Raw genomic sequence first — 144,179 nt, forward strand, 5'->3', positions numbered from 1 at the left:
TTGCGCATAGATCTGATTGGCTGACAGGCTCTCTATCCACAGCAGAGGCCCCAGACTGTGAGGAGCTGTTGTTTTGAAAGGAGGCATCCACTGGTTCTGATTTAACCCACTGGAAAAAAAAAAAAAAAAAAAAAAAAAGTACCTGGGTAAGGCTGTGCAACTAATCGAATTTTGATTGTGATTTTGATTTCTGTGTCAAACAATCTCCAAACTCATATAATCGAGTTGAAATGATATAAAGCTTAACAAAGTTTATTTTGGGATATTTTTTTATATAAATAAAAAAAAATATAGAGATTGTAGAACAGCTGGATGTATATCTTATCTTGGATACACTGATGTTTTTTCTATACCTTATTTCATTTTCAAAGTATATTTTATTCATTTCATGTTTTATACATCGTAAAACTGCTCTAAGGTTCATATTTGTAGCCTATATTTATTTTCAATTTGAAAGTATTGTGAAAATTATCAACAACACAGTGTTTTTTGAGAGAGGGAGAGAAATGCTAAATAAATGCATCATGTAACTAAAAAAAGAATCGTTTTGAATAATCGTGATTTCAATATTGACCAAAATAATCATGATAATGATTTTTTCCATAATCAAGCCCTATACCTGGACATATTTGTGAAATGCACTATTTAGATTTCAAAGTATGCACACACATCAAAAGGATTATATTACGCTGTTTTCTGCTTTGTTATAATGTTTTCCCATCAAAAACATACCCGGAGTTGTGTTTTGTTTCTTTCACATGTTTCACACACAAACACTTGCATATTTAGGCCAAGTTCTTCTCTCAGATAGAAAACATTTTGTTCATGTGGTAATACAAGAAGTGCTCCACTGTGTTTTAAAACGCCAGACACCTTCACTGGAATAATTTAGATGATTTCGGACCTGGAAGCTCTACTGAACCAATGGTAAAAGATAGCAGATCATTGAAAACAACATGACATCACAAAATAGAGCATTTTGAGCTTTGAAGACGTAGACAGACTAATATACCAGGATTACTCAAACAAAAAACAAAACACAAGTCCAGGGATGTTTTTGATGATGGTGCACTTAGCGTGGCTTAAAGCTCACAGAAGTCAATTTTGCATAATATAAAACCTTTAATAAGAAAAACAAAAAACAATAATAGTTCAAATCTAAATAAAACAAAATATGGACAATTTATGCCTTACACAATTTGTGTCAAACCTGCAACATCATCAATTTGCACGATTTGTATCTAGAAAGGAGGGTCTGTACAGTTAGCAAAAGACAGACAAAAAATATGACAATGACAAGTAACGCATGTAGAGCTGTAGGATACACCAACATATTTCTCCAAAAAATAATGAAAACACCAGCTGAATATTGGAATAAAGCGAAGTACTCATTCACTCAGAATCATCAAACTATTTATGTAGCCACCATTGCCCTGGGGTAGATTAACACAGAACTGGCTACTGTTCTGTGCCAAAAGCCTATGCAACAAACTGCTAACAAAATACACAATCACATGTACAGTATATGCTACCACTGCTGCCAGAGATGAAAAGTGCATACGAGTAGACTTTCAGAACTTGACATATGCAACAAATTAAAACTCTCTTATGAGCACAAAATCCAATATTTTCACATCTGTAATACATATTTTGAAATGATATATATCTCTGACTTCCTCAAACGCTTGACAGATTTGACTCAAAAATCTCCACTGACACAAAATAACTCTGTGATATTAATATTTGTGTAGGCTGTATTTGGGCTTACGTGTCTTTTTAAAGCAGAGACCTCAGCTGTCAGAGTGGGCTTACATCTTAATGCTGGCTTGTATTCTGACAGCGTTCCCATTAAACACATTCATCTTCATTTGCCTCGCTGTGTTACCTGCTGTACCGCCGATGCTCCACTTTCCTCATGAGACCTCTCTGGACCAATATTCACAAAGTCCTTGCCAAAAACTGTCTCTCTCATGGTTAGTATTCTTCCTGGCATCTGCTCCTGTTTTCCCCAAATGCCCCGTCTTTTGTCCCGGCTGGTATGGGGTCACTGTGACAAATACAACCATTAGGCCCATTATGACCAGTGACCACAGATCGGTTGTGGGTGGAATATTCTGGAAAATTCTGCATGTCCTCCAAATTGACGTGTTGGAAACAGGAAAAATTGTGTGACGATATGGGTGACTGTGTGCCAAGTCATGCTGGTTTGATGAGTGGTCACAGCAGTTTCAAAACAACAGATCTTGTGAAGCATTGCCAGTCTCCAGTGTTTAAGTGGTCCAATAGAGAAACTGTGAGCTGGCAGCAGGTAAAGCTGATGGAGAGTGAAACAAGTTATATTGATGTTCATAGTAGTACACAAGGTTAATGTTAACTTCTATTTAAAGGTCCTATTATGCTAAATTATTATGTTATGTTAGTTATGTTTCATTCACACATGTTTGAGTAAACCTGGGGGGCATTCCATGAAGCGAGCTAAAGCAAAAGCCTGGCTTATTAGGCCAATCCAGGCTTGTCAAAGCCTCAGTATTGTTCCACCAAAGTGACTCACCAGAGGTGGCGCTGAGTTGCCGCAGTAACAAGCACCCGGAAATAAACCTGGTCAGGACCAGGCTAATTGTCAAGATTGTTTTAGCTCTGTCTCCAAGAACGGTTTAGTCAAAAGTTTCAGCACGTGCATCACACATCTGTGTTAGAACGCACGTGTGTGTGTGTGTTTGAAACAGTTCAAAAAGTGACTTTTAAAGTCATGTGTCACTTGAAACTTTTACAGTCCATACGCTCCTATGCACAGGATACATGTCTGTGGGCACTGCACTCATCAAAAAGGCACAACCCATATAAAACCCTATGGCCATTATTTCATTAAAATGATATTGCACATGTGGCTGTTGTGAGGGGCTTTTACACACAGGTGGAGCCTGTCAGTTCTGCTGTTTTTAGAAGAAATCTATTATTATGCAGTTTTACAATATTGCAGAGTACAATGAACATTTATTATTTACCTATATTCATTAGTTACGTATATTAACACTAAATACCCCCAAACAGCACAATATGTTTTCTAATAGCTCATCGATGAGATAAAAACAGTGGTTAAATGTAATAATAATAATTTTACAATATGATTCATAACAAAGCAATACTTTATGTACACAAAATACAAAGATATATTGTATTTAAGTTAACATAAAATAAGTATAAGTATACAGTATTTAGTGCAGTACAGTATACGTGCAGTACAATAATAGCTGCTGGTTGTGAGTGAAAGATGCATTATGAGCCTAATATTACCAAGGTCATAATGTTATGGTGCGTTTATAACCCTATGTACACGTTTGAATGGCAGCGCTGAGCAGTGATTATTAGTTATGGAGCATGTGTCAAACGCATACAGATTCAGGAGGAGCCCAGATCTGGAGCTCCTAGTGACACAAGACTAATGACTTATTGAACACAGTGTTACTTTTGCCTCTGATTTTTACCGACTCGAGGAAATTAGAATCGACTGGCCCACTTTATCACCACAACGACCGGAGAGAGTGAGAGTGGCAAAGACTAAAGACAGGTACAGGGGGGACATGTTTTCACTGGGGGCGGACAAGGCGGCTGGGCAGTACAGCTGCAGTTTAGAGGAGCTCCAGGTATGCAAGCGATAAATAAGATATATGTAGTTGTGTATTGTAGTGGTTTGAGATATGCAAAATTTGAATAATGAGGAACTAGGTTGGGTTTGATAGCGCATAAACTATATGTGCCAAATGTCCAAATACAAGAAAAACAATACAACAAACAACCCATAAGATGCTGGGTCACTGTGGGTAAATACAATAAATATTATTGATACTTTGCAGTGGATGCCATCAACATTCCCTAGTGGTTTAATGCTAACTGTAGGCACTGCTCTGTCTGAAGCTCTGTTACTCAAGATAGATTTTAATCTGAACTTTATTTACTATATGCAAACTGACCATAAAGAACTGACTTAGTTGGAACTAAAATCACCTGAACAGGATTACAAACCCATTGATAACAGGCTCCTGAAAATGTGTGCAGTGTGTCTCGATGGTAAGTCCTAAACATTTCACCATTGGAGATATACGGTATAAAAAAATTTAAAATATTATCTTGAGGGAACAACAGATTATCTTGAGGAAATGAGATATTATCATATTATCTGAGGGCTACATGTTCAACACCTCAGCATGATGTCTCTGCAAAGCATCAACATTGTCAGTATTTAGCATTAACATCGCCATAGGGAAAATTATCTGAAATGTGACAATACAATCCCGATCTCTATAACGTCTACAAATAAATAAATGAAATGGCTTCAAAATTTGCAGAAACATTACATATAGAGCAAATACATATAATGCTTCAAACTGAGTGCAAAGTAACTCCCCTGGGATGTTTCACATTTTGTTCGAAACAAAAGCTGTGCAAATTTGACACATAATGAAATTCCTCTATGAAACTGAACAATTCTATATTTGGACACTGCTGTACAAACAAGCCCCCTATGACAACAGCACATCTCCTCCTCTCCCTGCACAACGCACAATCGATGGGAGCAGTTTTACACAGAGGCACTGGGCCAAAAGTGCCTCTGCCGGGACTAATGAATGAGCTCCTGTCTGGGGTATTTTTGTGGGAATATATTTAAGTGCAGGTACTTTTAAAGTGATGGGGAGTCATGTTGGGTTAAAATCATGCATGGACGATAGCTGCACCAGACTTAGACATCAGCATATGTGTTGGAGATGCCATCTTGAATTAGACAAAGTTTTCTAATGTGCACTCTAAAGTTTCAGATGACATCATAACATTATATTCATGTGCAGGCTTTTTGGCTTATTTAAAGCTGCAAATGTAACTTTCCTGGAGATGGGTTTGTCAGCTGTTTTTATGGAGATGTTATTGTTTTGTTTAGAATATTCTACAGCATATTTAACTGAGGCAGGAGTGAATACTGTTGTTTTGTCGTTGAGCAAAACACCTCACTCATCTTGCCTATCTGAATGTTTCCATGAGGTTTTATGACTGGTAGTGGTTGGAGAGACCATTGGCATAAATTGGCAGCCATGTCACAGGGCAGCTGTGGCTTGTAGGGTTGGGCGGTATCCAAATTTTGATACCGTTAAACCTTCTCTTCCTTACCGGGGTATACAGTATTACCATACCCGCACCACTATACAGTCTATGCTACGACCTGCAGACCACAGCACAGAACAGACTCCCCATCAGCCTTACATCCACTGTCACAGAAAGAACACACATATTCCACATGTCCTTTAGTTCTACAAAAGCTGAACCGCATCAGTGCATAAGGAAAGAGCTGTTTTCATCAGAGCTTTACAGTTTATGCAAATGAGCCATGTGGTTTTAAGTTTTGTTTCTGTAAATGTAGACAAATGTGTGCCTGAAGCCAAAATGCTGCCAAATTGCAGAAGTACTAGTACTTTTTTGGGGGAGTGGGGGCCAGCTCGCTTTTGGCCTGACTTGCCGTCTTGTCTTGGTCTCTCTTATGAGCGTCACGTGACAACGGAACAAAACTAATTGAACGTCATCTCCCCACGCAGTTAAAAGAAACATTATAGATAATATTAGTTTTAAATTGTGATAGCATTACATTGAAAATAAAACCACACATTCATTTGTTCTGAGCAAACAAATTTAGGTATCATTGAATTATAATATTATATTAGGTCCTTATACACTGCAGATTTTTTTAAATAATGGGAATGAAACTGATACCATTGCTACTTTTTGATACCACTGGATACCGTAATACCGTATTACCGCCCAACCCTCGTCACTTGTATTCACAATTCTAAGTCAATGTTATTTTTGATATAGATATAGCTTCTGTTTAGCTATCCAATACAAATGAGCAGTGTCAATATCTGTGGATTGCTCATGTTGATATTGGTATTTATATTATATATATATAATTTGCAGCTGAAGTCATCAACATTCCCTCTGGACTGATGCTAACTAGAAGCACCTTTACTCAAATTACTTTAATCTGACCAAAACAGCTGGAACTACAACAGATGAGTTTACAGTCTCAAAAAACATTACAGGTAGTTAACATTACCCAACAGTTTTTCATTTAGTCACGCTCACCTTTTTTGTTGAAAATCCAACACTTAAATGGGACAATGAATGCTTGTAACTATATCATAATCGAAGACGAGATGAGTGTTACCAAAGGATTAAACTATAATCAATACTGGGATATGGCCTTGACCTGAAAGTGACAGGATATGAAAACAGTGGGAAAAACAAAAAAGAGAGGAGAGGAGCAGGATTATAGTGGAGGGATAAAGCCGATACATGGCAAAGTGGCATTACAGAGAAAAGGGATTGTGTCTTTTCCGAGTCCTGGTGGAAGTGCGTCATTGGGCTGCACTGAAAGCGTCCGGCTTCGTTTGAATAATCCCACACAGGAGATTCACAAGAGGAAGCCACTATTGTTTCAGCTCATTTAGGGAAAAGTTGGCAAATGGAAAATGTCAAAATAGGTTTAAACTGTCAAGGCATGTCAGGGCAAACGAGGAGGTATATTCATAGATAATAGGTTTAAGTTTGGAAATGGGTACAACAGATTTCACTGAAATGACGTATATTGATATTTTGCAGGGGGTTAGCACCAGCCGCAAAGTATCAATAGAAATGTGAGCTACATAACAGTACCGGAAATGAGTGTGGAAAAACAGCAATAAACAAACTTTTTTAAATTATAAAATTATCAAGCCACTGTAAATGACTGAAATTATTCCCAAAACTGGTTATTTCCGAAAACAAATTTATTTTTATTTGACTTTCCCATCTTTTCTGAGTCATTCTCTTTGTGTAGCTGGAGCACGGTGGCACCTTCATGGAGGCTGATCAATTATTAAAATCAATTCAGTTGAAAAACACATATTTTAGCACCAATTATCTCAGGAAATGTTTTTTTTTTTTTTTACCTTTTCATGCTTTTGTTGCAGCACAGACAATTATTACTGAATAGAAATAATCATCGACAAAGTTAATGGAGCTTTGGTTGCTCAGATACATACTTCGAACATAGTCTATAACATAAGAATTTAGATTATATTAGGTGTCTGTCGGCCTAACTCCCAAGCAGCTGTGAAAAGGGTCATAGTTAGGACATAAAGGCTGTAATGCTAAATGCCCATTGTGCTCCCAAAGATGATCAAATAGAAACTGCAGCATTTAATTATTTTCTCGCCATTGTTGTGACTCAGTGTTCACCGCTATTTCAAAGTCTAAAATTATAGACACGTCTCATTCTGCCATTAAAGTGTAATTTAGTCATTATCAACAACACAAAGAGAAAAAGCTATTTGGAAAGAGGCCTGCCAGTCAAGCAGCACAGGTCTATTAAAGGTTGTATAGAGGATTTTCCAAGGAACGAGAAATCCAGCGACTGTTTGTCCTTTTTCAAATGTTGCGCATGCGTGAAACCACCCCCCCTCCCCTACAGCTCCCTACGTAGAAACGCCTTCTCCCGCCTCCTCACTACGCCAGAAACAGGTTTGTTTACAGCCGGTGAGCTGCACATGACTTGTAAACAACTAACTACAGTGTTGGTTAGGCAAGGCGGAGAAGTGAGGAGCGGGGGAGCGGGTGTGCGGACATTTCGTTCGCGGACGAGAAGTGAGGAGCAGGGAGAAGAGCGGAGCAGGGAGAGAGGAGAGAGGAGAGAGGAGAGGGGAGAGGGGAGCGGTGCGCGGAGATTCCGTGCCCGGAGAACTGAGGAGCAGGGGGAAGAGCGGATCGGGCAGCGGGGACAGGAAAGGGGTGCAGAGAAGGTTGCGCGGAGATTCCGTGCGAATGAACTAGCTACAACACGCAGCAGCAAGCGGACTCTTTCTTTGCCTTGAAAATTACGTTTTCAGACATAGGATATCGCTTTCGTGTCCTGAAAAACGTTTGACTAGCTCTTGGAAATAAAGTACGTTTTCATAATAAGCAGAAGTTACCTGTCCAGGAGTAATTTGGCGACCAATGCGTCAGTCTTTAGACCCTGCGTCTGCTTCAGTTGCGCCATCGCTGGAATGAATCTACAAGAATCACCTTAGTTTGGCTTCGCTGCTTTTCCCCTTGTCTTCTTCTTTCAGCGACCTCAAAAACGGACTTTCTTTTGCGGCTAACTGCTCCTGGATTCTTGTCTGCCATTGCAACAAACTTTGTGCGAACTGCGAGGAAGATATAGGTCAAAAAAAGCCGCTAAGAACTGTTGCGTTGGTGGAGTAAACAGCGTCTGTGCGTCTTGCGTCTGTGGACTGCGTGACAGGCGTACGTAAACCACGTACCGGCGGCGCGCAGGCAGGTCAGTTACGCTAGAAACGTAGGGAGTTTGATTGACAGCCTGTCAGCTAACAGATAACGAGGCAGTGTCGTTATCTATTGGCAAATGTTTAGCTGGCCCCACCACGTCCAGAGTTGATGAATTTTTATTCTCTTTTTTTTGGTCATCATAATTACAAGGCTACTGCACCTCTATAATGCTATCATTGACAACTTGAAACAAAAAAAACAAAAAAAAATCCTCCATACAACCTTTAATATTAGTCTAAAATGTTTGTGCCTCTGAAACAGTAGTTAAACTTTGTAGTCTTTGAAGTTCACAACAATTACAGATCCATAAGTCATGGCTGTTATGAACGAGTTTGACCAGATGATTTAGAGCAGTTAACGTTTAGAACCTGTTGAGTTAGTTCAGTGTGGGGTTTACTGTGCTGTCAAAACTGTCTTGTCACACGGTAGTTTCACACACATATTCATAAATGTGTGTACTAACCCTAATCTTATGGGTGCGTTCAGACATGCACTTTCACCGCAACAAATCTGTCACTAAATCAGGACTAAACCCGAAGCTAAACTTGAACTAGGAGTAAACTAGGACTAGAACAGGTCCAAACGAAATAACTTACTTTTCTTAAGTCAAAAATATTAATTATTGTCAACTTTAAATACACTGAGAAACATAATGACTTTCAAGATTGTAAAATGTAGGGGAAAAGGTCTGTTAAATGTGCACTAGGGCACAGGGTCCACTACTTGCTTGTCTGCCTTGCATTTGTTTAATTACAGGTGTTTTATAGCTCAAAAATACCTTAAAAAACATGAACTGTTACCATGTGCAGGCTTGTTCCTCATAGATTTGACCATTAACCTGTCTCCATTGTGATCACCAAGTTTATTTTCACACGATGGAAAAATTAAGGAAAAACAGTAATATCTCCATGGAGACAAGTAGGTGGCAGACCCTCAACCAGAAAAGTTACACAGTGCACCTTTAATAGCCCAAACAGATAAAACTCAACAAAATAATTTCACGCATGAAACTAGAAAATTAAATGCACTAAAGCAGTGTTTCCCAACCTTTTTTGCACCACAGACCGGTTTTATATCAGACAATATTTTACGTATGGGTGGAGGTCCGGCGGTAGAGTTAAGTTTTGGCTTGATCCTGTTTTAGTCCTCGTTTTAGACCTGTTTTAGAGCTGTTTTAGACCTATTTTTAGACCTGTTTTAAAGCTGTTTTAGACCTATTTTTAGACCTGTTTTAAAGCTGTTTTAGACCTGATTTAGACCTGTTTTTAGACCAGTTTTAGACCTAGTTTAGTCCTGGTTTAGACCTGGTATAATGGTGGAGCACACACAACGTACCGGAGGAGGGGGACAGTCGGACGGTCCACGAGGCGTATGGGGGGGTTCACATTTTCGCAGCCTGGTACCAAATGACCCACAGCCCGGTACTGGTCACCGGCCCGGGGGTTGGGGACCCTGCACTAAAGTACAAATACTACTGCAACCACAAAACTGTCAAAATGATTGCTACTGCTGTGCTCTTATTAAAAGGCCTGTACCTGAGTTTTTGTATTGGAGCAAAGTCTTACTCTGCTACAGATAAAACATTTAACTACACTTTTTCATTAACCACAGCTACTTCTATGACCACCACCAATCATTCACCCACGCACCACTTTCATACTAGGCAAAGTGGGTGAAATGTTTTGCCTAAGGGCACAACGTCAGAACTTGGTCCGAGGGAGTTGGGACGAGCTATTAAAAGAAATATCTATCAAAGCAAACCCAGCCTTCTGTATAAAGCACCTGAGAATTCCCAGTGGTCTGCTGTGTCCATGTGTAACTGGCTGAGGCTTAGCGGGCTCTGCTTCACTGCCACTAAACAAGTTCCAGTGGGATTTACCTTATCTCCAACACACACTCACCACCTCCTGTATAAAAAAAATAATACAGTGATAACATGAAAACAGCCCAGTGGTTTGAGGTGTGAAGGAGAGGACCAGACTAGTGGCCTACTGAATATGCAAAGATCATTGGTTGAATATGAATGGTGGCGGATGGTGGCTCTGAACAGACAAAAAGGACCATTTCAAAGGCCTGTGAAAAAGGAAAGAATATTCAGTGTTTTTGTTATCCAAGGCTCCCAAAATTCATTTAAATTCAGTAAAAATAAATAGTGTTTGTGGCGGCTGTGAGGTGGTTTAAGAGACTGGTGAAGGGCATGGCCATGGTGTGACTTTCAATTTTAAATGTGCACTGTGTAACATTTCTATTGGAGGGTCCACCACCTGATTCTCTCCATGGAAATGTTATTGCTTTCTCTAGAATGTTCCACAGTATGAATTAAACTTATCTATCACAAAAGGAACAAGCAGGTTACAGCACTACAGTACATTACAATTCAGATCTGTGGAGATTTACCTCTATTCACAGAAATACAAACTAGATGGATATATTTATTGTCATATCATGGAACATTCCAGGCACAACAATAACATCTCCATGGAGACAAGAAGGCGGCAGACCCTCCACCAGAAAGAAAAATTGTGCTGTGCAACTGTATGAATGAATAATGGCCTTTATTTGTCAAATTCTTCACATGTACATGTGCATACAAAGGAATTGAAATTGGACCTGTCACATCCGTACATTACAAACATACAATACAATATAGGGAAGATTACGTGGACCGAACCAGAAGACAGGTAGCAGACAGGAATAAACACTGCAGCATAACATGAGGACAGGGGGAGGAGGAAAAAAACAGCCCAGACCATGCTCCTGTCAGAGCATAGTATGGTAGCCAGCCTGGCGCCACCTATTACCTCTGTTCAATTTCATTTCTCTCCAGCGACTAGATCAGGAATCGGAAAACACTACACAGTTTGCAAAAACCCCAGAAGTGCAAGTCCAGACACCAGCCAATCAGCTAAGATTGATTAGAAAGACGTTATTGCTCTTCTTCTTACGGGATTTGGGAAAAGCTTTATATACCAGTTAGCCCCATTAGCGCTGTATTACATACGTCACAACCAAATAGCAGCGATTGGTTAAATTAAAAAAGTATTCGCCTACTGTCTAGTGAATGAATTCTAACACTGCAAGGTCAGACGGTTTCTATGAAGTGAAACCGGCTGATGAATCAGGCTAATAGTATGGTAGAGAGCATAAAAAAAAACCCAAAACACTTCCATGACTTCAGCACAGTCAAGCGCTCACTACAACAGACCCACCGACTAGGACGGGGGTGCAAAGCTGCGAGGGGTACACAATCTGATCATAAAGAGCTGACTTAGTTGAAACTACAACGGGTGAGCTGACGTGTGCTCTTAAACAAGTCTCTCACACATAAAATTATAGTGGAACATTCTTGGCAAAGCAATAACATCTCCATGGGGCCAAGTAAATCCTCCACAAAAGTTACATAGTGCAGCTTTAAGTATTCTTAGAATGACTTGTGCCCATGTGCCTTCTTCAGGTCTACTATAAGAGGAGATTGGTTTCACCCGCTGTTGTTTAGATAAGTCCAGCTCTCTCAGCACAAATGCTACAGCACTGACACTTCAGAAGAGCCAAGAAAATCTCAAAGAAACTGCACATTTTGGACCATTTCTAAAAGTGTCTTTGTACATAAGACATGAATATAAAAGTAGTCTAAGATGTGAAAAGGAAACAGAAGGGGTGACAGCTTTAAAGGTCAGACTAACCTACATTAAAAATCACTAAAGTCTTCTGTCTGAGCAAGAGAGCAGTACCAAGTCATGATGTGGAAGTCAGCAGTAGTTATTAACTTATTCTGTAATTACACTAAATTATACTAAAATGGTAAAAATTTGACTATAGAAACAGGTGAATGAAATTTTACTGCTTTAATTGCTATGCTCCACAGTATGGCTTTGAAAATACTGTATCTATCAGATATGATTACTGTATTGCAAAAAAATAAAAAATAAAATCCTTTAGAAACTGTATATAAACACTGGCTCGCATCTCCACAGACCTTACCAGTAGCATGGCCTTTAGCTTCACGCTTCACCTTAAAGTGCTTCACCAGGAAGATAAACAGGTTTAATACCATATTTTTGACAAGGCAATTCCAGGGTTAAACTCATCCAAATTATTCTAGTGAAGGTGCATGGAGTTTAAAAACAAAGTAGAGCATTTCCTGTGTTATCACATGACATCATAAGGTCAAACTGTGGAGTGTTTTCTGTTTGAGAGAAGAACTCAGCCTAAATATGCAGGGTTTTGTGATAAACATGAATGACAAAACAACATTATAACAGATTAGAAGGCAAAACAACATCTCCAAGTCCACATATTTGGTTTGTATGTGTGTTTTGGTGTTTTTGTTTTTTTGTTTTTTTTTTCATGCAGACTAGTGCAAAACAAGCTTCACATTAGGAGCTATGGTAGTGGGCTGCCGACAGGAGAGATCTGACTCATTGGATACTATTATTGTAATATGCAGAGGCAGAGGTGGTTCTACCTGGAAAAGAGCTGTAATTTGCCCCAGGATGGTCAGCAGGGGAGTTTTATGACTGATTAGAGGACAATAAAAAAGAAAGTTTGCTCTGATTTTAATGTTGTTGTGTTGGTCTTTTCAACGCTGCCGTCAAGATTAATTGCTAATCAAACAAAGATGGATTCAACAACTGTGATGGAAAAAGAGCCGGAAAAATAACATGTGAAGAGGCTGTGATTCATCCAGGATCCACTTACTGCCTTTGGGGGGTAGTTTGTGGTTGGAGACCATGCCAGCTACTATGGACCTGGGGCAAGGACACAACAGTGTTCACTCACATTTAATAATCACTCTTGACATTCAATCACAAGAACTATGTTATAATGCTGTATTTCTTAATTGTACAAATAGCCCATGTACAAATGCACAATTTGTAGTAATAAGAACATGAAAAGGTTGGGAAAAAAAAGTTTGCCTATTACATAAACATTTTTCTGGTATTATCTCCTGAATTCAAACCTGATTCACAGAGACACTACCAGTCAAAGGTTTGGACTCATTCTCTCATTCAGTATTTTCAGTGTTTCAATTTTATACATATAGAAGACATCAACTATATGAAATGAGATATGGAATTATGTAAAAAAGAAAACAAAAGTTAAATATTGAATAAAAATACGTATTAAAAAATATTTTGTAGAGTTATCTTCCTTTTTTTTCTTTGCTACATAATTCCATATATCTTCCTTCATATGTCTGATGTCTTCCGTATGTATATAAAAGCAGAAAGTAGGAAAAATAAAGAAAACACTGAATGAGAGTGTCCAAACGTTTGACTGGTAGCACATATTAAAGGCTATTCCATCAGAAGTTACTGAATACTTGAAACAACACACATGCCTTGAGGTACAAATCAGAATGAAAAAATTGCAGTGACATTTGCATCAACATTAGCATAAACAAAGACTGCTCAAACCTTTAAAGTACTATCTTTCAACTACCTCTATGTGTCATTTTAATTTGGCTTGGGTAGAACTTTTCTGAGCAGAAATAACCCTAAAAGTTTCACATTAAATCCATAATGGAATCTCTGTATTTTTTATACATCTGGTCCTCACGCCCTCCGTCCCATCTCAAGCCCGGTCAAACGTGATGGCATGTGAGATGAAAGAGCTGATTGGTCACCCATCATTTACAAATGCAGAAATCCAGGATGATTTCAAGTCCCTTGTGATTTTTTTTTCCAATACAACAAACCATGCGTGTCCCTGACTGGCTAATCCACCTGTCAATCACATTCCTTTGAAAATGGAGAGATTCACTGGTGACCACACTCACATCTTTGTAAAGTATTGAAGAAGTTTGTATTCTGGAACCCAGATGACCCAAATGTCAAAAGTATCCAGCAATTTTATATATCAAACCTGTAAAAAGTCTAAAAATTTAACTATTTTAAATTTCAAGCCAATACTATAATCTCACCACTTGCACAATGCACCTGTGAGTATTTAGATAACATTTCTGGCTGATCTTTGGTTGTGTTCATGTTTGGTGGAGTGACTCATACAGAGGCCATCACTTGGAGCAGTGTGTGTCTGAAGCACCTGTGGCTCACTTTTTAAACAGCACAAGGTTTAGGAAAGGCCCAAAGATGTTTGTTATACATCTCGTGCCAGACTGGCGCATGATATGGTACTGTCAAAGAAAGCCACAACAATGAGTACAGTAAAAGTATCACACCAGTTTACAGTACACAGTGAAGTACATGCTAGTATTATCTGAGGCATGTTGTCATTTAGTGAGATTATGGGCTTCCTGTTTGAAGAGGAGTCTGCAGCAGCGGCTCATTGTTTACACAAAAGTCCAAAGGAAATCCACCCTAGACCTGCTACGAAATACCAGTGAGCACCAGTCAGAATGTGGAGGAGAGCGGTTATTTCTACAGGACACTTCACACTATTTAATACAGTTTCATTCTTCTTTTATGACAGACAGTTAAATAATAGACATGAGCATAAGAAATAAGCATGCGCATAAATGGGAGAGTATAACATAAGTTTAGGTTGCCCCACTTCACGACACATGTCCTATTCAAAGTCAACGAGAGCTTTAGTATTTTTTTTATCCTTTTTTTTTTTCTTTTATTAAGGGATCATTCACATGTAATAAATGTGGCAAACTTTACTTTTTTGTTGCCTTGGGAGACAGAGACACTTGAGTTGTTCCAAAGTCTGTGATCATATCCATTGTGTGTCCGGTTAACCTAAGAGAACTTTATAGAATAATCTTGACTTGGTCCTGAACAGGTTTGGGCACTTCTTGTTTACCTTTGTGCTGGCTCCGCCCGCTGTGACTGCTTCCTGCTCACCTTGGGCCGGCTCACACAGAAGCAGTGTTCCCTGTGGAGCAGAATTCCCCTCAGATCCACAATGGATTACATTACTGTGCAGAAGAGTCTCAGCCAATCACAGGACAGAATGAGTCGGACAAAGTCCTCTTGACTGAGTCACTTGACTCTGCTGAGCCTGCCTCCTGTGGGCTGTGGTTTAAAGTTACAGCCGCTCACAGCTCTACCTGTCCAGGTAAAGTGCGCAGCTTCAAAGGATCACCTCTCCAGACCAAGTAAGTGCCATACACTTATTAACAATCTCTCAATCTGAATGTCATGAGTTCAAGTGCTTTATAAATCCTATAGCACGAGTCAGGATTTTAATCATTTGCATAGTACACTCCGTCACGTCCAGATCACTTTCACTTCAGTATACGTGACCGTAGTCAGCCAGTATAGGCTATCCCTCTTACAATACCTTTTTGAATTGGGTTAATGCATAGTTAATGAGTTGGGTATTAATAACAGGCCTATCAATTATAAATTACTGTTGCAATGTACACATACAAATGTGTGGCTACTCAGACTGGACACAAGGTTTTGTTCATTTGATTAGAATTGCTCCACTCTTTATCTAATACTTTTGGACAATACATAGCATTAAGATTGACAAGAAATATTGCTTTTCTAGGAGTATTTGTTGCTTAGTTTAAAAGGCCATAAAGACTATTACTGTATTTTGCCCCTGGGTATTATTATATTGTATGACATTCCAACGTGCAGGTTTGGGGAGTAACGGATTTATCATTGTAGAGTTACATAATGACATCTTAAACACTTTGACAGTTTGACTTTGTCCCAGTGCAGTGCAAAAAGTGTGGCTTTGAAATGATATGAAAAAGAATAATACAGTACAAGGTCCTTTTGCCTGGCCAACACCTTTTGTGTTTAGGATAAACAAGAGCACACCCTGTTCGACTTCTGCCACATAATCAACACATGTGTGTGCTATGAGTGTGTCTGTGCTGTCAGTTCCACCTTATGATTTCAGAGATTCAGCTCACATCCTTGTTGATTCTTGATGTTACGTTATGCTGACATATCAAAGTTACAAAACATGTTTCCTTATCTCCTTATCAAAGCCAGATCTCGTAATGACAGACAAGAAGAACAATGACTTTAAGCTTGAGGGCTGTACAAAAGCACATTATAACCAAATCATTTTTTGCCAGACACGATTGCAACTCTGAAGAAAATAGCCTATGCGAAACTACTAAAAAAAGCAATAAGCCTTTAGTGGATAAATTTATGATGGGTAAAGATGGATCATTCTGTGAAACAAGTCATGGAAACAACATATGATAACCACAATATGGCACCTACTTCCCTATATCTGCAGATTTCTAAGGCGATCCATCTGATTGTCCAATATTAATGCTTCTATCTGTCATAAGCAATGCATTTGAGCAGCCCAAAAGTTTGAAGTGACTCACTGCAACTCATATAACCAATAAAATCATACGAAATTTCACAGCTCTTTTTGTGGCCATGAATGCCGCTATTCTGAAGGGGCTATTGTACCAAGCTAGCACAATAGCTCATAAATGCATGATTCATTCCACTTACTAAGGCCTAATCTGAGGCAGCACAGTCTGTTCAGATCACTCAGCCATTCGACTATTAGAGACACTTCACAGCTCTGCACATCTGCTCCAGCTGTTTGTCCAGACTGTAGAAGACAACCAACCAACCAAGATCTTCATGTATCTATGAGTCTACAAATACACACTGGTATTTAAAAACATACGCTCAAAATGAACAGCGTGTGGAGTTAGCAAGAAACCGAGACTGCTATATCAGGTATGCTTCAAAATAACATAATTCGAGTTGAAGTTTAAAGGTGCAGTATGTAACTTTTCGGTTGGGGTCCGTCAACTGCTTGTTTCAGTAGATTTTGTATGTCATTGCTCTGCCAGATGTCCCACCGTGTGTCATTTAAACAGCTCTTCCTTATACTTATTAAACTACAGATGGTTTGATAACTCTGAAATAACTAGAAAACAGGCATTCTGACATGAGTGGGGTCACCTCTCCATAGATCTGACCTGTAACTCGGTCTGGTTTGGTCTCCATTGAGATAGAAAGGTTTAATGCCATACTGTGAAACATTCCAGACAAAGCAATAACATCTCCATGGAGAAAAGCATTTGATTCTCCATCAGAAATGTTACAAAATGCATCGTTAAATGCAAAACTCAATATCATGCTTTATAATAATCTTTGAAATGAACACTGCTTTTAAACCAGTGTCACAAATCCATTCGTATATGACGAAGATGGAGACTCAGCTGCGGTAATTTCCCCTAATGATAACTTGCTCAGAGATTGACAGCTTGAAATAGCACTGAAATGTGTCATATAGGCCTACACCGATACAATATGTACATTGATATGTTCTTCACTGAATAGAATAAGATATTTTATTAAGTAAGAGGAACATTTTGAAGAAATAAAATAGCCAAACTAAGGTGACTGAGAATTTGTGATAGGTTGTTAATACTGCCAAATACATTTTTGTGCGGTATTCTCTGTAGTGATAAGTAACTGTGGATCAATGTGGAGAATATTTGTCCAATCCTATAGACTACAGTGACTGAAATCAATATAGTATGTCAGGATATAACAAGTAGTCATATAACATTACAATTACTTTCTTAGCCAAGTGGTTTTAATGTTATGCTAATCAAAGATAAAGTATATTTCAGTGGATACACAAATTGAGATTTGTTTTTTTTTTGCAAATGTAAGACTGTGAAACTGCAGCAAAGACTGAATACAAAAGCAGAGTGGAATTTATAACGTTTCAGGGACATGTTGGAACATATGAGGTATGGTGTAGATGGGGCCAAGACAAGGCAGCTTTTATGCCAACATACAACATTGTACGAACATGTTAGGAAATGGTTTAAACTATATATATATATCTATCTATCTATCTATCTATCTATCTATATATCTATCATATATATATATATATATATATATATATATATATATATATATATATATATATATATATATATATATATATATATATATATATATATACATATACTACAATTTTTTTTACAGTGTTGTACTTTGTTAAACTGTATGCATTTTTGGAGTTAAGGATTACCTAAGTTCTTAGTTCTGTGCTGTTCTGCTTGTGTCCATGGAGATGTTCAGTATGGCAATAAACTCAATTTCAGTGTAGACAAGCCACTGATGCTAACAATGTAAATTTGTCAAGGGATTTTTGATCAATAAAAAAATCCAATAAAATTAATGCTTAATAATAGAAATGTGATGTAGTCCCGTCAGTCAGCGCGGGGAGGCCACTGTGCCAAAATACTGTACATGCACACGCACACTTGCATCAGTGTTTCACTTACCAGCCTCCCCGAGTTTTCCTCCCATAGCCATCGCAACAGGGCTGCACACTTGATTGCTGCTCAGACATTCCTCCGTGTCAGTCACATGGATCTATTAGGTCGGCCAAGGCCAACCCTGAGTCAATCCGATTTATTTTAATAAATCGAGTTATTTAAACAGATTTATTATTTATTTTAATAGACTTATTAAAAAAACTAAAATAAAATAACAAGAGTGATTTTAATTAATCCATCTGGCACCCGAGCGTCCCGGGCTTCCGTATTATGTTACGGCAACTCACATGACGTCACAAGAAACGTCATGTGACTTGCCATTGTTTTTTTTGTTTTTTTTTTTTTTTTTTTTTTTTGTATATATTTATTTATTTATTTATTTATTTTTCTCCTATCTATGCTTACCATATTTTTGTTTCTAGTAATATTTTTCTATATTATTTGAAGGGCTCCTACAGATTGTAAATTTGTATCTATTCTTCATTTTTTCACTATTTTGTGTGCTTCTGGGAATGAAATCACAAACACACAAGTGATTTGGGAGAATCTACTATTTTATTTGAAAATGAATGAACCTGTGTAGCTTGTTGTATTGTGTTTGATTGTTAATCTTTTGACAGTTGAGGGTGTGTTTGTTTGAATGGTATATGCTATGACTGAACTGATCTTATAGGTGAACTGGTACGTACAGAGCACCATGCTAACAGAACAGCTCAGTTAGCAATCATGCTGACATAAACAGCTATTTTGTCAACATGCAGTTTTTTCCATATTAATTATTTGAAAATGGCTGACTGTGCACTCTCTCATATCATTATTAACCGACTGCAGGTCACAGCAGTGTAACACAAGAGTCTATCAACACTCATGTTTACACTAAACGCTGCACCGCTCTGTTTGAGGACCATGATACAGGTTATCTTGAACAAACCCCACTTCACTCACACTATTGGTTTGATTCTGTTGGAGTGGGACGGTCTGTTGAGAAAGGGCTTGACATGGAGTACCAGAAGTGACAAAGAGATACATTGAACTTAGTTTTATGTTAACTCTGTAACTCATTGAAAGCAGGATTTACTTAAGAAATCTCAATATGTTCTAGCTAGACAGTGAGAGTGAAACATGTAAGCACAAGAGTCAAGTATGTGTGAGTGCTCAATATTCTCACTAATAACTCACAAATGGTCTATAGCTGCTGTAAAGGTTTTGTACATGATTTGGGCCACGAGAGAGGAACATGGTTTAGTTTGAACTGTTAACTCTGGCCACAAAAATCCTTCAAATGTTGCACCATGACAGAGAAACAACAGTCTCGTTCTAGTTCTTCCATATGGTTCTTATTATGTAAACACAGTCAAATGAACTACATGGGGTTTCACGTCTGTTTTATTACGATGCAGTTCTCATAAATTAAAATGCCTACTGGAATGGGAAGGCAATATCTTACATAGTAATTATACACAAATAGTTTTTACAACACACTGTTTCCCTGAACTAGAAGAAATAAAAGTATGTACATGACCTTTAATTATCCTAGTGACAACATCTCACACTGTATTATATTTAAACATTCTTCAACTCTCACTTTTAAACTGTGTTCAAGCAAAACTAGATTGTAAACACCATGATAACAGCTTTAACATGAATAAAGCTAATGTCATCACACAGCACAGAGAGCAGTGAGTGACTTCATATTACAGGTGAGAAAACAGTGGGATGCCCGGGGCTCTGGGTGTGCCCGCTGTAAGTAGGTGTACTGCCGGATCACGTTTCTTCTGTCACAGCCGCTCTACATGTAAGGACATGCGTGTCAGAGCAGGAAAACACACTATCGGGCTTGTTCTCATTCCAAACACTGTTATGGTGTCAGGAATATGTGTCTGCCATTTTGTTTCTCAATCATCAGGTGTATAAAAAATCAAAAGTCTTTCTGTAACTGATAAGCACTGAAGATGTATAAACATGCAAATGAATCGTATTTCAAGGGAAACTCTATACTTGGTTTCTTTAGAAAGCGACTTGAATCAGAACTATTGTGTAAGAGAAAGAATAAGATGCTTTTGACATACAGAGAAGTGATAGTGAGGATTGGCACTGAATTTAGAGCAGCCAGACAGGAGGCTGGGCTTCTTTTACCATGTGGTAAAAGAAGGAATTAAGTTTGCTGGTGTGGGCAAAGACTGAAGCATATAAGTCAATGTGGAGACCCTTGTAAAGAAAATTTTAATATTGTGGGTAGGGGTGTCAAATTATCGCGTTAATTGCGATTAATTAATTACAGTCATATTTAGCGCCTTATGTTTTTTAATCGCGTTAATCTCATTTTTAATCTCTAACTTTACTGTTTCTGTATGTGAGTTGCTTTATTATAAAACCTGTTTTTATGTGTTGTTGGGACAACAACACACACACACACACACACAAAAAACACATTTATAATTTTTTTTATTTCGGTAATTCCACTCATTGCCGGAAACCCACACAAAACGCGCGCAGTAAAAGCGATGTAAACGTCATGTTTACGCTGGCGGCGTCAGTCGCACAATGGACGAGGTGGAAGAGCCAGTAGAACAGAGTCAGCAGTGCACAGGTAAAAACGCATTCGTGTCTTGGAAACTCTTCTCCCGACGTGAAATATAAAAGAAAATAACAAATATAAAATCCCCTACAACTTAAATGTCACTGGTGAAAATAACCTGCATAGACTGATGTCTGCACTACTGTCCTATAGTGACCTGCCACATGAGGGGACACGCACACAAACACACACAAACACAAACACACACCTTCATTATCGTCATTAACCTGAGAACGCGCGAACCACGTTTCCTTCCGTAGTTACTGCGCGGACACCGACGTGCTCTCGTGAGCCGCGTGTGGATCGTGTTTTCTCACGTAAGCTGCGTAAACTGCGCTAAAGGACTAAACCAGGACTAAACCAGAACTAAAACCAGGTCTAAACCAGGTCTAAACCAGGACTAATCCAGAACTAAAACCAGAACTAAAACCAGAATTAAAACCAGGTCTAAACCAGGTCTAAACCAGGACTAAACCAGAACTAACACCAGGACTAAAACCAGGATTAATCCATTCCAGGACTAAACTAGGACTAAAGTAGGACTAAAGCAGGTCTAAACCAGGACTCATATATAAAGCATTTCTCTATCAATAATATTTTTAATATGGTTAAGGAAAGACTGGACTTTTTATTGTCTTTAAGTAGACAAAAGTTATTATGTTCAGATTTCCTCGTCTTTGCTACTTTACAGCAAACAGTTTCTTATTCATGGAGACTTGGGCTCAACAGCCAATTTGGAGAGATTTGTTAAACAATAAATGACTTTATAAAGTCACTTTTTTTTGTTCTATATCAGGCTTTTGATCTGCCACAATAATGTAATAATGAATTTAAATGAAAATACCTCAAATTGAAGGCTTTTCTCAGCAATTTTCAGGTGAGATTAAAATGAGATTAATTAGATTAATTAATTACAGATCATAATTAATTAATCTCTCAATTTTTTTAATCGCATGACAGCACTAATTGTGGGATTATTTGTTCTCTTAAGTCTCCTGTCGTGTTCACCTCCCACCCTTTAGTTTAGTGTTCCCAGTCAAAATTGACCTGTCTGTTTTAAATTAGCACAAAAAGCATTTTTCACCACCAAATTTTTATTCAGCATTCTTTAGCTGTGAACAATGTGTCAAAGTAGTGTTTAACATGAATTTATAGAATTAGACATAAAATAACTGCAGTAAAAATATAAATAGGCGCAGAAAATGTACAACAAAATGAATGAATGAATGAATGTTTATTCGGACAGTAATACACAGAACATAAAAAAAAACAAAAAACGTAAATACATAGATATAACACAAAAAGTAACTATTTCTATTCTATAATAACAGGCAAAATAAATATTACGCAGAATTTTCCTTGTGTCCGAAAAAGGAGTGGGAGGAAGTAAATACTTATTTAACCCCACCCCTTTTTTCTACCGTCCCAAATTAACAAAGAACAAATACAGACTTCTCATTTCCTGTACAATATAAGCAATAATTGCACAGTACCTGCATTGCATTACAAATCTAACAAACAACAACAAATATATGTATATTATGTACATAGACATAGTACACATCATATACATCAGATATAATATATACATACCTATATACACATTATATACACATATATATACCCATGCATACCTATATATATACATATATACACCCATATACATACACATACATATACATGCACACATTTACACTAAGCACTAATTTCTTCCGCACAGTATTTTGAAATAATTTTTTAATTGCCCTTTTGAATACATGTATATTTGAACAAATTTTTAATTCTATTTTCAAGTTGTTCCATAATTTCACACCACAAACAGAGACACAAAAACTTTTTCTTGTCATTCGAGCAAATTAACACATTATTTTTAAAAAATTAATGGAAAACCATTGTGTGTGAGTGAGTGAGTTTGGGTGGTGTGTATGAGGATGTTTTCTGTGTGATGGATGAATATAGTCTGGATACCAAATCATTTTCTATGGTGGTCACTTTTGACCAGGAACACCACAAGTGTAACAAGGATGATTAAAATACTCAAAATTCAATGAAAGAGGTGATCATCACTTTTATAAGTTCAAGTGCATAGTGTGGAGCATATCAAAAGGCCTTGAGGCAATCCGATGTAAAACACAATATTTATGAGTGTTTTAAGTAGTAAATTGGTCAGATTTGACCCGAACACGACAGGAAGGTTAAATAAAACTCATTTGATTTGGTAGTTAAAGACAGTGTTAAAAAGACCCTTCAGTATAAACACTTCTGTTCCTTTTACTTGCTAATCTTGTCAGGAGGGATAAATGCATGTGAATATAAATGCAAATCAGATCGAGCAGTTACCACACCTTACAGTTTTAACTCCACATGTAACATCCTGAGGTGAACCATCTCATGAAGGCCAACAGGAGCACATGTGGTCACACCTCAGCAGGACTCGTCACCTTCTCACTTTGAAATGTATGTCTTCTGGTCATCTCAGTGAATATAAACTTGGTGCTTTGTATCTCGGGGTCTGACGTCTGAGGGATACGCTGCTGGTTGTTCTGTCTGTTTTGTCTTTGGTTCAACATTCATCAATGCCTCCAAAAGGAGTCTTTTTCCAGAACACCCTTAAGAAGATTAATTAATACAGCATTGATAAAACTCTGCTGTTTATATACAGGTAAATGTACTCTTTTTAACATTATGCAAGAGTCTCTGTTGTCATGGAGTAATGCTGTGAATTTATAGGTAGGAGCTGTAATTGTTTACTAGCGTGATGAGAATGCAGAGATGGTTACAAGGTTGTAGAGAATTAAATGCAGTTTGGGCAATAATAAGAAAATCAATTACTAAAGAAAGGCCTAATAAATACTGTGGCTACCAACTGGCCCAAATTCATGCAGTTAGATAATGTTTTTGTTTTTGTTTTGTTGCAAGTGGTAATTTTACAGTGAAGAGAGGCATTTGTTTAAAATATATATATATCAGTTGTGATCGATATTTTTCTTGACAAAATGTTTAACCCCAAATTGTAGAAAGACTTACATCATTCTGTTCGGCTGTAGGAGTGGATTTTACATTTTCCTTTAACTTTGAAAGAGTCTTTTTGCTGGCCTCCCGCTGTCTGGGTTCTTGGTTCGCTGAGATAAAAGTATACACCTCTCTCCCCTTTTACCAGTCCACATCTGATGCACAGCGGGTTTCTGGGAGCAGCACAGAGGGACAGTTCATGTTGGTTAAGCCTCTCTTGATTAGCCCCACAGGGATAGAGAGGAAGAAGATGTGAAAAAGTGTCACAACTCGTGTCAGCCATATTGGAAAGGGGGATGTTTGTTTTGACAGGAGCTCTGGTGGATTTGTAAAGCAGTGTAGTGGAGTTTAAAGAGACTTTGAGTAAGCCCATAATTATGAGACAGGTTTTAGGATAAACAAGAACTCAAATCTGGCGGGACAGGGAATAACAGAAAGAATATAAAGTATTGAGACAAATTTAAAGATGTATTATGTACATTTTTGGGTGGAGGATCCGTCACCTGCTCGTCTTCATGGAAATTGGAATATCATTATTGATCCTACTCATCTTCATGGAAACTAACGCTTTCAGAATGTGTTACAAGTAAAATCTATGGAAAAGTAAAATCCATGTATCATTCATTCATTAGTTTTTGAAAATAAAACAAAAAATAAGAAAACATTATTATTATTGTTCATTATTTGTCTCCAAAACTAAAATGAATGAAACTATAATTATGGCCATTTCCTGTTTCCGTGATGACTTAAACTGCAATGCCGGACTTTTACACCACATACGGACTGAACCAGGACTGAACCAAGACTAAAACAGGACTACACCAGGACTAAACCAGGACTGATTGTCGGGACGGGCCCAGAGGTGCGCCCACGTTGACTGTCGGGTGATCAGGACTGACACTAGGACCAGACCGGGACTCAAACTGGGACTTGCACCAGGACTGAGACTGGGACCATACCAGGATTGAGACAGGGACTGAGACCGGGACTGAGCTCAGGACCAGACCAGGACTGAAATCTGGACTAGACTAGAACTGAGACTGGGACTTAGACCAAGACCGGGACCGGGATGGAGACCGGGCTCAGACTGGGACGGAGCGCGGGACCAGACCAGGACTGAGACCAGGACTAGACCAGACCTGTTTTAGTCCCGGTGTAGTCCTGGTTTAGTCCTGTTTTAGTCCTGGTTCAGTCTGCAAGCAGTGCAAAAGTCCGGCATCGCAGTTTAAGTCACACAAACGAAACAGTCGTTATTCGGTTAAACACAAAATCATAAACTAAAAAAATGAATCATTATCTGTTTTTTTCATTTTGGTTTTGGAGACTAATAATGAAGAAAATTGTTATTTTTTAATTTTCTTATTTTTGTTTTTATTTTGAAAAATGAATGAACGAATGATACATGGATTAAGTAACCCCATTCACTCTCAGAATGTGTATGTTGATTTGGTCCAAAATAAGAAAAATGATCTGCCGGAGGCTTTTTTGCCAAAACATTATTTAAAAGTAAAAAAGGCTTTTGGACATCAGCCATCTGAGTGTGCATTTTTTCACTTTTATTTTGCTGTTCCTTGCATCTGCCCCTCTACAAGAACTCTGGTGTGCATTTTCTGTTTCATTTGTGTATGCTGACAGATAAGTTTAATGCCATACAGTGTAACATTCCAGATAATAACAATAACATGGAGAAAAGCAGGTGGTTTACTCCCCATGAGAGAAAAGTTACACATACTGCCAATGGAGATAAAGAAACCCTCTATAATTGTCTAAAGTAGGACTAACCTCACAAAGTATGCTCAAATTACTAGAGTAAACAAAGGATTAAACAAGGGGTAAATAAAGTTTGGAAAACACTCAAGAGAAGAAATGAGGTCTTCATGTCATTCCCAAGCCAGGATAAGCACAGAGATTAAGCCAGACCCACAGTACTAGTAAATGCATCTCAAATTAGGCCTACCAGTGAGGCTGCAGTGGCTCAGTGGCAGAGCGTTCGCCCAAAAACCTGAAGGTTGATGGTCTGAGTCAAGCTCCAATGACGCCGTAGCTGTGGTAAGGGAGCTGTTGCCATGGAGACTTGTGTCAGTGCTCATTCAGTCCACGTTTGCGATCTTGAGAATGTGATTGCTCCTCTATGACGTATTCAATGCACACACAGTTAGCCCTGAACAAAGGCACATTTGAAACTGAGACGTGCACAGTTGTGGATTAGCTTGTTTTTGATGTTTGTATTTTCTATCTCTGCACATATCAGCCTTATTGATGTTTGTAGATCACAGAGGAGCGGTTCTGAACTTTCAAACCAAGTAAAACATCTGAAATAATTCAAACTAACTAATTAATGTAAATCTGGACTGGACTAAGCAGGAAATTAAAGATAACAGCTTGCCTAGTATTGCTTGTTTTATTTACTTACAAAAACATACTTTGGAAAACATTACTGTGAGCTGGGTAGATGTAACTTGACCAGCTTGTGTACTGAGATAGATCATTTTAAAGTCATACTGTGGAACATTCCTGGTAAAGCCATAGCATGGAGACAAGCAGATAGCACACTCTTCACCAGAACAAAATCCATATTGTACCTTTAACCAGGACAAAACAAGGCCTAAACCAGGACTAATTTGGATTCGTTTGGATTATTCTCGCAAGTCTGCCTCAGTCTAAACCAGGACTCAACCAAAACATGACTAAAAGAAACCAAAAGGAAATCAAACCAGAAGTAAAGTTTCTCATGAGTTGTATTGGAAAATATCACCTCCAGTTCCAGTAAAAACTTAAAAGTTTGTTGATACTCTGCACACGTCATTGCCTGGATGTTGTTTATGTGATGTGTGCAAATCCATCTCTGTGGAGCTCAGGCTAAACAGTGTGTGGATATTGTGTGTGCATGTGTGTGCGTGTGTGTGTGTGTGTGCGTGTGTGTGCGTGTGTGTTTGACATTGATGCGGTCACTTCTGTCTGCTCATACTGTGTGCACCTGATGTAAACAGCACATGTGCATAATCCTCTGCTTCTCTAACTCATGAAAAAAGCAGCATCTGATTAAAAGATATGTTTCAAAGTGAGCGAGTCCCAAACCTGGATCATTTTTAGTCAGTAAATCTGGAAAGAGTCAGTGGCACAGCTGTTCAGACTGATATTTCATGATAAAAAGATTGTAGATTTGATTCCCAGATCATGTAGGGCCTTTCTTTTTGGAGTTATATAGGGGCTAGTTAGTATAGGGGCTAAAAACTAAATTATGAAATGGCAGCTTTTCAGGTAAAACACAGATGTTGTTTCACCACCGTACCCACAGGTTAAATAAGGGTTATGTGAAAAAAATTGTTGCCAACCACTGTGTTAGTCAATAGTGGATGATTATGGCCTTGAATAACAGATTTCAATTTTGTATTTCATTGTAGCAGCGTGAAAACCCCAGAGGTCAGGCTTGGCGTCTATGTTTCATATCCTGCCTTGTATCTAGTTTGAAATGACAGAATTTTCCTGAAAGTTCATATGACCTGTTTGTTTCTTCCTTGCAGATGTATTTTGGTCATGGCCTTCGCTCTGTACCCTCCTCTTCAGCCTGCGGTCCAGATGAGCTCTCAGGAGGACAGCGAACAGCCTGAGGTTTCTGTAGAAATGGCTGAAGCAGCAGCCCTGCCCCTGTCGCCCTCGGACCTGGGTGTGCTGTCCCCCCCTCCAGACCTGTGCCCGTCGTGCGGACACAGCCATGCCCTGGAGGAGAACCACGAGTACTTGTACCAGGACGAAGTGGACGATGACCTGGTGTGCCACATCTGTCTGCAGCCTCTGATCCGCCCTCTGGACACACCCTGTGGACACACCTACTGCCAGGAGTGTCTGACCAGTTTTCTGTTGGAGAGCGACTTCTGCCCCGTGTGCCGTGCCTCCCTCATGTTACAGAGCTGCAGGAAGCCCAGTTTGCTGGTGCACAAACTGCTGGACAAGCTTACTGTGCACTGCCCGTTCACAGAGCACTGCACAGACACAGTGGCCCGTGGAGACCTGGAGGACCATATCAAGAACAGGTGAGCAGCTGCGATAAGATTTTTTTTTTTTAAAGGTCTTTATTACACAAAACTGACTCTTGGGAGCTTTAAGCCATGTTAGAATGTTGTTACCTCATCAAAAATATACCTGGTTGTGCTTTCTTTCATTCACACGTTGAGTAACCCTCTATTATTAGTCTGTTGACATCTCCAAAGCTCAAAATGCTATTTTCCACCTTGTGATGTCGTGAAGCGATACCTTTACCTACAGTAGAGCTTGGCATTTCCAGGTCTGAAATCATTCAAATGATTCTAGTGAATGTGTATAGAGTTTAAAACGCAGTGGAGTACTTCCTGTATTACCACATGACATCACAAGGTTGAACAGAGTGTTTTCTGTTTGGGAGAAGAACACAGCCTAAATCTGCAGGATTTGTGTGTTAAACATGTGCGAATGAAACAAAACAAAATGCTTTTGATGAGGAAACAACATTATAGTGTAGATCATAACTCCTTTTAACTCTCAAATACTGTTGATTACGGAACATGAAATGACCAGTTGTGTCTCAGATATGATACACATTCACGTTAGTTTACTAATGACAGCAGTTGTGCGGTTGATTTTGTTTACCTTTTTGTTCTTGTTTTCTTGCTTACATCACTAATTGTGGAGGCGTGTTTCGTAACAAACTGCAGCGGCATGCTTCGTTGCTTGTAAATCTATGAAACTACATGGACAAATAATTGGCCGTACAACACATTTCATCAATGGTAAACCTGTACACAGTTGACTTGAGTCAAATCAATCAGGAAGTGAGCATGGGCACACTTCCTGCTCCATCGACTCTGGCTCCAGATGCTTTCTATTGATGCTACTGCTGCTGCCAGGCTCATCATTGGTTTTAAGATGTCTCGTATTAAATGACCCTGGTGTTTTTATTTCAGTGTTAATCACACTGATATCACAGACAAAACTGTAGTGTGTAGTATAGTGTGTGTTTTGAAATCACTTGAACTCTGACTTAGCCATGTGGTCGTTATTAGTTTTTAAGTTTAAGATGAATCAGATTTTTTTTTTTTCCAGAAACTCTTAAGAATACATTCTGTTCCCCATCTTTTCTCCCTTGTGTCTTTGCTGCAGTCTTCACCCAGATCTTCTTATGCCTGAGCCTGTTGCTGTTTGTTTGTATATCATTAAAAGACACCACTTTCCCTCTTCTGTGTGGGCATATTCCATTAACACTCATTAACACTCCTCTATAACCCCAAAGGCCTCTCTGATAATTAGTGTTAGATAGGCCACACATGCTGACTCTTTCCTACGCACTGAACACTTCATAAAATGCTGTGTAAAAGTCTGAAAATCCATTCCTTTTCTTAGTGTTTTTTTCCACTTTAAATCTCTTCTTTTACTTTGGCCCTGCTCTGTCTGATGTGGAGAGAGTTATAATGAGGTGTGGAGCTACGAGACCCGCTCCACCAGGACTCAGCTGCTCTCTCGTAGTTAGAAGGTGTTATCAGCGGGGGTCAAAGGTCACGTCTGCGGGGATAAAACCAAACTATTGCAAAATGTAAGAAGAATATGGTGTTTGGTATCTATTTCTCCATCTACATTATGAGGAATCCAAAAGAAAACTTGGCTTGAATCAGTACGTTTCAAGGTTAGATGACAAACTGGCCGAGACAAACTATCTCAGGTTTGGCTGGAGCTTTGTAATTTAACCCTCAGCTACAACCATGACTTGAACATAATAAAACACATGATAATTAACAAGGACTTATTTTGTATACACATAATTTTGTAGAAAGTGAATGCATAGTGTGTAGTGGATGTAAAGCGATTCTACTAACATAAGTTAATTTTCTTTTTCATAATACAGTCAATACAGACAGAACAGGCATAGGGATTTCCCACTTGAAATTCAGACAAATGACTAGGTTTATTGTTCATTGTTTATCTGGATTTAGATGGTTAATGTTGTGGAATTCAAGGCGAAGCAATGAAACAGGCGACTCCACCTGAAAAGTTACACAATGTGGATTTAAAAAGAAGGCAAAAAGAGACGAAAAAGAGTGATATTGTCATGGTTCATGTTGGTTGTTTTTGCTTATTTTGGTGTATCTTTTTCCTTTAGTGTTGTGTGCCCTTTTAATTTGAATTTTTTTAGTCTTCTTGTAGTTTTGAGCTTTACTTCTTATCTTGATTGTTTGACCCGCACTGATGTGTTTTACCTGTGTTACCCTGTGTTCTCCTCTGCCCTTTGTTGGTCCACTGTGTTTGTTTTTGTCTGTGTCTTTTTCAGTGTCTTGTTCTGTCATAGCAGTTTAGTTTCTATTTTTGGATTTTTGGATTTATGGATATTTTGGATCTGTTTTGTTTGTTATTAAAGAACTTTGTTTCCTTGTGACAGATATGATCCCACTGTGTATTAAAAACCCTAGCTATCTGTCTGCTAACCTTTTTGTGCCTTTAAAAATACTGAAAATAACTGTGCTTTGACTTTTGTCTCTGGTCTGGATTTGAGTGAGATTTCATCAGATGACCATCTGGTGGGACCCATTTCCAAACTCATGTATTCCTTCATGACCTTTTTTGGCCTTTGCGTTGTGGAGTTGTCATTCTGGACACAGTCACCACAGCTCAGAACAACTCGTTCTGTACAATCCCAGTGGATCTGATATGTTTCTCCGACTGTCCTCTGAGGGCTCCATAACCCCTCCCTCCTCTGCTGTTTCAGACATGCACCTACATGCGTACATGCCATTGTTCTCTGCTTTGAATTCCTCAAGGTTTCATTTCACCTATTTTTTATGTTTGTGTCTGTTTTTTGCTTTGGGCACAGTCGCATTTTTTTCTTTGTCTTTTTCTAGCTTGTAAAAGTGCACTCTTTCTCCCTTTCTCCTTTTGTTCCTTCAGTTTGCATAACTATTTACCTACACACATCAAACAAGTGGACAAGGTGAACGGACATTAGGTACTCACAAGAAACCAAAATTTTGTATACATTTTAAGAATGTTGAAGTTATTTTTTATTGTTTGTGTGAGAAGTGTGTGGCGGTTTAGTTATTTTTGTTTTGTCTTTCTAGTATTGGAGGATTGTTTTTTTTTTTTCTATTCCAATTAAGGCACTGTACTCTTTTTCAAGCACTAAGCCTGCTGAGGCATTCATCAAAGTGTTCATATTTAGAAAAGCAATGATACTCACATAGCTTAGGGGATCACATTTAATTGTTATGTTTGGTGTAAGTCAAAAAATATCTAAAAAAAAAACGACTTCAAGTTTTACAACAAGGCCTATTTGGACATGAGAGTGAGGGATTGGCCAATGAGAGGCAAATGATCAAAATGGTGCTCTTGTTTGGGCCTGCGTTGACTTGTGATGATGGTTGGGGTGCTTAATGTGCGAGCATATGAAAAATCTCCCATGAGGCATCTGGCTGTTCTCTGTTCACAAACTGCATCCTGTCACAATCCAATTACATTTCCATTTCCCAGCCTGCCCTGTGGTCTTTCGTATGCGGCGTTCAAACAGGAGCGAGTGTGCCTGGCTGCATATATTAAACACACAGAGAGAAAGAAGTCTCAGCCCGTAACCATAGCGTTGTCCATGAAATATTCATTCAGACTTTTGGGTATTTACACCAGCTAAGTGTCTTTCTGCAGGCTATATGCACGAAGAAAATGAGAAGCCATGGGAAAACAGGTAAAAGGAAGGAGACAGGAAATTAAAGTCAAATATGGAAACTGGAGTATAGGGGGTGCTCATTGAGAAGTTGTGGGTCCAATTCCTGAAACGGATATTTTTTTAAGTGTGCTCATGGTGACTAGTACTCCTTATTGCCTATAAATAATAAATATAAGGGTTAGCAAGTCTATTAACGAATCTTTATGACTACCTATCCACTGCCCAGAAGGAGCACTGCTGGAAGCTGGAAGTTTTCAAATTTCTTTTTTATACAATGGATCATAATTAAAGGTGGTAAATACTGTATATTGAAAAATGTGTAATACAAACATTTTGGACAAATTACCAAATTGTATCAAGTATATGAACTTGCAGTGTATTTTTCAAACAGTAGTATTGATACTTTGCAGCTGATGGCATCAACATTCCCTGTGTGGAGTGTGACGCTAACTAAAAGCACTACTCTGTCTGAAGCTCTGTAATTCAAGTTAATTAATTTTGACTTTGTAGACTATCATAAAACCTTTTTTGTCTGTGTTTGCTAACATGTGCATTGTGTCACCATCATAGACTGTATATATGAGTGGATATAGCTAATGCGTTAGCCACCGTGTGCCAAAGAGGAAGTGCTCCGGGAGGCTCTTCCGGCTCCTGCTGACTCTGGCTCCCATTGACTTAAATTAGGATCTTGTGGCTCCTCTCTGCCGCAGTGAGCCTCGTCATTTTGGTCTTAAAATGTTCGTATTAACCTGCTTAACGTGATCCTGATTTTTATTTTTTTTTTCTATTTTGTCTATCAAAAAAATCCTATTCATAACATAGAGCCTGACTCCAGATTCGATCCTGTAAACGTTAGCATCACGAGCCTCATTTGAGTGGTGCTGAACACTATGGGTGACGTCACACTTGCTTAGTCCACTACTCTTATACAGTCTATGGTCACCATACTGCTGAACAGAGAGATAGAGATGCATGTAGAACACCCCCAGTATGATGTCACTGCAAAAGTATCAACAAAGTTATATTTCTGCACTTTTGTGGTTAAATTGACACATTTACACATATCGATTGCACAAATACTGTCACTGAGTACTAGGGCTAGTACTGTTAAGAAGTAGCCAGTACGATACATACCTCGATACATAGGCCACGATACAATACATATCTCGATATTGTGCACTTTCGGTTCGATACGATATATTTCAAATCGATTCGATACAGTTCATTAAAAAAATAAAGGCTAAATCATGGCTGTGATACCTAAAGTCTTTGTTAAACCACTTGTGCAAAGTTAATATGAAACACAAACATTTTAATCATCAAAACAGTGAATATGTCAAATGTGTTGCATAAACAAGTTTCTTTCCTCTAAACAAACAACAAAACTGTAGCGCTGCAATTTAGTAAAATATACCAAAAATACTCTTGGTGATATATCGATACAGCAGCCCACAATATCAATATTGTATCATTACATTAAACGATACGATATATTGATATTTCAATATTTTATACTGACCAGCACTGATAGAAATAGAAAGAATTTCATACCTTAATTGAATTACCCTATAGCACTACCTTGTCCCGTGGTCTTTGAATGTTGCAGGACTGTGTGTATTGGCAGTTGTGTGAAAATGCAACAAGATCAATTTGATACAGACCCACAGCCCTGACACAAGCTCTAATCACTGTACACGTTATATGCCCTTCATGCTAAGCCACTGCAGCGCAGCACAATCATGGCTTTTCTAACGATACCGTGTTGACGATGTATACAACAAAATGTATGGCAGAAAGGACTGGCTTGAGTTTCTAAGAATATTTTCAAATTTTTAATAATATTGGGACACATTCCCAATATTATGCATGAGAGCTTTCAGCATAGACTTCACTGACAGTTTGATTTTCTATTATGCAGAAATGTCTCCACTTAGAACTGCCAATCTTTAGTCAACCATCCTTCTCACATGAAGTAAAAATGACAAATCCAGTGCTCTAGCTCCTTTTGTATTTTGACGCTCCAATCAATGTTCCACAATAAAAAAAAAGCTCTCCGTAAATGTTAGTCCGTACTTAACCTTCATCATTAAAGCATTTCTCGGTGAGCACTAATCCAAACACACCCATTCAAATGAGCCATAGCTTAACCTTTAGCTCGGTGTAGTCTTTCTGACATTTAATAAATACATGATTGAACTATTCAGAGGAGCAGCGACAGGACAGGGGGCTGGGATTGATTTCTAATGTTGTTTTTTTGCACCTGTCTATCTCCTCTCCGCGTCACTCACAGTAATAAGCTGGAGCAGTTCGAGGAATATTGATTTGCTCCTGTGTTTTGGTCATGCTCTGCTCTTTTTCTTTTTTCTTTTTTTTTTTTTTTTCCTCACATACAAGCCGAGAGGGATGAGTCCACAGTTACTGGGGAGGGGTGAGGGGCTTGAAGGCAGAACCACCACCAACCTCTCCTCTAGTCATCCTTTCATCCCCCCAGTCTCTATCAATACGCTTGCGAAACTAAAAGAGCTGAAAGCAAAGGATACAGGCACATCTCTCTTATTAAATATGTGTGTGACGATGCATCAGCCAATCAGAGCAGCAGCAGGTACCTCCCCCGGCCCCTGGTTCCTGCCTTTGTTTGGTCTGCTCCATCACACCCCCCCCTCTCTCCACTCTGTGCTGCAGTATAAGGCAAGCGCTGCACTCTTTTCTCTGACACACACTCCGGAGCTCACACGCCGAAGAGGACAGGAGGACAGGCGCGCAGACATGTCCACACACCAGCGCAAATCCTCTTACAAGCTGCCCGTGCCCAGAGCAGATTAAACTGGGCTGCAACATCTCAAATTGCGTTCCAAATGTGCCACCTTTACACGGCTCTCGTCACCCTCTCATTACTCCTTCCAGCACTTTTGCCTGCTCCTCTTCCTCCTCCACGGGACTCTGCACCTCGCTTGGGTTTTCTCTTCTTCTCCTCCTCTTCCTCTTCCTACTGACGCTGATGCTCCCTCAAGCTCCCCTGTCTTCAACAACCTCTGGCAGTGGTCCCGTTCTCTGCAGCTGAGAGGACCGGGCAGGCAGCCTGAGGAGAGGAGGGGGAAAGAGGCTAACGAAAGGCAAGAAGTGTCCGGCCGGCTCCAGAAGTGCCGCAAAAGCTGATAGAGGGTGTTTAGCGTAGGGCTGTTAGAGATATAGCCAAGAGCGGGAGCGAGTGACAGCGTGTACGGAATAGGACAGGGTCAGCACGGCCAGGTTGGGAGAATTGGAGGCGGAGGGGGAGGAGGAGGGGGAGGAGGGTCGGAGAGAGAGATCCGGACACTGAAAAAAAAAGACAATTTAGAAGAAAAGCTAAACCGGGAGAAAATTTCAAAGTGGCCATGAAGGCTCTCTTGCTGCTGGTCCTGCCTTGGCTCAGCCCGGCAAACTACACAGACAATTTGGGCAACCTGCATATCCTGTATTCAGAACTGTGAGTACAACATTGAATCATCATCGCCATAACAACAACCATCCCTCCATCCAAGTCTTGTTCTCATCCCCCGTGTTGCGTCCAAGTTAGTTTGTGATGTCGTAATGGGAGCAAGCTGTACCAGAGCCCATGCAGGACAGTTGCAGCACTGCACCATCTCCCCATTGCCCCCCATGTGTGTGGAATAGAGTCTGTTACTAGCGTTATCGATTGTGGAGAAGCGTTTGTCAAAGTCATGGGCTTTTAAATACAGTGTAGTTGGCCAGAGCACTAGATGGTTGTAACCACATTGTGTTTGTTTATATGAACTGACTTTGGCTCTGCATTAAATATTCAGAGTCAGTTACTCCACTCTGCTCTTAAGGGCTGGATTTGTATGGTACATAGTAAAACAGGTGATAATAAAGCATGGAAAATAGGCAAAATTGGATTTCTTTGTTAGATGTGTAGTGGCGCTGTTGTCAGTGGTTGCTATGAGAGACTAGTTGTTTTTTTTTTTATTCATTCAAGAAAAGCTGTCCATAAATTGCCAAAGTAAGTGCTTCTTTAAGAAATGAAAATGATGTAAAAATGACCCAACTTCATCAGCTACAACATAAATACATTTGAGATTATCCCAAGTTCTTTTTTCTTTCTTTTGTTTTTGCATACAGGACAAAATATGTTCCAAATCCAATCATCATTGCAAAAAAAAAAAAAAAAATCCCATACAAGTGACTATAGCTGCTGTATTCCCTGCTGGTATGTGCTTGGCTGATCTAGGTAGCTTTGCGGAGCTCCTACTGGTCCTTTTGTCTGGTTGATGGTGTCCGTTACGATGTTACAAAACCAGAGAGCTCAAGGAGAAGCCAGAGCTCAGTGCTTGGAAACCTGTGTTAGTACTTCTGTTTTCAGTTTCACAGAATTTTATTATCCATGAATTCACAGAACAATGAACCAGCTCGCAAACCCCTTTAATTCACTGTGTACTCTTTCTGCTGGCTCTTGTACAAGGGAAGATGAGGTTGAAAAGGAGACAAGCGGAGGACATAGGAGACAGGAGCTAGGAGACAGGAGGCTACAAGGTCACTTCTGATGCCTGGTGTCCATCTGGCCATACATACAGCTGCCAAAGTGGTGCCAAAGGTCCAGTATATGGGTCAGTGTATTGAAAGCCCGTGCGTAAACAATATGGTCAGATCTGAATGCGTTTGCAACTGAGATTTATGGGCACTGAGTTTGTGTTGATGATGACATGACACAGAGAGAAAGCAGGGCAGACACAATGTTTCTCAGCCTGGCCACAGAGCACAGACACCCCATTTGTCTTTATCCATACTGTTGACAGCTCAGCCTCCAGATGACCATTCTGTGTGCTCTCTTCCTCGGTTTGTCCCATCTCCTTTGGCTTGTCTGGTAGCTTTCAATTTAGCCAATTGTTGTGTAGAGTTTAGACATGGGTTAGGTCTGTCCCATGCAAACAGACTGTGTGTTAGAGATATCATCCTCTGTTGGCATGAGGCACAAAGGTGATGGTGAGTATTGTCGTACGACTGTAGAGGGACTGTGGGACTGTAGTGGAATACTACATAGAGTACCACAAACATCGACTATGAATGCAGTAAATGCTGTATTTATATGTAAGATGGATTCCATCTGTTAGACATTCTTTCTAATATCAAATTACAGTCTAATTTGAAAACACAACTCGGGGTAACTAATCTAAGAACAATGGCAAACAGGAAATTGGTTGAGCCTCAATTCATCATACTGTAATGGAGAAGAAATCTTCTTGCATTTACTGAGTCTTGCATAAGAGCTGCCCGTAGCTAGCGAAGCCTAATTGGCTGCAATGTTATTTTCCCACTGAGTAATGGCTCACTTGCACAGAATGCTCTATTTTCCTCCTGATCTGCATGCAGCTCAAACAGAAGGCACCTCAGTGTTACTGTATCGATCATTACTTCAACAGTCACCTCAGAAAACTTTATAGGAAAAGGTATCTCCAACATTGTAGCAGCCTTACTGTTGAGACTGCAGTTATTAAAGGCTGCGGCCGAGCTAAATTGTGCATGTAAAGTCCTGACAGATGTAAATGGACTTTGCCTTTAGTCCCTCCCCCAGCCCACATGGCCTGCCCCTGATAAGAGCGGCGCTCTGCTGGAGCGTGTTAATGATCCTGTGTGGAGGGGTGAGTCCCAGCCTCCTTGTCTTAAACTGCATGATTAGCCTCTCTCCGTCCTCTCAGGGCTCATCTCAGAGGTGTTTGATCAGACAGAGGCTGCACGCTCCCAGGGCACCACAAGTCTTGAGCATGGACGCACCCTAACAGGATTATCTCCCAGCCACCACTGACTCACTCTCAATCCCAATAATATTTCATTTGTTTATGTCCGATCCACATGGAGTCCAGTGTAGCTCTGTTTTAGCCTCCAGGACACTTGAAGAGAAGGGGAGGCGGCGCTGATGGCACTTTTGCTCAGATTAAATATTAATCCCTGTTCTGCTCTTGTGTTTATCTTAGTGTATTTTAAGGCAGGGCACAGAGGACAGGCTCATAAAACACCAGGCTACTTCCCAAACACTCTAAAAACAGATAACATTTAATCATCTTAATTATTTCCTTGCGTGGGATTTCAAGTGTGAATCACATTAAGCAGATCCATCATGGGAGCAGTTATATGCATGATAGAGCCTGTTCACAAATGTGTGTACTGCTTACTCAGTCAAACGAGAGCGGAAACACAGGCCAAGGGCAAAGCAGACGGAAGAGCTACAGCATGTACTGTATGAAGAGGGTTTGTTGTGTTCAATCTTTTAATGTTATTTAAGACAGTTGCTCAAAATGCCTATGGGTACACATCAAGTAAAATTTTTCTTATGATCTGTGTGCGTATTCTGCTTGAGATGCTTCTTTTACATACTGTATGCTGAAAAGATTGTAATTACTTTGAAAAGGACGCACCAAAACAAACTGTGGATGTATAATTGAAATGCTGACAGAAGTGTGCTCAATAATATATGAGTACACATGAACAAACATTAGGGTGAAGAGTTTGATGGAGGTAACGACGCAGAACACAGAGAAAAATCTTGCATGACTTATCTTGACACAAGTGAAATGCAGCCAGTTTGAGATTCACTTAAACAACATTAAAAAAAAAAAAAAAACAATAATCAAGAAAGTTGCATATATATTTGACATTTTCAAGCAGAGCTGATGAATTATTTATGCATAAATTCAGCCCAGTTGTTTGATAGCTTTTGAAAGAAACTACAGGCAAGGTGGCCAGAGAAATCAGGAATTAAAACCAGGTACTTTCATATCCCTATCATGTGTGAAAATAGGGAGTTAACCTCTGTCTTACGGAGTGTGCGTCTGTGCATCAGTTCAGGCTGTCTGACACGTTTGACTGAGAATCTTCTTGTTCTGTTTGGAGTTAATATAAAGCAGCAGCAGTAGTATGAGAGAAGAGAGTGGGCAGAGTGGAGCTGACAGCACACAGTCCTGCACTGGGAGCTAATCTCTCACGTGAGTGCAGCCTGCTGACTGCCAGCTCTGTGGGCCAGTGCATCGCCACACACAGACACTGTAAAAAATGAACGCAGGCTGGATTAAAACATGAGTATTAATCTGAGTTTCAGTATTTTACTTTAGATTTAATTGCCAACACTCAAAATAATAGTAATAATAATTTTAATCTGAATATTTTATGTTGAAATCACACATTTTTTAGTTTTAGTTTGAATCCCAACAAAACACACTGATGGTAGAACAGTCATATTCACTGACTCATGGATTGGCGGTCCAATCCTAGATCCCAATTTATTTATTTATTTATTCATCTATTTATTTATTTAATAGGGACAGTGCATATTAATGAACATCTACAACACTGTAGTGTAAATATACCAGATTATAGCAAGAGTGCTAATTTCCATCTGTAGTCCTTAGGCAGGTAACACCACAAACTTAACAGAAAAAACAAAAACAAGTCCTACAGATCAATACTGCTGTTGTGTCCTTGGGCAAGACACTTAACCCAGCTGCCTGCTAGTGTCTGTGTGAGTGGTTCTTGATGTAAAGCACTTTGAGTAGACTGAAGGTAAATACACAGTAGCATACACATACACATACACATACACATACACATACACATACACATACACATACACATGACCATACCATTTTACTCATTTATATCGACATTTGAATGGTTTTAATTGTTTTATTACATTTTGACTATTAACTGTAACAATCTATTCAACTTCATTTGAAAAGAGAAAATATTGTAAGATTAAGAGTTTGAAATGTAAAGAAGTTATTCAGTTTTGCAGTGAAAGCAGGACACGGCCAACAGCTACACTGCCCGTGAATGAGAGATATAGGCTAAAAGGCAGGAGCGAGCGGCGATGTGGGACAGAGGCCTGGTGGGACTCTCTGTGATCACGTCCTGGAGCGCACAGGGGATTATAGTGGAAAACACACTCACACAGTCATTTACTGCAGCGCTGGACACAGGCCATGTGCACATATGAATGGTGCATTTGCGAGACAGGATTTTAGAATCACAGAGGACACTATGGGTCACTGATAAAATCTACCTGCTATAACCGTTTCATTAAGATATAATTCTATTCAATTTGACAATTCATAGAGAATATTTTTAGCACATTTTAAAATGAACAAGCTGACAAGAAAATGGTTATCAATATAAACATCTAAAAACACTCCAATTCCAATCAAAGTACACATGATTACAAAGTATTCATTGCATATTGTGCATGCATATATAGTAGTTTATGGTTTCCAATTAAATATTTAAAAATAAGTTTAAACTGTTTATTTATATTCCAGCAACAATAATTATGCTGTAGTTACCAAGCCACATCTCAAAATCAACATATTAAGCTCTCCAATCACACCTCCCCCATATCCATAAACATCACAGACCGACAGCATGATGTCATCTCCAACTCCGCACCTCTAAATCAGGCCAATAATGCTCCCCGTGTGGTTGCCATGTGTTGACAGAAACAGCGTGAGATCCCTCCTATAGACTGAAAGCAGACACCAGCTCCAGAGTGCAGTGGCATAGAGGTCCTCGCCACCTCATCATGGGGTCAGGCCACAACCAATCATTGGCTGTATTGATTGTTTGAAAAGCATGAGTCAGTTAGGCCTGACTGGCGCTAGTACTCGCAGAGATACATTAGACCTGCCCAACCGGCTGGGCCACTACTCACAAAGGAAAGTCCTGACACAAAACTCCCTGCGGTTTATGGCTTACTCTCTCACTTTTGGTTTCTGCATAGATCACCGGCTCAAGGAGCACAAGTACACACCCAGTCGGAAAGCAGTGCCGCTAACTAGCTTACTTGACAGGTTAGACTACTACTGAGACTATATTGACTAAAATCTAATTCTAACAGAATTGTGATTATGATTTTTTCTTTTCTTTTTTTTTTTCCTGTTTGGATACAGGCTGCAAATATGACATAAGAGGCCATATAACTGTTACCTGGCAACTATGATAACAGAGGCCAAAGGTCATCTAACCTGCACAATAGTTATGATTAGAGTAATACAAATACATGACAAAATGACGTGACGCAATTCTGTGACGGGCATGGGCATTAACCCTCTATGTGGGGGGACATGAGCATTACCCCTCTGTGTGGCGGGCATGGGCATTACCCCTCTGAGCATGAGGCAGATGGGATTAGCCCTCACAGCAGGCGAATCCAATCACCACACTGCACATCCTCTGATTAACACTCCTCTAGTTCATCATTAACAGGATTACTCCGTCTATCCCTGCCTCTCTCTTTATGTATCTATCTATCACACGGCGTGTTTTAGCACCATCACACTGCCCGTTATGTGCCTGGCATGAGGCCACACTGTGTGAGAAAACAGTAATTGATATACTGATCTAATCAAGTGAAAATGTTCAATTCATTCAAACTTATATCTCTATCAATCCAGTGCATAACGACGCTGCAGTTGTACTTTGGGTTTGTGTGCTTGGTTATAACTCTTTTTGTTCGCCTCAAGCTTTAAGGGATGGTCTGCTCAGTCCGAGGCCTCTTCATGAATCAGGCAAAGACTTGAGCCAGAGGGAAACATTTAAAGATTTACAAATGCTTTCTTTTCTCAAAGGTTATGTTTATGTCAGCTTTTGATGTGTGCTTTAGTATTGATATATCTATCAGTAGTAATAGTATAGTCCCACTTACTTTCTTAGGTGCTGTTTTGGACCATGTTTCTTGGCTTAAGTACACATTATTTTCTGAGAATATATCATTGGGGCGCTCTCTGTATCCCTGCATCATAACTGAAACAATCAGGTGCTCTTCAGAGATTTCGAGTGGGAAGATAAACTCACTAATCCTCAAATCTCTTCTTAGAGACAAATTCTTTTCTATTGTGGTCATTAGAAAAGCTAACTTGTAAAAATATGACTAATTCACATTTGTTCAAATCAGTTTAGCTCACAGTGGATGGCAGCGCAGCACTTTGAGTGCATTCTTGGGTAATTGTCATATTCTAAGAATAACCTGGCTCCTAACACTATACGTGTGATAGAATCACACATACTGTACACACACACATACATCCACATGTCCTATTGAGTGTGAGCAGCCTGCAGGGGAGCTCCTGGCTCTGTGCAAAAAGCTCTGTCTTTGCCTTTACGTTTGTCATCCTACAGAATGTGTCAGTGTCGTCTCATGGGACGAACAACTGAGAAGAAAAAGTACGTCCTGTATTTGGATCTCTAAAGCAGTGGGCTCTTCACTATTCAAAGTAAGTCTGCAGGTCACTAAAAGGTCAGGCCGCTGTAGCCACATATGTAAATAAACAATGTGTCTGCTGCCTTTACATGTGCTGCATTATTTAAACCTCTGCAGCACCTTTTGGGGTCTGGCCAAAACAGTGGCACAGGTCAGAATACTCATTTCTCATTCTCATTGTTAACATGATTACTTAAAATACATAAGATTTTACTTAAAAAATCTTGTCTATTTTTTTCTAGTTCTCTAGTTTAGTAGTTTGAGAGATGTTTATATAGCTATGCATATAGATTGGCTCATTAAAAATACAATTGTGCACAGGCAGATATAAAATAAGGGGCACCTATTATTTTTTAGGTTCCACGTGGCTAACCTCCCTCTGGTCCTCTGTCCCATGCCAGCCCAGGACATGCCAGCCCAGGACAGGGAGGGAGTGAGTAGTGAGTATTTGGGTGAGGTAGGATAATCCACTCACCCTCAAAGAGGATTTTAGAATCTCCCTGAGTCTGATGAGGTGTGATCTGATGGTGGTTTCACGTCAAAAGAATACTACTGTATTTAGTGTGGCCGCCAGGAACAATCTCCTCACAACAACAGAGGTAACTCTTTATATCAGAAGAGGAACTAACTGACCAGAGCAAAGAGAGACTGTTGGATAATGAGTTCTTTCAGTATCTTTAGACTCATCTTAACTTGACTGACCAGACTAAATCACTAAGAAGTTCCCATTTTCTCTTCAGTCCTGCACTGAAAGCTGCTAGGGTCAGGGTTGATAAAATACAGACTTAAACTACAGGACTCGTCATGTATACACAGTAAAAGTACACAATTAACTGACAAAATTAAGGGAAGGTTTCTCTTTAGCACATGTTGTCATATGGGAGAAAAAGGTGCTAAAATCTTACCATATAAGACATTTTTTGGAAGAAGAAAACAAAATCAATTTAAAGAATGAGAATGATGAAAAAATATGAATGAGGTGTCAAATTAACAAAATTAAGCCAAAAAGTAGCAATAACTTCTGTTATTTGTAAGCTGCTGAGTTGGAGACAATATGGATAACAGATTTCACAGTACCCAGAATGACATTAGTAAAATTGGATAGTCCCAGACCAAAACAGTATCTGCACACAAGCTTGGACGAAAGAGAAAATGTGAGTTTGTATGCTTAAATATTTGTGCTTTTCCATATTTGTGGCCCCTCTGCTTGTTGTACACACTTAATTGCTTCTCTCTCTTTGGCTCCAGTGGTTCTTAAGACCACCCCAGACTCAGACAAGAGCTTTCTGTCAGGCCTCCTCCCTGCCTCCCACTCCATACTCCCCATGCACCTCTCACTTCAAAAGTCACATTAAAACCAGTATATTATGGTAACAGTATGCTTTATAGGCGGCCACAACTTTTTTAATTACTAGCAGACAAAGCTTTTGAGAGAGCAGGGGTGTAACAATAGCTCTGCCTCTTCCTCTTCTCGAGGCGTTTGATGTTCAGATGCTTATCAAAATTTGCTCCTTACTCCCCATGGTGCCGCTTTGAAACATCGCTATCTTTGTTTTTGCTGCAAGATGTTTTTCACCATTTTGAAGGCTCCCTTATAGTCTGTGCAGAATCTTTTTAAGAGTAGTGTGCATTCATAAAAGATTTGCAAAGATTTGGGTGGTCGTACTGGAAGATTTATGTCAAATGAATGGAGGTGTATTCAATATTATTTTCCCATCTGAACTAACTCAGTGACGGTGGTTTGCCATTTTCCACTAGCAGGAATGTAGAAGCTGAAGTGGTTCCATAAAGTCAACTTGAAGTGGTCCTACACTTTGAACTGGTCTCAGGGTGGGCAGAAAATTTAAAATGTTAAAAGGTGCACTATGCAACTTTTTGGTTGGGGGTCCATCACCTGCTTGTTTCTATGGTGTGACAGCTCTACCTTACATTTATTCCATTACAGGTGCTTAAAAACACCTACAAAAACAAGCAATCTGACTGTGAGCGGGATCGCCTCACCAAAGATCTGACCTGTAACTTGGTCTGGTTTGGTCTCCATGAAGATATAAAGGTTTAATACTATACTGAGGAACATTCCAGACAAAGAAATAACACTGTATGTCCATGGAGAAAAGCATTTGATGGAAGAAAAAAAAAAAAAAAGTTACGCAGTGCACCTTTAAATTAGGTTTGAAACAGTTGGTCAAAACTTATGTCTCATTTTTTGTCGTAATAGCCTCCTAAATATTCACCATAATGAGTTTATAAGTGCTTTTTTACAGCTTTTAGAGGCCATAGCAGAGTTTATTGGTGGTGCGAACAACAACTAGCATGCTAACAGTGCTAGTTCCTGATTCACAAAAGATAAAAATGCTTTACAATTCTTTGCTGAGAGTATGGTTTCATTTTGACCATAGAGCTGCTTTTACAAAACAGAATGTACTTTATTACATGAAAGAAACTGCCCATTTAAAGGTGTTGTGTTTTACCGTCTTAAAAACATGAAAGAATAGATATTTTGACAGTTTAATACCATATTCTTATCTTTGCCAGTGTGTGAGAAAACAAAGAGTGGATACAAACTCCACCTGCATATGGCTGGAGTGCTGAATAATGTTATTTATTGGAAGAGTGCTTAGAGGGAAGAAATGGGAGCGAATAATTCAAGCATGACATATACGATATATTCACTTACTTGGAAATGCTTTAAAATAGAAAGTGAAAGTAAGCAGCCAACACGCACTCATGCATGCAGGGTCATGTTAAGGTAAAACAAGACACTTTAGGAGCAAGGATGTGACAGTTAAGTCTAGCACTTTTGCAGTGTAGGTTTGTGAAGCTGGTATGGAAACAAAAAAAGTCATGTAACTGGCTTTTTGCTTTGCGTAATACTTACCGTATCAAATTTTCAACCCTGCCACAGTTGGATATTTGATTCCACTTCCAACAATGTTTGAGTTATACTTGTGTTAACATCCTACACTGTACCATCACATTAATGGAGTTTATAAAGTTGGTTAATAAAAATGACATTTAAAAACTTGTTAAAATTAATGTGTGAATTAATAAAAATGCATGTAGTGTATTGGATTAGAGTACACTTACTAAAAGTAGTCAGAACTGATTAAAAAAGGTTGTAGTAAACAGTTAATCATTTTGTATTGCAGACACTTAGACTCTAAAAGTTTTAAGTTTTGTCTACTAGTTTTGTTTTGTTGAAAAAGATTAAATCTATTAATTACAAACTACTTAAACTTTTAGGGTATGCACTGCTTAAAGACAGACAGTTTGTTAACTCAAAAACAGCAGTTTTTGTACTCAAAATTTTCGATGTAATCAGTTTCATCAATTTTTTTGAGTAGTTTTAACTTGTCGGGTTTTATAGTGCAGCTTTTCTTTTTGTATTTTTCATTAGCTATCATGTATTTCTCCTTCTTTTGTAATACATGCATGTTTGCTGAAAATAGCCACTGTAAACTATATAAAGATGTGTTTGTTAATGTTTATCAATGCGTGTATGGTATGTCTGCCTTGATATGATTTAAACTCTCTTAAGGGCCATAGATGCTGAGACCCTGAAATAGGCATGCTAAGAATACAGTTTTGCAGTACATTGTTCTGATCCTGGAGTTACATGCTTCGGCCTAACACAAACTGCTGCTGTTGACATGTGCTTCACCTGCACAGCTGCAAACATAAAAACATCCCATAGACACTCTACACTGCCTCCATAAAAACATTATTGAGCAATAACTTCAGAGCGGCCATTTCAGGACAATGACAAACCGAGCAGGCTAGGTTACTGTGGCTGTCAGGAAATGCTCCGGTTTTGTCAGACCCCTTACAGCTATAGACCTGTATAATAAAACCACCCACTGAGATGCGCCCAAGGGGTAAAGTCATGATTTCTTCCACTGGAATTTACAAATAGAATAAACCACGCTGATGTTTTTGACAGCAGTACCGCCTAACGTCATACATTGTCAGTCACCCAGAAAATTCTCATGATTCAGAATTCAGACACATCTGATGACTAATTCTACCTCCTCTCAGTTTCGGTTTCCCACAATAGCATACTCAAGAATTTTATTACATGTTTATTTTAACTTTTCCACGTAACTTGTACTATGTAACTTTTTGGTTCAGCTCTTTTCAATAAGTAACTGCTCTACCATGAATGTTCCACAGTATGTCATTAAACAGCTCAACTTCTCATTTATTCAATTACAGATGGTTTTATAGCTCAAAAATACCTAGAAAAACAGGCATTCTGATTGTGAGCAGGTTGAGTCTCGACAGATCTGACCTGTAACTTGGTTTGGTTTGGTCTCCATGAAGATAGAAATGTTTAAAGCCATAATGTGAATCCAGACAAAGCAATAACATCTCCAACACGGGCCCATCACAAGAAAAGCTGCTCAAAATTTTTGTATGTATTTTTGACTAATATTCCTTAAAAGCGTACACATGTCAGCTTGCGTTGTGCTTAGTCCTTTGCATTGGTAACGATGTTGCCCTTTCCCATTGCTCCTGATTGAAATACTGCATTCTGCCTCTTCACTTAGTTAAGTGCTATGTTGCTGCATGGACATGCTTCATCGCGTTCCATTTGCCCACTGAATGAACGGCACACATACAGTATCGGTGAGCCCAACATTCAGCGGTGTTATGTTACAAATTGCACACCAGATCGATTGAGACATCACTTCTTTATACAGCACTGGGTTTGACTGGTGGATACAAGTGAGATGTAGAGCCCACTTCAAGTTGAAATGATTTTAGCTCAGAAATAGAGCGGACAACCCACTCAGACAGCTGTGTTATTGAGACAAAAAGCCTCTTCTGGTGATGGGGTGCCCAAAGAGATGTTGGTTTTTCTGCCTCCCAAATATATTCAGGCATGTCCAGGTCAATTCATTTGTACTGTAATAGTATGATTGAATGATACTTGTGAACTTTCTTTTGTTTAACCTACGCAAATGTCCCATACAGAGAAGACGCCCTGCTCAAACTGGATCAGGCTACTGTAGTGATTTTACTGTCTTAAAAACTTGAAGAACTGACAATGACATAATCGCGTTTCACAACTTACAGCAGTGTTTTTCCATTGCTGTTATGCAAACAACGACTAGCATGCTAACAATGCACCCGCCAGAGGTGGGACCAAGTCGCTTTGCAAGTCTCAAGTATGTCTCAAGTCTCTGACCTCAAGTCTGAGTCAAGTCCCACGTCAAATACAGGCAAGTCCAAGTCGAGTCTCGAGTCACTGGCCCATAAGTCCAAGACAAGTCCAAGTCGTCTGCTTTGAGCTTCAAGTCATTTCAAGCCTTTTAACTAAAGTACCTGATTTTTGCAATTTATATGACCTTTAAACTAAATTGTACTTAAAAAGTCATAGTATATATATATATATATATATATATATATATATATATATATATATATATATATATATATATATATATATATATATATATGAGTATTTATAATTGTTGTAGAAATGCTCATTTTTCCTTTTTAAATGTCTTGATAAGATCTTAGTGCAAATCATTACGGTCAGAACAGAAAGAATTCAGGTTTAAAAGTGCTAAATAACACTTATTTTGTCGTGTAGTCTGTACTGAAATGGAAGGATCATGTTTTATGTAGTCCTGCTTTTACTGTATATTACTGTAGTACATTTGAGGATACCACATCACAGTACTTCAGTTACACCCAAAGTAACAAATAGAGAAGTGAGAGGGACATGTTTCATACATGCATTTGTCCCTTTAAAATTAAGCACCACATTTATCAGCTGTAAAGAGAAAAGTGTTTTCTAAAAACATACTGTATATATTTTTAGGAGATGCATCAAGTTTTCTCAAATCACAAGCCTCAAGTTAGAGTCAAGTCCTAAGTCACTGACCTTCAAGTCCAAGTCGAGTCCTAAGTCTTAATCCATTTTATCAATTCAAGTCTCAAGTCCTAAAGATAGTGACCCAAGTCTGACTCGAGTCCAAGTCACGACTTGCATGTCCCCACCTCTGGCACCTGCCTTACTTCCTGGTTCATGGACGATATTGGATAATTAGATGCAGACAAAACAGTCTCATTTTGACCCCAAGATCAGCTTTTATAATTGTGAGCGAAACATTTTAAACTCTACCACATGGAAACATTAGGTACAGTCCCTAATGCAGATTTGTGAGAGTCTGGTTGGCATCCAGCTAATTCAAAGCCAGTTAATGTTTGTGCAGAGGGCTCCTTAGGGAGACAGGCCTGAAAAATGTCTATGGCATATTCAGCTGGGGGTGGAAAATTCTCCAACAATGCAACGTCCTATCTCCAACGTGCACACAAGCCTTCCTGATCACCAGCGTAAAACCTTTAAATGTTGTGTAACTTCAAATGTGAGACAATGACGCAGTGTTCAAGTCTTTGTGGTATTGTCCTCGCAGACAGATAGAAGACATCTGGAGCTGGGAAGTTTGATTTGTTTGGGAGAAAAACAGCATTCAAACAGTGTGCAGTTGTCATCTAACGACATGTCAGTAACTTGCGTCGACTTTCTCATAAATGCGTTTCTCCCCTTTGTATTCAATCAGCTGTCACGGATGCTAACAGTGAGTGCCGCGGTGAAGCCCTGCGTTGGGTCTGATTACAGATCCTGTCACAGAGAGCACAGCCCGAGCGCAGGGACGACTGAGCAGAGGAGATACAAAGTCAGGATGAATGCAGACTCTACAAAGATGGGGACAAGACTGAAATAATCATCTCAATGTTTAGTTTCTCTGCTCAATTGTCGGTACTGTAAAAAGTGCATTGAGTTACACACGTCTCTGTGAAGGAGCAGTTTTTATTGTGATCTGCTGAAGAAGTGCCAAGTTAGACTCACTGAATTAGATCAATACTGTAGTTTCATCTATAAAATGCAAATTATTACATTGCATTCCATTCCAGACAGCAAGAAATAACAACATAAAGTGAAAGACTTGTGTTTTGTTTCAGTGGTGGAGGGTCTAAGAGTGATTTATGGTTTTAAAAAGCTGGAAGGCAATAGCAACACTGATTAGTTAAAACATCAATTCTCTAAAAATGTCATAGAGAACTTGCTTCACATTCAAATATCAGCACATTTTATTACTACGGGAAATAATTTATTAGCAGAAAATCATAGGCTGCCGAAGAGTAACTTATCAGTGTACAATTTTTGCCAGTACTGTAAGGCAAAATGGAGTCAAAATAATAAAGTTTTGTACTCAGACGCTTTTGAAGCTTGTCCGCTTTTAAGTCTGTGGATCCTGAAGGTGGAGCCGAACTGTCAGGGGCATCGTTCAAAGAAACTGAGACTGAAATTATAACTGTCAACCAAACATTTTATGACAGCTTAATGGGGGTTTATCTTTATTTAGCCTGATGAAACTAGGATTTACTTTTGCCTTTGTAGATACACTCAAACAATAAAATGTTCGTGTCAATGAACAAAGTAATTCAAGCACAATATTTAAGAGACCAGGCTCACAGCAAGAAGATCCTGCTATTCATGAGCACTGTTACCATTGAAATCAACTCAAAACAAAATAATACATGTTTTTAATAAAGTAAAAAGTGCTCAAAATGGCTAGCCAGGCTGATGCCACATAATGCCTCCACTCAATTTCACTTCTCTCCAGTGACTAGGTCAGGAATTGGAATACACTAGATCAGCGAAGAGCCATACATTCTGTGTTGGCAATGTTTCCCGAGATCGAGGATTTAAAGCCGGAACAAAGAAAATGTTTGGTGAATTTTGTCAAGGGGGAAGACGTTATTGTCCTTCTTCCTCTGGAATTTGGGAAAAGCTTAATATACCAGTTAGCCCCGTTAGCGGCGCATTACATACTTCACAACGAAATAGCAGCGATTGGTTAAATAAAAAAAGTACCCACCTGCCATTGAGTGAACGAATCCTAATGCTGCGAGGTCAAACAGTTTCCATGAAATGAACTCGGCTGATGAATCAGGCTAGACTGTATAAAGAAGTGGAAGAAGGTAATGTGACGTTACCCATGGTGTTCAGCTCCAGTCAAATGAAGCTCATGAGGCTAGCAGTTATAGGGGCAAATTTGGAGCCAAATTCTATGTTAGGAAAAGGAATTTATTTTACTAACAAAATAGTGATAAAAAAAAAAAAGCACCATGATCATGTAGAGTGGATTAATACGAACATTTTAAGTGACGAGGCTCATCTGGCATCATTGGAGCTGAAAACACGTCCATGACCACTTCCTATTTGAAACATGGCAAGATGCTGATGATGGGATGATGTTTGCATGTTTCTTTCACCTTTCCACGGACAGTTCATTACCACTATTCCAGAGTAATTTCAAATTCAAATATCAATACCTCATTCTATAATATAAAATTTCCCCATTCCTCTGTTTTTGTTGCAGATGTAAAGGAGCTTCTCACTATGGCCTCTCGGCAGACAGAAAGCGGCGCTCTCAGGAGGGAGAATGCACAGACAGCACATCAGAGCTCACCATTGCCACACTGCCCAACGATGGCCCTGCAGCAGCCGTGGCTCTGCTGTCCGACGAACCGGGACTGGTTAACCCGGCCTTTGACCCCAGCATGGAGGACAACAGCCAATCAGGGAGCACCACCAGCCTGGCCGCGCGCTCCAGCTCCAAGAAGAGTGAGTGTGAGTGACTGGTGTCTGCGTGTCGTGGTGTGGTCAGTCCTGTGCTGTGACGTTTGTCTGATCATATTGTAAGTGTGTGAAAGCTTGTCATTAAAATGTGTATTATTTAGTGTGCAGTAATGATTAGTCTGAACTTCAGCCAATCCAGACCAGATATGCTCTAATAATTTATATATGAAATAGAAAGTGATATCATTTTTGAAACAGAAAAATTGCTTAAAAGGTGCACTATGTTACAAAAAAAATATGAAAACAGTGATAGCTCTAAATTCATTCTATACTGGGGGCACATTTTTGTACACTTTCCAAAGTCACCATGACGTGTCACCATGACGATGTTGTCTGCACTGAAATTAATCATGGGATATGTAGTTCCCGGTGTTTATATGCTGTTGCTACTATAAAACAATGTATTTACACAAAGGAACTTGTAATTTGATATATTGTGACAGTCCATGATATTACTGTGAGACTTTTGACGATACGTTATCACGATATTTCGGTTATTGTTACATCCCTGGTAATAAAGGATTCCCTCATAACACATTTGGCCCTTCTGAAGACATGCCTCCTCCCTGTGAACTGTGCTAGGATCTATGGAACAATAGAACAATACAGCAGATTCAGACTCCACACACAAGCACTTCAACTAGTTTGGAAAATAAATAATTGCTTTAATTATTGTAGAACACTGTTTATAATGGTGATTGTATTTTAGAGGCTAATTAAGGTTGTTATTATAATAGGTGATACTCTCTTTAAATCAATTTTTTTTATTTTATTTTTTTTTATTTTGCCATGCCCATGAACATGCTGACAAAATGAAAACTGTACTGCAACTTAACATAAGAAAAACAGAGTGAAATCAATAAAGAGCAGAGAGCTTGCTGGTCACACACACTGGAGTCAAACTCAGTTCCGCGCTCTGAGACATAGTTACACCAACATAGCATTGGTACAACCCCGGTCGACGGATACAGTCATTGTTGCCTCTAATGATCCTTGATAGAAATCCTTTCAGCCAATTAGCTGCTCTGCCTTGTTTTTTTCCACCAATCTATAAAGGCTCTCTTTGTGTGAAGCTGAGGGGAAAAAGCAAAGGAAAGTCACCGAGAGGGCAGCACATTATGCAGTCAAGGAGAAGCGGAAGGAGAGGCAGGTTAAATATAGCCCTTGTGTAAGTGTGTATTAATGTCCAGTGACGCGCTAGGCTGCTCCCTCAATTTCACTATTTCTCACCTGTGAAACTAATGGGCAGCAATGAGCACCCCCAAAACAGACCACCGAGTCTCCTGATATCCAATCCCTGTCCAAACAACCAGAATGCATGTCGGCACTTCATTGCATTATACTTTCTAGTGCTTGAACGCGTCTACCTGAGACTAAACATGTCACGAAACGAAGCAATGCAAATGTACTGGTCTGTGTCTAGGGAGGTGCAGGGTGCGTGATTTATATGGCTATGATTCTTCTTATGCTTGCTACAACTGCTTATGGAGCTAGCAAAAAGTAAATAAAACGCAGAAAGAATTTTGCAAGTGAAATGTACAATTACAGAAACATCATGGGGCAGAAAATGCAGTCAGTCTTTTATAAACTGAATGATTATTGGGATTGTAAAGATCTAACATACTTTCTATTGATGTATTCTTTCTCCCATACTATACTACAGTGGAAAGATCAGGCAGTGCGTCTTTAAATAGCCTATGGTAGCACAGTACAGTAGTAGAGAGAACACCAAATGACGTTGCTGCAGCCCTTTACATCTATTTACAGAGCTTCACAACCACGTTCTCCACAACCAGCGCTGCTTCTGCTGAACAAGCTGTCAGGAGCAGGAGCGGCCGGACCTCTCAAAGAATAATGTTGCTGTCAGAAAGCTTCACAGAGGGACTAAATGAGGGAGGGGGGTGCTGCAAAGGAGTGTGCCCCAGAGCAGTGCAGTGAGCTGGACATGCCTCTGCTCCTCTGCTGCCTCCTGGAGCTCTTGGCCCCAGGCTAAGAAAAGACTCCGCAAAATCTCAGTGGAGGCATGCAGATGTTTTTTGAAGTGGAATCCACCATGTGTTACATCACATGCATTTATGTAATGCCACTCTCTTTGCACAAGTCTGTTTATTAATTTAAAGGACACTAGTTGCAACTACGTCATGACGTACTTTGAAACTAAAAGTAGGCCTCTGTCTGTAGTTCATATTGTGATGACTCACCAAGACTAGCAGCTTGCAGCTCTGAAATAGATTCACTGAATTGTGATTGTATATGCAACGTTTGTTTGTTTGTGTAACTGAAAATGAAACCAATAAGGAATGTGGAGGTAATCCTGACTAAGCCAAGCAACACAATCACAAACCAAAAGTGGCATTGAAGGATGGGTCAAATGCAGAAGACAAATTTCCCTATGAGGACAAGTGTACTCTAATATTGCACTGGTATGGTACACCAAATAATTTTGTGTTGTGTAGCCTTATGACTCTAAACACATACGGCCCTTGGAACAGCTATTCTGACAAAGGGAAAAGCAGTTCCAGATGTTGTGAAACTGGCTGTGATGGGCTCCAGTGGAACATGTCCGGGCATGTAGAGCCTGAGTTTGTATAAAGCATCTCTCTCCCTTCTGTGTGCTTTTCACAGTCAGAAACTTTGAGCGCTCTTCAGTGAGGAGCCGTTCCTTCAGGAGACTGAACCGAGCCTTCAGTGTTCTGAGGAGGACCAAGAGCGGAACAGCAGTCAGCAATGAGAGCACCGAGGAGAGGGACAACGCACGCAACTCCAGTGTGCCACAAGAAGGTAAGGACTTCAGACTAACAAGGGTATATGCTGCTATACATTCAATCTACATCTGCATTCTCCATTGGTTTACATTTGCCCATATAAAAGATTTTAAAAAGAATGATGAATATGATAATGGCTCTCACTTGAAACCCATGGATAGCCTAGTTTGGCCAACTGTAGACAACAAATAGGCTACCATTTTCTGACACAGTTATCCTGTACCGATAACGCTAGATAAATTCAACAAATTTGACATCTTGCTAATAGCTATACTAATGATTTCTCACTATCATCACTTTTCCTCTAATCAATTCTTTCAAGATTGCATCGACCTATGGCCTGTGCAAACTTCTTTGGGCAACATGGCTGCAGATTGGCATTGCACTTCACATCCAGAACCTTGCTCGGCTGCTCTGTTCACACACTGGCAATCCGCTGGCATTATTCACACACCTTCCCTGCAAATTCCTGGTCATTTTTCTAGGAACTATTAAATTGTCAGATAAAAATGCAAAGAAATCAGCTCTAGCTTTACTTGCACATGATCATATTCTTAAAACCTTCCAGTAATTTGCTGGGTTGGGCTGCATGTGAAAAAAGAGCTTTCTATTCTCTACAACCGCCTGTCTTGTGCTTCCTTGAATCTCAAAATCTCTGCTGTTTTCCTCTGGGCATGTTTACTTACAGAACTGGAGTGTCTGTGTGAGTGATATTGCTTCAAGAAGACCACAGAGTAACAGTGGCATATGTTTTGTTTATAATTCACCAGCATGTTACATAAGTCTGTTGGTGCTACCTTGAGGACACATCAGTGAGAAAAGGCAAGCCCGAGGCGGTGTATAACAGCAGAGGTCACCCACACGTGGCCATCCTGTTCAATGGTCTCTCTCTCTTTTCTTTAGTCACCTCCAATTCCCTTTTGTCCTCCATGTATCTTTAAACTATCAGCTTCTACACATCATGATTGAGTACTCCCCAGAGAGGTTCTTCACGTGGTAGATCCATAAGAGTGGTGGATGTTCTGTACAGAAAAGCATATGAGGAGATACAAAGAGCCGAGAGCGGTAGCTGAAGCAAGAGGAGAGGAGTGCGTGATTGCGTAAGAGTGAACAAATGATGAACGGTTGGGGACTAGATCATTCTCCCAGGCCATCAATGAGGAGGAGAATGGATTAAATATTCATTGCAGGGCCACTGGAGAGACAAAAAACAAGTGGAGAGAGGGAGAAGAGGAAGGAGGAAAGAGTATAGTGGAAGGCACCAATGCAAAGGCAACAAATAAAGGTGAAGGTCCCAGCGGATGCACCCTAGAGGATTGATGGAAGGAGAAGTGGGTGAGGTAGAGGGAGGTTGAAGGAAGGGTTACATAACAGCCGCAGGTCCATCCTTGTGTGCATGTGTGTGTATGTGATTGTGTGTGTGTGTGAGTTAGTGTACGCTCCACCCTCTGAGCAATCTGCGGCGATAAAGACAAAATATTGACTTTGGAATGGGGAAAGTGCAGTGTGTGGGGAATGAGCCACTCCAGAGGAAGCACGAGTACGGAGAAAAAAGAGAAGGCATTTCATGAAGGAAATGAAATGAATCCCAGAAAATGTCTCTTGTCGCGCGCTCAGCCATGCAAAATATTGTCCACCCATTTTATCATGACCCAGCAAGTGTCATTTAGCTGTTAAGTGGCTATAGATATTCAAGAATAAGGCATAGGCATAGGTAAATGACTTGGACTGTACTGGAAATGTATTTAAAGAAATTCTGTTTATGACACATGGGCAGCAGTAGCTCAGTTGGTAGAGCATTCGCCCACTAATCTGAAGGTTTGCGGTTCGAATCCAGCTCTTGAGATAAACATCACAGTTTGAGTGATCAGATCCACTGACCCACAGGTTGGCTGGTGTGATTCCAGCTCCCACAGATGAATGCTGCCGTTGTGTCCTTGGGCAAGACACTTAACCCACCTTGCCCACAGTGTCTGCGTACACTGGTGTGTGAATGGGTGAGTGGTTCCTTGTTGTAAAGTGCTTTGAGTGCCTTGAAGGTGGAAAAGCGCTATAGAAAAATGTGACCATTTACACATGAATTCTGTGAGTCATATATTGTGCAAATTATTTACAATGGATAATGATAATGATAATGTTAGTGTTAAATGTGCCTATGTATACGTATGTAACATCTGGTACATAATGCAAAAGAAAGCTGTTAATAATGTAAAGTTATTTATGTTAGACTCAGTCAATCAAATACACAATGAGAGTTTTCCCAGACACATATTGGACAGATGGAGGTGACTAATCCCACAAACATGAGGGAATTCCCCTCTCTGTCGATCATATAAGAGTGTATGTATGAGTGACCTGTGGGACTCAGGCAGCTGCTGAGTCCTGTATACTCTATGCTGTCTAGGCACCTGTCTCTTTCTCCTTTGCTCCTGTTGTATTTGGCAGTTATACTGTCTCACCCTAAATCTAAACTCAGCCCTTTTCTCCTCTCAGTGCTGGCCCTGCCCCAGCTCCATCACCTGATCCCGGATGGAGAGGTCACCAGTATTAAGATCACCAGAGCAGACCCATCTGAGCCCCTGGCCATCAGTATTGTTGGGGGCAACGAGACCCCCCTGGTCCGCATCCTCATCCAGGACATCTACAGAGAGGGAGTGATCGCTCGAGACGGGCGCCTCCTGCCAGGAGACATGATCCTCAAGGTACAACAGTAATGACTGAAACTAGAGACCAGTCAGTCAGTGTAAAAGAGCTTACTAAATATGATGCAGATTTAGATCTGTTTTTCTATCATAAAATTTATTATAGTTATTATGAAAAGATAAATATCTTCCTTCCATATTGTCCAAATATTCCAAAATCATTCATTCCAAAAGTCACGCTATTAAACAGCAGATGTTTCCTCTTCTCCTCAGAGTCCAGCGTCTGAGCTGTGACAGCTTTAGCACTTGAAAAATGATATAAAATGATAATATAAATACCAAAACACACGTTTTTACTAATTCCTGGTGTGGCCATTGAATATGCTCTCTCTTTCTCTCTCAGGTGAATGGCATTGACATCAGTAACGTGCCTCACTGTTACGCTGTGGCCATCCTCAAACAGCCATGCCAGCTGCTGCGTCTGACTGTGCTCCGGGAGCAGAGGCACCGCTATCGCTCTCACAGTCACTCGCACCCACACGATTTGTCCTCGCCAGGGGCTCAGGGCCTGCCCCAGTACCCCCTGAGGGACGACAGCATCCACGTGGTGCTCAACAAGAGCATTCCAGACGAGCAGCTGGGCATCAAACTGGTGCGGCGGCCAGAGATGCACGGAGTTTACATCTTCCACCTGCTGGAGGGGGGCCTGGCCGCACGGGACGGACAGCTGTGTGTGGGGGACAGGGTCCTGGCCATAAATGGACACGACCTGCGCTATGGGGCACCAGAGCATGCTGCTCTGCTCATACAGGTCAGTGTGTGCAGCTGAACTAAGCATCAGACTGTAAGAGCTGACTTGTAAGATATATGAGTTTTGTATCCTGTTGACTAATATGAAGCTGGACATTAAAAAATGGGGTCAGCCAACCCACAGACAAGAAACCACATATCATCTGACCTAAAATATAGCAGTGTTTTTAATGACCAATTACAAAAAAAAATCCTGATGCCTATCAGCAGTCCTGGCAGCCTCCAGTGTCTCATATAGATGCTATTGTAGAGGTCACAGTCCACATTAGTCTGCTCATTTTACACAGCACAAACAACTGCATTCTCAGTGGGGGTCCTTGTGGCATTAAAGATAATTGCGGTGATTCAAACTAATTGTGTTGCGTCTGTGCTGCCTGCAGTTAATAGTATTTAATAGTGGTTTGCCCTGATAGACCAGTACATGTGGCAGCTCTGGCTCCCGCCTGATGCCTGTCGATGGTGTGTTTGTGGTTCCTGGTTAATTGCAGTATTTTGGGCGGGCTGAGCTGGGTCTCTGGGACTCTAGTTCCTGTTTAAGAGTCTGGCTGGCTCTCGTATGTCCCCATAGAGGACTGTGCCCACTTACAGTGGCTACTCTCTGTCACCGATTAAGAACTGGCAGCGCACAAATGAAATTAGTCCAATTATGACAATAATGGGCTGTACCGGCTAATTCAGGAGTCAGCTCCATGTTAATGTAGGGAAGGTCTCTGAAGAATTAAGCAGAGCCACGCAGCAGCCAGTCTGTGTGTGAGGGGAGTGAGTGGCACTGGAAACTGAGCCAGAGGAGAGCTACAGAACAGATCAGTAGGACCTACTGGCTGTGATGTTAGAGAGAGAGAGAGAGCCTGTAGCTATGCTGAGAGACAAATTACCAAAAATGTTCACTTCAGTGAATTTTATTTGAAGAGCTCAGACTATAATCAAATGCCTCAATTATATTCATTCCATGTGTACTAGCATGCCACTGCATGCATCTACTAAAAGAATATGTTTTATTTCTATTGACTTAAGTTGGATTGCTGAAGACAGAAGTGTGATCTGTTTAGAGTGCTTGATGCAGCCTCCTACTAAATGGGAATAGTAGTGATGACAAAGAAGAGCCATTTAACTTAGCAAAATGGTTTTGTAAAACTAATCGACTATGTTCTTAAATGAGCCCTTTCCGGATGTTTTTTAGGCGAGTGAGGAGCGTGTCCACTTCATTGTGTCCAGACAGATCTGTGTCCCCGCCTCGGACATCTTACAAGAGGCTCCCTGGGCAATGGATGGGCCTCCTCCTTATTCCCCCGTGGACATCGAGCAAACATTACTGGTGAGCACACATGCACATTACACATTACACATTACACAGGAGACCAGGTACACAACAGAGAAGCTTTGTTCTTCTATCTCCTCGTCTCCCTGATAAATTGTCCCTTTCAGGTGCAAATGATCCAGAGAGATAATATTCCATCAAAGCTGTTGCCATTGCATCTGCAGCAGCCATCTTTGCCTCAGCACACTCTTCACCTAATGATAATGAAAGCTACAGTCACACACCGAAGCAGCCATTGTGTTGAATAGGAAAGCTTGTAAAATTATGCTCAGGATGAAAATCTGAAAACAGTATCAAAACATACTGTTAGTGACAGAGGGCAAGTGTCATATTTTATCTATTCAGCTGTTTTTATGACAACCAAATCTCAAGGCAAACTTTTATTTTTATTATGCTTATCAGTATTTGCAGAGGCAGGTGTAGTCTAGTGTTTGGAGCATATAAACACAAACTCAAAGGATACCGCTTTGATATATGGTCTGATCATTGTGTCCTTTGGCAAGACACTTCACTCACCTTGCGTTTGTGTAAAATGTGAATAAATGATTGATCAACTTTGTAACTGTTGTTTATGATTTGAAGTAACTACATAACAAATCTGAAAAGTATTTTGAGGCAACATTGTCCACTAAATCATCTTAACAGACCAATTTATACACCAAAATGGGATATTGACTGAACTGATTTCTTAGAACCAATATCTGATCTATAAAAATATTTCATATCAGCACAGATATCTCTTACCAGTATCCAGAGGTGGGAAGTCGTGATTTGGACTCAAGTCAGACTTGAGTCACTACTTTAGGACTTAAGACTTCACTTGATAAAACTGACCTTAGCCTTGGGACTCAACTTGGACTTGAAGGTCAGTGACTTGAAAAGCACTTAAATCTGAATTCCTTCGATCTTGTCAAGACATTTAAAAAGGAAACATTTGCATTTCTACAACTCTAATATACTCTATAAATACTCATATATAAATATACTTTAACTTTATAAGTACAATTTATCTTAAAAGTCATATAAATTGAAAAAAAAAATCTAAGCTATATTTGGTACTTTGGTTTAAAGACTTGAAATGACTTGAAGCTCAAAGCAGATGACTTGGACTTGACTTGGACTTATGCCAGTATCGTACCGGTGCATCCCTACTATTGTTATCATTACAGTAAAATGATTATGTCACAGTGTCCGGCTCCCTGTCCCTTCGCTGCCCTCCAGTGAGTGTTAGCGAAATGTGTGAAAACAGCACATTAACCACGCCGCACGAGACTCCGCATCCCATCAGCCTCAATGTGTCCATGTGTTATTCATTACTATCTCACTCACAAACACCCCGGCCATAAATACAAGCACGCTCTCCCCTCACAGCCCCGCACACAACTAAATATTGTACCACATCACCGCTATGAAATAATGCATCGCTTTCATTATATCCAATACATGTGAAGAGGCCATCAAGCTGTCTTAAGAGCCCCTATGTGTTATAGATAGCCAGTTATGCTAATGGGGTGATTCATTAATTAGCGACTGTCAGTGCTCTCTCCGTTATCCTGCGCAGCCCTGGTATGGATTCTGCCATTATTAAGGCGCTATAGTGTGTCACAGAGAAAACATGTTATTAATATGTAAATGAGCGCTCCTATTGTCAAACCTTCCCCAGACGCCCTTGATGTGCTGCTTATGTGTAGGAGTACGGTACATTGGAGTCATGTTTTTAATTTTGAGCATCATAATTGATAAAAAGACAATGCATTTTAAGATCCTAAAGGGCAAACTCAATCTTTACCCTGCAAAAAGTAATATCTAAGTAAGTTCAAATTACTCAGAGTTAGGACACTTGATTTCATTAGACTTGACTTAGACTTAGACTAGACTTAGACAAACTTTATTGATCTGCAAGGGAAATTATTTGGACACAGTAGCTCACACGTCACAATATAATATAATACGAGTAAACAATGTAAATGGTAATAATACATTCTAAATAAGAAGCAAAAAAGGGCAAGAGACAGGTGTCAAATAATTATGTACAAGTCAAAATAAAATAGAAAGTAATAAAATAAAATCACAGTTAAATGATGACTTGAATGACTTGATTAAAATTATCTACCAATGGAATAGGTTTTTTGATTTAACCAAAATAAGATTTAATTTCTTATTTTAAGTGCAAAGAGTTGATTTTTTTATGTTTTGTGTAATAAGTTGTATTTTTCTATTTTCAATATGAAAACTCTTGTCCCATTAGTTGATCATTTTAATTGACATGTGAAATTTACTCAAATAAACATAACATTTTCTTAATTTTAAGAAATTTTAACTTGGCAAGATTTTAGTTTTTGCAGTGTACTAATGATGTTGATGTAATGTTTGTGTTTGAAGGATGTCTGTCAGAAACCGGCGTGCTATGAAAAGACCGTGACTCTGACCAAAGAGCCGTACGACTCCCTGGGCATGACAGTGGCGGGGGGAATGTCGAGCCGAGGGTGGGACCTGCCCATTTACGTCACCAACGTGGACGCTGACGGGGTGGTGGGGCAGGAAGGCTCTATCCGCAAAGGTACAATCTGACACTATGTTGTTTCTATATCAAACTATCAGGAGAAGTATGGAACTTTTTGGTTTGCCATCTGTTTGTCTTGATACAGATATTGTTGTTTTGTCACAGTATAGAGCGGATGGGCTTGCCAATCCACAGATCTGATCTGTAACATGGCCTGAGGGTGTTACTTGCATATTCTTACTGGTATAGAAAGTTAAATTACATACTGTGGAGTAGTCACAGCAAAGCAATAAGATCATTTTGGAGACAAGCAAGTGGTATACTAAAAAAGTTACATAGAGCACTTTAAATTCACTGTGTTCAAAAGGCATGGCACTAGTAGTTATGTTGACATCATTATGCATGCCCAAAAGGCTCTACCTACCACAATAATAAATACATTATGTTAGTATTTACTTTAATATTTATAGAACTAAAAAGTCAACCAGGAAAACGCTGACTTTGATTTCAATGTGTCAAATTCAGTGTACTATCTTTTTTCAATCATGCCACAAATTAGTAAAAACATTACAAAGCTGAACCAGAGATAAACCAATAAGTAAAATAAATAAGTAAAAATCTTTATTTTCCATTCAGATCAGTGTTTGTTCTGTCATCAAATGGATCAATAAAGCCTGCTTTGTATGACAGTGCACGTGCCTGTTTGTGCTGTTTGTGGGCAGACAGTGGTACAATAGTATTAATATGGTAATGAGTGTAGAATAAACAGAGTGAATGATTGATGCATGTTAAATACTCATGTTTCATTACAGAGTTTATCCATCCAGAAAAGACAGTGCTGTGCAGCTCTGGTTCAGCGCTTCACAAATTGGCCTGAACGTAGTTAAACGTCACACACAAACAAACATTAGCATATCAGCGCTATTATGTGTCAAGGCAGCCTCTGTCATGTACTTTGTCGTTTGTTTTCATGTAGCCAGTCAAAATGTAGAGCAGCAAATGAAGCTTGAACAGCTTTCTTAATGTCGAAAAATGCTCTGTGAGATATTTTGACCAATAAACAACATCCATGAGCCTGTCACTGGTTACATGAACTGATTGTTGTGTTTTTGGGCAAGGCGCTATAGCCCCACCTTGCCTAAATAGAATCATAATGTGTTGTCAGAGGGGTTGTAAGCAAAGATTGGCAGCTACACTTCTGTCAGTCTGTTTCTGGGCAGCAGTGGCGATATTACCTCCTCTACCATCACAGAGTGTAGTGAAAACAATGCTTGAAAAGTGTTATAAAGGGGCTGTACAATTCAGATGACATTACAAAAAATTAAGATATAAACACTTAAATCTATCAGAAAATGGATTAAAAGTAGTGAAAGTATTTGTCTGTGCAGAAAGATAATTTTACTTGACAAGTCAAGTTAAAATAAACTACCTCTAAACTAGAATTAAGATGTCTCAGAACTACCAAGTAGAAAATAAATCTGAAACCAAGATGAATAACCTGACATAAGTTTGAAAATCTTGGCCAGATCAGAGAAATCTGCAGTGAAAATTAAAAAATGCTAATTTTATATAGTGAATTCCTGAATCTTGTCAAAAATATCAGGTTCAGCATTTGTGAATTTACCTTTTGGATATTTCATGGCAAAGTGCATTGTTATCAACAGGGAAAACTGGCTCTTGTTCCCAACTGAGAGTATTCACATTCTAAAATCTGAAACCCACCTATTGATCAATTTGAACTGATTCCTACTTGTCAATGATTAGTCTTTTTAATTGAAGTCTGCAGCCAATCCTTCAGTAAAAGCATCTCGTTGGGAGCAGAGTTCAGACTATGTTGGAAGAAATTAGTTTTAAATGGCAATGATTAAAAGTCTGTATTGTTACATTCAGGAAATTAATGTTGAGATTGGATTAATTAAAACAAAAAAAAATTGGAATTCATGAATAAGAGAGGAAAAAATGATTATGGTATTGTCATGGTGCCCATCCCTGGCTCTGGCTGATACAATGGCCAATTATTATAAAGGATTTCAAGCTCTCCTCTCTGTTCTCCCCTGTGTTTGCCAGAGTTGTATCAAAACTTTAATATCTTTCTAATGCAGATGGCTTCATAGTCATAACTGGCTTTTGAAAAAGTGGTAGTATCACTTTTATGACCAAATTATCATTGCAAAAATATTGCAGTCATCACTTAGGTTAGCTCACACTCTGCAGTGCTCTTTTTCACACATAGTTTTCCCTGTGTACAGTAGTGACACGTTCTGTGCTGAGCTGTGCTGGAGCCATTACTTACATTAGCATATCCTCCACGGGCATACGTGTCCTTTGAGCCAAGAGCGAGCATCTCAGTGCCGTGCCATGTGTTATTCTTTGCACCACTTTCATCACAGGGAGCTTATTAAAACACAGGTGCTGAATATTAACTAGCCCCTTGTCTGGAGAGGTCCTTTGAAAAACCATTATGAGGGCAGCAAAGGTTTCAGCATGTCTGTTTTTTTCTTCTCTCATAGGTGACATACTGCTTAACGTAAACGGGGTGGACCTGACTGGGGTGACGAGGAGCGAGGCTGTGGCAAATCTCAAAAATACCTCCTCCCCCGTGGTTCTCAAGGTCCTGGAAATGCGTCCTCCAGAAGAGAGCCTGCAAGAGTGCGCCCTCCCCCACCTGCCTCACCCCCTCCCCCACAGACAGCACCAAGAGCCCCCTGCCCAATGACGACTACTCGCCTCTGTGGGTGTCATGGCTGCAGTTACCCAGGTGCGTGCCGCTGATAGGGCTGTGCTAAAACTTTCTTTACTCTTCCCTGTACAGAGTGGGTGACCTCGGCCAGCTGGGCTCATCTCAGAGTTTGTCAGGGCCAGCTGGAGGGAGAGGAACAAAAACAACTTTTGGGCTTAAATATTCATAGTGTTTTTATCCACGCAACTTCATGAAGCCAAGTGTCAAGCCTTGGCAAGACTATTTCCATATAATGAATTGTCAGCTCAGGGTGACAGCGATAAACAAGAGCTGCTCCAGTGTTGTGCAAAATAAAAGATGAGGAAAATTTCCTCAGTGAATTAATTACAAAAGATGACGGACTTATTCACAAGAGGACTATTATCTAGAGCAGTGGAGCAGCAGACTCAAAACGCCTGGGAACGGGATATACATTTCCAGTGCCTAATTACTTTATTGGTTTATTTTGTAGTTTCAGAATATGTGGATATCCATGGCAGCCTTGCAGGGACACATATTTGTATTTTAAGGTGCACTGTGTAACTTTTCTGGTGGAGGGTTCACCATCTGTGTGACTCCGTTTAGATCAGGGATCTCCAACCTTTTTCCTCCAGTGAGCTATTTTAACAAAATGAAAATGCCAAAGAGCTCCTCATTTTAGCAATCACAAGAAATTGAGTTAATTTAAGAGCCACGGCCTTAAATGGAGTTTATACATTTATTTAGTGCACAATGTTAGTCATCAAAATGATACATTTACAATGGTAATAGCCTTTTAATCAATCCAATTTTAGTTATTCAGGACAATACGTGTAATTTCGAAATCACTTGGTGAGCTGCTTGGAAGGGGGTGGAGAGCTACTGGTAGCTCCAGAGCTACAGGTTGGAGAACCCTGGTGTAGGTGTTGTTGTTTTTCCTGGAATATTCTGCGGTATGGCATTTAATTGAAGACAAGAAGGCTACATTACCATACCAAGTTACGGGTCAGATTGGTGGAGAAGTGGGCTCACTCACAGTAAGAATACATGTCTTTGTGGTAGCTTTGAGCAATAATAAACTCCTGTGAATGAATAGATACAAGATATATTTATTTAATGCCGCACTGTGGAACATCCCAGGCAAAGCAAGAACATTATCATGAGACAAGCAGAAAAGTTACACAATGCACTTTTTAGTGAAAACACTATCAGTGAAAACCAACCGCTCTCAGACAGACAAAACCTCACACAGCTTCAAATCCTGCATACATTTGTTTTGAGTGACTGATGTGGATAGGACTCTCAAAATTTCTGTGTCATTTTAAAATCAGGACAGCATCTCTGTGTTCAAAGTGCAGCATTTTTCAGAGCACAGCAGCAGACACCCTTATCTTCATCTTACCTACACTGATTTGATTCTTACGCACTGCTGCTTATGTTGTTGTAGATGTTGTGCGTGTGCGCGTGTGTGTGTGGTAGTGGAAGATAGACTTGAGAGATTAGTGTTTTTAATCTGGCTCTTGGCCCGTGCAGGCATCTCTACTGCTGCAAAGACATTGTCCTGCGGCGGAGCACTTCGGGCAGCCTGGGCTTCAGCATCGTCGGAGGTCAAGAAGAGGTCAACTGCAATCAATCCTTTTTTATCCGCTCCATCGTGGAAGGGACGCCAGCCTACAACGACGGCAGGATAAGGTATGCCCAGCTAATAGCTCTCAGTTTACAATATTTACTCTGTGTGTTAACTGTATACCCGCATTTATACAAGAGATGGGATGCTATGTAAATGTAAATACAAACAGAATTACTTTTTCTGTAAAAGCCTTTCACCTTTACTTTTAAATATATTTGACACATTCATTTTCTATAATAATAAATCACTTTCCTATGACTAACATTGTAAATCTCTGCCTTTCCATAGGTGTGGGGACATTTTGCTGGAGGTCAACGGGAAGAGTACATGGGGCATGACCCACACGGCGCTGGTACGTCTCCTAAAGGAGCTCCGGGGCAGAATCACGCTCACCATCGTCTCGTGGCCTGGCAGTCTGCTGTAGCCAAACCAACGCTATTGTCTCTATGGCAACGACCAAGGAATGTGGAGCGCCCTAAGCTAGCAGAGCGGACATGGCTTATAGACTAGTACTGTAGCTAGTTGGACATTTGACTTCTGATGGACAGCTTTACCAGGAGTTTGGGCATGGGACACTGGACTATTTTTTGTCTTTGCAAGAATGTTGGACACTATTGATGCTGTTGGACATTCACAAACACAGCCTCGAGTGAAGAGGAGACATGCCACATTGCCAATTCCAGTAGTTCTGTAGTAGGGTATGCATACGCCGGACTCACTTTGTTTACTGTAAATGTTGGGTGTTTAAAATAAGTACTGATCCAAGCACTTGTACTATGTTTCTCTTGTTTGTCGTTGATATGGCCTTGACTACAGGCTCTATTCTGTTTGTACTGACAGTGGACGTCATTCTCATCTGTTGACCTGAAGACACGTTGCCAAATTGTAGTCTGTGTTTGAGGTATTTTTTATTTTATTTCAAAAACTCAAAGTATCAAATCACTGATGAGAAAATGATAAAAAAAAAATATGATGTGTTCATAGCGTGCAAAAAATAATATTTAATAATTAGGTGACGTTGTGGAGGCCTTACTAATTTTCTTACTTTTAAGAAAAAAACTGACTTGGTTTGTGTGTATCAGTGGATGGTGTGGGGCCTCGTGTCAGGTCCCTGTCGATCACATTTCGCTCTGTGTAATATATCTGATGGTTCATTTGGTTAAATGATCAATAAAGTCATTGGAAAAGAAAGACTTGTGCGGTGATGCAATGTCCTTTTTTAAAACATTAAGCTGGGGGTGTTCTACATGTATATGTATTAGTCAGAAGCGGTGTCACCATTAGGCAAAAGTAGGTGACTGCCTAGGAGCTCCAAACCTGGAGGGGCCCCCAACCAATTGCCCTCAGTCACCGAGGCCTCAGCCATTAAGAACAATTTGATTTTCTCTCAATATGAGAGTAGTTTACTTTTGAACAATAATCAAAAGAAAAAAATTATAATAATAATCATGTGTAATGGATGTAATCAAAAACTGTAATTGTACTAGCAAAAAATAAAACTACTTTCAGTTCTGGTTATCTAGTAGGAGACTGAACTAATAAGACAAGTTTCCAGTCCACCATAATTCAAATAAATAGTGATGTGCATGTCTGAAGAACAATGGGGAAAAACGGACAATAAATATACTGTATTTGTATATTAAAAAAAAAAAAAAGAAGAACAGAAACAGTAACAGAAAACCAGTGCATTATAGTGAGGGCCCCAAACTCAAGTTTGCCTCAGGCCGCCAAATTGCTGACTGCGCCACTGGTATTGGTGGAATGGATTGTTCGTTCACTAGTTACCATGCAGACAGACACAATGAGCACAGACAAACATGTTTTAAGAGAAAATACAAAATGGATTTGAACAGCATATTTTCACGAGCCTGTTCATGGTCCTGTTTAGGTGTTTGAGTGACTGTAATTTTATGAGACATGTTTAACACCACAAATCAAATCACGTCTCTTATAGTTCCAATTTGATCAGCTCTTTCTGGTCAGATCGTGTTAAAATAAAGCTCAAATTAAAGTCTAACTTGGGCAACAAAGCTTCAGACAGAATAGTGCTTTCAGTTAGCTTTACACTCCGATGGATTATTGATGACATGAACTGCAAAGTATCAATATACAATGGATTAGACATTTCACATTTCAACAGATATGGAGTAATACAGCCCCTATTGACTTTTGTGAGCTGTCTCTATAAAGAATGTTCGCAATAATGATAAATGACTAGTCCAATATTATAATGGGCATATTTAAAGTTGCACTATAGTAACTTTTTTGGTAGGGAACTTGTACTCGTTTCCATAGAGATGCTATTTAACTTATCTAGGTTGCATTTATCCAATTCCAGGTATTTCTGCATCTTCATCTTGTAAACAAGTAGGTGGCAGACCCCCCACCAGTTACATTATCAGGATTTACCACTGAGAATCTCAATTTTAAAAGGCAATAAACAAATTAGCACAGTTCATTTGTTTGGAGTAAATACTAAAACTAATTGTATTTTGTTTTTGTCTTTTATTGTCTATTAATGTCTCCCTGAAGGTTGTAAAAGGAGAATCTGTGGATGTAACCACTTAATAAGTCACAAAATAAGATAAGGAGCTCGCAAAAATTCAGTCTGTAGGACGTAACTTCACTTTCTCATTGTCCCCTTCACTCTTCTTATCCTCTCACTGTCCCCTTCTCTCTCCTCATCCTCTCATCATCCTCTTCACTCTCCTCATCCTCTCACTGTCCCCTTCTCTCTCCTCATCCTCTCATCATCCTCTTCACTCTCCTCATCCTCTCATTGTCCCCTTCACTCTCCTCATCCTCTCATCATCCTCTTCACTCTCCTCATCCTCTCATCGTCTCCTTCACTCTCCTCATCCTGTCATCATCCCCTTCGCTCTCCTCATTCTCTCACCGTCCCCTTCTGTCTCCTCATCCTCTCATCGTTCCCTTCAAGCCCCTGATCCTCTCATCATCCTCTTCACTCTCCTCATCCTCTCATCGTCCCCTTCCCTCTTCTCATCCTCTCACCGTCCTCTTCTCTCTCCTCATCCTCTCATTGTCCCCTTCTCTCTCCTCGGCCTCACATCTACCACCTCCAGTGTCCAGGCCCCGGGGGTAAGACATCTCTTAAACATCTCATCTAATCAGCCACGCTCTTCATTGCAATGTTTTGTTTTTTTTTACTAAGGTCAGACCATCAAAGCAAACACATTCAATAAAACTGCTATTTTCTCTTTGTCTGAGTCTCTCTAGGTTGCAATACCTTGAATAAAACTAAAATAAAACTAGTCTGTTAATTACTTTCAATATTTATTTATATTTAACATCAATCCAAGCTCCTGTTTCTGGTAAAACAAAACAAAAAATCCAAACCAACATAAGTACATTTCAATGAGTTTTGGAGATATCATGTACTGGTCATCTCCTTCGTGTATTGTAAATGGCACAGCACAGCGCAGGAGTAATTAAAATCCCATAAAGCTTAGATGAAAACACAGATGATTAGAATAAGTTGGAGTTCACAAACACAGCTGTATTATCTGAGGCTACACACATGTCACCGCCGCAGGATGCCTCTCATTAACTCGATTAGGAAACTAATAATAATCCATTAGTTTTGCTCTCAGGCAGGGGATGTCTCCTTGACTGTCTCCTTGTCTTATCTCCTTCTTTTGTCTCCTCGGTTGTCTCCTTGTCTTCTGTGTCCTCTCTTTCTCTGTCTGTCCCTGTCCTTATCCTGCTCTTGTTGTTTATGGCTGGTGCTGTAATTAAAACAAGATAATATTTTTTAATATTACTTAATATTCTAGTCAATTCTCTTCTTATAGTGAATATGACAGGTTGGACTCATTCCATTAAAACATAAACCTTATTAGGTATATTTTTAGTGAGCTATTACTATTACTTACTTACTGCTACTATTACTAAATAATTTTACATCCTGGTTGGTATATAACAAATGTAGAAGTACTTCAGTAGCTGTTAATTGAATGTCCCTCAGGATCAATAAAGTATCTCTCTATTGCTCTGTTACCTATACCAACCATAATGTAAACAAAGGCTAAATCAGACAGTGGTTAAGATTTTTGTCAGGTCAACAGGTCAAATCAGACGACTTCTTAATTTTTTAGGTTAAAATGCCACATAGAGGGATTTCGTTTTAGTACTCAATTTATTTTTATGTATTCTCTTTTCCCCACACTTAATTTGTGTAAAACTATGATTAATGTTTATAACAACTACCACCAAACAGAGTAATAATTAGAAAAGAAATATAACCTGTCATATGCACTTTAACTTTATGTTTTGTTTTGTTTTTTATTCAATTGGACCTGGTTTTAGCTTGGTCATGACTCTTCCTTGGCTGCTTTTCTTCAGGCTGCCTCTCTCTGTGTTTCTTGCGATCCCTGCTCCTCTCTTTGTCCTGGCTTCTGTAAAATGACACAGTATTTTTCTCATCTGAAGAGTTAATAGAACACACAGCTCAACACAACCAAGCGCCTGGCCTTTTCCTCCACTCCTTCGGGGGAAGCAATAAGGCCGGTCCCAGGGGAGCAGAGTTGGAGTCTGCTGGTGTTTTCTCTGTTGGAGTGGAGCCCTGATGAGGACATGAGACTGCTCTGTGACTGCAGCTAACACACGGATAAACACAGGTGTCACAGCAAGGCTCAAACCTTTCTTTTCCCCTCTCTAAATACTATCTGGATACTTTGGAGACTGGGTTTTTTTCAGACCATACTACAAGCACAAGCAAAGGCAGGTTCATTTAAGTGCAAATGAATCTACGATGAAATTAGATAGGTACAGGTTCAGTTACCACAATGCAAAAAAGGTGTTTAAAGTTAACAGGGAGTTCATTTGATGCCTCAGTATCAATGAACATGACTAATAATAGAGAGGAAACAATTATATTTTCATTTCCTAGATGTATTCATTCTATCATCAGTCAATAATTAATAATTCATTTGATATGAAGATTGACACTTTCCATCATCAATACACAAACTCAGAAACATGAGCCTTATCCTGTCAGTTCACTTGTGTATAATCCCAAAGTCTGGATCTGTGATACATGTGGAGTCTACAGTTCCAGGTGTTCATCAGTTTAGTTTAGACTAGATCAGTTCATTTGTCATTTGTCACACCCACCACTATTCAGTGCAGCAGTAGATGTATTAAAGGCCTGTCCACACGACAACGTTTTTTGGTCGAAATGGTGAAGTTTGTATTTGTTTTGGCCTTTCTTCTAGCATTGCACTGTCGTGTGGACAAGCAAACCGCAGCTTTTGGAAAACGATGACGTCGCAGCCCTCGAACTAGCCTCCGCTGACCACAAGGCCGTTGCCAAAATAGGACAGGTGTAGCCCACGGAGCCCCTCCCCTCGCCCAGCAACCAAGATACGCTGCTAATGTTAATGCTAACCCTAACAACATGCACCATGCAGATTAAGCACACGGATCAATAACAAAAATTACGCATGGGTAATCAAGCTGTTGGATTTTGAGACCAAGTTATTTTAATTTAATTCTCACCTAAATCTTGGCTAAAAACAAAAACTCATGTTTAACTTTTGCGAAACAAAATGGCTATATTTCTGTGATACTTGTAAAATAGGCTAAATTACCTTAAAGTAAAAAAAAAAAAAAAAAAACTGTGACGGGATATGCATTATTAAATACTATTATCATTGTTAGTGCTGTCATGCGATTTAAAAAATTGAGAGATTAATTAATTATGATCTGTAATTAATTAATCTAATTAATCTAATTTTAATCTCACCTAAAAATTGCTGAGAAAAGCCTTCAATTTGAGGTATTTTCATTTAAATTCATTATTACATTATTGTGGCAGACCAAAAGACTGATATAGATTAAAAAAAGTGACTTTATAAAGTCATTTATTGTTTAACAAATCTCTCCAAATTGTCTGTTGAGTCCAAGTCTCCATGAATAAGAAACTGTTTGCTGTAAAGTAGCAAAGATGAGGAAATCTGAACATCCAGTCCAGTCTTTCCTTAACCATATTAAAAATATCATTGATAGAGAAATGCTTTATATATGAGATCACTGGTTTAAGTCCTTGTTTTAGTCCTGGTTTAGACCTGCTTTAGTCCTAGTTTAGTCCTGGAATGGATTAATCCTGTTTTAGTCCTGGTGTTAGTTCTGGTTTAGTCCTGGTTTAGACCTGATTTTAGTTCTGGTTTTAGTTCTGGTTTTAGTTCTGGTTTAGTCCTGGTTTAGTCCTGGACTGGATTAGTCCTGGACTGGATTAGTCCTGGTTTTAGTCTTGGTGTTAGTTCTGGTTTAGAGGCGCACAGGAGGAAGCGCGGTTTACGCAGCGTATGCGAGAAAACACGATCCACACGCGGCTCACGGGAGCACGTCGGTGTCCGCGCAGTAACTACGGAAAGAAACGTGGTCCGCGCGTTCTCAGGTTGATGACGATAATGAAGGTGTGTGTTTGTGTGTATTTGTGTGTGTGTTTGTGTGCGTGTCCCCTCATGTGGCAGGTCACTATAGGACAGTAGTGCAGACATCATGAGCTTATGCAGGTTGTTTTCACCAGTGACATTTAAGTTGTAGGCGATTTTATATTTGTTATTTTCTTTTATATTTCACGTCGGGAGAATAATTTCCAAGACACGAATGTGTTTTTACCTGTGCACTGCTGCCTCTGTTCTACTGGCTCTTCGACCTCGTCCATTATGCGATTGACGCCGCCAGCGTTAACATAATGTTTACATCGCTCTTACTGCCGCGTTTTGTGTGGTTTTCCGGCAATGAGTGGAATTACCGAAATAAAAAAATTATAAATGTGTTTGTGTGTGTGTGTGTGTGTTGTTGTCCCAACAACACATAAAAACAGGTTTTATAATAAAGCAGCTCGCATACAGAAACACTAAAGTTAGAAATTAAAAATTAGATTAATGCGATTAAAAAACATAACGCGCTAAATATGACTGTAATTAATTAATCGCAATTAACACGATAATTTGACACCCCTAATCATTGTTAACAGCACCACATACAGGTGTGGCATATGTATTACATCGTTTTCACTCATGGATGTGAATATTTATTGAATATTTATTCAACATGTGTGGACACAATTTTTTTTCAACCCACCAAAAAAAATTCAAAATAAATCCAGGAGCGTTGTTGTGTGGAAGTAGTTTAAGTAAATTTCCTGTTGTTTTGCTTGTTTTCTTCTTTTAGATGTCAGGACTAAATATTAAAATATCAAGCAGAACTGTAGTCTTTTGTATTTGATATTATTATAAGGCAATTTGCAGTTTTGCAGGAAAGACAGGGCTAGACACACCTGAAGCATTTGAAATAGAAATATTACTTGCCCAATGATTAGAGTGCCTTTCCCAAACATCTCACTGCACTTTGTTTTCTATGTAACAGCTTCATCTAAACCTGTCTGCTGTGAGGTGCACAGGCGGCTCACTTAATAGAGACATAGTGTATAATTATAATCACACACACACAGACCAGAGAGCCTGTAAGAGATCCGTAAGCAGCACTGCTTATTCAATATTTGGAATCAGCTCCTCTGCGGGATCAGGCTCACATTTGTTCTTGCTTAGAGCTATTAGATCGAACAGACTCAACACAACAGCACACACGCTGATGGTTTTTAAAGATGCCGTTAGGGCAGAAGAATGGTTTCAAGTGTGTTCAGAAAAGTTTTAGTAGACAATTCGACCATTTCTGTCAGAGAGATAGTTGATAAAAAGTTGTCTCCAAAGAATTATTGTCAACGCAAAATACAGTGACTAAAACCATCAAAGACCTGGCAAAACAGATACTGGCACAAGTCTATATGGTTATTATTGGTACTGCAGTATAATTTGTATACAACAAACCTATTGCAGAATAAACTGAAGTAGTGGAAAATCTGAGGAAGAGACATGCACTACAAAAACTAAAATCACACCAAGTTAAAATGACTTGAATTAAGAAAATGTTATATTGACTTGAGTAAATTTCACATGACATGCAAAATTATCTACTGATGGAACAAGTCCTTTCATCATTGAATTGGAAAATACACAGTTACACTGAAGATAAGAAAAACGAGAACTCTTGGCACTTAAAACAAGAAAGTAAATCATTTGTTGTTTGTAGAAAAAAATACTTATTCTATTGGTAGATTATTATACTTGTTATGTTAAATCTACACATATCAAGTTAAATCTTCTTAATTTGAGTAATTTTGCTGGATGTTTATTAACCATCAGTACTAGACCTGGAGACATGCACCCTCCAGACATTCTGATAGTATTGTCTATTCCAATCTAGTCCGGTTTAGCTATGATTCTGTTGAAGGGAGTATTATACTTCTGATAACATGCCAACATTACAAGCACTGACCTGGCAGTGTGGGGCTGGCACAGCACAGAAACGCAATTTCTCTTTCACTATCTATCGATCTGAATGGTCACCGTGAATGGAGGAAATATGTGAATAGAATCAAAGTAAGCTGTAATATGAAAGTCATTTTGGACCTTTGAACAAACCTCACTTAGTTACACTCTTTCACAAAGCACAAGTGATTTCAAATGCCTCTGATAAAACTGACTGCAATGCTTTTCTATTACACCACTTGCCTTCTTTTACTTTGCGTGTGCATAACAGAGTGCATAATCTTATTGAATCAGGCTGCTAATGGCTACGGCTGTGCAAAGACTCCAGCACCAATCCTTTAGCCTCAGTCCAAACAAAGACGATCTGTGGAAGCCTGTATTGTTGTTTGAGCATGAGCATGAAATCAGATGATATTGAGGTGTGGGACCTGTCTACAACTGTATGAGAAAAAAACATTGAAATCGTGAGCAGAGGCAGTACAAAGTCACGCAGCAGTTATTTTTACTTTTACAATTTCATCAAAGAACTGAAACTCTGTGATCTGCTTCATCCGAGATTGTTAACTGTGAATACAAAATGTCTGAATTCTCAAAAATAAATAAATAAATAAATTAGATAGATAGATAGATAGATAGATAGATAGATAGATAGATAGATAGATAGATAGATAGATAGATAGATAGATAGATAGATAGATAGATAGATAGATTAAATAGGTTCAACATTTACTATAGGAAAATATAGAGCAGGAGTCTCAAACTCAATTAGAGCAGGGGCTGGATTTACAAAATCAGTGTTGGATACTATATTATTCTATATATAATGCAACACAGAGGCTCTCATGGGGTTAAGAAAATAATACTTAATAGTTAACAGTTAATAACAGTAATATTCGTGACTGATTACAGGCTTTTAAGCAGTATTCTAAATCTAAATATAAAATGTGTATATGTGTATATCAGTATGCATACTGACATGTGTTCATGGATCAGTGTATGTGTGTGAGTATGAATATCGATGTGTATGGATTTGTGTGCGACGTGTACGACATGTGTACGTGTGTATGTGTGTATACTAAAAGATATACCATCTTGTATTGTATTCTATTCTATAAGTTAAGAGGGTTAGGTGAAATAAAAGTTAAACTTCAGCCTAAACCCCAGTAGAACAACTGAAGTGCTATACATACATTTTTGTGTTACTCATAAATCATTGTAATAGGATTCATGATTATGCCAACTGACCGAAGACTAACTAACTAACAATGTTTTGCAGGGTTTTTGGCAGCAACATTTGGATACCATTTGGCTACTACCTCTACAGGCCTGTGATGTTCAAGTAAAAATATGTAATGCACAAATTTTGAGCCTTAAATGCAGTTATAAGCCAGTATCTGTCTAGAAAAAATAGGAGCCTTCACATATACCTGAAGCTGGGATAAGACTGGCATCAGGCACACAAGCTTTAAGGCATGTCTCTGTGTCCGCTGTATGGTCAGGTCTATCTCCTAGAGCCAGTTTGGGATTGGACTGCTACCTATTTTTTTCAAAGCAAAATCCCCCAAATCCAACTGCTGCTGTTCCACGATCATCTTGGTGAAAAACATAAAAAAACAAACAAACATGAAAACACTGTGTCTAAATGCTAACTTTCTAGCTATAAAAGTTTGAGGTATAAAAATGAAGTATTAGAGAAAGGTGTGAAATTGAGGTCATAAAAATGGGAGCGTATTTTGTTTTAGTATTCTGAAATAGAAATAGAGTAATTTGGTTAAGGTGCTTTCTTCAATTGACTAAGAACTCATCTTTGTTAACTGTAAGCGTGGCCTTTATTGCACTTACAAATGAAGTCTTTTGAGAGCCATTATGGGAGAGCAAAATTACACTTTTCTGAAATAAGCCTTTTGAAAACTGTAAAAGTGCTGAATTAAAACACAGAAGTAGACTAGAGAGTGGAGATGATGTAAGATGTGGACAAGTGTAATTCACACACTGTATAAATGGAGATAGTTAACCTGCTAGCCGATGAATTCATGAGTGCACTTTCGGTTCCATCAATTCTGTTTCCAATTGATTTTATATTGGAAATTTGTCTCTCTGTAACTGCTGCTGTGAGCCTCGTTGTTTTGATCTTAAAATGTTTGTATTAACCCACTGGACATGAGCCTGGTGTTTTTATTTCACTACTTTGTCTGTAAATAAATTCCTATTTCTAATATTAACCTGGCTCAAAATTCATTCCTATAACTGCAAGTAATGTAAATAGGCATGTAATGATATCCAAGTCTCACGATATGATATCGTCACAGTATGAACGTCATGGTATGATATTTATTGCGATACTGTGGGAAAGCTCATGATATAGTGGGGAGGCCCACGATTTGAGATGTAACAATATCCAAATCTCTCAGTACGATGTTTTCATGATATACATCTTAAGGTACAATATTTATTGCGATATTTTGTGAGTCTAACAAAACTGTAAATATGCTACTTTTTCCTCTTAAAATGCCATGACAAGACTGAATCCAAAAAAACTAACACTTAAAAGTGCTTAGAACTGTTATTCTTCATGTAGTCTACATTGAAATGGAGCAAAGGATCATGGTTTATGTAGTTCTCTCTGTCTTTTTTTTTTAGCTGTTGCTGCACCGTAAATCTTAATTTAACTAAAGAGACTTGTAATTTGATATATTGTGATGGTCCATGATATTACTGTGAGAACTTTGACGATATGATATCACAATATTTCGGTTATTGTTACATCCCTAATTGTAAGCTGTATTTGACTGGAACCGAACGCAATGGGTGACATAACACTCCCTTAGTCAATTTCTTTATACAATCTCTGGTGTCACCCAATCACAGACACATTGACCACTGAACAAATTGATCCAGCTAGATTTTTTGTGACAACTGTAATTGGCAGTTGTATGAGAAAATTTCCTAAAAAACAAAGAATAATTTCCACAAACAAGCTTTACATAACAAAAAAGAAACAACCCACCAAACATATGTTGACAGTGGGGGGGTTGCAATATGGGGAAAAAAACACTTTAATCACGAATTACATAAATATGAAACAAAAACTAAGTTCTTAAGATCATTTTCTTGAAGATTGAGACTAAACTTTGGGAGCAGAAAATTGTACGCTCGTAATTTGACAAGAGTCGTGGAAAAAGCCAAATCAAAACTTGTGGAGAGTGCTTCAAAGCTGGTGTTATTTTTGCGGGAATGGAAAAATCTGTGTAAACCAAACAACCTGCATAGAAACTCTGATTGAGGGCATGTGATGACAACAGAGCAGAGGCGGTCCTCCCTGACAGCTCCCACCCACAGCCTGACGATGGGTCCCTCTGGGTGCGCTCTCAAAATAGAACACAGCATAGTCATAAATCAGTGTAGCGGCAGCAGCACATAGCCCTTTACATGTGAGCGAGAGCGTATGGAAAGTGATCATGTGACCTGATCATGTAACCTGCATGTAGGGCAGAGCACAGAATGCCTGCAGTGAGGAGTGAGGGCCAGGGGGACACGGACTTGACCACGCTAACATCAACAGCCCCTCAGTTTTTTTCATGGAGGCCTGTCACGCATATGTGATCCTCTGCTGGTTTCTATCTGACTCTGTTAGCCCAAAGCTCCCCAGCTGTCCTCATGCATGTCCCACTTCCCTCACATGACCCATAAGATGCAACAAAGCTCTGAATTCATAACCCAAAATCTGTCATGGCTCCACTCTGCAGCGCAAGTCTATAAAGGGAGCTTATAGTGGTACAGAATATGTAGTAAATGATGCATCTGCTGCTTTAAGTCTGTGTAATTAAGAGTGAAGCTCCAACATTAGTTTACAAAGGCATCTGCTGTGTTATAAAATGTACAGTAAGAGAATGTAGGACAAAATATATTTTACAGAAAAATGGTGTGTGTCTGCTCCATTAGTAACAAATCACTAGTATCAGTTTATTGTCTCAGATGATGAATAGGACAAATTGAGGGAGCAAATTCAGACTTTTGCAAAACTAAGCACTTTAAACAGAGTAAAGGACTGTGGAACAAAAAGATGTTGTATATTGAATTAGATGTGGAGAGAGATGTGGTCTAGGGGCAGATGGTAAGTGTGCCAGATTTCTATGTTGTTTATAGTGTAAATGCTGTGGTGGTAAAAGTGAGAAGGGCTGAGGACATGACACACTATGGTCATGTGATCCAGGACACCTCACACATAGACTCATTCACACAGTCCCTGATTGAAAGTTTGATAGATTCTGACTAATATAAGCAAAGCATTCTGGTTCTTATTTTCAGCCATCAGCAGGGACAGTGGTTGTTTACAGCTCTCTGTGATTTATTTGAGCTGATATTGCATTTTGATTATGAGTTTAAGATGGACATTTTGAAACAATGATGGTCACTCCCCCATAAAAAGTTAAATGTTAGCTGCACAAGAAAGCCTGATTTAGGGATCATTTAAGGATTTGATTTACAACCAATGAGTCGTATGGGGACAGTTTGAAGGACCACAAAATTGACTCTTGTGAGCTTTAGAGCATGTTATGTTTTTATCACCTCAAAAACATACCTGGAGTTGTGCATTATTATTTTTTGTTTTTGTTTTTATTCATACATGTTTGAGTATGAATTATTAGTCTGTTTACATCTCCAAAGCTGAAAATGCTCTGTTTTACGTTGTGATGTCATTTAGTGGCAGTTTTCAAGTTGTATAGCTACCTTTTACTTTAGTGCAGTAGAGATGCTGAAATCATCCAAATGGAGTTTAAAAACACAGTGGAGCACTTACCACATGACATCACAAGATGGATCAGAGAGATTTCTGTTTGAGAGATGAACTCAACCTAAATATGCAGAGTTTGTGCGTTGAACATGTGTGAATGAAACAAAAGAACTTAGCGTATGTTTTTGATGAGGAAACAATATTATAACACAGATCAGAAAATAGCCTAATATGGGTCCTTTAACTAATAATACACATGCAGTCTTTATTATATTTTCCACTGTGGAGCACCCTAAGCAAATGTCTGAACCAGAGGTTGTGGAGACAAGAAACCAAAACAACCAAAAATACCAAATCGAAACCACCACATAAAGTTGAACAGCACCAGCAGCACCATGCTTTTTCCATTAAGTGTCAATTGGTCACATTTGGGCTGGTGTTCTGTAGCATGTGAACTCAAGAAAATGTGGAAAACATATTTAAGTTATACTGACTGACTCTACAGGTCAAGCTTCCTGTGTATGGGGATGATCAGGGCTGGAGGCGGACAGTAAAATGTGTTAGATAAAACACTGATCTTCTGCAGCACCTCGGCTCACCTACTCCCTGTGTGTGGGTTCATCTGAGGACTATGGGCTGTGCTGTAGTGTTAAAGCTGCCACACAGCATAATATTAATGACATTAATTAAATATGTGGGCCGTGGTCAGCGCTGAGTGTGCAGGGGACTACAGTAGCCCAGCATACATGTGAAGAGGAACAAGAGTCAGACAGCACAGAAGAGAATGTGGACCTCAGATTTCTTATCATCTGGAGCCACAGGGAGGACACTCAACAAACTCAATTATTTCTTAGCGGAGGCAGCAACTTCTGCGCTCGCTGCACCAAAACAACAGAAATAGCAGTGCATATGAAGGCAGTAATTTCTCCTGCTTTTGTAATAGTCCTGATTTCTGTCACAATAGTGGCTTTTGCACTGCTCTGCACTTCTGCACAAAACCTATGCATTCTTTTACAAAAGTCGAAGCTGTTTATATTCAAGCTATCAGCTGGACATATGCTAGCTGCTCAGTAACAAAGCATACCTTCTGTAGCACACCGTCAGACATATGCTAAATATTATCCATTTCTTTCAAACTACAGTATGTTCTTTCCACGTATACAAAATCCTGTCAGTTTTCTGTTCTTTTAGAATCCTTCACAAGAGGAGAGAGAAAGTATACTCTACTTCAGAATAATAGAACTCAAGTACAAGGAAAAGTGGTGACATGAATGAATACTGTGCAACTGGCTGAATGTAAAACTGAATGTGTGATTTTGAGTAATCAGATCAGATGATGACCAATTCTATTATAGTATGGTCTACCAACAAGCCTTATGATAAAGTAAGGCATAAACAGAAATGTTCTAATTTTGTCACTCATGGTCAAAGAAACCAAACTGTAAGTCACAAAGGGCTTTTACTCAAAGGGTTACTTGAGCAAAAGTGTAGCGATAAAAGTACTAAACTAATACTTTTTCAAATAGTTACTCAAGCAAATGTAGTACCACACTAGCATATTACAGATATTGTCCAGCTGTGGTGCCAGCCTGCACCTGGCAAACAGACCAGGCTCCTCCCTGACCACTCTGTGCTTTAGGGTTTCCCTTCGAGCCTTCCAAAAAACAAACAACCAATCCTTCTTCCTTTGCTTCACAAATGTGTGGCTAAAAGAAGACAGGTTTCAAATGCACGCAAAGCAGAGGGGAGGCGAGAGGAGCGGGCTGGTGGTATGGCCCCAGACCAAGCCAGTGTGTGTAGCCTGAGGACATGTGTGTGTAACAGGCAGATGATGTGAGCACATCAGAGAGGCACTGAGGGAAATTTATCTGACCAGAGCTGAGAAACCTGGACCAGGATCACACAGGAAGACGAATTTATCAGAGAAGGGCTGCTGTCCACATTTCTCTACAAATGTATTTTATGGGTTCATTCAAATATAGTTTTCAGTATCATTTATAGAAAACGATTTCCACTGCAAAAACTTTGAAAATCTTTAATTGCTCTTAATAACCCTAATCATTTTTCCATGTTTTGCTGTGATACTGTAAACTATAACAGACTATAACAGAAAACAATAAACAGAACAGAAATGGTTGTATATTTTTCAAATTAAATCAAATGACACTTTGTCATCGAGTGTTGTATGACCATATGTTCCTCCACTCTCACCACACTGACCTCATGTACAGAGAGGAGATATTGGTTTTCCTTTTATCCTTTGATTTTACCCAAACCCCTTTTGAGTGCTCCAGTAAAAACAAAGCTTTAATGACTCCTGGCATCTCTGTCAAAACTCTGCTTGTCTGTTTTCACTATAACAACACAGCACATGTCTTAAAGATGCGCTCTTCTTTGGTACAAAGTTATTCTTAAAATCAATGTCATTTTGTCACCTTCACTTGACATCACAACATCACCTTGTAACCAGCTTCAACTCTTTACCAAACACATCTCATGTTATCACTGGCATTCTCTTGTAAATCCAGTGTGATCCAATGTGAAAACCTTCTAACAGGAACAAGATGAGTAAGAATACTTTTCAATCAATGAATGAAAACAAGATCTGCACTTCATGATCAAAGCTCTTTCCAAAGGCAGCTGTGTTTTCCAACTGTTTGAAGTGACTGGCTCTGGGTCAGCCTTCAGGACGCTCTTCCAGCTCGTAAGTTCAAACCTGAGGAGGAGGATGTTCCTGAGGCGAGGTGCATGTTGTGCGTGTCCATGTGGTCCAAACACACACACGCTTCCAATTGAAAACTTCCGAGGGCGGGTTCAACGGGCTGTAAGAAGCTGGGCCAATGGAGAGCCTTTCGAACAGGTGTGTGAGTGTGAAGAAGCTGGTGTTTATCTTCCACAGAGGTGGTTACAGTGGCCAAACATCGTAAACGAGTAAGAGTAATATTACTTCAAAGTAATAGTACTCAAGTAAATGTACAAAATAGTGACTACTCAAGTGAAAGTAAAGAAGTACTTGGGTTAATTGCAAGAGTATTGGTCAGGATGTAATATATTATTTATAATTTAATGTAACTGGAAAGACAGAACAATAAATAATGGTGTTTAGGATAGACCACAAAAATACAGTCATTCATATCTGATGGAGCAGCGTAAGAAATACAAATGTTCAAATCACACAGTGGGAAGAGAAACACAAGTTTACTCGAGTAAGAGTTTTGTTGTTTGTTTGTTGATGAATGCTGCCAAGTGTGCCCTTGGGCAAGATACTTAACCCATCTCGCTCTCAGTGTCTGTGCCCACTGGTGTATGAATGTGTGTGTGAATGGGTGAGTGGTTCCTTGATGTAAAGCAGTTTGAGTGCCTTGAACATGGAGGCGAGTTATATAAAAATGTATGGTGTTAAAAAACTACTCTACTTCAAAAGGTTACTCGAGTAAAGGTAAAGTAAAGTACTGCCCACCTCATCTGGCAGTCAGCACTAGCTGGCAGTAATGCACGTAGGCTGTTTCTGAATGAAGGCACTTTGAGTAATGTGCACACGGACTGCACAGGCTTTGGGCTGCTGGCGACGCCTTATAGTTAGACGATAATAAGTTTATGCTTAATGGGTCATCAAAACACTTCCACCAGGGCAAACAATCCATGGGAAAATGAGTGGAACTGCAATCTGGGCCATTCATGACTAAATTACACAACAGCACTTTCTCTAAAATCACAACAAATCCTATTAGAGACGGAGCCTTGTGTTACATACGCCCACAGATACAAATAATAGGCTATTTAACAAGTGGAACCAGCTTATTCTAGAGATCAGCAAAAATACATGGTCAGGGTTAATATGCTTGTTTTATTACTTTTTATATTTGAAGTTCCTATTGGTCTATTACACAAAATTGACTCTTGTGAGCTTCAAGCCTTGTTATAATTCTGTTACCTCCTCAAAAACATAACCAGAGTTGTGTTTTGTTTCATTCACACATGTTTGAGTAATCCTGCATTATTAGGCTGTCTACATCTAAAGCCCAAAATGCTTGGTTCTACCTTGTGATGTCATGATGTAGTGGTAGTTTTCAAGATAGCAGTTACCTTTTACTTTCTGTTCAGTAATGATTGGCAATTCCAGGGCTGAAATCATCAAAATGATTCTAGTGAAGGTGTATGGAGTTTAAAAACACAGTGGAGCACTTCCTGTATTAACTCATGACATCAGCTGTTTTCATTACAGTATGAGAAAAACTATATGCAGGGTTTGTGCTTTAAATGAATGAAACAAAACACAACAATCATGTTTTTTTACGAGGAAACAACATTATGACATTGATCAGAAAATAGTGTAATTTTTGGGAATTTATTGGGATTAAAATCTAAACCTGGCATGTCCAAACTATGGCCCGTGGGCCAAATGCGGCCCTCAGACAAATTTTCTTGGCCCTCAAGTTTCCAGGAGAGTTGGCCCAAATTACCTTGCATCAATGAAAATTTTACTTTTTATTGCAAGTTTTTTGAAAATCTACCTTGAAGAAGCTAATATTTAATGTTTAGTGTGTCGTTTTAAGGATCTTAGCATGAATAAAGCCTAATGGCTCATTCTAACATGTTAAACATGCACAAATTTCAATTATTCACTGTATTGAGCACTAGTCTACGACCCTCGATCAGCCCTCTGCTTCATCTGTGTTTAGAGATGTGACCCTTGATGAAAAAAGTTTGGACACCCCTTGTCTAAACTATTTTTCTATTTGTCTTTTTATTTATCTATCTATCTATCCAGGGGTTTCAGCTTCCGTTTATACTCTTTAAAAATCTTTATACTATCTTTTGCCCATTCAAAAGATATAATATGTTGTTTTAAATTATAGCTATGGCAACAGTCCTGCCCTTTCATCATTCTGGACCCTAAATTAATCTATCTATCTGTCTGTCTATCTATCAATTCCTATTTTAGATCTAAAAATAATTACCAAGACAAGAACTTGATAACTGAACTGTCATTTAAGCTTTTGGCAACATTTTGCCCTGCTGCTAACCATAAATCTGAACGAACTAAACCTCTCATTTTATTGGTCAATAATTTTCAAATACTTTCAGATTTGCAATATTGCCACCAGATGACACGTCCATTAAATCATCGACTATCATCTGGCCAAGAGATTAGAATTCCCCTCCCTCTTACAGTCCAAATAAGTCTATTACTTTAGCTTCCTCAAGAGCAGGGCCAGAGCGTGCCAGGAATACCCACTGTTCCTAATATTCCTCAGGGCAATAGCAGTAAGAGGACCAGCCAGCCACCATCTTCTTCATTCTTCACATGTGTCTGCTTCGGAACAGTTCAAATCAAACGGAAACGATTCATAAAAATGGACAGGAAGCGGCTGGCGAAAGTTATCGGAACACGCGGTCTCAGAGGATGTGAGGATCTGGCAGATATTTGAAGCACACGTTGACAAATCTGAAGTAAAAAGCTGAAAAAGAGCAACAAGAAAAAAAAGAGGAGGAGACATTCGAAAAGGGGCTACAGTGTGAGCGGACTAGACACAGACAGCATCCAAAGCAAATAAGCAAACATAACTTTAAGACTGGCTGGGTAGAGAAAGGACGGGGACCATTTGTGAAGTAAAGTTTAAAAAAAGTAAAAATCTAAGTACATACGGAGGGAGGGAATGGGAGGCTGGGACATGATCGGAAAAGGGGAGTGAGTATACGGAGAGGACACTGATAAACAGGAGACAGGAGGCACAAACAAGTCTGCTGAGGGCCTGTATATGCCTTATTTGGTCATGGGTTCAGTTGTCTAGGAGCTCAGAGAACAGTTGTAAACTATGTCAAGCAAAGTGGGCCCAGAAACCCTTAATATGGGAGGTCTAGAGTCAACAGATTGCTTCCGAGTTGGGCTGCAAATATGCTGGTTCAGATCTGAACTAGAGGAGATCAAGAATTTATCTGTGCAGAGTCCTTGGGGAGAGTCTTTTTAAACCTGTAAGGAGGAAAAAAAAGAGAAAAAGACAATGTCAGTTTAAAAAGATGCAAATAGATATATTTGTTTTACAGCCTCTTCCTTAACTAAACTTAACTTAGACTTCTTTATTATTTTAGACATTTGATAAAAACATGACTATTCTTAGTCTTGAGGTGGCACATCACTGGCATAGAGAAAAAAAAAGGTTTCATGGTCTACTGTCGAAGATTATAGACAAAGGAATAAGGAAGACAACAACAAGGAAGAGGCCCTCCTCCAGACAAAATAAAGAGTCAGGTTTGTGGAGATGAAATATTTTTTCAATTCAATAAAAACATGCCAAATAAAAAAAAAAATTAAAAAAATCTACATACTTTTACTTTTTAATGATGTTTTTACTTTAAAAACATATAATATATATATAAAATTATACTATATATTTAATCCATCAGGCTTGACAAAATGTAAAACTAGGTTTCTTCTCAACCACAGTGGAACAGTGGAGACAGTTCTTTTGTCTGGTTTGGAGAGCAGAACATTAACAAAACAAATGGAGAAATTAGTGGATGGCACCGACACACGAATGCTGAGAACAGTGTTCAATGGCAGGATCACATTCCAAAGACAATGCAGTACAAAGACCTCCCACCAATCAACAACAAAATCTCTGCTAGAAGAATGGGAGTCCCAGCTCACTGCCATCAACATCCAGACATTCCAACAGACAGGGTCACCCTATGGGAGAGCTCACATCGGCACAGAAAGAAGGGGAAAACAGTGCTAGTGTCATATCTAAAGAAAAGCTTGCAGTATGTATGGAGAACAGAAATGACTGGAGAGAAAGACAACAGGCTCACATATGGGCAGCCCGAGTTAGTAGGTAAATATGTTTAAAATAATATTTCCAGTGTTTGTAACAAATAAATCACTGGTTGGGGTAATTTCCACTCTGGTTACACAGGTGCTCTTTCTGCACAACATCACTGCCTCTGCATTTATCATGATTCCAAAACATCCAATGAGTTTTCCGATGGTCAGATTTCAAACAGAACCACTATTTGCTCTGTTTGTTGTCATGACGTGGTGAGCCTGTTTCACCACATCATCTGCTGACAACAATCGTTTGATAAATGATGCTCGCTTTTAGCCTAAATGTCTGTGTCTCTGAAATAATTAGCAATTTGTAAATAAAGATATAACTGTGGTAAAATCCAGCCATCAAATTCTATTCAGTTACCCTGAGGACATGTTGTATCCTCAATTGTCTTCAGAGTTCTGTAAGCCCTTTTCCCCAAGTCCCAAACTGAACAGACGTGACAACATAAGCCATTCTCTCTCTCTCGCTCTGCTTCTGTCTCTCTCTCTCTCTCTCTGTTTGCCTGTGCAGACACTGGCTTTGGTTTTATAGTTCTGCTTTTATAAGAACATGTTTTTGAGATCATAGAGAGAAAAGACTGATCATGCTGACACTGCACTACAATGTGTAACAAGTCTTAAGTTGTGTCTTGAACCTTCAAACACTACAGAAGAGTTTATTTGGAGTGCAACACAAGAGGAGAGATTCATGAAGACAGATTGCAACAGTATTTGTCAATGGCAGGAGCACAAACTGTGTGGATTACTATCATATGTGATCAGTTGATCCATTATGCATTATTTAAAAGAGTTGATTCTTTGGACTGGGTTAAAGTCTCGTATCTGTCACAAACCTTTTGGAGCCTGGAAGAATAGAAAGAATAGGAAAAACAATCCCAACCACCTTACATGAATTATTCTCAATCAAAAAATAACTAAATAATGATAATTACAAACAAATGTAGGCATTGCTCAGAACATTAATATTATTTCCACATGGTTTGCATTAAAGAAACTACATGCAGCCTGTACTCTTACTGTTTTAAAAAAGTTATTACAAATACAACTGAACCTGGTTGGCCAGTCGCAAAACCTGCAGATAAAGGACACATACACATTTTTCTCAGTCTCTGTATGAAAGCTCAGAACCTCCAGAATAGACTCTCTGAACTGCAGAGGCTGCACTAGCACAGATTCATGGAGGTGTGCTGGGGTTTAGGTAGTGACGATTTGGATTAGAGAGTTCTTTAAACCAACTGGATTTCAGCATTTGATAGAGGCAACCCAAATGAGACTCAAAATCAGTTTCTTTAACATCAAGAGATATTGTTTTAATCTGACCCCCACACATGAAGCAGGGATGCCCAAGGATATTGAAGATTTGGGGTTTAAACAAAAGATTTTTTTAGCCTTCACTAGAAGCTTGACTCAATTTCCCATCTTCACTTGCATGTCATCATATTGTGGTGGGAAAATATTGGTCTATTTGTTTTATTGCCTTTGAGTGATATAGGCTATGTTATTGGACACAGTATTTTTCTCTTTTTTTCAGAACTGTACAAATAGTCTTTACAGTTATGCAACGGAGACAATATTTCAGTTGGAAATGCTCTGTGTGTACAAGAACATGAGCCAAAATGAAACTAGCCATGGCCCGTTGAAGGTATCTATAAAATCATTCACACAATGATGCAATCTGCCCTGTCCCCATCCATAAAAGAGAAAGTGTCAAACGCTTGGGTGCACACTTAATGGTCCCACTTGTTATAATGCTCAAATTTTACGTGACCACGCCACGCTATGAGTTCCAAGTCACACACGTTGCTCAACATTACTGTGTGCGTAAACCTACAACACACAAACAAACACACAGAGATGCTCCTTTGAAGAGAGGGGGGAAAACAGCACATACACTTCCACATCTGGAGACCATCCCCAGCTTTTCCACACAAGAGCCCTAATGTGAGAGTGTCTCTGAGCGCTTTTCAGCACAAGTGAGACAAAGGGAGAACAATAATGACGGTGCATGTGTAAAAAGGGGGAAATGTAGGGCACAATAGAGAGTTTGGATCAGTCTCCTTCCTGTAATAATATCCAACAGAGCTAAGTAGGCTAATAAAAGGATGACCCAGTGGTACTTAGTATCTCACACCTGGATGGTTAAAGGTCTAATATTATGCACTATTCATGTGGGATTGTACACGTGTATGCAAGTAAGATGTGCATGTGAACCATGCCATACTGTAGAAACAATTATCTAATATAGCTTCTATGCACAAAAGGTCTTTCTGTTCAAACTAGGGTCATTGTTTATCTTCTGAAATCAGATGAGATCTGGTAAGGAAAATACAGGCCCCTAGAGAGACAGTAAGGTAGGTAGAAAAGTTATAATTTTCTTAAAGGTCCTATATGCACCAAATTTACTCTTATGAGCTTTAAGTCATGTTAGTATTGTTACTTTATCAAAAACATATGTGAAGATGAGTTTTGTTTCATTGACACATGTTCAAGTAATCCTTTATCATTAGTCTGTCTTCATCTCCAAAGCTCAAAATTGTCTGTTCCATCTTGTGATGTGATGAAGTAGTAGTAGTTTTCAAGTTAACAGTTGAAATTATCCAAATGTGAAGTGAAGGTTTTTGGAGCGCAAAATGGGCTCTTGAAATGAGTTAAGTGGCTGTCATTGGACCCATAACATACAAAAACACTGACCTGACAGACAACTGAGGTAAATTATGAACAACACAAAAAACTGGTTGATATCTTACGTGCTGTTGTTATTTTCTATGTACGCACCACTAACTCAACAATGAAGCGACTCAATGACCCTTTCTCAATGATGCTGCCTGTCTCAGTTGCCGAGATACTGTGATGGAGGTAATGACACAAAACACCTCGTAACTGTATGCACCACACCAAGTTGCATCTCATATATCCAAGGATTTAGTCTTTACCATGTCTAACCATAGACTGGGTAGTATGTTAGATATTTTTGAGCTATAAAACCACTTGTAATTGAATAAATGTAGGTAGAGCCGTTTTAATGTCATACTGTGGAAGATTCCAGACAAAGCAGTAACATATCTGTAGAAACAAGCAGGTGACGGACCCCTGGCCAAAAAGTTACACAGCGTACATTTAATTTGTGCCTTTGCATGACACAGCCCTTGCAAAGCCTCATAGTTCCCTCCTGCATTAAAGATACTTAATAGATGCGTAAACAGTCTGCACAGATGCCGCTAGCGTGAGTCAGTAATGCTTTGTACCTGTGTGAGTGTTTGAAGAGAGCCGGACTTCCACGCTCAGTAGCCCAGAACAGAGCTAATGGCCGAGGGCTAATTGCCAGCGATTGTGCTTGCGTGGTTCTCCTTCTCGTGCGAATGGGCTTAAGATAGAGCTGATATTTTAGGTCTGACCCCATGTTTCTACTTTGTACTTTACTGAAGCCCAGGCCAGTCTCATGCAGCATTCACCAAGGACAGATGTGTACTATTTCTCTTGTAGTAGCCCCACATAGCTCTGCCTCCCACCAACAGTGATGGGAAGAATATACTTTGAAAATGTATTTAATTACAGAATACGGAAAACCTGCATTAAAGATGCATTATGTAACTGTTTGGTGAGGTGTCCCTGGCTTGCTAGTTTCTATGGATCTGTCGTTACTCTGCCTAGAACAGGGGTGAGCAAACTCTGGCCCGGGGGCCATATGTGGCCCTTTAATCTTTTTAATCCGGCCAAATGAACTTGAACAATAGCAATTGTTTGGGCGGCAGTAGCTCAGTTGGTAGAGCATTTGCCCACTGATCTGAAGGTTGGTGGTTCAAATCCAGTTCTCAACATAAACATCACAGGTTGAGCGGTCAGATCCACTGACCTGCAGGTTGGCTGATGTGATTCCAGCTCCCACAGATGAATGCTGTCGACACTTAACCCACCTTGCCCACAGTGTCTGCATACACTGGTGTGTGAATGTGTGAATGGGTGAGTGGTTCCTTTTTGTAAAGTGCTTTGAGTGCCTTGAAGGTGGAAAAGTGCTATAGAAAAATGTGACCATTTACCATTAGTAGTAATAATTTTCAGTGTTTTAAAAGTAATGTCAATAAATAGTAAATACCGTGAGACTTGAAAGATAGATATTTTGTTGTAGTACTTTGTAATGATTTTCAATTATGGGATATTTCAATAACATGGGCTATGTTTTCTACATATCCTATGTTATTTTTTTGTCTTATGAGGTGGATTACCAAAAAACTCCATTCATCTGCTCCAGGTCTTGTCCGTCTGTCAAATTTTTGAACCCTTTGTGGCCCACGAGTCAAAAAGTTTGCCCACCCCTGGCCTAGAATGTTCCAGATTATGACATTAAACAGCTGTGCTTTATATGTATTCAATTAGAGGTGGTTTTATAGCTCAAAAATACAGAAAAACAGCTATTCTGGGTGCCTCTTCACAGATCCGACCTGTAACTCGGTCTGGTTTGGTCTCCATGAAGATAGAAAGGGTTAATGCCATACTGTGAAACATTCCAGACCAAGCAATAACATCTCCATGAAGACAAGCATTTGACACACCCTCCACCAAAAAAGTTACGCCATGCACCTTTAAAATGTATTTTGTAATGTATTTGGATACATGGTCCAATCAGAGGACAGTATTCTAAATACTTAGAATACTTTCCAAACACTGTAAGAGAGAAGTTTTATATTTTTCTCAGTAGTTATGTACAGTTCAGTTTGAAGTCTAAATTTGTCTGATCAAGTACCGCCATGTATTTCTTTGATTTTAGAAAAGTACCTGTATACTGAATACCACCAAATGAAAAAGTAACTGTACAGTAGCTGTCACAATTAGTTTATTCATAGTTACTTCCCAACACTGCCCACCAGCATCTTCACAATCTACCTACAAATGTATATTTATTAGTATTATACCTAATTAGCTGTTAAATTTTTTTGTGACTATATCTTCTTACTGTATCTACTTACCCTCAAGTCCTAGGTAGCAGTATTTTGGGAGCAAATCATCATTGTGTCATTGAGCAAGACACTCCATTTTATTTGTATAAATTGCTATGACTATCTGAAGCCACAACATAGCCATTTTGCCCCAGGGCATATACGGCTAGCGTGTACAAGTACTAAATCACTAAAACCATCATTTTTACTTCTATAAGTTTCAATATAACAAATCATCTGCTTTCAAGCACAGAGATTTTCCAATATCGCTTTGACACAGGTTTTTGCATGCAATATGTTTCCTGAAGCTATACTTTTATCCAGGCTTATAGTACCAACTCCAAACCTACCTCGGCTTGGGTCCCTTTGATGCAGAATTTGATATCCTTTTAGCACTGCTACGGCTAATAAGACTCACATTATCCTGACAAAAAGGGCATCTGTTGCTGATATGGAGGCTTCATAAAAGACTTACACATGTGTGGAGCTTTGATATGCAATGAGTGTGACTCTGAGCCAGGTGGAAGGACACAGGAAACGTGCTGTGACTATAGTGACCTACTAACACAGCTGTAGCCGCCCCACTCACCTTCACCGCTCTGTGCTTCGCTACCACATGACACACCAGGTATACTGCAGTTACACATGAGCTAAAGTCACCATAGAAAAGACTATATAAAGAAAGCATGGTTCTTAGCCCCCCTTTGACTCGGTCCCCCGGTGGGTCTGTTCAGCACATTTCTTGTACTATAATCTGCCAGCCAAGCGATTTTTTTTCCCCGTATGAGCTATTTTTATAACATTTGCATCACAAAAGGGGGTGTGGCAAAATGTAAAAGGGGGAGTGGTTTAGATAAAAGCTGGAGCTGAAGATGCACTTCAAAGTGGAGGGTTCAAAGCCAAAGTCGGCAGGATGTTTGATATTTTGGTAGCATTAGGGGGCGCTGGCACGGGTTGGCCAGGCAGGGGGCGCACAGGGGGTATGAGGGGTAGAGAGGGGGTCTTCTATTTTCAGAGCTTTGAAGAGAAAGATAGGGCCTGTTCTCTGCTGTGTGCTTTGGCCATGGAGCTTTCCTGGATATCACTGATTCAATACAAAAGACCAGGAGGAAGTACAGTGCCTGGCACGCACCTGCAGCTGCACCTGATAGTATCATCCCTGCTTTATTACTTTCACTCTTCTGATTGGCACATAAGGACTTTTGAGAATAACTTAATGATTTTCACGTAAGATTCCCTGGTTTTTTCCATTCAAAACTTTGTAAACAGTGCAGAGAATGACAATATTTATTTTTCTTCTTTAAAACTAAACCTCAAATTGATTGGTGCAAATACTATTATGTTAAACAGTGCAGGTATATAACATGGATGGGGTTTCAGGCATAAGGATTCCTTCCTGATTTGAAAAATCTGACATTCTTCTAGATCAGACCAGTATCAGTTTTGAACAGATGCTTTGAAGGAAGACACACGTGTGAGAGCATGTGTTCTCAGACTGCCCAATAACCTTAACCCCCACAAACTACCCACAAAGCTCCATGTTTAGGATTTATAGTCAGTCGTGTTGTGCTCCGAGTTTTCAGTGAGTGTGTAAACATGTGATTGTCCCACAGCACAAACAGACACAGGCCACACACGCTCGTGGAACTTCACCTCTGTCCTTCAACCGCGCGCCTTTATTTATTATGACATGTGCTGCAGCTCTACACACGCACACACACACGCCCACACACACACACGCACACACAACATTGCCATGTGTGCAGCTGCAGAGAGGAGTAGGGCTGCCGGGCTCCTCTGGGGGTTCCTCAGGGTCAGTGTGTGTGTCTGTCTGGGATCATCCTAAACTTTAAATGTGCATTGTTTCTACAGCATAGACGAATTCATGAAGGAGCTGAGGAGTGAGAAGGAGCTACAGACAAGATACATTTATTTATTTCATGATATTTGATTTATGTTTTCTTGTCTATGTCAAATAAGAGCTCTTATCATACTTGGCTTTTTTGCCCTGATATATCATGTATATGTATATCATTTATTTCAACTTTTTGGTTCGTTTGTATACAGTCACTATTTTCTGTTGATCAACCTCAAAAGAAGTAACTGAAACAAAATTCACACATGTATTGCCCCCATTGCTTTTCAGAAAAATCTAAGGACCAAGCGAATGAATGAGAAAGTTTCCTCTATGCATCAAATGTAAGCGTTTTGAGAGATGATTACATTTTAATGATTTCCATTAAAGTTTGATTTCCCATATGCTACTGTCATTATTATGTGAAAGCAATATCATACAGCCCAAGCCATCAATTTATGAAGTACATTGAAGAGAAAATTCTACTTTTCCCCTCCTATGTGAGTACCTTGCTGCATGCTCAGCACAGGCCTCTCTATCTGACCCCTCCCACTGCCTCTGTACTCACTTGTGGGAGACACTGCAGGGCTACAGAAGTGTGCACGCGCCTCATTTCTATTACCTCCTGCTTTTTTAAACCCGCTCTATCCATTGTGTTTCTATTTATAGCACCAAGGTCACTCACCAGGATCACAGGGACACGTGGAATCAGGTGAAGTGAACAGATGAGTAGCTCTGTCCTCTGTGGATGATGAAGCCTGCATAGTAACACCATGGCAGCGTTAACCAAGTGTGACAGTGACTTTTGCTCCTAATCATAAAAATATTCAATCAAATAATGGACTACCTTTCTGCTCCTTATGGTCCACCAATCCTGGCTTGAATTTCTGCAGGAGTCACGATGGCATCTGTCGGAGATTAGATGAGATGAAAATCAGTCACATATGGGGACAATAAAGTGTACCTTAGCATGTACAATCAACTTTGATGAGCTTCAACCAAGCTATAACAGAGCTCCTTCACCATTGATTAGCTGTCAGAGCTGTATTTTGACTGATTCAGGCATGTTTTAGTGATTCCATATTGTCTTGTATTTAAGGCTTAAAGAAGACATATTGTGCTTGACCCTACTGTATAGTATCTATGATCTAGAATTTATGATGGCTGTAGACTCTATGATAAAGAATCTGTGATGGCTGTGGATCATAATGTTACAATTTGCACATTTTAAATTGCAATATTCATCTAAAACATGGGTCTCAAACTTGCGGCCCATGGGCCAAATGCGGCAGCTGGATTCATTTCTACTGGCCCGCCAGATGATTTCTAATTTCTGTTGTGGCTTGCTGATAAAATGCTTAAGACAATTTGAACTACAGTTCCCACAATGCCGCCAGTAGCGTCACTTCGGCTCTTTCCCTGCTGTCATTGTAGCTGTGGCAGAAACAAACAGCAGGACAGAGTTAGAGGGGCAAACAGAGTGAGAGGGGCACACTGGGCTTCTACACAGACAAAGAAATGGACACAAAACACGTGGATTGTGAGAACAGAAGTTTTAGAAACAGGTGAGAGTGACTGTCAAAGTTAGAGGAGTGCCCTCATGAGCTAGATGTGAAGAAAAGTAGTACCATCACACTGTATTGTACATCACATCACTTAATATCTACTGAAAGGTTTATGGTTTGTTGTCTTTGCAGAAATAAATCTTGATCCTGGTGCTGTTTGAGAGCCCTGGTCTAAAATAACCTAACAAAAGAAACAAATTCGCTGACTTCTGCTGAAGAAAACTGCAGTGCACAATGGGAGCAACAAAGTGCCACGAAGTTGTTGACCCTACATATGGATAGTGGCACATCATGTTAGCGAGTAGAAGATTGTTTTCACTTGTATAAAAATGACTACATCATGCTGCTGAATCCTATGAGTATCACTGATTTAGTACATAGAATAAGTACACAACAGGGCTTCATTAGCAATATCTCTGCAAATTTAAAATAAGAGATTAAGGATTGCTCAAACATGCACAAATCACTCCAAACACAACTCCGAGAGAGGAAATGAGAAAGAAACAATTATAACATAACTCTGAAAAGTGCATTTTTTTATTTAAGTCCTCCCAAAAAAAAATTTTTTTTCACCCACTCCCTATTTCCACCCTCTTCAGACTCTGGGTTATAAATGTAGAGTTCAAAATGTCACGTAGTTCTTTTTAAACCATAAATACACATAGATTAAAGTCTGCTACTTGTACGGTTACATTTCACTGTGACAAATTCTGCAGTTTTGAACAGGAAAGGGAAGTATAGACTTGTTACATAGTGATCTACAGTTATAGAAAACCATTTTTAAACGTAATCAAAAAATATATGGCATTTATTTCAAAGTACTTGCATACTCCTGTCAATCTTCTACTATATTACTTATGTGGCTTAAACATATTATTATTGTGACATTTACTGCTTACCTTCTTTGATTTTACAGGTAAACAAAACTGATGCTGACTACTGAATGCTACATATTGTTTGAAAAGGAAAATGGAAATAGAATTTAAAGTCTACTGGGATATCTTACAACCTCCACTACTACTATTACAGCTGCTCAATACTTTAAAACTACCACTACTATCCCTTACTCTCACTTACTACTACTCCAAAACTGTGTGGATAGAAAGTACTAAATTATATGAGTACGTATTCTCCACATCAGATTTCATGGTCTAATATGGTGGTCGCTTTAAAACCTCGAACGATGCTTGGAGTTATGTAACAGTCATCAAAACAGGACATTGGTGTGTCCTAATCTTACTGCCCTTAGTGCCACCCTGTAGCTCCATTAACGCATTAAAGCTGTTTTCTAGGTCATCTCTCCTTCTTCACCAAAGCGCCCTTTAAAGTCCCCTCACCGACACTGTCAAGCGCACACTCAGACAGATGAGACACTAACCTCTTTCTGTCACAAGGACTTAATCAGAAGGAGAGAGAGTAAGAGAGAGAGAGAAGGAGAGAAAGAGAGAGAGAGAGAGAGAGAGAGAGAACCTAAAGCATCTATATCAATCCACACCTCAACAGGGATGTGCTCAGAGCTTGTTAATGACTTCACTTTGTACAAAATAAATATATATGCTCCTACTTGTCTTAACGTGACTTTTATAGAAACTAGAAATATCCATTAGGGAAGAAGCATGAAATTACAGAGCTAAGCATCAAAACAGAGTCAAATGAGTGGTGTTATTATCCGCTTAAGGATCTTTTAGTGCTGTTAATGTGATGCAAAGTCTGTTGGAAATTGGAGATTAAAAAAGAAACTGTTAAAGTAAGATCGACACAAACACTAGCTGAGTAAAAGCACAGCAGAACTGCCCGACTATTGTTATATGAGTTTGTGTAATTGATGCTTTGCAGTGACATCATGCTGGGGGTGTTCTACATGCATCTGTATTGGAGGAATGTTCAGCAGTTACAGTGGTGACACAATGCACACATTCACAAAAACAGCCAAAAAAGAGTGTTTGAAAATAGTTTGAATCAACACAAAATGGTTTTAAACAACACATTTTCAGGAGCCTGTGATCAATACAAGCGTTCATGGTCTAGTTTAGGGGTTTGATTATCAACAAAAATGGTGAGAGCAATTTACTCAAAAACTGTGTGAGAGACTTATTTAACAGCACAAATTATGTCATTTGTTGTAGTTCCAACTAAATCAACTCTTTCTGGTTAGACTGTGTTAAAATAAAGCTCAGATTAAGTCTAAGTAGAGTAACAGAGCTTGAGACAGAGTAGTGCTTTCAGTTAGCATCACACACCCAGGGAATGTTGATGACATCAGCTGCAAAGTATCAAAACCTCAATCATCCAGGAAGACTCATGGTAAACTTTCACCGTTAATCATTAAGACAAAAAACTGCCATGTGCCTGATCTCTAGTTTGAGTATAGTTGTAAACAGAAGGAATACAGATTAATAATAAAAAAGTGGATGAAGCTTCTCACACATAATTTCTCATACACTGAACTGAAGCTCCTTTGCCTGATTATACGTGGCCCAACTCCACAGAGGAACATGCATCTCCTCCACGTCCACTTCAAATCCATGACCTCCACAGAGGGCCAACACAAACAGAGGTAAACAACCACAGGCACATCGTGTGTAATTGAGTTTCCTGACAAGCCGACGACACAGAGGCAGGACACAAAGTGGGCATCTTCAGCCATAATGAAACAAAATGACAGACAGAGAGAGGGAGATGTAGCTTTCTCTGGGCAAAATCACCCCTAATAAGACAGTCCTTAGTCTATATATAGAAGAGAAGTGTGTGTTTCAGATGAACGCTATTTACAAACATGACAGCGCCTCCTGCTCGTATGGAGAGCATGGTAACAATGCTGTGAAGCATGTAGTCTCTGTTCCCAAAGGCTTAAAGTAGCTACAGCACGACGCACACGTACATCTCTGCGACAAAACGTGTGAAGAGCCCACTCACCACATGCTTGAACACACACATAACTGTCCTATCTGTGAGGTTACTCTATAAATGGGACTCCTACAGAACTTCTGGTTGTATTATTAGATGTCAGTGATGACATTTAAATCAGTCAATATAGATGACAAAACCTAAACATCTGACCCCAAGAAAATAGTGCTATTACCTTCTTGTAGGGGAAAGGGATTTAACAAATTTCATGTAAACTGAGCACTATTTCTACTGCTACCATTGAAGGCACGCTATACAACTGTTCTGGTGCTAATGGCACCACCAGGCCGAGTTACAGGTTAGATCTAACTCATACTAAGAATGCATGTTTTCAAACCAAAGATGTTCATTTTGTCTTCTTGTGTACTCTAGGGTTCTTTTTAAAAGACTGTACAGTAAAGTGTATTTACCTTGTTGACATGTTTCGACTGCAAGCTGCAAGCCATCTTGAGAACTGTCAAGTTGTGTCATGGTGATGTGTCATCAGAACACAAAAAGGCAATGCAGAACAGGAAAACCTAAAATCTGCCATATCAGACCAGTGTAAAAGAAATAACCACATTATGGATTGGGAAGGGGCGTCGGTCATTAGATCGGAATACAAATGCTGGATCAGGGAGGCCACTGAAATCAGGAAATGAGGCACAGATAGCATTAACTGTGATAAAGGAGTGTTCCTCTTTTCACACACTTGGGACACCCTCCTCCAGAGAACATCAGGCAACATAAGGCATGGTCAGTCTGAGCAGCATGCCAGGTCCATCAGGGTGACCACGCCTACAGGAAGTAACAACAGGTATTATACGACACGTCACCACCAGCACTAGTGACAGTTCTGAAGATGGATCGCAGCTAGCAGCTGAAACATGTCAACAAGGAAAATACACTTTACTGTATTGTCTTTAAACCCAAGAACCCAAGAAGTTAAAGCATGTTTTCAAAGTATTTTTGAGCAATTGAAACATATGTAATAAAATAAATATGTTTAAAATTCCAGGCAAACCGATAACATCTCTATGAGGACAAAGAGGTGACAGACACTCACCTAGAAAAAGTACATAAAGTAGCTTTAACATAGTGCTGTTATTTCTACTGGATTATTTGTGTTTTTTTGTTTGTTTGTTTTTTTTACTTCATTAAGATAAAGAACAAGAAAAAAGTGCAAATACTACCATGGTTTCTTGAATTTCCATCGGGATCAGTAAAGTATCTTTCTCTCTGGTTTCATCTCCTTTTATATGTTCATGAAATTTATTTTTTTTAAAACACACTTTCACCACTATTTTTCATCTAATTAATCCACTTGGACTCCTAGTCTCTCTTTTGGAGCATATTACAATTTCAGCCACTTCTATACAAATCCTACAGCTGCTACTTGCGACGACAACCTCTCTTCTCTCTGTCATCTAGGTCGTTTTCACACATGACATCAAAATATATACCTCTAATACCACCAGTCATGTCATACATACATTACAATATATCAGTCTCCAAATAACAGCTTCAATGTGTGATGGCACCGTCTTTGAAATTCCACTCTGTCGGCTTTGTCCGGACACACTTAAGCCTGTGTTTTCGACAACACTGTGGATTCCCCTGCCAGCTAGACTCTAATATGCTGAGCCCATCATAGGATCACAGTAAACAGATGGCATGGTCCAGATAGTGGTTGTGACAAATAGAAAAGACCAGCTGCCACTTCCTTCTCCTTTGGGCACCAGTTATCACAGAGAACAAGATGACAAGGCACTGGCGATGACAACACCAACCTGGGATATAAACCGCGTGAGTCACAGGCAGAGGAAGGTCGGATACGCTCCTCTTGATGTTGGCTGTGTCTGTCCACCTGAGAAAAGAGAGCACCTTTTGATCTTACTCTGTTTATTTTTTATCATAACCTCAAGACGTACCAGATTTCTCATGGCGACTCGCATTTCTCTCTGTTTTTGACAGTAGGACTTCCATGATTCCTCAGTGAAGCTATAGTTGAAGTAATCTGTAATGTCTGCACCTATGGAGGTAGAAAGGATTAGAGAGGTGTGTCAAATTTTCTACCAGGGTGTTTATAATGTACAGAATCCTATAGAAGATTACTGTCATGTTCAGAGGCGCTGACAGAAGCAAGTGCAGGGATATGAATGTGAAAGGCCTCTAACGTAGTGTGGCATAGTGTTGTCACTATACTAAATTTTCAAACTTGATTTTGATACTAAGGAATAGACTTCATACTCAGTAAAAAGCACTCTTTCTTTCTATATAATAAAAAGGATTAAATAATAGTACTTTTTATATTACCATGCAATCCCTCAGTCATCTAGATATGTTCCATAGTGCTGCGGCATATACTAGTCTGGGCTTCTGGAGGTATACTAGTCTAAGTCTTATACTTGCTCTGATACAGCTCAAGATCACTCTAAAGCGATTCAGGAAAGGCTCTAATGAGTATCTTTTCTTGATACTCATTTTAGTATTGATTAGTATATGATTTTCTATACTGCTGACAACCCAAGTGTGAAAAACTACATGGCATATGCCACATAAAAGGTTGAAATTGCAAACCAAATACAATATGTTTTTGTTGTATGTCTGACAATGCTCAGCAAGCTTTTTGTAGTCCTGCTCTAGCTGTCAGGCTTTCCAAACGTGTAATGTATTGTTGGATTTGCCTCATGTTGACCTTCTTTGTACATAGATCTTACCAGGGTTTCTCCATGGTTTTTGATTTTGAGATCCTCCTCTGTTTTTCTGCTTTCTTTCCGCTCTTTTGTCCGTTTTCAGTCGAGATGGAGTTTCTTTGTCTCTTTCCTGGCCACACCCGTCAGCCAAGTCATCCATGTCACGTTTCACAGCTGTTAACACAAAATGCAATTTATCACCTCACATAATTTAATTATGAAAGCAACAATGTTTGTGTGCATTCTGCTACAAATAATAAGTCATTAATCACAATTAAGCTGCAGTGGTAGCTACATGGTTGACCTGTTGTAAGAAAAAGAAGTATGCTGTTTTTCTAGCTGTATTCTTGTTCTTGTATCAATTTTTAGAGAATCACTTTCATGTCACATCTGGGAATAAATGAACAACAAACGGTGACAACACAATTCCCATTTGTGCCAATACCAGGCTCATACATCACCAAGCACTGAAAAACACATCAAAGCTAAGATACGAGCAGTGCCAAAGAACTGTGCACATTTATATTTTGGCCAAAAGGCAAGTATTGAGAGACTAAAAGTGAACATTTGAAGAAATTTGTTTCACAAATTTTGTTCAGTTGGCTTCAGGACTGGAAAATCAGATCTAACTGTGATCTCATTTGTTTTGCTTGCCGAATTATTTAGGGTATAAAAAAACTGAAAGCACAGATATAGCTTACAAATTGTAATTTAAGTGCCACACAAGCGCATGGATGGATCATGTGATCATGATTGACAGACGATTACTAGCAGTGCACGATGCAAAACACTCACATTGTTGGAAATATAATTTTGGGATTTAGCTTAAAGACCTTTGCCTTACTAACTGATTAAAAATATATCTCTGCAAAACTGTAAACAATTATCTAAAAAGTAACGTTCACTTAAAGCCTACTGACTCCTCATTAACGATAACTGGCATGAGGCCATGCCTGTCACTTTTTTTTTTAACGGTTTAACTTTACACTTATCATCTGCAAATAATACTAACATTGTTTTTATCACATACAGATAAGATTCAGTATTGAACATTTACCTTTATACCTCCTGTAAATTAGTTAAACGTTTTCGTCGGGTCTTCTACTCATAAACACGGTCTACGCTTCTAGTCTGGATGCTGCTGTCATAGCAACGAGTGACGTGTTTACCCCGCGACATGCTGCTGCCACGTCACCTTTGCGAGACTCGTGTTTGTTTTGCTGAACTCTCATGACATTTCTCTTATATAGTTGATCCAGTCGCTATCAGGAAATTGGTAAAACAGTCAAAATGCTTACAGTGGAGGATTACACGCAATTTCCGCTGCAAACGTGGGGAAAGGTCTTCTCGAAGGTAAAGAAAGCGGTTGTTTTCATGGATGACAAGTGTGCAGAGGCTCTCCATTGGAGCGGTGGTGCTGCATCATTATTCGAGGCTGGAGCAAAAAATCTAAAACAGTTTTCAAGCTTCGAAGCGTGCCGTGCCGATGAACCAAAAGCTGTCTTTGTTGTGAGCACGTTGCTAAAGGGCAGAACAGTAGACATCATTAAGGATATCATATCTCTGAGCCGCTTTCAATACTGTGTTGTGATCACTACAGTAGCTCACTCCGTGCACCTGGTCGCCAACAATGTCACTGCAGAAATGGACGGGAATCCTGTGTTTGAGCAGTTTGAGGAAAAGCTGTGTGAGTGGATGGGGAACATGAACTACACAGCTGAAGTAATGCACATTCCTGTTGTGTTTGCACCCGTCTCACAGCAGCTAATCCTCACTCCTCCGTTTGCACACTTGTTCCCTCTCCTATCCCCTGATCTGGACTTTATTAATGCAAAACGCCCAGAGAAGAAGAGATTTGGGAGCTTAGTTGATGTAGATATGAACTCCCTCCCAGCTGAACTGCAAATTGAAATAAAACATCTGTCCTCAGCCCTGAATTCAATGTTTGAAACAACAGAAACAAGAGAAGAGAGTTTTGCAGTAGGTCCTATGAGCCGTATTATTGCAGGAGAGCTGGCCAATCATCCACAAGCCAAAAACAGGAGGAAGACAGCTCAGAATAAAGCATCAATCATATTTATTGACAGGACAATGGACCTGACAGGTAACTTTCAATATTTTTTTGTAATTTTGAGTTGCAAATGATTATTTAGAAAATATGCATTAATAACACATCTGTTGTTATAATTAGGAGCTGTTGGTCATCATGGTGACAATCTGGTGGAGAAGATTCTGACTGTACTGAAGCCTTTACCTGGTCATGTGACTGACGTGCAAGTGGACATGTTGGAACTAACAACTCTACAGCGCAGCCCACAGACCGAGAACATCCTGGCGCCTGGCTGTTTAGCACAATCAGAGTAAGTACATGGTACATGTGCAGCGTAATTCATGATTATAAATCGACTCAAGTCTCTACTCTATTGTTTGGCTATGAAATGGTTTGGTTGTTTATTGTACAAAAGTGCCAGACAGGGGAAAGCGTTTAATTATACATTCATAGTAGAAAACATTTTCTACAGCAAAAATGTGTTGTTGCTGTCCACAGTGAATTCATGACTTGACAAATGATGGACTTAACAAAAGAATAAGATAATACATTATTCACGGCTGAGAGTGGATCATGAATAATAATCTAGCATTGAAAACCCTGAAAAACTGAAAAAGATAATCCAGTTCATGATTATTATTCACAGAAAGCATATTTATTAAGTTTTCATAATTAAATTGCTTGACGTAACAAATTAAGCAAGTCCTTTCTGTTTATGGCTGTAAGAAAAAAGATTACTGTAAATGCTTCATACTTCTGCACTTTTTTGGACCAATAAGTTTTGGATTTGGGGAGACTCCACAAGGATATCCAATAATTCACAACAATGTCTTCTGTTTACAAGGCGTTTGTCTAAATCCTGTACCCAAATACAATCGCTACAGATGTTGTAGCAAACAACAGATGCAGGAATTGGATATCTGCTAGCTGTGGGCGGGATCATATAATTAGTATCTGTAAATTTCTAGATTTATTGGGCAGATATTTTATTTTCAGAAATGAAAACATCTGTAATTAAAAAAAGGCAAGAGTGATATGTATCATGTTATATAGTAAAAGTAAGTCCAGGTAAAGTAATAACATCTCCAAGACAAAAGCTTTGCAGACCCCCTGCTATAAAAATGACATATTGCACCTTTAAGTGTTAAAATTACCTGTACTATGTTGCAGTGACGTTTGTTCTGTTCAAGTATATATCTTGTATATTTAAGTGGTTAAATACAGTATAACTTGGTGTCCCTGTATGTCACATGTTCCACTCCTGCTTACACTGTTTGTGTGGTAAAAAGAGGAAAGCCTTTGAGTGAGAAGAAGAGTTTTGTGGCTCTCCTGCTGTATGTTTAACCACTGTGACACAGTAAACGTGTGGGAGGTCAGCTGTGATGGAAGTGTTTGGCTTCTTCGGGTCACTGCTGTTTACACTTGTGTGGTGCAGCTGACATCTGCAGCACAGGGGCAGGCTGCACTGACCAATAATGAGGAGTACATATCTAAGTCAACAGATTATAAAGTACCGTATTGCATTTATTTCTTTGTAGTTTCACCTAAAGATTTACCAGTTTATGAAATTGTGCACATCCTACAGATTTCTCAAAAGATAACTATTGGTCAGGTAAACACTGTGAGACGTCTTTATTAAAGATTACATTGTATTTAGAGTCTAATTTACTATTTTGTTTGCATTAAACATAACAGTCAAGAATATATGGACTGAAGTGCTCATTGTAATTGATGCATTTTATAAGGGACTTGTGCCTCTGCTGAGCTCTGGTTTAACGCCGACATTATTATTGTAGCTAAAAATATTTGCTAATATGGTTCTCATGTTGCGCCTGGGATGACAGGTTGAGATATTAGTGTAATGATTATTCTCTGTGTTGGAGGAAGCAGAGGTGGAGGCGCTGCTCAGAGGTTAGAGGTCACCCTGAGGTGGGTGTGTTTACAGCCAGCACTAGTCTGATGGGACTGTTCTGAGAAGCAGGAGCAGTAAAGCCTGCTCTGTCTCAGGGCACGTGGCCTAGTTCAGCTGCATTATGAAATGATGAGAGAGAAGAGACTTCCCACTTGATTTATACTTGATTTAATTGCCTTGAAGCACACACCTCACCACAAGCTGTGTTATACTCTAATGGGCTGACTCTTGTTTACAGAAATGTCTTCATAATTCCGCTCTGTTCTTAATTGCATTGGCCCATTTCTGTCCCACTTATCTTAATACCACGCATTTGTTGAAACACCTTGATTACAAAACAAATTTTTCTTTTTTGTATAGGCAGCCTTAGTTGATCTATTTCTTGCTTCTAATCATGCCACAATATGCAAAACATGCATTTATTTATATCTTAAACTGCATTAGGACTCTCACAATAGAAATACTTGAATAATTTAAGCAGGGATTAATGTAACTGTTATATTGTAAATATGTTGTATAATGTACCAGAGATGAACCATGCAAAGAACTGGACTTGCCCGGCTCCTGAGGTTTAATTGTCTGTGTAATCTGCCCATGTCTCTCGGATGTTTATACACCTATGATTTAGACAGATATTTTTAGCCTGAACCCACTGTGTGTTTTCATTGGCTCTTTTGTGTAGTCCAGGGCAAACCTTTAAATATTAGGTGGGGACCTAATTCCAACCTTTTTGTATGAAATTTTCCTCTGTAATTCCAGGATATTTTTACAGATTACTGTGTCTTAAACATTCTGTGGGTGGCTGTTGATTCTAGCTCTATGGGCGAGACCCCACACTTACCTCACAATTACAGTATAATTTTTCTTAACCTGACATAAAACCTGCAAACCGTGGTACTTAATAACCAAGTCATGAATACAATATTGTACTGCAATGTAACAAAATTACATTGTAATTATTCATGATCTAATAAAATTATCTCCAACAAAAAGTAGGTGGTCCTTATTAATTCGTAACTAATAAAAACTGGTGTACCATGGCAATGCATCAACTTTGGGCTTGTAAATTGGTATCTTAGTTGTGCTTGTGCAGCTCTATATTTTACATTAATCACCTGCAAAAATATATATGAATTAATTTATCTGTATATATGTATTTTGTATAAACAATATTTTATGAGAATTGGTGATCATCATTACATTTTCTTCATGGGATTGATGTGTAGGCTTATAAACTTGCTTCCAGCTGCAGTTTCCCATTCTTGCAGTTTTTGCAGCCATTATGCAGTAGTTTACAGTCTTTGGTCTCAGCTGAGTGAAAGTGGCAGAGTTGTTATGTGTGTCTTTGTGGTCAGGTGCCTTCCAGTTTGCAGTAATTTGCTGTGCTTGGCTGGGCGGCCCCTTTTGATCCAGCCGCGAGACACATGAACCCCATTGGCAAAGGGCAGTGAGTTTCTATGCGTACCACCAGTGATTTTGGCCGCGTTGGACCTTGATGTTGTGGTAGAGGGAGTGCGTGTGGGCAGGAGTGCGCGCGGGTGGCCAAGGTGCTCTGGTACCGACACAACCGCACCCAGCCATAAGCAAAACACAGTGAGGCTGCCTTCTCTCTCCAATCCACCACTCCACCACTACTGTGCAGGAAAAACACCTATTTCTGTCCTGGCTGCATGGGAAAGTGAGCAGGAATGAAAAGTTATGTTAAAGCTGAGTGTTTAATACTAGGGGTGCAAGATTAATCAAACTGAAATTTTTATAGACAAAATTTGGAAAATGCAAATACAGCTGTTTTTTTAAGTACCATAATTTCCTCCACAAACAACAAAATAGCCTGTCTTATTCTGCATAAAAACTGCTAACCCTGTACTTTAGTTTAGTCCAAATATGATCTGAAATGTGATTCTTGTCTTTTTGTCAATCCTCCTGGCTGCGAATAGAATCATATTAAAACATAAATGATGACCAATGACCATTTTTGTCCTGATTTAGACTTGGTTTGGTCCTGATCTAGTCTAGGTTTAGTCCCATTTTTGAGTTTGTGTGTGCACATGTGAATGCACCCTGCTCTTCAGTGGAAATAACAAGTTGGGTAAGATACTTCTCATTGGAACTGAATAGTCTGCAACAGTTTCTCAACAGAATAGCAATACAATGTGCCATCAACTTGAAGTGTATTCCAAGCCCTGTGCTGGTTTTGGCGTGTCCATATTTAGATTAGTGTCTTATCATTTGTGTGAGCCTTTTGAGTTTTATAGGAATTGACAAAGGGAAAGACATGTTATAGTCATGTGGAGAGTTAATGACAGACAGCTGAGGACAGTGAGCCCAGTCTTTAGCCACATCCATTTCTCAGCGGGTGAATATAGGAAAGAGATTGTTTTGTCATTCTATACTTAGACAATCAGGAGCTGGAGTCAGTTTCATGTTATTATGAGCAACGCGGGCACAGCTAAATGGATGGAGAGGGTTTGAAATCATGTATGCAGCACACAAGCATGTCAGGGCATGGGCAGCTTGGGTTTCACTGTCTGTATAATGTCAAAACAGAGCATACAATTAGTCTCCCAATAGAATGATTGTGGTCAGACCCATCAGCATAATATATACTTGTTAAACTAGTGTTATTATTAAACTGTGTTGTATGTTACTATGTATGTATAATGGTTATGAAAATGCAATATTTTCATTGGCTTCATCCAGTCAGAGTGGTTAGTAGGGGTTACTAGGGCTGGGCCATGCTGTTCTGTTCATGGTTTACCAATATATTTTTGGGGGTGAAGTGAAATTTGAATATCGTGGCATAATTTTGTACCCTAAACTGCTAACAGTTTTAACACCATTTGTGGATGTTCTGTAGATCCTAAAAAGTATAATAATGACAGTGGAAGCAGAACGTCAAACCTAATCTACATTTATAATAGCTTAAGTTAGCTATAAAATGTAAAAAAGCAGAGTTTAGAAGTATTTTGACTAGCTATATTATCAGTTGTCTTGTTAGCGCATATAATCTTTTACTTATCAATTTTGATATCAATTTTAGATCATATTGCCCGCCAAAATCAGGATCATGTCAGGATTCATGCTTTGTTACCATTCCATGATTTATAAATACCCAATACGCTGAATGTTACCATGTTTTTGTCATCACTGCATGATATTTAGCGTAACAATGGAGGAATGCACATCTTATTTCAGTAAATTAAATTTAAATATTTTTTGTATTTCTTACTAAACCAGGCAGTGCTTGGAAAACCATTTGCCCCAAAGATGTGTGTGCTTTGTTGATAAGAAATGCAAACCAATGGAAAAACAGCAAAGGTCAGCCATGTTTGACCTGTTGGCTGACTCCTGTCAGTAAGTCATACATGCTTGCTGATAAAACGCTGTAGACACATAATATCTTTAGTTTCCTCTGGTCTGGCTGTCTCTGGCGTTGCGTCTCCCTCTAATTCTGTTTTCTCCTCGGCGTAGAAGGCTCCGGAAACCCGCACTACATCCATCAACTAGATTACTTTCACCTGAACAACTTGTACTCCATGTTCCCATCACCGCAGATAAAACGGGCCATTCTGTCTTATGGGTTGTCTTTAGCTCTTGACATTTTAAGTTCGGACGGCCGGACTGTGTGTTTATATTCAACAAAATGATAAAAAAAAAAAAAACCTCACTGGATGATAGCAGTTTACTTCCTGCAGACCCATTCTTTCAAAGAGCCCCCACTGCTGGCTTCCTTTTGAAATGGTAAACTAACTCCACAAACTCCAAAATGCAGGAGGAGAGCCAGGATCCGGTGTCTTCCCTGTTGTGATGCTTTCCTTTTGCGTTTTGTCTTTGAGGAAAGTTAATTTTACAACCCCAATTTTGAATACATATTAGTGGACAAAAAAAATTATATTATTAATATGTTGTTGTTGCTTGACATAATTTTCATAAGATGTTTGGACAGACGGCATCGTTTTTGAAAGAAAGCTATAATGTTGGATATGTTATGTGATCAGTCTTTTGCATGGATACAACTAGAGATGTCCAAAAATACTGAAATATCGATATATCGTATTATTTAATGTGATGATACAGTATCGAAATCATGGGCTGCTGTATCGATATTAGGGATGGGCATGATTAGTCAACTAATCGATAACTGATCATTAATAATTACGATTACGTACATTTCTAATAGACAAACCGAATATAGGTTTCTGTGCGTAGCTATGAGGCTTCGTCTGACAGCGCAAACACTGGAGTTTGCACATGTCACAAACATCGCGACACACAAACAGAACAGACTCACCTTCAGCATCAACATCCCTTTGTCACAGAAAGAACACATATATTCCACTGAGTCGTGTCCTTTAGTCCGATAAAAGCTAAACCGCATCAGTGCACAAGAGCGTTTTTTTTTTTTTTTCCTTTGCTGAGTTTATGCAAATTAGCCATGTGGCTTTAAGTTTCGTTTCTGTGAGACTTGTGCAAAGCTGCATTAAACACATTATATAATCTCAAACAGGCTGATGTGGCTCTATAGTGGTTATGGTTTACATGTTGTAAAATTGAGTTTATTTATGTAGAATAGTAATAGTAATAATAATGATGATATTTTAAAACGTTAATGATGAATCGAAAATCGATCGTTAATTCTCCCGACGATCGATTGATAAAATTTCATCGAATGCCCATCCCTAATCGATATATCACCAAGACTATTTTTTGGTATATTTCACTAAATTACTTTGTTACAGAGCTACAGTTTTGTTGCTTGTTTAGAGGAAGGAAACTTATTTATGCGACACATTTGACTTTTTCACTGTTTTGATGATTAAAATGTTTGTGTTTCATATGAACTTTGCCCAAGAAGTGGTTTAACAAAGACTTTTAGTATCACACCCATGATGTAGCCTTTACTTTTTATTGAACCATATCAAATTGATTGAAATATATTATACTGAATTGTGTCGAATCATAAGCTCACTGTATCATATTGTGGCTTATGTATCGAAGTATGTATCATATCTGCAACTTCTGAACGATACCCAGTTCAAGATAGAACACACTCAAAAGTTATTGAAATGTAGTATACAGTAAGATATATTGTTGCCCCATCCCACATTTAAAAAAAAAGTAGTGTTATTGCTAAAACAATTGTAATTGTTGTATTGTAAAATATTTCAGTTTATTTATTTTGACTTTAAGAGCCATTATAGAGCCTTGAAAATGATTGCTATCTGATTGTATTTACATTTCACACAGGCTGTTCAATGAAACTTTTTCCACATATTGCTCACCATTTTTAAGTACAATAAATAAATATGGATTTCAATCATAATTTCATGAACATAAACAAGACTGTCTTTTAATCATTGCATTTTAACACAAAAAACAGTTCAATTTATTCTTTCACAGTCTGAATACTGATTCAAACCACATGCTATCCTGACAGAATTGTCTGGTTCACAGTCTTGAATAAAAAGCCCTGAACTGATCTTTTACAATTGGAAATGACTGTATCTCAATTTGTTTAAATTTGTATTAACTGCACAGCTGTAGCATTCAAGCTTTTATCCTATTTGGGTTTATCTTTTGTTGTGTCTTTAGACAAATCTCACCCCTCTTTCTCTTCATGCTCTCTCTTCGTTCATAAATCCAGTGGTGGTCATTGGGCTGAGCTGCCTGGACACTCAAGGCCAGTCCTGTCTCCTCTCTCTTCTGCTCCTTGTTTACAGGAAGTTGTCCATGTTTTTACTTCATCAAACACACTTCATAAATGAGTTCCTTGAGGAATCAGGCTGACCTTGCACAACTGTGAGACAGTTCCATGTGGGCCCATCAAATACAAGATTTCATCCTCTGCAATGAAAAAGGGATTATCATCAGCTGATTGTGCTTTCTGCTGAGTGCCTTTAGTTTGGGCCAGCTCATATCAGTCGCACTGCAGTATGTTATGTCCTGTACATACTAAGATACACACGAGTGAGAAAAGTCATTAGACTTTATAAACAAAATTGATCCAAAACTATACAACTATACTGGATTTGGTCAAGTTAAAGGTGCACTGTGTAACTTTTCTAGTGGAGGGTCTGTCAAATGTTTTTCTTCATGGAGATGTTATTGCTTTGTCTGGAATGTTTCACAGTATGGTATTAAACCTTTCTATCTTAATGGAGACCAAACCAGACCAAGTTAGAGGTCAGATCTGTGGAGAGGCGACCCCGCTCACAGTCAGAATGCCTCTTTTTCGGAGTATTTTTGAGCACTGCAACCATCTGTAACTGAATAAATGTAAGGCAGGAGTGTCAAACTCAAATTCATAGAAATCCATAGAAAGAAGCAGGTGATAGACATTGATTAAAGTGAAAATTTCTTACCAACTGAAAACAACTGATTTACAAATGACAGTAAATTAAAACAAAAACTGTCCTTGTTATTTAATTGTTAGGTAACATTTTATAATTAATTGGTGCTATTGACCCTGGAATATAAGCAGGGTTGGGCCTGGTTAGTACTGGGATGGGAGACTGCTGTAGTGCTGCATCAATGGTTAAGCTGCTACAGCGCTCATCCACTAACTCAAAAGTTTGTGAACCCTGCTTAGACCAATTCCATTCTATCAGTGTGTCCTTTGGCAAGACATGGTGAGGAGAAAATTCAGTTTGTCAAATGGACAAAAGTTAGTTTGTTTGAAGACGTTTTGCAGCTCATCCAAAGCTGCTTCTTCATTTCTGGTCAGAATGCTGGTGGACACTTCCTTATATCTGCAGGGAGGAGCTAACTAACTGAAACTAACACACCTACAGTTTACAGTTGTTTACAGTTTCTGTTTGTGTTAGTTTCAGTGTAGTTAGCTCCTCCCTGCAGATATAAGAAAGTGTCCACCAGCATTCTGACCAGAACTGAAGAAGCAGCTTTGGATGAGATGCAAAACATCTTCAAACAAACTAACTTTTGTCCATTCGACAAACTGAATGTTCTCCTCATGGATTCTACGTGGACAACTGAGGGATTCTTCACACAACTTTGGCAAGACACTTCACGCACCTGGAATCTAGTGCATGGATTAGAGTGTGTTTGCAGAACAACGACCAAACAGAAATTCACCCATGGCTACAATCATGCGTGTTCATATGATATGCCTATTAACATGCACTATTCAAGCTTATCAAATCTTTTACAACAGCACTATTGGCATAAAAGTTCTGCAGTTCAGTTAACCAGGCAGGGCTGCTCATTTTGCTGACACTTTTAGCTCCTAACTACACTCTAGCCGTATACTGACCTTTCATAGTTGGAATAGGAAAAAACTGACTGTTACATTGTGGTTAAATGAGTCTTCTGTAAATGCAGCTAACCCTTTTAAGACCTCTTTGCCATTAATTTCACCCTGCATCATACTGCTCTACTATGACTCAAGTCTGAATCATGTCACGTATACTGTTGTGGGGCATTCTTACTAATTCGAACATCAGGGAGTCAGAATTGCAGAATAAACAGTTGTAAGTAAACCATAATAAATGTGTTAGATACATGTCCAAACCAGGGCTATAGAGTTAGGATAAATGAGAGAAATCCTGAGTCAGACCTGTTCAGACCATTCCTCTCTACTGCCTCACTCACTTCCAGGAACATGCCCCCTCCTCACCGCACACCCACTAATGACTTGGCAACATTTGGACCATATGTGTTCAGTTTTAACTACACGCAAGATGTTGTACTAATGTGTACTGCTATTAAAATATATTTAGGCAGGTTTTATTTGAACAAACATGAGAACTGTGTAGTCTGGAGAAAACATGCTTTTTATTTTGTAAGGTATTTTTACTAGACCAAATCTACTTTTACATCTTTAGAGTACTAACAGTAGTTGCAGAAGTAGAAGTAGAGGTAGGTGTAGTGGTAGCAGTTGCTTCAGATGTAAAAAGAGTCGGTCGTAGTTGTAATATTTTCAAGTTGTAGATGAAATAGAAGTAGTACTACTAATGTCTCTAATTAACAGAGTTACTTAAATGCACTTTGCATTACAGCTTTTACTTCCCCGTGTAGTCTGGTTACTTCACAGCACATCTTTCAACACCTTCTTAGCTCTCTGTGTAAACCACATAGAACTTTACTATGGTGTCTTTAGTGTCTTTAGTCTTACAGTGCCCCCTAGAGGCTGTAGTAGACTCATGTAGAGCAGATGTCCAAGCAAATCCCCTGCCCCCTTCTTTCAGAGTTCAACTGTTACTCATCACGGCTGCTTATGGGGCCTGTCTCACACCCCTCACCCAGTGGCCAGCGCAGGACCCCAGCGTCTGCTCTGACCAAATGGCCCGAGGAGAGCGTCAGGGGAGCGGGCCGGGCCAAAAGTCAAATTGGAACCATATTTCATCCACACTCTATCTCTTTAGAAAACACACAGATGTACGAGAGCCATTGGTAAATATATACACATGCAAACTGCAGACATGTGGCCTGGACCACTCACACTATTGGCATTTCAGCTATGGGAACAATGTGAAGTGGACTTGTTGTAGGTGGTTTTCTGAAGTGTTACGAGAAATGTTATCTACGATTTATTGCACAATACGGCCATTTTTATTTTTATCCATCATGGCAGTAATATCTAAAACTGTAATGGCACAACTGTGATTTCCTGGGTGACTTGTTGCCCTTTTGTTAATTGCCAGCAGTCTATGACCCCAACTGTGACCCCTCCACAAGCTATATTCTGTTCAATACGTATTCTGTCTTCTGTCTTTAACTTTATGCATTGTTTGTTCACAAATATCTCTTAAATATTGTCTGTCAATTACGTCTTGAAGTGAAAAATGTAGCATCTTGACATTTTGTGGAGATTGATTAACCATTTGTGTTTATTGCAAGACAAAAAATTACAGCAAAAACTGCATTTACTTATAATGTTGTCCTATGCCTACAGTCCAAATACTTGTCAAAGTGGAGACCGGCACATTTGGTTTGTTGGCTTCACTTTCATGTTAACTGTCTGAGGAAGGAGTTGTTAAAAAGACTTTGTCTTGTATATTTGTAGTAGTTTTCCCAGCCCTTTGTGTTGTTGGCCTTGTTCTTTGCTTTGTGTCTGGCTGCAGAGTGAAGATGGCGGGCGGGTGGGCGTCCCTGTGTGAGCCCCTCTCCTCCCTGTCCAGCGCGGGCTTGAGGTCTGGAACACATTACATCTGATATTAAACACATGGCAGCAGTTAGAACGGAGAAAAGGCGAGAGAAGAAAAAACGCTTTTCTAAAAAACTAAAGAAAACAGAGTGGATTTGTCAGCCAGCCCCCTCCTGCCTCAGTCTTATGTTCCTCGTCCTTAGCCCTGATTCGGCTTTTGTGTCTTTGTCTCTCTGGTTTCAGAGTTTGTAGGTCGATCGTGAACTCGTATACATCAAGAAGGTTCACTTTTTTGTGGAAAAATGAAAGAAACTTGAGACACACCACCTCACGAGATGTATAAAATATGTGAGCACCATGAACTCATATATATGTAGGCCATTTTATAAGACCGTATGTCATTCAGTTTTTATTACTTGTAGCAGTAGTTTTAATACTCTAACCAAGGCATTTAGACTGTAGTAGTATTTAGGCAGCAGTAGTAATAATAATATCAATTTCTGTTACTGTAAGTAGGTAGGGTTGCATTCTGCTTTTTGGCCAGACATCTTGAGTTTCATGATATGTTTTTTGTTATGGCATAAAATCATATTGTCCTAGTTTCCCAAACTGTGGTACACTCTTCTGGTGGTACATGGACTCCTACAGTTCAAGTGTTTGTTCAGTTTATAGTAAATTACATTTACTTCCTTCATGGTAGTCAGTGGGCAGAACTACTTACATCATATTTTATTCCTATTTTAGATCTTATTTAGCACTAGTTTAGTCTGGGAGAGTCCAGTATATCAGTTTTTAGACCTGATCTCGTTATAATTTTTTAGGTGGTACTGGGTATTAAAAAGAAACACAATCTTTCCCTTTCTGCCTTTTTACTTTGAAAAGCACCGATGTCACTTGAGTAACTCTTTCGGTGTCTCCGCTGCACAGACACGGAGGTGTTTTCTTTTTGTTCCAGATAGTGCTTTCCCATGTGAGATGTGGATCAGTGTGCTTCATAAAGCAGCGGTAATGAGACGAGGGACTGAGCTGGAACTCAGATGGTATCAGGGGGACTGCAGGTCTCCAGACACACTTTTGAATGAGAAAAAAAATTGTCTCTGATCACTCCAGAGGAATGTTGGCACTGTTTTTAGGTGGAAGGAGAGCATACCAAAAGCTCCTCGCACTAATTTCTTCTTTTTCCTGTGAGGATCCCATCAGGGAGGCTCCTTCCCCTGTGCAGAGGACTCTCTGTCACTTCCACCAGCTCTAAATCATGTCAGTGTTTCTGCAGCCGGATGCCTCTACTGACATAAATCTGTACTTTTATCCAAGCTTGGAACAGACACAAAACACTTATGTGCCTTCAGGGATATAGAGAGTTGTCATGATATGTGTTTCATTGTTTAATTTTCAAACTTTCTGTTAGTTAATTCACCAATCTTGTGAAGCCCTCCGAGGCGACTGCTGTTGTGATCGTTGTGTTGTGAAAAATAAGAAGAAGAACACAGGGCAGTTTAGAAATTTTAGATCACATCTATTAATGCAAAAAAGGTTTCAAGTGGTATTTAAAGTTGAAAACATATCTGAACATGTCTCCAGAGACATAAGTTAATTGCACATTAGATGAAGTCTTAATTTCTTAATTTGTCTGCTAGGAATGCCTTCTGGGAGTCACACACACTCCTGTCCAAAACCTGTCAGTGCAGACAAGCTCTCAATCACTACTGCTGTGGGTCAACTACTACAAACTAGAAAAACAGAAACCGTTGTTTTACTAGTCAGTGCTTCTCTAGCTCTTCTTCAGGTGTGTTTTGCTGCTGTGACTAATACATTTCATTCTTCCACCTATCAGGTCATCAGCAGCCAGGTCACTTTGGGAGGCCATGTTGACCAGTAAGCAGAAGGAAGGGGTGCTGGAGGTGCGGAGACAGCTAGTGGAGGCTGCCAGCAAAGAAAAGCTCCCTATCAAGATGAGTATGGGTAAGAAATGCAACACTGTTCTCATACCTTAAACCTGCACTATGTGACTTATCCATCTATCTATCTCTCTCCATGGAGACAAGCAGATGATTCCACATGGCTGACTTCCAGGTCCAATCTGTGGAGAGGCGAGCAGTAAGGGTTGTTATGTTTGTAATAATAGTAAATGTAAGGATTGTAGAGTAAGATCCTTGTGTGCAGCGATAACATCTACAATGTGACAGATTTAATCCCAAATGCCCTTCCATCTAAAACCTTTCATATTTATGCAAGGTTGTCAAAACGCTAACACACTCAAAATGCTAATCTCATGACTGGATCTGTGGGCATATTAAGAAATGTATGAAAAATGATACCAGGACATTCTGAAAGGAAATTCAATTGTTCATAGAAAATTAAACCCATTTGCTAAAGATTTCCCCATGACCAATGTCATAAAAGAGGCTTTTTGCAGCTGACTTGCACAATCTACAAATGAAAGACACGTTTTACAGTCTGCTGTCCCAATGGTGCTTGTAATTAGGGTTCAGTTTTTTTGTTTTGTTTAATTTATCAGATGTTACTGTTACTTTAAATTAATCATTCAATCAGTACCCATACTTAGAAATTCAGCATCTGTTATTTGTAACATTGAACCTTAATAGACCTGTTACAATAACAAACCTTAAAGTACGATATATTGCTGAAGAAAATAGACGCTAAACAATACTGAAACTAATTTATGCCACTGACACAATAACCCTAAACCAGATTTAAACCACAAAGAGCTATTTTTAATGTACAATACTGTTTAAAAAAAAAGCATGAGCTGCCATAAATAAATAGCACAATGAAACACTTTACTTCTTTGCATCTGTAATGAGTAATGAATTCAACCTTTTATGGCTCAAATCTTATCATATAGCCAAAACATAACCACAGACTTGGGTAGTGCAAAAGTAGTGCAAAGAAAATGTACACAGGATAAATACTGACCACAAAAATATATAGTTTCAGCTTGCATTTATTGAATGATAAGTTTATATAGCAATTTTTGTGGCAGGCCTAAAGTGTAATCAGTCTAATCTAAGTAAACAAAATATCCTGGAATAGAAAACCAATTGACCCTTTGCCCTTTTGACCAAAATGACTCACTCTTTGCAGCAGAATAAGAGTATAGCAGCCGTAGTGGACCCACAGCGCCCCCACTTGAGCCCCTCGCTCCCTGCCCGGCCGTATATTTGCCCATGTGGCCACAAAGGAAATCTAAACCACATGTTGGCTGTACGACACACACACGCATGCACACACGCCACTTTTTTGTTAAACTTTTGTTGTTTGTTAATGGAGCAAAAAACGACTTGAGATACAGATAAGACTTTGTGGAAAAATAAAATGGTTTAAAGCCACTTGTATAAAGCCCTTCCTCACCTTTTAGACTTTGTAGTTATGAAGGTCATAAACATAGCTAATGTACAGGTTAGCATCTGGCCAAAGGGGGTTTTAAAATGGGAGGGGTGTCTGTGGTCCCTCAGCGCCTATAATCTATGAGGTAAAGAAGGTTCTGTCTTTGGTAACGAGCAGGTTGTAATATGTTGGAGGTCACACAGCCACACTGGAGCTGGCAGAGACATAGACACAGCGGTTTGTTTTTACACATTTGTCTAAAGACTCCTCTAATTTAGGCACAACAAGAAAAAAGTCTACAGAGATATATTAGATGTGACAGCCAATGTAATAAGCAAGGTACTGCAGCTCTGCTGTACATACTAATGTACGAATGTGTGAGAAAAATTGACCACCTTATTAATGTAAATGCTTACCACATAATTTAGTGGTATTTTTGTAGCGTAATAACTAGGATGCTGAACACCAGACACATCAGACTTATTTCTATACAGCACAATAAATGTGGATTATAAGGAGCATTTTTCTAAATATGGGACTTGTATAACCTGTCTAACTTCAGATTGATAGGCTTCACACTCTAAATTGAGTTCTAGACATTTATTTATTCATCTGGAACCGTCGAGAAAAATGCATTGTCCACAAATGCACAAAGTGCCTCCCTCTGCACGATTTTCAGGAACAATAGACTGAAGTATGTTCATCAGCACTGCCATGTTTGTTTTGGTTCATTTAGGCACTTCATCTTTGGCTTCTGCTCAAACCACAAACCTGCACTCTGATTGGTCTGAACCATTAGTGGCCCGAGCCCAATCATAACAGCTGGAACATGGCTAGATGGATTCTCATGTGTTTGTGAATTCACAAATATTGCAAGAATTCATCTTTTTTTTCATCAGTTTTATTTGATCAAAATATAATTACTAAGTAAACATGCATTTAGTGAAGTTTCATCATTTGAAACTAGGTTGGCTTGATGCTGCCTCCTCCCTTTTTTCTTTGAACATATAGAACTTTTGGACGTTGTCTTTAAAGACCTTCATGGGAAACACAGTGAAGTCTCTCTCTTCTTATGTGAAGCAATTATGCACATATGAATTTATGTATGTATGTATATATGTATATGTGCAATAGTAGTAAAATACATGAATTTGCCACAGGCATGGCTGCAATACCTCATGTCCACTCCATTTAGAAACAAAACCAAGAAATAGCCAAACTAATGCCTTGCTTCTCTTGGTTCTATGGGGCTTTAATTGTGTATTTTACCTCGATTTATTTGTAATTTGAAAGCGAATATCAACTTTCAAGACCAGTTTTGACAGATGTGTTTCATTTACTATACTTCACTGTAACCCTTGACAATGTACCTTTAAAACTGGTACTATAAATACATAAGTCTGCTATGTTTGATACAGTTAAGTTTATACAAATTGGATGTGACTGACAGCCTGTTGACTTTCTGTTTTTGCTGAGACGGAGAGAAAAGAGAAGAGCGGGAAGAGAGTGGGCACTGTATTATGGCCTGCACACTGAGGCTTTATACCACACACTGGCTCCAGACCAGGACCCTCCAGGACCCCCCCCCCCAACCCAAACTCAGCCCCCACACACAGCTCTCCTCCCTGCCCACCTGACCACAAGCAGAGCCCCCTCTCCGGTGTCTCATATGAGGCTAAAACCTTCATCATAAAAAGCCCTATTAAGCATTAATATGTAATCAAAGAAGAATCAAAGAAATTAAAGAAGTAATATATTTGTGGCTCTACTTCTAAGTCCATTAGCAATACAGTTTTATTTAGCTTAGTTAGTTAATAAAGGCCTAGCCACTATTAAAATGCATGTTAGCCTGGTTTGGGCTAGGTTTGAGCTGGTTTATCATTTTTCATAGGTGAAGTTCTAGTTCAGTGCAGTTTTTCCATTGTTTTAAGTTTCAGTCAGATTTGGTAGTGGTTAGGAAGTGTTTGAGTCATTATTTATGCTCGGTTTGGCCATTGTCTCATTTTGTTTTCATTTTCCAAGTCCTTATTTAGTCCTGGTTGTCTGGATTTGTCTTTTTGGCTAGATTTTAACCTGGTTTGAATTGTGTTTAATTGTGCAATGTGTAACTTTTCTGGAAGAGGATTCGTTGTCTCAGAGATCTCAGGATATGTCATTATTCCATTACAGATATTTTTATTGCTCAAAATACCTTGAAAAACACATATTGTAATGGTGAACGGGTTTACCTATCCATAGATCTGACCTGTAAGTAGGTGTAATGGTGTCTTACTGTGGACTATTCTAGAAAAAGCAATAGCTTCTCCATGGAGATAAGCAGACAGCTGATCAAAAGTTACTTACTAGTGCACCTTTTATATTTTAGTTTGATTGCACCGATCCAGCTTTTTCAGTTTTGGTACAGATTCCGATGCTATAGCTTTAAATATCTGCCCATTCTTGATATCAGCCAATACCAGTGCAGAGACATTTATTCACTTAAAACAAAAATAAAATGGGACCAAACTGATCCAAACGTCCTATGGAGCTGTTATTTATCTTTCAAGTAATCACAGTACAACTTTGTTTAAATGCAAATTCAAACATTACGAGACTTTCTGAGCCAATTATGATCAGTAAATAGTCCTTATATCAATTTATATACCGAACTGGGACATCGACTGAACTGATATTTGGAAACCGATATTTGGATATCAGCAAATTTTTCAGTATCCGTGCTGATATCATATACCAGTATGACATCAGATTTGTGCGTCCTTACAAATAAACCTGTTGCCCTAGTATCTTCTGCCTTTGTCCCAGAGTATAAAGTTGAAACCCACTGGTATCTCCCTATGGCAGATGAGTTCTCACATAGCCTTTGACCCAGGCCTGGACACTTCTCATCTCAGCGGGATAAGATAATTGAGAAGTGAAGTTGTAGAGCAAAGTCACATAATCCAGTCGTCTTGTGCCAGGTTTCTCGGAGCGCAGAAGATGATGAGACCCCCTCAGTGTGGACTTGTGTGGATGTGTCTGCGGTTTGGTGTTTGGACGAGCTGTTTTCTTTGCTCATTGCAGGGAATTTGGTTTCATTATTCATCGTATCCAAACACAAGGATGCAAGGTAATGTGGGTCACGTAGTTTCTGTATATTTATGATTTATCAGTGTAAATTAGAGGGAGGACAGGGCTTTTGAGTTGGCTGTTAGAATTGCAGTGTGTGAAATATTAAATAGTTGGTATTATCAAAGCTACAGTATGTATTTTTCATTCATACAAACAATGTACGCAACAGAATGATACACTTCTATTACATCTACTTTCTACAATCTGCTACAAGTTAAAGAGCCCATATTATGCTATTTTGTGATCTATGTTATAATGGTGTTTCCTCATGAAAAACATACCTAAAGTTCCATACACCTTCACTAGAATCATTTGGATAATTTCAGGCCTGGAGTTGCTACTGTACTAAAGGTAAAAGGTAGCTGTACCTGAAAACTATGACTACATGACATCACAAGGTGGAACTGAGCATTTTCAGCTTTGGAGATGTAGACCGACTGATATGCCAGGATTGGTCAAATGTCTGAATGAATGAAAACAAAACACGGGCTGTGTTTTTGATGAGGTAACAACGTTCTAACATAACAAAATGTTCACAAGAAACTATTTGATCTAATATGGGATCTTGAAGTCTTTATCATGCAGTACATCTTATCAATACAATTTACAGTCTGGTGCTTCTTTTCAACGCAACCATGAGTACTAGAATTAAAGCTTTATTCGGGTCATCTTTTGGCTCAGTCCATTTTGTTTAGTTGATTATTTTCCTTTATTCAGATTCATACAATTATATCCTTCTATCTGCATCTGTCATCGTCATTTGCATATTCAATATTATTTGGCACGCGGCAACAATTTCCTCCTCTTTATTGTTCAGAACACACCTAATGCATATCAATGTATCTGTGTCACAAACAGATAATCTAACAAGCATTCTGTTGTAGCTTTTCTCATACCCAGAGTAGTGTTTTGTTTCATTCACAATAGGGTTGGGCGGTATCCAAATTTTGATACCGTTAAACCTTCTCGGGATTTTACTGGGGTATATGGTATTACCGTATTACCAAAAATGTATGTATGTATAGTACGACTATGGTAAGCTTTAAGCTACAAAGCCGCACCGCTATATGGTCTATGCTATGACCTGCAGACTTATAATCTCTGAAAAGTTTCACATGAACCATCTCCAACACGATAGAAGCACAGAACAGACTCAACGTCAGCTGCACATCCTCTGTTGCAGAAAGAACACACACTGAGTCATGTCCTTTAGTCCGACAGAAGCTGAACCGCATCACTGCACAAGGAACGAGCTGTTTTTATCAGTGCTTTATAGTTTATACAAATGACTCATACAAATGACCCAAGCTTTGTTTCTGTAAAACGTAAACAAATGTGCACCTGATGTGAAAATATGCATCTCACGGCACAATATTTATTGCGATATTTTGTGGAGGCTAAAAAAAACTGTGAATTTGCTATTGTTTCCTTATAAATTGTCTTGACAAGCCTTTGGTACTGTTATAACACAATTAATTAAGATTTTAAAGTGCAGTGATTTTTCATGTAGTCTGCACTGAAACAGCAAAGGATCATGGTGTTTGTAGTTCCCTCTGTTTTTTGTTTTTTTTAGCTATTGCTGCATCATAACAATACATTTAAGCAGGGAAACTTGTAATTCGATATATTGTCTTTCCCATGATATTATTGAGAGACTTTTGACGACATGATATCACGATATTTCAGTAACTGTTACATCACTATACAACATAGATGAGAAAATGGCAGAATATAGGCCCTTTAAATGAAAAAAAAAACCAAAACAAATCTTTTTCTATGTACTTCTTATGCAGTAATACTTATGAGGTTGTCCAGCTGCTCAGACAGGCCACCTCCAGTCCACACAGACATACACCATCACCTACCTCTGAGTAACCCTGTGCACCTCCAAACACAAGTCTTCTTCCAGTAAGGTCTAAATCACATCTGGCCTTGTAACCTCTTTGCATTGTTCCGTACTTTGATCATGCCTCAGGCTCAGACTCCACTTCAGAACATGAGGCTAAAATGGCCAAACGGTTTATAGCACAAGACGGAAAATGTGATTTGTTTTTATGGAGGTTGGTGCAATAAAGCCACTTAGAGAACGTTAAATTGCCCATGAGAGATTCAGGTGGGCTTTCAATCTTGTAGGACAGGTCTACAAAGAGTGTTGTGTAGTTTTAAGCATTACATCGTTGGTCAGGGGATTATTTTAGCACAGTGTACATATTATGCGATTTGGTCACAAAAATAAATGTCAGTTTAGTTATTGCACTTTGATGGAGGAGAGCATCAGGATTGTGACTAGTGATATGCCTATTCATTTAGATCAAAATTTCACTTAGGCTGCACAATGCATTTTAATAGAATGATCAAGGGAAAAGGTTTGAGCACAGATGTTAGGTCTATTTCAGCAGGTTCAAGCTAACACTCAAAAAAAGCCAAAAACAACCAGCCATCCAGTGAAAAGTTTAAAAGTTTATTTACACTTTGATCAAAGGGGACAGTACATACATGGCGCAGTTTCTATCTGTACTGCATATACTCTAAGATGGCACAGAGAATTTTTATACTGTGAAAAGAAAGAAGCTGATTGGTTAAAACCGAATCTTTCTGCTCTTTTATGTTTAGTGTGGTCTTAGTTCACAGAGATATGAGTTCATCTAAACTATGTGGCAGTCCACTAGACAATACACACGTCACATATTGTTTGAACTAACTAGAGCATTCAGTACCTCGTGATTGTTAGAAAGTACAAAGAAATAATGACGTTACACACAATATGTCCTTATCACCAAAAAATTTAGTTCCAGCAATCAGAATGCAGTTTGAGCTTTGTATTGAGCCTTAAATGTGACAAGTTTTTAAAATGCTTGGTAGAGAACCAATAAGAAATAGACATGGTAATAATGCATATAAACATATAACAAATACATATATCTCCGGTGATAATCTATTACATAAAATTATATTAACATATCTACATTAACCACTCCTTTCTGTCATGCCAAAATGCCTTACTTACGAGTTCTGTTCACTCCCCTGTCAAAACAAATGGGAAAAATCACAATTTTCAGAACACCTTTCAACCCAGTGAATGATGTCGAGTAACGGTAAAGGCCATTACAGCGCAGTCTTATTTATTGGAGGTTTAAAATGTGAGCTCTTCCATTGGAGCCCGCACTGTAAGCACAAAGGGTTCAAACTCATATCTCAGCTGACAGTACGTCTCCTGCACATACATTCAGCATCTGGCAACAAGATGGCTCCAAATCACACAAATGTAGAGACAGAGAAATTTAGGGACATAGATAAGAGCCAAGACTGGGCCAGTGCTGCCTGATTGTGTAATGGGGAACAGACTTTACCCAGACTGCCTTTCTTTTTCAGCACTATTGATTTTTGTTCACTTTGTTCTAGCTGTGCACTGAAGTCGGATCCTTTCACATTCTCACCTCATCTTAATCGGTTAGCTGTAGCGTTCCCAAAACCACACCACTCCAAGGACTGCATGGGAACTATGTTTGATCTTAATCATCATAGCATTATTCCAGCCAGTTTTCAACAGCCTTATACAAATAAAAAACGTGAAAGTAACATTTTATTTGCTTTATAGATTTCAGTGTGTTTTTGTTTTTTTTGCCAATATATTCTTGACACCCTTTGAAGACCTTATAATTTTAAAACTAACCACTGCTGTAGTTGTGATATATTTTCCATTTTCATTCCATTCCTTTGCCAACTCAATTTTTAAAGTGGTTAATGTAAGTTTGTGCCTCCAGCTTGTCTCTGTGGAGATGTTATCACTTTACACTGAATGTCATACAATAATGCATTACACTTATATCCACGGAGACCCCACCATTCCAGGTTACAAGTCATATTTGTGGAGAGGCAAGCTAACTCCATAAGAATGCATTCATGATTTTTCAAGAAAGTTTTGCAGCATTAAAAACACCTGTTCCTCTTATTGCAATACACATTTTCCAGGCAGAGCGATACCATCTTCATGGAGTCAAGCAGCAAATCTCCACTAGAAAAGTTACATAGTGCACATTTAAGGCATATTGCTCTTCCAATGTTTATATTTTAGCACTGCAAACATATAGTCCATATTATCTTGATTGATTGTATTTTTCCCCACATTTCTTCTCGTGTGTGTTTTCTGCTGTGAAGTCTGATATATTTGGCCCACAGTGTAACATTCTCACCTATTCTCCAGTAAAATTATGTTTGGCTCTGATTTTGGAGCCCGTTCTTGGTTCTGTGTTAAATTACGGTTGGCACATGAGACTCGGTGAGGTTCACGGGCTGCCAGGGTTTTATATGGCTGGATGTGTTCACAATAGCTCTTTTCAGGATTTTTGAAAATGTCTGGTCCGGAGATTATTCTTCCAAAATATCTTCTCTTTTGTAGATGGCTCCCTTCAATTTTTTTCACAGTTGGGCTAAAAGTGGCACACAGTCTTTTTGTTAACATCGAATGTTTTTTTTTTTTTTTCTTTTCTATCAAATCGTTGCTTTAGTTTGATCCAGTGAATAGTGTTTTACTGTGACAAATGTCTCAGATGAAGTATGTTACTGAAAACTGGGCCTTGTTGTTTGTCTTCACTGATGGATAATGTTGTCTTACATCTGTTAAGTGCCTTGACTGCAGATCCTCCTGGGACACTAGAGAAATAACTTATTCATTAGAGCTAGTGCAGCTTAAATATTGTTTTATATAATGGGCAAGGGACATAAGTTTTCAAATAATGAGGATAAATAATGGTATGTACTGATGATGTTATTCTTGTTTTTTGTTTTGTTCTGCTTTGTTTTGTTTTATACCACTTGATAAATTATAAAAAGTTACCTGACTTGTAATATTTACCACGTTGCAACTTATATTTATTAATTTCATGTGAAATATTAACTCACTCTTTGTTGGGGTTGTGCCTAGGGATGGGCATGATTAATCGATTAATCGATAATTGATCATTAAGAATTTCATCGATTACATTAATTTTAATCGACAAACCGAATGTAGGTTGCTGTGCGTAGCGTGACCAAACTGGGTACGTACATGTAGCTCTCTGCACTCAGAAGGAGCGAGACACAAACATTCGGTCAGTCTGCAGCGTACCGAAGTACAAATGCGTATTTAACGATGATTTGTACAAGAAATTCCACGCTTTCCGTTGCGTTCGGGACAAGTGTGAGTCCATGTGCACAGTGTATAAAGCAGGAACATATGTTTCGGTGTCCAGTGGGAAAAAGTTTTACCAGGTGAGAGTCGCGCAATGTCGATGACGAGGAACCACCTCCCACCTACGGTGTCCTGGTTTTGACAAACGCAAATATGGTCACACTAACCTGTATTCCACTGAGTCATGTCTTTTAATCCGATAGAAGTTGAACCGCATCAGCGCACAAGAGCTGTAGTTTTATCTTCGCTGAGTTTATGCAAATTAGCGATGCGGTTTTAAGTTTCGTTTCTGTGAGAGTTGCGCAAAACTGAATTAAACACATTATAATCTCAAACGGGCTGATGTGGCTCTAGAGTGGTTACAGTTTATATGTCGTAAAGTTGAATTTATTTATGCAGGTTAATAGTGCAGATAGTAATAATAATGATGATCATTTTAATATAAAAACGTTAATGATTAATCGATAATCGATCGTTATTTCTTCCGACGATCGATTAAGAAAATTTCATCGAATGCCCATCCCTAGTTGTGCCAAAATATCGATATATTGTGATACTGAATTTGGTGATACAATATTGTTATTATGGACTGCTGTCTTTTTTGGTGTTTTTTTTGTGTGTGACTGCGCTACAAAATGTTGCTTATTTAGTGGAAGGAAACTTGTTTATGCAATACACTTGACATATTTGTAAATTCATATTAACTTTGCACAGGTAAAATGTTGTTGCTAAAATGTATTTTGTTCTTTAAAAAACAGCACTTTATAACACAGTATTATGTGCAAAATCCCCTGACCCTAACCCTAATCATTTATCACATGTACTGCTAGACCGTGATAATATCGTATCATTAGCCATGTATCGTGCATTGTATTGAATTGAATCTTGATGAACCTTGTGATTCCCAGCTCTACTCCCCCTCAGTGTGGTTAAATTGGATGCGCATTTTGTATACATTTGCAATCTTGTTCATTAGTAGTTTTGTCCGTGGCTTCCGCATGTGAATCAAACAACCATAGCAAAGCCCCATCTGCAATTATCATTATATGGGGCTGTGCAATCCATCCAGTTTTAATTGGGATCGAGATTCAGTCATTTCTGATTGTCAATTATACGCTTGGGTCTTTTTAATCAAGAGGCCTGCAGAGATTGGGAGGATGGATTTGAGAATTTTTTTTGTTCAAAGAAAATTATTAAAGGTCTGTATTGTTTATGTTAAGAAAAATATAACATAGCTTTTATTTATATGAATGGAATGAAATAAACTGGAAATCGAGGTTGATCAATATGAGCAATATGCCATAACACTCTGTTATGATACTAAAACTCTATTTCCATAAACAATACTCAATACTCAATCCAGATCACAGTCTCATATCTGAGTAATCCCTCAATGGTCCAGGTAGGTTCCATAGTGGTCCATCAGTCTAGTCTATGTGCTCTTATACTTGTTTGAATACAGCTCAAGATCATTCTAAAGCTTTTCAGGAAAGGTTCATTTCTGTCCTGTGAATGTGACAATTTTTTTGTATCGATATCTGCTCAAATTAGTATCTAGTCTCAGTATTAGTTTTAGTATCGATTACTATCTGATTTTCGATACTTTTGACAACCTTAATCATGATACCACATTTTGATCAGTGAGCCTAGATCAAGGGTGGGCAGTTATTTTTTCCATGGGGCCACATGAGAAACAGAAAATATTGTAGAGGGTCAGGCCAAACTGCTTAACTCAATTCTGCACAATATTAATTGTATTTCTTTATGAAAACAGTAAATATAATTGTTTTGACAAGCTGGTAAGACTGGTAAGAGTTTATGTTATGAATTAGGTTGCCTTACAAAAAATGGCATTAAAAAACACCTCTAAAATAAAAACAATGCAACTTTAGTCCATGCATGAGGTAAAATTATAAAATGTTTATTCTGTAATTCCAAATTATGTTAGACGGGCTGGTCAGAGACAACCAAAGGGTCGTATGTGACCTGTACAATGCCCAGGTCTGGCCTAGCTCATCACCTACACAAACTGAAACGTATATTAACAAATCGAAACTCAAACATGTCCAAAAATAGCTAGTCATCATTCAGGAGGCCTCACCGTAGCTCGTGTTACACCTTTTTTTATTACTTCTGTCCCTCCTTCAGCCTGTTCTTCACTCGTGTCTAAAGAAAACACAGTCCAATGTATGTAGTCCAACAGGAAATACTCCCACATCTGGACTTGCTTCAGAACATCAACATGAAGAAGTGGGCTTTATGGGGAGTTAAACGCGTTGTGCCCCTTTTGTTGCCCCGGGACACTTCTCGCACCCCCCTTAGCCCCTATACCCTCCCCTCTCCCTCCTCCAATCCCAGCCTGATGCCGCTCTTCCTGTGTCTGTGTGCTGTCTGAGTAAATAACCAGAGAAGCTATGTTGTTTACGCTCATTAGTCATACTCAGAAGGCTCTTATCACTGCTTCACTTTTGCTGCATAGAAATGAACTAATTTGGTCTTGTATTGCTTTTTATGTTCACCTCAAGTTTTGACACATGACGCTGACATATTAAGTTACATCCATCTCCACTGGTTCTCAAATTGTGGTTTGGGTACCACTGAGATGCAGGGTTGTTGTGAAGGTACTGTGATTTGATATGACTTGCCTGGACATATAGTCTTGCTTTCGAACAACATGTAATACTTTGAATCTGTATTCTGTACTGGCCATGGTTATGTGCTGTTTTAGTATTTTTTTAATTTAGCCTATTTCCTTAGCTAAAGATGTACTATGTAACTTTCCAGGTGGAGGGTCACCATGGAGATGTTGCTTTGCTTGGAATTTTTCACAATATAGTATTAAACTCATCTATTCCCAAGCCCCAAGCCAATTTACTGGTCTGGTTTGTGGAGAGGCAGGTTGCTTACAGTAGACTGCATGTTTTTCAAGGTGTCTTTTTATTGTTTAAAAAAAAAAAGTTACATAGTGTGCCTTTAAGATGTAACACTTGGTCGAAATCAATTCAAGTCCTCCTGATATTTGTAGTTATGTATTTGTATATTATTATATTATTTGTTTTTGTCCTTTTTCAGTATCACTCCTAGTCATAATGATGCTCTGCAGGTTTGCTTTGGTCCTGGATTAGCCCTGGAGTGCTGCGCTAAAGTATAATATGTTACTGCTTACATGTTGCAGTCTAGTCCTGTCTTGCTCTAATTTGCAAGTACTCTTTAAATCCTCTGAGTTGGCACATTAAAGTGGTTCTTCTCCTAGTTAAGAATCACCACTCTACACATGTCCACCCTCATGTCTCTCTCAGCCTCTCTGTGTTTTTACTCATTAAGATAATATTATTCTCCTCTTTGTTATCAGTGAGTCCCCTCTGCCCTCCGCTGCATGTATGACGGTTATTAAAAAGTCTATTATGGTTTGGATATAAGTTGTTTATTTGTTCAGATCCAGACTGTGTACTCTTCTTCTCAGAATAAAGAACTATGCAGGCATGTTCACACATCTATTTGTTTGCAATGAGACAACACACGATAAGTTAAGATTGTAAGCTAGACCGATATATTATTGGGCCAATATTTTGACTTTTTAGCATATTGGCGATCATCCTTAAATCTCCAGCGTAGACCAATATTTTGTTCTGGTCAATCTGCTGCCTAAAAATACACACAAAGCTTCATATTAACACTTTAATATCATTATACTGCTGCACAAAACATGACCACACTGCTCCTTTATAGGCTTGTGGTTAAAAAAAAAGCTCTGGGTGAATTTGTAGTAAATAATCTGTGGAAATTAACCTAAAAAGCCAAAACTGATTAATAAATGGGTAACTTTCCCAAAACAAATCATAAAAAGATTCTATAGATGAAATTTCACTGTTGTCTCTCCTCTTGTCTGTTTTCTCAGGCCGAGTGACCAAAGACCAGCTATGCTCTTATGTGAAGCCGTTCGGGGGCAGTCGGGGGGCTCTAGAGAGTCACTGTGGGGTGCTGCAGCTGGGACTGGCCACAGCCCAAACCCTTGGACACCCCAGCCTGCCAAGATGGGACTCCTGCCTGGCCTTTGAGAGACTCCTGCTGCAGGTCAGAGCTCCTCCTATACACAAACTTATCCACATATGGGACAAGCGGTGAAAGGGTAAAGAGAGGTTAAAGCGCGGGATATACGGGTTTCAGATTGAGTTACAATCATAGACTGTATAAAGAAGTGGACTGAGTGTGAGTGTGACGTCACCCATAGCATTTGGTTCCAGTCAAATGAAGCTCACAAGACTAGAAGTTATAGGTTCCATATTAGGGATAGGATTTTTTTTTTTATGAACAAACTAGCAAAATAAAACATCACAACCATTTTATGATCAAAATGACAAGGCTCACTGTAGCAGTTACAAAGAGAAGGGTGACAATTTTTCAACGTAAAGTCAATTGGAGCCAGAGTTTGATGGAGTTGGAGGCGCCCCCTTGCTCACTTCCTATTTTATACAGTGTATGAGTACAAAGTCAAAGATTGATTTTTACATTAACATTTGAGCTAAACTATATTGAAAATGTATGTTTCAACATACTCTCTAACCACCAGCCATAGAAATTAATTAACATCCCAAACACATCTGAACTTGACCCTTTAATTTGACTCCAATAAGTGTTTAAAATTGGAATCTGGAATATGCAATTACTGTGTTGAATATTACTACAATTATATGCTAATGCAGTATTCAAACATACCCTCTGCGCTGTAGTGAATTGTTAAAATCTGCAGCTTGCCAAAATAAACACTAGCTGTAATTATTATAATTCAAGACTTGCATTGGAACAGTCTCACAAACTCACAGTAATAGTCCAGTACTTTATAGTCTCACAAATGAAAAACTGTGGGTCCTAATGCAGAACTTTTTCATCTTGGTTTTTATTTCAACAGATATTTAAAGCAATGGTCAATCCTTAATCCAGCAGTGGCAGGATTTTCTTTATCACATGCTAAAAACTGTTCAAATTAGTAAACTTTATTGGTGGGAATGCTGCATTGGTTTTCCTATTACGGGTCACATAAATCTGCAAAAGACAGCACTATTTATTGGCTACACCTCCCATTGACTTCTGCTGCCAAGAACGCAATGAAAAACTCTACCCTTCTGTAATAATGTCTGCAACTTTTGGACATCAGAGGCATAAATTTCAAGCAGCTTTGTCCAATACATTGTAAAGTGTATCTCACTAGCTTTTACTCTTATTTACAGTGACTCAAACACAGAGTCTAGAGGGGGTATTTACATTGGCAGTTGTTGCTTACATTTTAAAAAGCCACAGTATATAAACTATAGGAACAGCATTAACAGCTCTGACAGACTTTTGGAACTAATCAGTTTGTGGTAGTGGATTCCTAAACGTTTTTACACTTTGACTTTATTTAGTGAGAAAGCTACATATTGAGCTAATTTGTGATTAAACGCGTAATTATTCTTTCACATCTTTGCCTTGGGTAAACATTTTATGAGCGGCGCGCAGCAGGTAAATGGGTACTTGTGGTCTGCTGTGTTGCCAGTGGGCCAAAATGTTGTGTTAAACTGACAGAGACAGGGAAAAAACGCAGATTCCACTCCTTCATAAACAAGGTCAGTTGTGTTTGAAAGAAAAACATTTAGATCCCGTAAACAGGAGAGAAAAAAAATGTCAAATTTTCTTCATGTTGTTTAGAGGTTTTGAGTTTTGGCTGAGCACTAGTTTACGGGGGTGGATAGAGGCGGATGTGCACGTGTGCCGCTCTGTGGCAGGGTCTCAAGTACACATAATCCAAGGTCTGCTTTGGAATACATTTACAGTTGTAATTAAGATGTTGCCTAGTTTCTAACTTGTCTTGCTTAGAAATGCCAGACAAATTTAAATCACACTATTCCAGTGGATATATAGTTTGTCATACTAATTTAACTATGGCGCTTAATGCATTTTATTGTACAACTTGGTGTCAAACAAACAAAAACATTAGAGATGGATACATGATTATAGAATATTTATACTGTATTTGATACACTCATAAAACTGAGTGACAAACAACCACAAGTACATAACTTAAAGATTGAAAGCAAATCCTAAACTATTTGAAGACTTTGCAAATTTCCATTATGAATATTGTTGAAGCAGCAATATGACAACAGTAGATCTTATTAGAGAAAATGTCAAAAAAAAAACAAAAAAAAAACAGGTCTGTCCTGTGCCAAATGTGAATTTAAAAACAAGCTCATAAACCTGTTTCTGGGACAGACGCTGCTCACTTCAATAAAAACATCACTCCAGGGCTATTGTCTGTTTACTTCAAGACTCCACTTTAATCCCCTCCTCCCTCTGTGTTGTCTGCTCGTACTTTTAATATGAGTGCTACAGGTCTGATTGGAACGGCATGGATTGGTTTCCACTGCCATGTGGGCCAAAAAGAGTTAGGTATATGGACCGTTACATTATGAAGTCGTGACAGCGAAGGTTATTCAGAAAACTTACCAAAGAACAAGGAAGAGCTTATCTAAAGTTTTGACATGGCCTATGACAAAATCAGCTTAACCAACCCACATAATAAGTAGTAACATTAGTTTGGTCAATACACTGTGCAAAGTTCTCTTGCACTGTACCACAAGCTGTTTCCTAATACAAGGCTACAGTGGGATGGGAGCTCACTAACTTGAAAAACCTTTTACGTACTAAAGAAATAGTTTGATTCTCTCTACCAGCTATGCTAAATGTTTCTTTGTCCTTGGGCAAGACACTTAACTTTCCTTAGCTGTATGACTGTCAGAGTGACTAAGTGAGCCAATGTTATAGTGTAATTGGTGGTTGGAGGCGAAGAAAAGTTGGCACGATTGTCAATTGAAACTTATGAATTAAATAAAATAAATGTACGTGATATTTTATAATGTATTCATACTTAAAAACTATCCCTATATGTGCCTTTAACTATATATAATTGAAAACAGCATGGCAACTGTTCAGGAAGGTCTATTTGTCTCATGAGGAGTAGTGTCCTCAGGTGTTTTCATCAGTATCCATCTTAATATATTGCAGTTATTTTGACCACCAGTGCTGCATAGTAATTGGCTTAAATCAGACATTCTTCATAAATCACATTCCAGGGCCTTAAGTGCAGCGTACGAGTTTGTATTTGCAATCGACTTTTATGGGGGTATTAGGGGAAATGAGTAGTGTGTCCTCTGTGCCCTCTCTGTTTATTTAATTTCATATGAGTTTTTCAGTTTGGCTCGATGTGGACAAAGTTAATGACATTAGTAGAAGATGGTGGTGGCTGGAGATGGCTCTGGTGGGGGAGTGGTCAGACTGTTTGTGCAGCCTGAGTATGTGAGGGCCGCTGTGGTCCGGGTCTAGACCTGGAGCCTGGTCCACACTGGGGCTTCTTTCAGACCTGAGTCCAGCCCTGACCAGCTCTGGGTGTGGGCACTGGGGCAATTAAGTTCAAGGCTCACTCTCGTCTGGGTTTGATGATGATGAGAGGTGCTCTTTACATTCGGTGGAAATATGCAAGACGAAGCAGTTTGTGCTATTAGGCATACTCTGTTGACATTTGGTTTACACTAATATTTTCTACTTATTTGTTATTGCAACAGGTTGATGAGAGCGATGTATAGAGGAACACATCAAATATTGAATAGCTTTAAGAACAAATCAAAACTTTACCAAGACATCTTGATTTTTTCCCATAAGTTGTCTACTCTATTTAGGTATTAAATGGCAAATTCTGACATATTGACTAAGAATTACATTAAAGGCATGATCATATCTTGTCAGCATTAATGTACTATTTAAAACCATTGAGTAATTTTGCACCAAACATCTGATTAAAATTAAAGTAAGAAAACATGTGCCCTTAGTAAGAGAGCTTCCCAACTCCACAGAACTGATGCTTATTTGTCATGGAAGAAGGCCTCCTTCTGTTTATTTCCCTGGAAATGTTATTCCTTTGACTATAAGCTTCCATAGTTTGGCATATCTCTATCTCTTAACTATGGAATCATTTCATCGTTCATTTCAATCACTGACTAAATGTAAATTATCGTTACATGCCAAAAAAAATTCTCAACATTTAAATCTAAATGTTATAGCAATTCACTTTAATCTATTTCTCTCTCATGTCTAGTCTAACCATTGACTTGCTCCAGACCCCTCTTTGGCAGACATTGCCACCCGGCCTGCGCCTATCCTGGACCTCCTGCTGGGTGTTCTGGTGTCTGGGGCTTTGGGTTTGGCTCTGAATGGGTCAGATTGAGGAGGGTTTGGGTGAGCTCCAGAGAAAGTGTCACTCGATGCATTCACATTTTCTAGAAGGAGGAGAAATTCAACAGTCACCCTTTCACCGCTTCCCGAACATAACATGGCCTTTATACAACCCTCTCTAAGCCAGTACTGCACCTAGACCCAGTCATAAAAGTAACTAGATACATAAGCCTACTCAATAAATTCTATCTACAAACAAACCCTGAAACCTGAGTTTGAGGTTTCAGTAGAAATTGACTGTAACTGTTTGCACTAATAGTAGTAGTAATGAATGTATTTCTGATATGAATTTGTTATAGTGGTGAGTAGAAATACACTGATCCAACTTAGGGCCGTGCTGGTGTGAGGAATGAAAATGGCATGTTTTTTGCAGTTGAGTTATTTTACTTGTTTGTCTTGCAGCTAACTACTGAACATGAATTAAAGTTCAAACATTATGAGATGTCCAGGGCAACCAGTAGTGAATAGTCTCATTACGTCCAGTTATAGGCCCAACCAGGATATCAGCTGAACCGATACCTGGGCACCAATACCTTATCCAGCTAATTTTCCTGGACTGATATTTGATACTAGTTTCAGTATGCATCCCTTGTTGTGAGTCTACTATATTTTGAATTAGATATTATATTATGTATTTTTATTAGATGTTTTACAAAACTTACTGTTTAGTTGACTTACAGTTGAATACATTTACTCACTCTTAAAAGTACATGCTTGATTCCATGGAAATGGAAAGTAAACTATACTTCATGGAGATGGGTAAGTGTTACATTTCCATGGAAACAGCAGGTGGAGGTCCTCCTCTAGGCCAAATAAGTTTTTGGAGTGTACATTTTTCAGTCTAATAAAAACATCAGAGTCACATTTGAAAATTTAGTTTCACAATACTTCTTCCTGGTACAAGCCATCCAGCACATGTAGAAGTTCCACCAGCTTGTACTATACTGTATGCGTGTGCTCTGGATTAGTGTGGGAAATGTGAATTTTCTTTTTAATACAAATGCTGTGGTTGTCTGGTGTTCTGTCTTGCATTAGTGATGTTTCATCATATGTCACCGGCCTGTGGCTCTACTCTGTTGGGATTACCAGTTCATGGCTCTGCAAACATTCAGGCTCTAGCCTTATTACTAGTCACAGCACTGCACTGTCTGTCCCTGCTCCCAGGAGCCAAGTCTCCTGTCTAGTTTTTATCGAATATTCAAACTCTCAGTGCTATTTTAAAACATTGGAGCAGTGAACTTTAAAAAAACATAACCAGTGTCCTTGGCTGTGGGATTTAATTAACCAATCTTGAATTATATATCGATTTTGTTCATTTATTGGCAAGATAATGTTGTAAATAGATACAATAGATAATACAGACCAGCTGCTTAAATGAAGTTTGGACTAGTCAGCTAGCATCACTCCAGACATGAAAATGTTTATGGAGCACTTACAGACAGTTTCTATGTTTTCTATATCTATCATGACTAGCTTGTTAATTGACAGAATAAACACTTTACTTTAATTGTATTTTTTTCTTTGATGCAGGCTTACTTGTTTCAAATTCACTGAAATATAAAACAGGGTTGTAGAAACTTTGGTAAACCCACTATGCTATGTTTAATACCATCAAGCAGATTATACAGTTGGATAGTTACTTCACTTGCCATATGTAATCCCATTATGTAGCCCATTACACCCAAAACCTGCTTGTTAGTTTGCTGGTATTTCTGTGTTGACATATAGTGACCCCCAAACCCCATTAACCCCTAGTACAGTGTCAGACTTGTAACCTTTGACCTCTCTGGACACACTCAAACTTTGGTGACTGCACTTTGTCAGTAGACTGTCTCTTCTGTCATTCACCTTTAGTCCTAGCCATTCCACACAACATCACCGATGGTATTAACGTTTTCCATTGCATCTTCTTGTGGGCAACTGGACTTACACACTTTTTCTTATTGATGACAAAAACAAAATAAAGATTCATATTGGGACTTTCATCTTATCTCTGTTGCATGCCACAGACAGACCGGGAGCTTAGGCTGTAATTGGGCTGTTCCCTGGGGTGTGGAGTACGTCCCACCAGCTCCTGTCCCTCTCTGCTGCCCCCCACTGATGGTCTTTAGGAGACACATTGTAACAGAGGGGTGTAAATGACTCAGGGGCACTGGCCTCAGATGTCTGGCTCTGACCTCTTCCCGATCCCTACTGTTTAATGGCTTCACATGTGGGACTGACCTGGACTGACCGACCCCCCCCGCCCTCTCTCCCAGTGGTGAATGCTGTGTCCATTTGAAAGCAGTTGCTGGTTTTGGAGGAGGTAGATTCTGTCTCGTGTCAAAAACAGTTGTCATATCTGTTCTACAAACTCTAATGTCTAATTATGTATACTCACTTATCTATTTGTGCATATTACGTTTTCTGTTGCCCTGTGTTTCTGGTATTGACTATTCTTTTTCATCTTAAATGTTTTTAAAGTGATAGTGGAATTCATTTCTTATATCTTTTACATCATTTTACACCACAGTTGACCCTTATCTCATTCTCTGTAATTTGTATGAATTCCTTTAATGAAAACAAAGATCTATTGCTTAATGTTTGGCTAACCCCAATGTCCCCCGCTTTAACTCAACACCAGAGATCACCCTGGGTTGGTTGACACCTTTCAGCTGATATCAACAACATTTTTGCTAACTGGAGGCACTACTTTTTCTAAAACTCTGTTACTAGAGTTCCACTCTGTCTAATCTGAGCTTTGTTTTAATATAATCTGACCAAAACTGATTTATTTCGATTTAGGCGAGTTGTACTGTTAAACAATCCCTCTCAAATAATATTACAGTCACAGTTAGCACTTGCCAACAGTTTTTCAGTCACACTCAACCAGTTCATTCCTGTAATGTCTTTTCTGATTTCATGCATTGCACTACACTTCCCTGTTTTGAAACATTTTGATCCTTGTCTGAATTTCAAACCCAAACTGAAACTTAGAGAGGGCCGTTGTTATCAAAAGCATGCCTTATTTACCCTGGTCTTCCTTCCTGTGTTTGGCTGAAGAGCAGTGCAACTGTATGAGCAGTGGTGATGCCGTTGACTCCCAGGAAGAGGCAGGAATAGTCCACCTCCCCGCCCTCGCCCTGACTCTGGTACCCCAAACCGGCTGTGTTTACATTGTTCTGCGCAGCTCAGGCCTAATGTAGTGTGTGTTTAATAGGCTCAGAGAGGCTGTTTATATGAGGGCCTTTTTAACGGAGGTGATGGGCCGCTGCAGGGCCAGAGGGCAGCACTGCAAACTCATCTCACTTCCTGTTATCATTACCTCTCTGTCAGGGGCTTGGGGTTTGAGTATTACCTCTGCATATAAGTGGGAGAGTGGCCAAACATGTAATAAATGCTCAAAAATAATTACAGTTACTTACTTGAGTATGGGTACAATCAACATGGATATGCAATTTATATTTTAATGTTGATATAATGAGATGAAATGTGAAATAAAGGTGTAAACTCAGGGATTTGACTAGAAAGTTACATTTACATTATACGTTAATAAGAGCAAACTTTTTAAATGGTTGTGAATATAATGGTGGTGGGTTTAATCAACAAAATACACCAAACTGAATCCTACTTTTTATTATAGTTTATCACAAGTGTAATTGTGATTGCAATACTTGCAAAACGATGCAGCAGCCCTATTGTGTAACTTTAGCACAATTCAAGTACACACAAAATCTAACTCTACCCACCTCTGCTCCCTAATAGCCTGGACGTCCCACTGGCTGTGATGAGACTCATGCTGTCTCTCCTCTATAATGGAGGAACACACAAGACTCAATCAGCCTCATAATAAACCTCGCCGCCTCCACTTTTCAATTCGATAGTCATTTGCATGTGCTGCATTTTAAACGTTCTACTAAGCATCTGGCTGTAGATCCATAACCCGGGCCAATGAACTGAGACGTTATGGGACATTTCGCTGTTATTAGCAGCAAAAATCTACTCTGATATTCCCCCGCCTGTAGTGCTGCAGGGATAAGTTCTTCTCAAAAGGATTTCATGTTTAAAGTGTTTCATTTGACTCCAAGGCCCTGTGGTCTAGTGCCATTGTTTTGAACTGAGTCAGTTCTGTTTCTTTTGTTTATTGTCTCTCCTAAACTGCAAAGTCAAAGTTGTCAACATTTTTTCTTGTGGCCTTTTTCTTCTAAAAAATTGTATTCTTTTGTGCTGTGTAGAACTTGACGGTTTCCCACATTGAAACTCGATGGAAGCGTGACTTTCTCACACTTGCTCTGACCAAACGACACATAATCGTGGCTCTTTATAGAGGTCTGGTCTCTTCATGATGTTGTCATTTGCAGTTGCTTTGAGCTCTCACAGTTTTGGTGAGGTGGTGTGGCCCCTGCGTACAGGGGGTTCTTGGCACTAGTCCCTGGTGAATCAGGTCAGTGTGGTCTGGTGAGCTGGCCTCCTGGCGTCAGACTTCATTTGAGTGTTCTCCAGAAAGACACCACAGACTGGGGAAAATCCCACAATGCACTACATTCACCCTCAGATTGTTAACAAGGACCACTGAAGAAAAAGTGACCATCACAAGATGGCGGGGGAGCAGCAGGTCCAACAATGACCTACTGCCCCAGACGTAACGGCCCAGTGGAGCGCTTTAGACCTCAGAATCGCAGTGACTGGCACACGACCCTCTACCCCACTTTTGACATACCACGTGTTTATTTTCCACCATTTTCCCATCATGCTCTGCTTCAGAAACCTCGTCTGGACGTGTTTGGAGGTGTGTGCATGCGTGCATTCATGCATGTGCGTCCTTTAATGTGCTCACGTTGCAGCATTCTTACTTCCTGTTGTCACAAACAGACTCTGTTCTGAGCCCACCTCAGGACGGATTAACTGTCAGCTCATTTGTCACTACCTGCTGAGCTCAGGCCTGAGGTCACTACCCATAGACTGCCTTTGTGTCCCTGTGAATGCCTCTGAAGTGGACACATTCTTTATCTCCTCTCCTGATACACTCTGAACACGGTCACTGTGGTAGATTTAGATTGATTACTGAAGTGTGGCACATCAGATAACCAAGTTATTAATGAGAGCATCTAAAGAACAGTGCAGGCAGTAGTGCTCCATTGTCTCTGTCCATGGACTTATTTATAGCTGGACATTTTCACTGACTGTTTATAAACACACTTTTTACTACAGCTAGCACAATGACGGAGCTAAGAGAACCTTTGTAATTTAAACTGTGAACTTTCATTTCATGCATGTGCTCTTGTGGAATAGACCACAAGTAGTTAACTGTATTGGATAGGTCATCCTCTCACTGTGTTTCTGTCCCAGAGTTCCCCTCACAGACTGGCACTGCCCCCTACTGCAAAGCCTGGGTGAGACGTCCAGATGTGTGGACAGAGATGGATGTATTTGTTAATGGGGGAGGTGGGCCCTTGGGTCGTAGAGCGAAGGTAGGACAAGGCCTCTTCTTTAGTGTGTAATTGTACCCATGTGAAACCCCGGTGTGCTGCTCCTCCTACTGCCCCCTGTGCTCTGTGCATTGATGCCCAGTCCGAAGTCCACCTTGTCGCCCCGGGGAACGAACCAATCATTTGAAGCGAACGAGATTGACCAATCACTATGGCAACTAAGCAGCGAAAGGTCAAAGCGGGTCAATCAGGGACAGACTTTTGCCACACCGGCTCTGTCATTAATTACCCACAGTTCCCTGGGGCTGCGCCGAGCGTGTAACCACATCTCTACACGTGGATTGCATGTATGATCAGGTGCTGTTTAAGTTGCCTATCTGTGACAGGGACGGCGCTCTGTTTTTACCTGCTAAATGACTGTGCCAGTGCGTGACAGTCTTTGGGGTATAGCGTGTCAAATGGATGTCAGAAAGCCCATAATACATCAAACCTAATCCGAGACCTGTGTAGTCCCCCTAGCACCTTTGACTTTGTAGAACTAAGTGATGAATTATTTGACGTTAGTTTAAAAAGTTTGAACCAGGTCAGCGCAAGACAACTCCAGTGGCATCTTGTTTTGATTAGTGTCCTTAACCTAACCCTTTGTTTGATTTCAACAACTGGAGCACACAGGCCTGAATCTAACTAATTGCAAATCATTTAGTGTTTATCGATTGTGACATCGATTGTAGCTGAATAATGGTTTTGTACTTCGTTTTCAACATGAGCTGGTGTATAAATTTCTGAAGGGCTGGTATAGAGAGGAAAAGGAGGATACTTCTTTGCTGGACAAGTTTGCCATTTTGTTATTTTTGGACACATCAGCTCTGGACCAGAAATGAAATTCATCTGTGGAATAGCATTTGAGACAGATTGAGTATAAAGTCTCTATTTCTCTTCCCCTATTCAATGTGTAGTTCTTTTGATTTGATTACTCTCTATAAACAACCTTGAATGTGCAATTTGGCTACAGAAATTAAACAGACCACATTATATCAACATAGATAGATAGAATAATAATTCTATAGATGGAACCAAATTAGTTACAATAAACAGGCAGCATGTTTGGTTAATTAAAAACCATTTATACAGTTAAGGGGTAGAGGATTATTATTTTTATTTACTACTACTATTTTTACTATACAATGGCCTAACTGTTGGTAATTTGCGAGTCACCTTATTAAAGGAAAGTTCAATTTCAGTTTCAGAAATGCCAAGCTGGAGGATTTGCTAATTGTGCATGTTTGAGGTTGGTAACTTGGCAACTTCCAGAGACTCCTTCCATGTTTGTTGTAGAAAGCTTCCTTGTGTTTTTTGTAATGCAGTTTGTCACATCAAGAGTGGATCTACAATATAATACTTAAATAAATATCGCTTAAACATATGCATTTAAACTCAAAATAGTGTAGAATTATCATTTTTACTATTATAGTTATTTTAGGTCTTTGTCAGCCAGGTTTATGATTCTTGATTGTGGTTTCCATATAAATCAAAGAAGGACATGTGGCTCCAAGTGGAACAATAGAGAGAAGCGGAGCGTAAGAGTTCACTTAGCTAAAGCATGTGCAAGAAAACACATAGATTATTGAGGTTTTCCCCAAAAAATCTCGAGATTCTTGCTTTAGAGTTTGCAACAGTTTCATTCTGTCTTCAAGTTGCATTATTCTATGACAGGCAATGGAAATAATAAAAAAGCCTGGAGATCCCTCAACATTCACAGTACCCACATGTTCCAAATGTTTCAACAAAACTGTCTATGTGCAAGTGATCGGTGCACTGTCTCCCGTACGGCTGGCCAACTGGTTCAGAGCGCTCTAAACATCTCCAGTGTCCTGGCACATGTTCTGAGGCCCTCCACCAATCCGTTTACAAATATTGTGTTGATGAAGCTGTATTCCAATCAGACTCTGGACTCATGCAGGATGTTTGAGCACAACAGACCTGCAGACACTCCTCTTCTGACCCTCAGATGAGAAAGTGATAAGTAAGTACTATTTTAGGAAAGTGTCATCATTGCAATACCGAATATCACTGCCCATTCATTCATCTTCTGATTATTCACATAAGGGCTCCAGATACTGAAGCCTTTCCAAATGAATTTGGGCGTTAGGCAAAAGAGGGAAAATTCTCAACTATTCTCAGAAATGCATACAATGGGAAATTCTCAACTATTCTGAGAAATGCATAAATTGCGCATGTGTTGAGAAATGTCTGAACTGCGACAAATATCCATTCCATTAGAAGTCATGTGTTGATTGTGTATCAACAGGTGGAACACTAAATGCTGTTTGAAGAGATTTTGGAGGAAGTAATATTCACATATGAATGACACTTTGCAGATAAAAGGCTATGATTGGTGCAACATGGGCAAATGATCTTCTGTGTTGAGGGAACTATCAGACTTTCAGAGAAGAGCACTGAGGCGCTATGTGTTCAGGCCAGGAGTCTCCACCCAGAAAAAATATTGTCTTAACTGACCCAACTCTGCCCCCATGCATTTCTTTCAGAGTACTCAGAGTCGCTGACAGTTATATCTGAAAATGTTAGACCTTGTCAAGACTATTAGAAGGGTATTAGAAGAAATGACAAGTACTTTAATACTTTTACCAATATGATGCTGAACTACTGGACTCCTGGTGATCACTGGACCTACCCAAGTCACCCAGGCTGTGTCTGCTTGTAGACAAGGAACAAGAGCATTACCTGAGCAAAGCTGTGTGCAAGATGATAAGTACTGAAGGAGACATGTGCCCTGCTCATTTTGAACTCCCACACTGAAAATGTCGAATGAGATGATGAAAGTGCTGCATGTGAGAAAAGGAGGATAAATGTAACAAATGAAGAACGGACTGAGCCATGGGACAGTTTTTGCTCAGATGTGTCTGCAACTGTGTAACTCTCTGAAAAAAATGCAACACAAGGAAATTAAGAATAAATATTTAATAAATGCAGTGTATAATTATAACCACTCTCATACAGAGGGCCTTTAGGAGATCCTACAGTACACCACTGCTTAATGTATTCAGTATTTGGAGTCATGTCCTCTGTTCACAGCGGGATCTGGACTCTGGGCCTCCATTTGTTCTTGCTTAGAGCTATTACCTTTAAAAATGAAGAGAAAATATCATTGTGCACATAGACTAGTGACTGGACCTAAAACCTTGCTATATTACAGCAAAAATGTGCATTTGAACAGTATAAATAAATAAATATGTATAAAATATCTCACCAGTGATGAGTTCAGGTACGCTCTGTAACTCTTCTTTAGCAAGGCTTATATATTTTCAGATTTTGTGGACTAGGTGTTTACCGAGAATAAAATGATATATAGATATGAAGATATTTTAACAGCAAAATAGAGGTTTAATATCTGTTAAATGGCTGAGAATATATTTAATGGAGTAAACTGCTGACTGCGCTATTACATTACGCTTTTTCAAAACTCCGGTATACGACATTATTGTCATATTGCGCAACTCTAATTAAATTAGCACTTGGAAGGTTTTCTTTTCCAAAGGAGCCTTAAAGCCCTCTCCTCTGTTGAATGTCAGGGTCAGTGGATGCTGCGTCTGCTTTCATGTGTTGTTGTGATGTCTCTCTGTGCCATAACTCCTGCTCTGAGTCTGTCTAATGACATGTTTTATTGGCTCTCACGTCTGTATGGTGCATTTGGGAGACGCCGTAATTCATAGGCATTGTGAACAGATAAGCATGTGTTCAGTTTGGGTGGCCATGTATGTGTAGAAATTGTGTAAAAATTTACTTTGCACACTGTCATTGGTGGGTTGTGGCTTTTAAGAGTTTATTCCAAGGGAAAATTGTGTGGATACATGACTTTTAACAATTACACTGAATCTTGTAGTACTTAGTTTTCATGTTCACTCTTGTAACCACGACCCCACTTCCGTCTGAAAGCACTGAGGTTAGGTATTGCAGCACTCATGCTGACTTTGCTGAAATTTTACCATTTTTCCTGAATAGACCAAACCCTTGCAGGAAACCTCTTGTGTTTAAAGTTACGGAGGGTGAAGTAGGATTATATGAGGACTTTTACTTCATGGTTTGGGCCATTTTGTTCGATAAACAAAGGCCAGTAAGTCAAACACTGAATGAGTTACTGTTACAGCTCTGTATGTTCTTTATGTTTTCTTTTTTTTTTTTTTTACAGAAAATGGCAAGCATGGTTTCATTTACTATGTAATTATCTCTGTCCTCAAACAGGCATTGAACCCAGGACATCACTTTAATTGCGACCTAAATATGTGGTAGAAAAGGTTCCATATTTTCCAAGTATTTCAAAAGGGAATACACAATTTAATTTAATTTAATTTCAACTAAAAACTCCTGGTAGGCATATTTTTTGCATTTGTGTGGTTGTAGTGCATGCCTTTTAGCTTGGTTCAATTCCCCTGTATACCTAACCTAAGTCATGAAGGACAATTATGCTAAATGTAAGGTGAGACCTGGTGGCATAAGTGCAGCAGACATCATGTTGTATTGGTGGAGCCAGTTCCTTTCAGAGAAGATGTTTGACATGTTTATCCCTTTTTAGTAGCTAGGTTCTGTGCTCCATCAGTCACAACAAACACTATCACGTGTCTACCACCTGCAGGAGAGGGACAGATACGAAGGAGACCACTTCGCTCACTGTAACAAAGTCATATATTATCTCACAACAAGTCACTGTGTAGGAAAGGAGCAACTTGTACAGTGAGGCCCACCTGGAGACACATCCCCAGAACTTCTTGAGTTTTGGTCAGGCTGATTATGTTTTAATTCTTTTTCAGATAAACCAACAGCGTACAAGATTATACATTTACCAAATGCAAAGCATTCATATAATTTTTATATATAAACAATTACAGAGTGACCCACTTTCAAAGCCAGGGTCTACCCAAGGTTTCTACTAAAACTTTATCTTTCTGGTGTTACAAAGATCATGGGACAATGCTGGGTTCCTCTGTAAAATTACATTGAAACTAAAACTGAAATCGTAGTTAAACAGAGATACTTAACTAATTTGTTTAATTTAGCACCTTTTCAGTCACTTGTTGATAGCCAAAATATCCACATTTTATTTTGCCCTTTCTGTCTCTTTAGTCTCTTTTGTGAATGGGAGCTCAATTAAAGCCAGGAATAACAGCTATGTGTCATCAGCTTTTGAATTTTTTAGAGACAGGACCCAGCTGTAGACAGGGCCTCAGAGATGGCAACTTCGATAATCAAACCTGTTCTGGACTAAACTCACAACATTTTTAAGGAAATTACCAAGTCTGTCATAAAGTGTGAGAAAAGTTGTCAAGCTATTAGTCATTTTAAAAAGAGGGATTCTGGGAAGCGGAGGAGATCTGTTAAACTCAGGGGAGATAAGCAAGGAGTGCGAATTAGGTTGAAGAAATTTAGCTGGATGTAGTTGTAGCTCTGTATTTCCAAGGTTTTCTCAAGAAGCAGTCCAGTAGAGACCGTTATTGGATCCAAGTTATCATGCTTGCTAGTTTTGATTCGTCAGAAGATATGGTGAAATATGCGAGAGTACAAATCACATTGGGATATAGTGTGTGTAACTTGGCAATGTGTTTAGAAGGAGTTTAGAGAAGATCCAGGAGGTATTTGGAAATTAAAATGGACTTGGACATGCTTTTGTTTTGCAACCCTGTATTTCTTAATCTACAGTTGGGTACTGTTTTGGTTCTACTTAGAGTTCTTTGGCTGATTTATTTGAGTTTTTTGTGTGTGTGAATTGTAGACTACTACTCATCTAGACCTGCTTAAATGATCACTATTTGGTCACGATAAGACCTCAAGACCGATTTAATCCTGTCCTTTTGATTTTGCATTTTTTAATACTAGGTTATGTTCTGGTTCCTTGTTTATCCTGATTAAAGATGCACTATGTAACTTTTCTAGCCATATATGTCCCTCCATAAAGATGTAATTGCTTTATCTGAAATGTTCCACAGTTTTGCACTTAACTATCTTGTATTTATTCAGTTGTAGATGTTTTTATTGCTGAAAAATCTTGAAAAACATGTATGAATGGGCATCTTCAGAACTGTCTCTGGTGTGGGTGTTGACGTGTTGTATATCAGCTGTTGTTATTTAGTTAGTTTTATTTATTTAATTGATTTCAATGGCCTCCCTGATCCAGCGTTTGAACTTGTTGTTTTCCGATCCAATGACCCGAGCCCCGAGCCCAATCCATAATGTGGTTATTTCTTTTACAGTGGTCTGGTATGGCGGATTTTAGGTTTTTCTGCTCTGTTTTTTTTTCTTTTTGTGTTCTGGTGAGTCACACAAAACACAAAAAGTCCAGCCAGGTCCATCAGGCTGACCACGTCTACAGGAAGTAACAACAGCTGATATACGACACGTCACCACTAACACCGGTGACAGTTCTGAAGATGGCTTGCAGCTAGCAGACGAAACATGTCAACAAGGAAAATACACTTTACTGTATTGCCAAGAAGTTGAAAGTACATAAGAAGAGAAAATGAACATCTTTGGTTTATGTATCAATGGGCTTTCCTATCAACACTCCTTACTTGTAATTTGCTTGAGTCCATGGAGATAGAAAAGCTTAAAGGTCCACTATGTAACTTCTAAGGTGGAGGGTCTGCCACTTTCTTGTCTCCATGGAGATGTCATTTCTTTGCATGAAATGTTACACAGTATGACATTAAACATTAGGGATGTAATGATAACCAACTCTCGGTACGATATTATCACGATATGCATCTCACGGTACGATATTTATTGCGATATTTTGGAGAGGCTGATATAATTGTAGGTAGGACACTTTTTTGCTTGTAAAATACCTTGACAAGAATTTGGTG

At 39.1% G+C, this 144,179-nt stretch overlaps 2 protein-coding genes across 2 annotated transcripts in view; both read left to right on the forward strand.

The window, feature by feature from the left end:
• Nucleotides 1–15,340: 15,340 nt before the first annotated feature.
• On the forward strand, nt 15,341–66,274 carry lnx1 (ligand of numb-protein X 1). Its single transcript, XM_020918759.2, is given in 12 exon segments — nt 15,341–15,415; nt 27,665–28,174; nt 50,458–50,702; nt 53,343–53,498; nt 55,976–56,184; nt 56,528–56,935; nt 58,115–58,249; nt 60,635–60,812; nt 63,266–63,390; nt 63,392–63,513; nt 64,987–65,145; nt 65,372–66,274. Coding segments are annotated over 11 exon segments (2,370 nt in total). The 5' UTR covers nt 15,341–15,415; nt 27,665–27,677; the 3' UTR covers nt 65,508–66,274.
• Nucleotides 66,275–100,138: 33,864 nt separating this feature from the next.
• The window catches only part of scfd2 (sec1 family domain containing 2), a 147,303-nt gene continuing 103,262 nt past the window's right edge, over nt 100,139–144,179 (forward strand). The window contains exons 1-4 of the mRNA XM_020918874.2: nt 100,139–101,047; nt 101,135–101,303; nt 113,843–113,970; nt 127,533–127,708. Of these exons, the coding sequence (XP_020774533.1) occupies nt 100,234–101,047; nt 101,135–101,303; nt 113,843–113,970; nt 127,533–127,708 (1,287 nt within the window). The 5' untranslated portion in view covers nt 100,139–100,233. The remainder of the gene's footprint in view (nt 101,048–101,134; nt 101,304–113,842; nt 113,971–127,532; nt 127,709–144,179) is intronic.

This window comes from Boleophthalmus pectinirostris, unplaced genomic scaffold (genome assembly GCF_026225935.1).
Source record: "Boleophthalmus pectinirostris isolate CB_2022bp ecotype Guang Dong unplaced genomic scaffold, ASM2622593v1 HiC_scaffold_7, whole genome shotgun sequence".
NCBI lineage: Eukaryota > Metazoa > Chordata > Actinopteri > Gobiiformes > Gobiidae > Boleophthalmus > Boleophthalmus pectinirostris.